This window comes from Nyctereutes procyonoides, unplaced genomic scaffold, assembly GCF_905146905.1.
Source record: "Nyctereutes procyonoides isolate TBG_1078 unplaced genomic scaffold, NYPRO_anot_genome, whole genome shotgun sequence".
In the NCBI taxonomy this organism is placed as follows: Eukaryota; Metazoa; Chordata; class Mammalia; order Carnivora; family Canidae; genus Nyctereutes; species Nyctereutes procyonoides.
The window spans coordinates 10,386,384-10,530,562 of record NW_026575160.1 but is presented as its reverse complement, the minus strand read 5'-3'; the positions used below and the strand labels follow the sequence as shown (position 1 = coordinate 10,530,562).

General features: G+C 36.5%; 2 protein-coding genes across 5 annotated transcripts; both read left to right on the top strand.

Annotated features, from left to right (window-relative positions):
- Positions 1-7,659: 7,659 nt before the first annotated feature.
- On the top strand, positions 7,660-8,081 carry LOC129502944 (COP9 signalosome complex subunit 9-like). Its single transcript, XM_055314838.1, has one exon. The coding sequence runs from the start codon at positions 7,712-7,714 to the stop codon at positions 7,883-7,885; it is 174 nt and encodes a 57-aa protein (XP_055170813.1). The 5' UTR covers positions 7,660-7,711; the 3' UTR covers positions 7,886-8,081.
- A 32,936-nt stretch (positions 8,082-41,017) lies between these two features.
- Positions 41,018-138,569, top strand: HYCC1 (hyccin PI4KA lipid kinase complex subunit 1). 4 transcript variants are annotated; one of them, XM_055314697.1, is made up of 12 exons: positions 41,018-41,184; positions 78,184-78,279; positions 87,684-87,762; positions 94,701-94,802; positions 100,514-100,693; positions 101,526-101,606; positions 102,198-102,313; positions 102,699-102,794; positions 113,127-113,243; positions 116,528-116,615; positions 117,332-117,491; positions 133,558-138,569. In XM_055314697.1, the coding sequence occupies exons 3-12, from the start codon at positions 87,712-87,714 to the stop codon at positions 134,130-134,132; spliced, it is 1,566 nt and encodes a 521-aa protein (XP_055170672.1). In that variant the 5' UTR covers positions 41,018-41,184; positions 78,184-78,279; positions 87,684-87,711; the 3' UTR covers positions 134,133-138,569. The 4 variants fall into 4 exon arrangements, with proteins under 4 accessions (XP_055170672.1, XP_055170674.1, XP_055170671.1 ...); XM_055314699.1 differs by lacking the exon at positions 78,184-78,279 and adding an exon at positions 132,474-132,769 and having other exon boundaries at positions 133,558-133,680; XM_055314696.1 differs by lacking the exon at positions 78,184-78,279.
- The last annotated feature ends 5,610 nt before the right edge of the window (positions 138,570-144,179 follow it).

The window sequence follows — 144,179 nt, the reverse complement described above, 5'->3', positions numbered from 1 at the left end:
CCTCTGGGTCAGGGAAGGACCCTGAAGATTAAACCTGGGTGTGGTTTACATTTTTGTCTTGAAAGAGGCTGTGCCCCAAAAGGCCTTCCAACAAGAGCGAGGCAACCACCGCAGGGAGAGGCTGCCAATGACCCTTGAAGTGTAGGCAGGCAGCTGGAGAAGGCATCAAGGGAAGTGGAGATCACTGATTCTGGAGGAAGAAAGGTACAAGGATAAGGCCTGGAGCTTCACCAAGGAGGCCAAAATGGTATCCCAGAGAGAAAGAGCATGCATTTGGAAAGTTGCACACCCAGATACAACTGTATTGGTCACGTGGAACCATTCCTGCCCTTATCCTTCTCTGCACCCCTGGCCCATACCTGTACCATATGGGGTGCTAAACTGCAGCCAGCAGATGTGCGAAAGGATTACCTGAAATATAGGAAATTGAGGCAGCACCCCTGTGCGTTCTAGTTCTAATTCCACCTGAGCAGAAAGGAGGACAGAAAGGACAGAAAGGATTGAAATACTTGTTTATTAAAGGGAGGCATGATATAGTGAATCACTAAACACTCTCCTTATAGAATGAGTATATATTACAAATATATAATGTATTTGTTTCCCAAATTGCTTTCTATAATATAGTTGTCACATGTTTAAAACAAAAATGATTCAGTTCTCTGTTGCCAGCATTTGAGGATGACAATAATAATCTGGGATAATTATAATCTGGGAATAATGATCACATAGGTATAACTTTTTTGCTTTTTTGTAATATGCTCAAGTTAAAGGATATTTCCCATTCAAGCAAGTGCTCAAAGGGGAAAAAAAAGTATTTTGATTCTTTTTGCATGGTAGAGGGTATTTGCACAGAATTTTACCTTTATTCCAGAAATTTCCTGTAAGTCATTTTAGTTTGCTCTATAACAACCCTGTGAAATCCATCTGTAAAATGATGCTATTAGACGCACCTGGGTGACTCAGTCCATTAAATAAATATTTGACTCTTGTTCTCAGCTCAGGTCTTGATGTCCAGGTCATGAATTCAAGCCTTACATGAAGCTCCATGCTGGGTGTGGAACCTACTTAAAAAAATAAAATAATGCTATTAAAAAGAAAGAGAAGAGGAGTGGGTGCTCTCATTCATATTTTTCAGATGGAAAGGCTAAAGTTGAGTGAGTTGTCTAGGGCCCACCAGCTGGTTAGTATAAACTCTTTGAAGATGGATACAGGGTCTTAAAAATCATCATAATCCCAGCACATGGTACAATGCTGGATACAGGAGAGGTTCTCAGTAGAGGATGTTGAATGAATAAATGAATGTATAGCATAAGACAGAGAAGACAATGGGACCCAGCTCAGCCAACTTCTGAACTAGTGTTTTTCCTGCTCACCAGGATCTGGGTACACAATTTATACAGAACTTAGAACCAGGGGGATCCCCGGGTGGCTCAGCAGTTTAGCTCCTGCTTTTGGCCCAGGGCATGGTCTTGGAGTCCCGGGATCGAGTCCCACATCAGGCTCCCTGCATGGAGCCTGCTCCTCCCTCTGCCTGTGTCTCTGCCCCTCTCTCTCTCTCTCTCTGTCTCATATGAATAAATAAATAAAATCTTAAAAAAAAAAAAAAAGAACTTAGAACCAGGGCTGGCTGCAGCCTCTAATGTTGTTCTGCATTTTGGGTGATCAGAGGCTGGTTTTTGGGTGATAGTATACCTGAGGGTAAACAGGGCTTGGTAGATGCTGGGGTCATTTATCTAGTTCTGCTGGCTAGAGAGTCAGAACTGAGTAGCTTGAGACTTGGTGGCCCAAGGCTGCTGGCCTGCTCAGAGCAGGTGGGACAGTTTTAGGGAAGTTCATGGGTGTGGAGGGCAGTGGAGCCTGTGAACATGCCTCACTAAATCCCTGCAGAAGGTGAGGTGGTCAGACTTCTTTCATAATTCACTTAGTTCCCTCATTTGGTAAAATCTTATTGAGTATTCACTATATATCGGACTCTGCTTACAAGTAGGGAGAAGGAGCACTATCTGCGATTAGTAAATTTTTCTTTTCCTGGATACCCTGTCATCTCCATTATTTCTGCCCTGCTTTTGGCCAAGGAAGATGGGACTTGAGGCCAGAGGCACTGGTCTTTGTCCCATTTCTGTCACCCACTCCCTGGGTAAGCCACTGTGCCAGATTTCTTTGAATGCCCCCTACTGATTTACTTTCTACTCTCTTCTACCCTCCTCACCCTGGGAGGCTAGCCTGGATGAACTGCCCTAGAAAGGACCCCTGTTCTCTCTGGCTTTGGTTAAATTCAGCAAAAGCAGGGCACTGGCTGAAGATAGGGAGGAGGACAGTGAGATCAGGGTATTTATTCCTCTCGCTCCTTCCATCTCAAGTGACCAAAGCTAAAGCTGGCTGGGTCTTCCTGTCAGGAAGTCCTTCCGATATAGGCCCTCTGGTTTTAGTAACTGCTCCCTATTCTCTCTCCTTCAGACCTCAGATGGTAAAGCTTTTCCACGGATGCTGGCTCTGTTGCTTTTCTTAAGCCCTGGCCACAGGTTTATTATAGACAGAGTATGTCTGCCACACTTGGGAGAGAAGGTAAGTTCTGCTGAGGGCTTGCATGTGAGCTATGGTTAAGATTTGGAGGGCAGCCCTGGTGGCTCAGCAGTTTAGTGCCACCTTCAGCCCAGGGCCTGATTCTGGAGACCTGGGATCGAGTCCCACGTCAGGCTCCCTCCCTGCATGGAGCCTGCTTCTCCCTCTGCCTGTGCCTCTGCCCCCACCCCCTCTGTGTCTATCATGAATAAATCTTAAAAAAAAAAAAAAGATTTGGGGGTAGGGGTAGGCTCTATCATACAAGGGGAAGGACAGGGAAGGGGAGATGAAGGCAACAAAATGGAGAAAGTAGGCAGCAAGAGAAAGGCCAGAATTAGGCAAAGCCAGCAGAAGTCCATGGTAGCAACCCAAACCAGGAGTCTTTTAAGAATGAAGTGCCTAGGTTACTTAAGTGTAAGCTCTCCCTGTCTCCCCTGAAATCTTAGGTGGAATATACTGTGTTCTGGAATATTATATGTGGGCGATTTTGATTTTGATGTTGTGGTAACTAGAGAAGGTGACAGGTTTGACATAATAGGTAATGTGATGTGGGGTGGGACCCACTGCTTCAGAGGCCACTAGAGACTGGACCTGAGGGGTCCCGAGGTGGAAAGTCACTGAAATCCTGGAGAGAGCCCCGAGTTTCTCTTGGCCAGGAAAGTGGCAGGAGGGGCTGGAAATGCATGCAAAAATGAAGGGTTTAAATAAGATTATTTCTAAATTGATGACGGATAGACAAAGAGACAGAGAGGGAGTTGGGGGCAAGAAAGAGAGTGCACTTGTGAAGCCTAAGATGACTGTAAGTCTTGATTGCCTGAATGAACCCCAGTTTAAATAATAAATTACACAGGCATCCAATTAAGGCCCTCCATGTGCCAGGGTCTGCATATTCAATGGAGAAATTAAGTAACAGAATGTTTTCTCTGTATTTCTATATGACCCTTACCACAAAATGCTGCCAGGTAAGTATTGTTCTTTCCGTATGACACATTTCAAAAATGAGGCTCAGAGTTGTTAAATAATTTCCTTAAATTTGCACTGCTGGTAAATGGCAGAGCCAAGATTCAAGTTTGTACCTATCTCATTCTATAATTTTTAAAAGGGTTTTATTTATTTATTAGAGAGAGAGGAGAGAGAGAATGAGCGGGGCAGAAGCAGAGGGAGAAGTGGACTCCCTGCTGAACAGGGAGCCTGATGCCCTATGGAACTTGGACCCCAGGACCCTGGGATCATGACTTGAGCTGAAAGCAGACACCTATCTGACTCAGCCACCCAGGCACACCCATACCTGTCTCACTCTAAAGCTCATCTTCTTTTCATTCTTTTTTCATCCTAATGTATGAGGGAATCTGAGGTTATATGACAATATGATGTGATTGGGTACTGGTTATTGCCTCATATCCTTTACATAGAGAGCTTTGGAATTCTCTTAATTCCCATGAAATGGTTTTAGCTTAGAATCAAATGGATTATGGCTTGAACTAATTAGAAGATAGGTAAGTAACAGATTATCTGACTAACAATAGGAGTCTTTTATCTAACATGAAAAGAAGTTTAGAAGTGGAAGGTCTCAGAAGCTTAAGGATGCTTGAGCTCTTGGTCAGTTAGGCTGCATTTCTCTTGGCTTTCTTCTCATGGTCACATGATAGCTGCCACTATTCAAAATGTTCTGCCCTCATCTGACAATACTAGCAAAAGGAAAGGGTTTTCTTCTCATATGACTTTCTCTTTTATCAGGGAAAAACAACTTTTTACTATCTCCCAGCTGATTTTTCCTTAAAATTAATTGACCCCCCTGTTGTGTCATACTCTCATCCTTAAACCAATGTAAATGAAGGGAAATGGAAATACCATGATTGGCTTTGGCTGCTTATGATTCATTCCTGGAGGCAGAGTCAACCTTCCCTGAGCATATTGCTGTCTGATACTTAGACAAATTTGACATTCTAGTAGTGATGGAGAAGGGAAGAAAAAGCACTTGGATCAACAATGCCTGTTATAGGATCCTATGCCGAAGATTCATAACAGTGGATCTGTGTGAGCAAGGCTACTCTGATGAGTCACTGTTCTTATGTGTTGGAGAAGATCCTCCTTAATAGCTAAGGCTCCTCTCTCATCCCTGCCCCATGGATTAATGCAATAAATTGGATTCAAATTTCTGAGTTTGCACTTGTGAGAAATAACTGCCATTCGTTGGTACATGGTGTTTTAACATAAAGCATACTATTGTTCCAAATTCCCACTCTTTGCTTCAAATGTTTTTGAGAAAGAACAATGAGTCATTTTTCACAGGATTGGAAATCTGAGTAGTTTCCTTTGGAAAAGCACACAAATGTATGATAAAAAATAGCAAGCATCCTCATCATCATGTTTTGTGTTCCCAGTATAATAGTAACACAGATTGATATAATTACAACAGTGATGATGATGATGATGATGATGATAATGATGATATGTACCATTTATTGAATGGTGCCAGCCACTGGGCTGAGAATATTTATACACGGGTGCATTTTTAAAATTTCACAATAATTACTTGAGATAGTGTTGAATATATCTCATTTTACAGACAAGAGAACTAAGAATTTGGGAGGTTATAGGGCTTGCCCAATTTCACACAGCTGGGAGATAGGCTCTGTATCCTATCTGCTGACTCTAGTGAGCCCGCTTAATGACTATGGAGTGCTGCTTTCATTAAGCTCATGACATCATCTGCTAAAGATGAAGAACCAGAGTGGGGAAAGGCAGTAGGAAGACAGATGTTTTATAATGGCTGAAACTGACTGAAACTTAGGAGGAATTAAAAATTCATTTGTAAGGAGAAAATCCTTTTTTTGTTTGTTTGTTTTTATTTAAATTCCAGTTAGTTCGGGCACCTGGATGGCTCAATGGCTAAACCCTCAGGTCATAATCCCAGGGTCCTGGGATTGAGTACTGCATCAGGCTCCCTGCTCAGCAACAAGTCTGCTTCTCCCTCTGCCTGTGTCTCTACCTCTCTGTGTGTCTCTCATGAATAAATAAGTGAAATCTTTTTAAAAAAATAATAAATTCCAATTAGTTAACACACACCATAATATTAGTTTCAGGTGAACAATATAGTGATTCAATAATTCCATGGATGTTAGAATCCATGGATGGAAGTTGACCAGCTCAAGATAGAAGTGACCCCGGAAAGAATGCTAGTTTCCAAATGTTGTGACGAAGTAAGGGATTATGTGGAAGAAAGATCTGGGGAAGATCCACCAGTAAAGGGTATCCCAGAGGAAAAAAATCCCTTCAATGAGCTCAAAGGAAGCTGTGTGATTTCATAAGAAAAAAAAATTCCTTGGAATATCTTGAACTTTAATGACAGTACTAATTTTTGGTAATCTGTAATAATACTATTAAGCATGTATGTAATCTTTTAATTTATAAATATAAACTTTTTTATATGCTTTCCTCTAAGATTTTATGGTTTCAGGTCAGGTCTCACATTTAGATCCTTAATCTTAATTTATTTTTGTGTCTGGAGTAAGAAGGTGTTCCAGTTTCATTCTTTTGCATGTTGCTGTCCAGTTTGCTCAACATCATTTGTTGAAGAGACTTTTTTTTTCCCCTGCATTGGGTATCCTTTCCTGCTTTGCAAAGATTAGTTGACCATATAGCTGTGGATCAATTTCTGGGTTCCCTATTCTGTTCCATTGATCTATGCATAAGAAGACAAATCTTGAACTACAGTTTAAGAGAAGCAGTATTGTATTTTCAAGGTTACCTGGAATCAACCCCAAGCTTTACTGTTTACTAGTTGCAAATTATTTCTGCTGCTACTGCCTTATTATCTTCATGTGTAAATAGGGATAATATTGCTATCATCTTCACAGAGCCTCAGGGAAGATTAAATGAGTTAATGGATAGAAAGCCCTTAAAACAGTGGCTGAAATTTAATGGTTCATTGAGAGGATGTAGAAATAATGTGGGTTTCAATCAGATGGGTTTGGGTTTGAATCCTGCCTCTGCTCGTTAAATATCTGTATGATCTGAGCCAAAATTCTAGACTCTCTGTGCCTATATATGCTTGTGTTAATAAATGGGTTTTAAGAATATGACCTGCTTGTAACATTATGTCTACAACATTTCTTCTTCCTCTATACTCATTTCTTCCTATTTTGATAGGTCTGGTTGATAACAAGGGATTAGTAAAATCAGGTTGATGCTGCTTTGAGTATAGTTGCTCAGACTCTTCTGCCCTAAAGATAACTAGATCTGGGTGTAGTATTTGAAATTAACGTCTGGCCAAAAGAGTGCCACACTTAAAATGTGGTTTTAAGAACTAAAGGAAGAGGGAAATGTTAGGAAAGATAACAGTTATCCACTAAGTATTTTATCTTCTGAATATCTCAGCAAAGGAATCTGGATATTAAGTAGGAGGCAAAGATGCACGCCTACTTGCTGTTGCTACTTATAATAAAAATCTTGAAGGAGAATGGCTACTGCTATGGTAGATTGGGCAATCTTCTGAGGGTCCCAATTCTTTCTTCTTCCAAAATTATTCCTCCTGTCTCTTCAATAGATATATAAGAGATGATTACTCAAAGTAAAGGAAAACACTAATTGAAGAAGTTATATGAAAAAAAAAAGAAGTTATATGCACCCCTATGTTTAATGCAGCATCATTTACAATAGCCAAGGTATAGGAGTAACTCAAGTGTTCATCAATAGATGAATGGATAAAGGTATGGCATACACACACACACACACACACACAAAATAGAATGCAACTAATTATAAAAAAGAATGAGATACTGCCATTTGCACAACATGGATGGTCCTAGAGGATATTACGTTAAGTGAAATAAGTCAGAGAAATAAAAATGCCACGATTTCACTTATATGTGGAATCTAAAAAACAAAACAAATGAACAAACACAGGCTCTTAAATACAGAGAATAAACTGGTGATTGTCAGAGGGGTGAGGAATGGACAAAATAAATAAAAGGGATTAAGAAGTACAAACTTCCAGTTATAAAATAGATAAGTTACAGAGATGAAAAGTAAACCAAAGGAAATAAAGCCCATAACATTGTAATAATGTTGTATGGTGACTACACATTTTGTGGTGAGCATTGGGTAATGTATAGAATTGTTGAATTAGGGGGGCGCGGGCGGCGAGATGAAGCCGGCGGCGGAGGAGATGTTCCCCGAGGGCCCCAGGCCCTACGTGGACCTGGACGAGGCAGGAGGTAGCACCGGGCTCCTGATGGACTTGGCAGCCAACGAGAAGGCAGTTCACGCAGACTTTTTCAATGATTTTGAAGATCTGTTTGATGATGATGACATCCAGTGAGACGCCATCCAGGGGCACGTGTGCTCATGCCTGCCCTGTACTGCACTGTACTGCTGTGGTGGAGCTCCGCAGAGGACAATTTCAGATGGCTCTAAAGAACTTGTGGACATTATTTAAAATTAGGAGGTGGTTACCAAGAAAGAGAAGGATGATTTTAAATATCTGCATGAGGCCCGCTAATCTCTGAATGTGACCAACTTTTGTACTTCAATTAAAAGAAAAAGTGATGCAAAAATAAAATAAAATAAAAAGAATTGTTGAATTATATATTGCACACCTAAAGCTAATATAACATTGAAGGTTAATGATACTTCAATAAAAAAAGAAGAGTATGTGATTTCTTTAGGGCTCCATTCTTAGCCAGATGCTACAGAAGAGGGAAATCTGGACAAATGAATTCACTCAAGAGTGTTTGTGATCTCTATAACTGCAATATATAGTGAGTAACCAGAACTACAATTTACGAAATAAGATGAATAAATGGATTTCTAACCAGAGGTTAGGCTGGTAGGAGACTTTCTAAGGCTCCCCACATCTCACATAGTCTGCTTCTCTCCCAGAAGCTCCAGTAGACTAAGTTTTGTATATGCATTAGGGTATGCCCGAGCAAGCTGAGTGCAAGGTACCTCCATGGGGGTACAGAGATTCACTTCCTTTGGTTTTATGTCTTCATTTGGGACAGGGTCTTTTCCTTAGACACATTTAATAGCATGAGACCAAAATAATATCTTTTAATGTGAATAATATGAACAGTTACAACTATGATCTTATCTTAAAATTGCTTTTTTCTGTTTGCTAAGGTTAGGCCTACTCGATCCTAAAGGTAGAAAGTTATTATTTTGTGAAATTTTTACTTTTGGACCCAAACTCCAAATAATTCAGGCCAGAAGATAAAGTTCTTTCTTGAACTTGCTCAAGCTGTTGCCCAAATGTCTACTTCCCTTTGAGTTTTATGGAAACAAATGAAAAATATTTCCCCTTTGGTAAGTATTAGGAGTTCAGATGAGGGCATATAGAAATCATGATTTGCTGGCCCACCATTCTGCCTTCTGGGATAAAATGATAATCAATTTTAAAGCCTAAGCCTTTTTACAATGGAACTGACAGGCCAAAAGCAATTTTCAGTTTTTCACAAGGACTCAAGAAGTAGAACTCCCTACCAGCCTATTAAGCATTTCTTGGCAGGGCCTTGCTAGATATGCCTGAGAGCTCTTGGCAGAAGCTATAATGGAATCATTCTTTTTCCCTTTATCACTCCAGCAATTCACGGTTGATTTATAGTACTTTCTGAGAAAGGCAATTCCCAGTCCTAAGGGGCATCAAAATGAAAAGCACACCAAATGAAATGTTTAATTTCATCAACCCAAGGATTAAGTAAAAAGTCTTTTTCTCCTTAGGGCAATAGCAAAATAATAGCAAAATAACATTCTGTTAGAGAGACTTGCTTACACAAACACATAAAATATGGCAAAATATCTCCTGGCATAGATTATGTGTCGTTTAAACTTGTAGCAGAGGAAAACATGGGAACATAAACCTGTTCAATTCCTTCCTTATGGGACCACATGCATTCTTTTTTCCTGTAATAAAGAGATCCTTCAATGTCAATATAATAAAAGTTTATTTTTTTCTTTTTAAAATTAATAGGAATAGGCTATTTTAAGAGCAGTTTTAGGTTTCAGAAAAATCAAGCAGAAAGTAGAGAGTTCTTATATACTTCCCTTCCTCCTTACCACCTCCCCCCTCCTCATAGTTTCTCCTATTATTAATATCTTGCATTAGTGTGGCACATTTATTACAGTTAATGAACCAGTATTAATCTATTACTGTTAAAGTCCCTAGTTTACATTAGGGTTCACTCTTTGTTTTGTACATTCTATGGATTGAACAAATGTATAATGACATGTAACCACCATTACAGTATCATACAGAATAGTTTCACTGTCCTAAAGATCCTCGTTCTCCACCTATTCATTCCTCCCTCCCCATTAACCCTTGGCAACTACTAAACTTTTTCTGTCTCCATAGTTTTACCTTTTCCAGAATGTCATATAGTTGGAAATACAAAGTATGTAGCCTTTTCAGATCAGTTTCTTTCACTTAGCAATATGCATTTAAGGTTTATCCATGTTTTTGTGACTTGACAATTTATTTATTTATTTTATTTTGTAAGATTTTATTTTTACGTAATCTCTACACCCAACATGGGGCTCAAACTCACAACCCTGAGATCAAGAGTTGCAAGCTTGGGATGCCTGGGTGGCTCAGCAGTTGAGTATCCATCCGCCTTCCGCTCAGGGCATGATCCTGGAGACCTAGGATCAAATCCTGCATCAGGCTCCCTGCATGGAGCCTGCTTCTCCCTCTGCCTGTGTTTCTGCCTTTCTCTGTGTGTCTCTCATGAATAAATAAATAGAATCTTAAAAAAAGAGAAAAGAGTTGCATGCTTTACTGACTGAGCCAGCCAGTCACCTCGTTTATTTTTATTTCTGAATAATATTTTGAAGTATGAATATATAATAGTTTGTTTATCCATTCATCTACTAAAGAACATCCTGGTTGCCTGCTTTTGAGTTTTGGCAAATGTGAATAAAGCTGCTGTCAACATTTGCACGTGGATTTTTGTGTGGACATAAGTTTTCAACTCACTTGGGTAAATACCAAGGAGTATGAGTGCTTGGTCACACATATGTTTAGTTTCATAAGGAATGTCAAACTGTAACATTTCACATTCCCACCAACAATGAGAGTTCCTGTTGCTCTACATACTTGCTGTAATTGGTGTTGTTAATGTTTCAGATTTCAGCCATTCCAACAGGTACATAGTGACATCTCACTGTTGTTTTAATTTGTTTACATGCATTTTAAAGTGTCTTAAAACACTTTGGTACCTTCTGATCTGTTTTTTTTTTCTTTTTTATGACAGACACACACACACACAGAGAGAGAGAGAGAAAAAGAGGCAGAGACACAGGCAGAGGGACAAGCAGACTCCATGTGGGGAGCCGACACGGGACTCGGTCCCCGGACTCCAGTATCGTGCTCTGGACCAAAGGCAGGTGCCAAACCGCTGAGCCACCCTCCTAACCAAGAGTTTACAGATCAGATTTAGACTTTTGTGTGATTGTGTGTAAAATTGTGTGTGATTTTTTTGAAATATTAGACTTATTTTTATTGTTAGATTTTAAGAGAAGTTTATCAACCACAAAGACAGAGTCTTCATTTTAGAGCATTTTATTATTATTATTTTATTATTATTATTATTATTTTTAAAGCTAATTAACTCTTAGAGTATTGCTCAGATTCCAGGCTTTTTAAAAGATTAGATTATGGACGATTATGTTCATGATCACTCAACACATTTTAGAGCATCTTTAATGTGACAAACATACATTTTTTTTGCATTTAAATGCTTTATTCTAATTATTAATGTTCTCTTTTGCAAAAGGTACACTTAGATCCAGAGCATCTTGAGTGCTTTTGTGGAGAAGGGTCCATGGTCACAGTTCTCCAATCCTGAGATTTTCCAAGAGAGGAAGAACTATTCGTTGTAACATAGAAGGAGGCTTCTGTTATGTAGAAGAAAAACCGACCAAGCGTCCTCTCCTACATGGCTGCCATATTAGTCAGGTTCTCCCTGCAACTCTTCTAATCCTCCTCTCTCTTATGCCCTGCTCCATTCTCTTCAGGTTCTTTGTCCAGCCCCCAATCTCGGGCCATGTTGAGCTACACAGAAGCCTAGAGATAGCTCAAAAACTTATGATCTCTTAAGAAATTCAGGCTGGTATAATTCAGGTTATCACTAATCATAGGGGAAGATTCCAAACTGCTCTGTCATTTTGAAGATTAACTCTGGGTGCTGAGTCCTGGTTGTGCCAGTAGATGTCATTGTAGTGTAGGCCAACTAACTGATGAGTTAGCTTTTTTTTTTTTTTGTCTTGATGCATTATGTACATACATATTAAAAAAGCATCATGTGGATTTTTTCGTCTTACATACAGAGCTGTCACAAGTATAAAGTTGTGGTTATTTTGAAAGTTAAAGGAGATTTTTTTTGTTAAGATTTTATTTATTTATTCATGAGAGACATACAGAGAGAGGCAGAGACACAGGCAGAGAGAGAAGCAAGTTCCTTTGGGAGCCTGATGTGGGACTAGATACCAGGACCCAGGGATCACGCCCTGCGCTGAAGGCAGACACTCAACCACTGAGCCACTCAGGCATCCCAGTTAGTGGAGATTTTGAAGCCTAAATAAAAGATTATTTTTGCAGAGGGAATATGTATACCAACAATGTAATTTCTTTTTTTTTTTAAGATTTTATTTATTCATGAGAGATGCAGAGAGAGAGAGAGAGAGAGAGAGAGAGAGAGGCAGAGACATAGGCAGAGGGAGAAGCGGCTCCCTGTGGGAAGCTTGATGTGGGACTCAATCCCAGGACCCCAGGATCATGACCTAGGTTGAGCCAAAGGCAGGTGCTCAAACACTGAGCCACTCAGGTGCCCTCAACAATATACTTTCTAATATATGTGTATTATTATAAAAAAATATATGTGTAGTTGGCAAGTTGAGCTTGTTAAGCTTTCAACATAATCTTCAGGTTTATTACAGCCTTCATGTAAAGAAAATTCAATAATAACTATTACTTACATTTAAAAGCATTTGGCTTTTCTCCTATAAAATCTGAAGACAAATTAAGTGCTTCTAGTTGCAGTGAAAGATTTAAATTTTAGTGTTTATGACGTACATTTTGTTTCCAACAGTATTCTATTGTAAAATAAGAGCTTTGTACAAGGAAAAGCTGAACTAAAAAATCAAAAGCCTCATTTTCATTTTTAAAGTACTCATTAATTTATTAAATAAATTATGCTAATATCCAAGATTTTCCAAGCTTTTAATGAGCATTGCAAATGCAAAGGTGAATAAATTATATACCCTGCCCATAAGGAGATTTTTTTCTGATGAAAGTGATTTTTGTTTTTGTCTTTGGAAAGAAGAATTAGATTAGCAATTACATAGATCCAGCCTCAATCTGATTTAACATGTGTTTTAGCTAGTAAACCAGTAAGAAATTAATGAGTACACTAATATACAATTGTGCTGAGGCTTAGAATTTTTCTTTAATACAAAGGGCTTAGGGTTCTGGAGCCAGTTACTAAACCAATGAGTATGTCTAGTTTATTGCTTGGCATCCATATCCTAAAAGAGGTCTTGCTAATGCACACTCTTTTTCATATAGGAAGTCACCTTGAAGAGGCTGCTTTGTTTTAAAATGCTCATCAAGTAAGTGGGTGAAAATTGAAAAGCTGTCTAATTTGTAGTGGGAAGGTTGACATAAGAAACTCATTTTGTGAGCTCAGCATTGCCTGGATACTGAAACCAGACAAAAATTGCAAGAAAATGAAAACTAACAACCAATATCCTGCATAAACATAGATCCAAAAATCCCCAACAAAGTATTAGCAAATAAAATCTTTAAAAAAATTTTTTTAAAAGATTTTCTTTATTTATTCACGACAGACACAGAGAGTGAGAAGCAGAGACACAGGCAGAGGGAAAGCAGGCTCCATGCAGGGAGCCCAACGTGGGACTTGATCTGGATCTCCAGGATCACACTCTGGGCTGCAGGCGGCGCTAAACTGCTGGGCCACCGGGGCTGCCCAGCAAATCAAATCTTATGCAAAAAATATAATACATCCCGAGCAAGGGAAGGCAAGGTGGCTCAATATTGAAACTGAATCACTGCAATTCACCATATCAATAGACTAAAGAAGGAAACCTGTTTGATAATCTCAATAGATGCCAAAAAAGCATTTAACAACATTCAGTATTTATTCATGGTGAAAACTCTAAGTAAAGCAGAAATGGAAAGAAACTTCCTCAATTTAATAAGAACATCTATGAAAAACTTCACAGACATCATACTTAATGATGAAAGACTGCTTTCCCTTAAGATCAGGGACAAAGGAGAACTGGATACTCTTATCACTGCTATTTAATACTTCACTGGAGGTAGTAGCCAATGCAATAAGGAAGAGAAAAAAATGCAAAGAGATTAAAAAGGAAGAAATAAAACTGTCTCTATTTACAGATGATATGATTGTCTAGAGAACATATCCCAAAGAATCTAGAAAATGGCTACTGGAACTAATAAGTGAATTTAGCAAGCTTGCAGAATATATGATCAATACCCAAAAATCAATGATATTTCTATATATTAGCAATGAACAATTGAAGTTAAAATAAAAAATCACTTAACAATAGGACTGAAATAATTAAATACTTATGTATAAATCTAACAAAATATGGGTAAGATTTGTATGCCGAAAATTATAAAATATTGATGATAGAATAAAGATCTCTATAGAAAGAAGTATCTGTGTTCATGGATTGAAAGACTCAAGATTGTTAAGATGATAATCATTCCCAAGTTGATTATTGATCCAGCACAATCCTAATAAAAATTCCAGCAGTGTTGTTTTTTTGTTTGTTTGTTTTTGTTTTGTTTTTTGTTTTTTTAGGAAGTAAGGTAGGGGAAGGGCAGAGGGAGAATGAGAGAGAGAATCTTAAGCAGGCTCCATGCCAAGCACAGAGGCTGATGCAGGGCTTGATCTTACAACCCTGAGATCATGACCTGAGCTGAAATTAACTGAGTTAACTGATTGAGTCGCCCAGGCACCCTCGGCAAACCTTTTCTTTTATAGAAAGTGGCAAGTAAATCCTAACCATAAATGGAAGAGCAAAGGATAGACAAACAATTCTGCAAAATAATGGCTAAAACAAAGGAATAGTCAAAACAATTCTGAAAAAAAGAAAAAATTTGGAGGAATCACACTACTACCTGATTTCAAAACTTACCATAATCCAATTAAAAAATGGGCAGAAGACATAACAGACATTTTTCCAAAGAAGACATCCAGATGGCTAACAGATACATGAAAAGATGCTCAACATCACTCATCATCAGGAACATATAAATCAAAACTATAATGAGATATCACCTCACACTTATCAGAATGGTTAAATTAACAACACAGGAAACAATAGATTTTGGCAAGGATGTGGAGAAAGGGGAACCCTCTTGCACTGTTGGAGGGGATGCAAACTGGTGCAGCCACTCTGGAAAACAGTATGGAGGTTCCTCAAAATTTAAAAATAGAAGTACCCTATGATCCAGCAATTGTACTACTAGGTATTTACCCAAAGGATACAAAAATAATGGTTCAAAGGGATATATGCAACCTGATGTTTATAGCAGCCTTATCAACAATAGCTGAATTATGGAAAGAGCCCAAGTGTCCATTGACTGATGAAAAAATATATATATAATGGATATTATTCAGCTATAAAAAAGAATGAAATTTTGTCATTTGCAATGATATGGATGAGACTAAGAGTATTATGCTAAGTGAAATGAATGAAAGACAAATACTATGTGATTTCACTCATATGTGGAATCTAAGAAATGTATCAGATGAATATAGGAGTAAAAAAAAAGAGAGGCAAGCCATAAAACAGACTGTTAACTATATAAAACAAACTGATGATTGCTGGAAGAGAGATGGGTGGGGAGATGGGTTAAATGATTGATGGATATTAAGGAGGATACATGTTGTGTTGAGAACTGGCTGTAGTATGTAAGTGATGAATCACGACATTCTATACCTGAAACTAGTATTATACTGTGTATTAACTAATTGGAATTTAAATAAAAACTTTAAAGAAAAAGAAAAAACAAAAACCCAGAAAAAACCCTTACAGGCCACAGTAATTGAGATAGTGGTATTGGGGCACTGGGGTGGCTCAGTCGTTGAACATCTTACTCTTGATTTCAGCTCAGGTTGTGATCTCAGGGTGTTGAGATCAAGTGCCACATTAGGCTCCACACTCAGTGCGGGTCTGCTTGGGATTCTCTCTCTCCCTCTAACCCTTCCACCACTCATACTCTCTCTTTCTCTCTCTCTCTCTAAAATAAATGAACAAAACTTAAAAAAAAAAAGAATTGCAATGGAAGCAAAAATAATCATTAAAAAAGAGTGTGGTATTGATAAAAGGATAGATGCTGATTAATGAAACAGACTAGACAAAAATTGTCAAACTATACCCTCAAGCCCTAATCTAGCTCGTTGCCTATTTTGAAATATAGTCAGGTTCGGGGTTTCTGGGTGGCTCAGTCAGTTAAGCATCTGCCTTCAGCTCAGGTCATGATCCTGGGGTGCTGGGATCGAGCCCTGAGATGGCCTCCCTGCTTGGGGGGAGTCTGCTTCTCCTTGTGTCCCTCCTCTGCTTGTTCTCTCTTCTCTCTCTTTCTCTCAGATAAATAAATAAAATCTTAAAAAAAAAAAAAGAAGAACTCATATAGTGACTAGGTCTTTAAAAAAACAAAGAAATATAGCCAGGCTCATTTCTTTACATGTTGTCTGTGCTTTCTGTTGTGCTGTAATGATGGAGTTGAATGCTTATAATAGAGACTGTATGGCCTGCAAAGCCTAAAGTATTTATCCGTCCCTTTACAGGAAAAGTTGTCTAACTCCTAAAATAGAATCTAGATATAGAACAACTCATATATGGTCAATTGATTTTTGACAAATGTGCTGAGGTAGTTGAATAGAGAAAGGATAGACTTTAAACACATGCTGCTGGGAAAATATATGCTGGATGTATATGTATAAAAATAGGAACCTTGACCCATATCTCTCAGCCTTTTAAAAACGTAACTCAGAATAGATCATAGAGCTATGTATAAAACTTAAACTATAAAATCTCTAGAAGAAAACGTGTGAAAATCTTTGTGAACTTGAGTTAGGCAAATAGTTCTCAAATAGAATCCAAAAAGTACAGACCAGAAAAGAAAGAATTGATACACTAGGTGTGATCAAAATTTAAAACTCTTATTCCTCAATAGACACTGCTAAGAAAGTAAAAAAGAAGCCACTGGAAAAAGCATTTATAAACACTATCTAATAAAAGACTGATTCCTTTAATATGCAAAGAATTTGGACAACTCAATAATAAAAAACAGACAATCACATTTAAAAAAATCAACAATATATTTGAACAGACATTTTACAAAGCAAGAGATGCAGGTGGCAAAACACTGAAAATATTTTTAGTCATTAGGGAAATGTAAATTAAAATCACAGTGAGATATTACTACAGTCTACTTACTGCTGCCAAGGATCTTGTGCCACTGGATCTCTCATATATTGTGGGTGGAATATAAAATGGTGCAGCCACTTTGAAAAAACTTTGTGACAGTTTCTTATAAAATTAAACATGTACTTACTACACAACCTAGCTTATCTTCTAGGTCTTTACCCAAAAGAAATAAAAACACAAATAAATACATAAATTCTCAAATAAATATATAAATAAAATCTTAAAAAAAAAACAAAAAGAAGAAACTAGAAATAGAGAAACTAGTTTTACAGCTGCTACAAAAACATGATTGTGGGGTGCTGAAGACCTGGCCTCTGACAATGAAATCATAGATTTAGGGGCACTTTCAAAAGATATCTGAGAGAGGAAGCTGTTGGACTTGTGAATTAGTTCCAAGTGTGTGGGGGAGAGGAGGGAGAAAACGGAATTCAGTGTATCTATCAGAGCTCTGGTTTGAATGGTGAGATTGTGAAGCCAATAGCTGGGTTAAGTTATTATAGGAGAAAGCAAATTCTAAACATAGTTGCCTAATAAGAATCCATTTTCATATTGGAAATCTGAAAGCAGTATAAACAAATTAGAAAAATATGTAAAAAATATATTCTGGATTTTATTCTCCTCTTTGCCAGTCAAGGACATATTTCTTTGCTCCTTCTCGTTCAAATACATATGAAAACAGAATGGAATCTGAGACCATGTGCAATTTACTCCTGAACTATTTCACTAGTGATACAATGGTTACCTTAGAAATGAGATAAATAGAAAGTTGTTCCTTTTGTGTTTCGAATAATTGTCTTGTTGCCTAGGAAGATAAGTTCTAACCTCTGGCTCTCTGTGAAAGGCTACCACCTTTTTCTTTGTTGCTTCATTTCATTCTGCTTTGAGATTTCTTTTGAAATCTCAGAACATGTTGTTCCAAGTTTCTTTGAAATGCATATGTCTTCAGTATTCTCTATAATTATAATAATAGCTACCAAGTGTCTAGTATATGTCAGGCACGGTGCTAGGTGCTTTAGAGATATTATTTCTTTTAAATTTTATTTTATTTTTTCCAGAGAGAGAGAGAGAGAGAGAGAGAGAGAAAGCATGTGGATGATTGGGGGTGGCAGGAGAGGGGCAGAGGGAGAGGGAAAGAGAATCTCAAGCGAGCTCAATGCCCAGGGCAGAGCCTGATGCAGGGCTCTATCTCATGATCCTGTGCTCATGAGGTGAACTGAAATCAGGAGTCAGATGCTTAATCAACTGAGCCACCCAGGCACCCTGAGGTTTTCTTTCTTTCTATTTTATTTATTTGAGAGAGAGAGTGTGAGAGAGGATGAGTGGGATGAGGGGAAGAGGAAGAAGCAGACTCCCCTTTGAGCAGGCAGCCTGATGTGAGAGGCTTGATCTTGGGACTCCAGGATCATGACCTGAGCTGAAGGCAGATGCTCAACCAGCTGAGCCACCCTTGCGCCCCACTATTTCTTTTAATTCTCGGTAGCACTATGAGGTAACAAATGGAGAAGAGGGCAGCTCCCGTGGCGCAGCGGTTTAGCGCCGCCTGCAGCCCAGGGTGTGATCCTGGAGACCCTGGATCGAGTCCCATGTCAGGCTCTCTGCATGGTGCCTGCTTCTCCCTCTGCCTGTGTCTCTGCCTCTCTCTCTCTCTCTCTCTCTCTCTCTCTCTGTGTGTGTCTCTATGAATAAATAAATAAAATCTTTAAAAAAAAAAAAGATGGAGAAGAAACTCTGTGAGCTTAAGAATCTTGTCCCAGATTCCCTAACTGGTTAGTGATGAACCAACCAGTATTTGCATGTTGATCTTTCTGACTCCCAAGTCCTTGAAATTTACAATGTAACACTGATTAGATCTATATACAGTAAAATAAAACTAAAAAAAAAAAAGATTTTTATTTATTTATTCGAGAGAGAGAGAAAAAGAGAGAGTGAGTGGAGGGGCAGAGGGAGAAACAGACTCCCCAGTGAGCAGGGAGCCTGACATGGGGCTCTATCCCAGCATCTCAGGATCATGACCTGAGCTGAAGGCAGCTGCTTAAACTGAGCCACCCAGGTGCCCCAGAAAAATAAAACTTTTTAATAGAAAATTTTAAACAGAAACAAAAGAATAGGGGATAGTGTAATGAAACTCCCTATTCTCTTCACCCAGCTTCTCCAAATATTAATTCACAGCCTGTTTTGTTTCATCTTTACCCACCTATTTTTCTCCACTCCTTCTTTCTACTACTAAATTATTTTGTGTCAGATCTCCGACATCATATCATTTCATCTGTAGATATTTTTGTATGGAGCTATAAAAGATAAATAAATATTCTTTTTAAAAAACCCCACAATACTGTTATTACATCAAAAGAAGTAGGAAATAAATTTCTTAACATCATGAAATCTGTAGTCAGTGTCCCTATTTCCCTGATTGTCTTTTTTTTTTAAGATTTTATTTATGTATTTATGAGAGACACACAGAGGGAGAGACGCAGAGACACAGGCAGAGGCAGAAGCAGGCTCCATGCAGGGAGCCTGATGTGGGACTCCAAGATTACGCTCCAAGGCAAAGGCAGATGCCCAACCACCGAGCCACCCAGGTGTCCCTCCCTGATTGTCTTATACATTCTTTTTAATGGTTGGTTGTTTGAATTAGGATCATTGGAGCTAGTTTTTAGTTGAGATACATAGTTTAACCTAGTTAAAACACCAGCTCATTTGGTTTATCTATCTTTGTATCCTCTAGCATAGGAGCTAGGAGGAACTCAGTGACAAATTGTAAATGAACTACGGAATTGATGAGTTATTTGTGGGTCTCTCTCTTTTTTTTAAATTGAGATATAATTGGCATTATATTAGTTTCAGGTATATAACATAATGGCTTGGTATTTGTATATATTGTGAAATGATCACCACAGTAAGTCTAGTTAACATTTATTACCACAGAGCTACAGCTTTTTCCCTTGTGTTGAAAACTTTTAAAGTCTACTCTCTCAGTGACTTTCAAATATACATTATTATTAGCCATAGTCACCATACTGTACATTATAATGAGCTTATTTATTTTGTAACTGGAAGTTTGAACCTTTTGATCCCCCTCTTTTAAAAATGATTTTATTTATTTATTCATGAGAGACACACAGAGCGAGAGAGAGAGAGAAAGAGGCAGAGCATAGGCAGAGGGCGAGGCAGGCCTCCTGATGCAGGACTGGATCCCAGGATCCTGGGATTACAACCTGAGCCAAAGGCAGACACTCAACCACTGAGCCACCCAGGTTCCTCTTGATCCCCTTTACCTATTTCTAATGTAGACCAGAACAGACAAAGCTGAAAGTCAATCACATTTGTGATCTTTGTGAAATGAATCATTACTCTGACACCTTAACCAACATGCAAAGTTTCACAGTGTTTGACCACCTATGACAAAATAGATAATCTTCATTTCCTTTGCTAACTGCTTCCAAAACAAGATGAAGAATTGAATAAATGCAGAATTTTAATGTAGATCTTCTATCAGATGAAAATCTCATACAACAAAAAAATGTAAGAGCTGTACATATTTAGTTTCCACACAACACCTAGTGATACCCAAATATTAGAATCTGTTGCATGGTGGTCAAGTTTTTGGAGTAGGTAATGCTTGTTTCCTGTGCCCTCCTCCTTGCTCTTCTTCCCCAGCTCCCTTTTGGCTGGGGCCCATGTTTCCCTAGAGACTTCTACTAAAAACAGACTTGAACTGGTTCTGAATTCACCCATTCTCTAAATTGCCTATCCTTTACTCATCCTCCAGTTAAAAGCCCTTTCCTGGGATGCCTGGGTGACTCAGTGGTTGAGCGTCTGCCTTTGGCCCAGGGCATGATCCTGGAGTCCCGGGATCGAGTCCCACATTGGGGTCCCTGCATGGAGCCGGCCTCTCTGTCTGCCTATGTCTCTGCCTCTCTCTATGTCTTTCAAGAATAAATAAATAAAATCTTAAAAAAAAAAAAAAAAGAAAAGGCCCTGTCCTAAAGACAGGCAAGTGTAGTGGAGAGCTTGTAAGCTCTGGAGTCAGACAGGATGAAATTGAATCCCATTTCCACTTACTCCATGACCTTGGCCAAGTTGGTTAACCTTCTAAACATAGGTTTTGAGAATCACCATTAGGTTGTTGGCAGGCATAGAATATTTATGCACCCTGTAACTTTCAGGTAGCACCTTTGACCAAATACTTTTTTGTATGATGAATCAAAAGATTAGTCCAGGTCGCAAGCTCTGGATGGGTGGCTCGGTGGATACACAGACTAATGGCAGACAGTCAGAGGTGGGCAGAGAGAGGATGTGTTGTTAATGAAGCTTTCTTCATTTGTTTGTTTTTTACTTTTATTTTTTTAAAGATTTTATTTATTTATTTGAGGGAGAGTAAGGGGAGGGCCAGAGGGAGAGAGAATCTGATGCAGACTACACACTGACCATGGAGCCTAATGTGGGACTTGATCTTACCACCAAGAGGTCATGACCCGAGCTGAAACCAAGAATTGGTCGCTTAACTGACTGAGCCACCCAGGCGTCCCTTGTTTTGTTTTTTAAAAAGACCAAGATTCATATGCCACATACCCACAACTACTTCCTCAAATCACCAAACCAAAGTAGGCCAAACTATCCTCCCTTGCTCTATACATTCCCTTTAGGCTATATGTTGCCCTTTTGTGACTTGTAATCCTTTTCAGATCCCTTGGGAAGTTCTCTGAGACCCGATTTAGAGGCAGGAGGATGATAGGGAGCGGAGCATACAGTATGGTTTGCTTCATTTCACCACCCATTAGAAAAGGCCCCACTTAGAACTGTTCATATCAGGAATTGGAGGAAAGCAGTTTAAATATACATGCTTAATTGGTATTTCATAACATGACCAGAGGCAAGTAGAGGTCAATCAGGGACTGCCTGAATGAAGCTGCCTATTGTACAATTCAGTGTATTGTTCTGGGGCCCTTCCTATAACATTTGAAATAAGCCTTCTGGAAGCCACTAAGTGAGACAACTAGGTTCTCTAACATCTTACAGGCAGATTTTAAAATGGTGCCCTGGGAGCCCTGGAGTTCCAATAATGATGGAGAAGAGGGTAAGAGAGCAGAGGGGGCTGTAGGCACTCCATTTCTGTTCTGTAACTTCTGCTTGTTCAGTCTTCTTTATTTAATCTCAGGGAAATATTTGGAAAAAGAACAGAGGTTTTCAACTAAACACACACTCTCTCTCTCTCTCTCTCACTGGCAACCAGTCTTGGATATTCTACTCAAGAGGAAGTTAGAAAGGGATAATGGGGAGAGGAAGCAGGCAGGGAACAGCAGAGCCCTTGAACTTGTCTTACTGTGAAATTGTATTACTAGTATTAGGTGTTCCCATTGAAGTTAAGAAAATATATGTGTTCATGTTCATGTGTGTTGGTAGAACCTTTTGAGTGGTTCTCAATTCTGCTTACATGCTGTAATCACCTGAGGAGCTTTAAAAAAAGAAAAAAACAACAGTGCCTGGGGGTTACCCCACAGTCTCATAGTGCTTGGTTATTAGCTTACCTCTGGTGTCTAGTAATTAAAAACATACATCCATATTGTAACATTTGAGAAATTATATATAAATATACATATATAAGGATATATGTATATTATATATAAAGTTTTATAGGGAAACCTGACACAATTATAGAGCTGAATTATTAAGAATGACTACTGATAATGGCATTTTTGGATATTTTCTCAATTTTATATTCTTCTCTGCTCATGAAGACACAAGATAAATGGCCATAGGCTCTCCTGGCATTGTGTTAAAGAGGGGCCATAAAACAAACTTTTATCATTTTGTGTTTTCTTTATCAGGCAGAAGGATAATAACATACATTCATCTTCATGATCTATTCCTGCCTCATGGTTACAATGAAAGCATTTTAGAGAGTTATTCTCTGGGTGAATTGTCTGATTTCAAACATTTGCTTAGAAATATGACTATAAGGGGTATTGGTCATGGTCTTGGAAACACAGGCCATAAATGTACACTCTGCTTGAATAATGTTGCAGGAAAATACAAGCATTAAATAAAATCGGAAGCCATTTACTGTAAATTTATTCCAAAGTTCTGTTATTTTCAAGATGACAAAATTAAGCAGCCCACAATGAACTATAGCATTAGAATATGAAGCAAACATAGGTGCTTCTTACTTTTCAAGTATTTGAAAGAGCTAAATTTCCTAATTCTATTACTTTTCACCATTAAAAATGATGTGATGATAGAACCATAAAACAATTTGTCCTAAAGAACCCTTTAAACCTCATGAGAATGAATCATGGGAAGCCTGGGTGGCTCAGCGGTTGAGTGGCTGCCTTTTGCTTAGGGCGTTTTCTCTGGGTCCCCAGATCAAGTCCCACATGGCTCCCTGCATGGAGCCTGCTTCTCCCTCTGCCTATGTCTCTGCCTCTCTCTGTGTGTCTCTCATGAATAAATAAATAAAATCTTAAAAAAAAGAGAGAATGAATCATAAAGTATTTACAACACATACCCTTCTGAGCCCAGAGAGTAAAATTCTTCACTTCTTTTTTTTTAAAAAGATTTTATTTATTGATTCATGAGAGAACACACAAAGAGGCAGAGACATAAGCAGAGGGAGAAAGAAGCAGGCTCCATGCAGGAAGCCAAATGTGGGACTTGATCTGGGGACCCTGAGAACAGGGCCTGAGTCAAAGGCAGCCGCTCAACTGCTGAGCCACCCAGGCGTCTCAAAATTCTTCACTTCTTAATGTAGTTGCTTTGAGGGGAGTATTCTTTCCCTGGGAGTCATGGCCTTTGTTGTCATGAGCCAAATAACTTCCCCTATACTCTGTCTGTGGGGGCTGTTACCCCTCCATTGCAAGGGGAGGGTGGGTGTGAAAGGAGAGAGTGGGCTCTTTATTGCAAAGAGATGTTCTATTTTGAGATTGACACAGGTTAAGAAAAATAGTTCTGAAATTTGAAATGTTTTTTTAAATCCAAATGTGGACCTGCATAGCCCACTTGAAAAAACTCTGGGAAGAGATTGTTAGGAGAACATGAATCCGAGGGTGCTGATGGAAGGTCCTTGACAAGTTTCTTTATCTGGGTTTTTACATTTAGAAAAGTTTTAGTCAAAAAGTCACAGAATTTTTCCATTCCTGGTGTTACTTAATAAGGTCACTTGTGAATGAAAAATATTTGGGGAAATAAATGAATTAAAGAATGAATGAATGGTCCTCGGGGGAGAAAATAAACATTTATTGAATACCTATTATAATCCAGGCATGGTGCTAAGCACTATTATATGTATTATTTCCTTTAATCCTTACAAATGTCATGCAAAATGTTACTTTATAGATTAAAAAATTAAAGTTTCAGAGAAGCTAAGTAATTTTCCCAAAGTCATAGATCAGGAGAGTGGTGAAGCCAACATTCAAATTATAGCCTGAATTCAAAGTCCACATTCTTTTCATTATACTAAACTGCATCTGTCCTAAAAAGCTTAATGAGTTAAACCATATGAAACCAAATTAATTACAGAATTACAGAGTTAGTTTGATGGGAGTGGGGGAGAGTGGGCCAGGGTAGAGTAGTGGCTTAACAAATGGACTGTGGGAACAGATAGATCTAAATTCCAGATTCTTTACTCAACAGGCCACTGAGTCTGGGCAAGTCATATACTCCATAGGGGCTATTCTTAGTACTAAATGGTAAGTGTGCTAAATAAAATCATTACAGTGCATGGCACAAAAGTGCTCAATAATTCTAGCTTTAATTGTTTTCATTTTCAGGAATTTAAAGACCCTTTATTCCAATACCTTAAGGGAGTAAAAGCTGGGGTTCTGAGAGTCTAAGTGAATTTCTAAAAGACATAAAATTCATCAGAGGCAAAACTAGAATTGGAACTCTGATCTTTGGGGTCCTGATATAGTCTTGCTCTTTCCAAGACATAGTTCATTCACAAGAAGATTTCAAGAAAGTGAATTTTTTTAATGACGACTGCATTTTGCAAACCCTATGGAACAGAATATTGGAAATACAAGAGAATATTTGAGATACCTTTTTTAAAAACCCGGATATGAATCCTGTTAGTATCTCAAAAGGCATATCTTCCTCTTCTTCCTTCCTAGCATAATCCCAGTTTGGTCCAGGTGTCCACCCTTTTCCCAACCCTAGGAGTGGATTCTACATAGTTTAGGACAGTGGACATGGAATACATGGAAAATGTGTTTTATAATATGTTGAAGGTTTGTTAAAACTCAGATTGCTGGATCCCAACCCCAGCATTTCTGATTCAGTAAAGCTGGAGTAAAGCACAAGAATTTGTATTTCTAACAGAGTTGCAGGTTCTGGAAGCTTCAACTGCTGATCTGGGAACTATAGTTTGAGAATCACTGGTTGAGCACAATCAATGCCATTCTTCTACTCTGGGGATGGGTGGGTATAGTGAGTTGATCCATTCTGTCCAAAGGCAATGATTCATATTCCTTGGTTGGAGGATTTATTTTGTTCTGTTGCAGATGAATAATGAACAATTATTGGTTGCTGGCAGCCATCTTCTTATCATGAGGACAGAACCATGAGTAAAGAGGCCCTGCTATAGATAGCAGAGAGAGGGATAGAGCCCAAGCCTTTCATAACATTGAGCTGCTGAATCAGCCAAACCAGGGGCTTTCTCTTCCTCCTTGCCTCCTGGTATGCGAGATTGTGTAAATTTTCCTTGTTTAAGCTACACCAGATGAGAGTTTCTGTTATTTTGGCCATGCAGAACTGCTTAATGTCAGATCCATTCCTAAAACTCAACAAAATGAAAATTAATGTATTTGAAATTATTGTTTTTATTTAACAGCATTTCCTTTTCCAAATAACTGACCATTTTATCTTTCATTAGTGAGATAGTAAATACATAAACCTATTTCTGTGCTTTAAATCACAGAAAGTGCTCAATAAAAACATGTTCCTATTCCTAATGCTTTTGAGATATACTATGGATAGGAAAAACAATTTTCTTTCAAAAGACTCTATGTTACTAGTTAGTAGTTGTAAGAAACATTTTAGTACATTACTAAATTAGGAAACACTTGCAATTCTTAGATAAGAGAAATTCCTTCTGAGGATGTTGATCCAAATAATCTTAGTAACTGCAGTTTGTTAGAGTCTCCATTCTGTTTTTTAAGTCCAGAAAGGATCAGAAATGAATTACTTCACTTCTTCATGTTTTATATTTTCACTGTCAATAACTGCAACCATGATAAGGATATTAGAAACTAAAAAGCAAAACTCTCAAGTAACATATTAGCTCTTCCTTTTAGGATCATGGAACTGAATTTTTTCTTTGCCCAGTTCATTTCTTCCTTGTAGAAACATGCCATTTATTGCTTGTGACTGTAAGCAAACAATTTTTTTAAAAAAAATATTTTATTTATTTATTTATTTGAGAGAGAGAGAGAAAACACAAGTGGGGAGAGGGGTAGAGGGAGGGGGAGAAGCAGACTCCCTGCTGAGCAGGGAGCCCAACATAGGGCTCAATCCCAGGATTCTAAAATCATGACCTGAGCCAAAGGCAGATGCTCAGTAGACAGAATCACCCAGGTGCCCCAGCAAACAGCATTTTTGCCTGTGATTCTGATACATTTCTGTGTAAGTCTTCTCTCTGTGGAAGGTTATTTTATTGTGGCATAATCAATTAGTTCCCTTTCAGAAAATGTATATTACCTGGGGACAGAGCCTGTCTAAGTCTTGAAGTTATTTTGGAGGGGGCCAATAATGAGTTTTGAGTTTTTCTGTTTCCTTTAAACCAAAGATCATGATGAATTGTAATAACAGCTTTTATTGCTACTTAGTCTGTGTTGGGCATTATGCTAAGGGCTTCACAGGGATTTTCTTATTTCATTCAATTATTAATTCATTCAACAAACATTTGCAGAATGCCTAACATTTGCCAGTCTGGTACTACAGACCATTTTCAGCTAGAATGTTCATTGGGATGGAAAAAAACAGCAGTCTGATTTTGGATCCCAGGGCAAGAGCCACATTGCTCAGAAGGTAGGAGGTGGAGAAGATAGAAATCATATTCTCTCAGGGGTGCCTGAGTGGCTTAGTCAGTTAAGCATCTGACTCTTTTAGCTTAAGTCATGATCTCAGGGTCCTGGGATCAGCAGGGAATCTGTTTCTTCTCTCTCTTTTTCTGCCCCTCCCCCTACTCATGCACACTCTGTCTTTCTAAAATAAATAAATCTTTAAAAAGAAATCATGTTCTCTTTTTATTACCTGGGTTTCTGCTCGCACTGTGACACACCATCTTTCTCAAAGTTTGTTCCTTAATATTTTCATAAAAGAATAAATAGGTATTATTTTAAAAGTTTCCATGACTAAAAATTTTGAGGAGAAACATGGGAATTCAACCATGAAACACAATCCTTGACTACAGAAGTTCTCTATGCCTTTAATGTGCTTTGGGGCTTTCCAATCAGGTGCCACATTTTTCACGTTATGTCCCAAACTTATTTGATCATAATGCCCTCCCACCTCTACTGCCAGAGGAGGTACAGTATTAGGGTTTCATGGCACACATTTCAGGGAAGTCTGATCCAAGCTATTTCTGCTTTTAAAAGTGTTTTTTTGGGATGCCTGGGTGGTTGAGTGTCTGCCTTCCTCTTAGGGCATGATCCTAGTCCTGGGATCAAGTCCCACATCAGGGTCCCTGCGAGGAGCTTGCTTCTTCCTCTGCCTGTGTCTTTACCTCTCTCTGTGTGTCTCTCATGAGTAAATAAATTAAATTAAATTTAAAAAAAAGGTTTTTTTTCATTCCTCCTTCCACATCAAAGCTCTCTGGTGCTCAAAATCTCCACAATGGCAAATTCCCCACCTCCCTGCCAATCTTCTGCATCTTCAACGCATCTAGTTTTTAGACCTCACAGACATTTCTAGTTAAATTTGAGATAGGTATAATAGACAATCCAATTTCCAAACCCCTTCATTCCTGCCTGATATAGTGGCCGTGATCCACAATGACTAGGGGAGAAAGGAAGAAGACATAGGGAAGAAGGTTATAACCAGGAAGGAAAAAAAATGTATATATTTCAGTGAATAAATGAAACTTGGCATGGCCCTTCTGAAAAACTGCCAACTCCTGACTGAAACCAAAATGTATAAAAATTAACGTCATGAATCGTGTTTATCCTGGATGCAAAATGAAAGGGAAAACTTGGAAACTGCCTGCTTAATCTTGTCATGTTTCAAAGTCAAGTCCAATAATTCTTGGAGGAGGAGGTGTGGAGAGGGAGGAAAATGGTCTTTGGAACTTGGATTGCACAATTTGGCATTTATATTAGCTAAATACCTTAACTATTTCGAAACCTGGATTTCTTTTGTGTGAAGTGTGTAGCCGCATACTGTTGTGAGTTGCTGCACTGATGAAGTCCACTTGGTAAATAGTAGTATAAGTAGCAAAAAAAGGGAAATTTCTTCACTCTGGATAACTTTCCCTCCTCTCAGTAAATACATCCATCAGATTCCATCATTCTCTGGAAAAAAGAATAATAGTATGAAGTCGGGGAGATGGGGGACTTGTGAAGTTCTGTAATTCATCGCTTCCCTTTTGCATAAACTGGCAATCTGATAGGAAACTGAATTCCCCATTCAAAATTGTTCATTAGAAGAGGTTTTAGTAAAGGGAGTATTTACAGAGATGAGGGCATGGATAAGGGAGCCAGGAAGGAAGTTGAAGTACCCAGGGACTAGCAACAGTGAGAAGCTATTACCATTAATAGGTCTGATGAGACAAGGAAAGCAAAGGTGTTTGCTGGAGGATGGACCGCCCCATAGAAGCTGGACTTGTGAATATAGGACACCCAAACAGAAAGGAGGTAGGAAAGAAACAGTTCTCTCTCTCTCTCTCTCTCCCTCTCTTCTCTCTTTCGGCCTCCAGTTCTCCCAAAGTATCTTCCACGGGTCAGAATGAGAATCAGAGAGCAAAGGAGTCCAGGAGCTGTAAGTAGTATGAATAGTGAGATCACTTGGGCACCCAAAGAAAGGCTCTGGGGAGGAAATGGAGAATAACCAGGACTCTTTTGCTACACTTCTAACCTCTGGGTAAAAACTTTGAACAAGAATCCAATATGTCAATAAAGAGGAAATTTTAATTTTGGATCAGAGGTCAGTCCCCTCATTTTATAGATGAGAAAACTGAGAACCACAAAGCTTATTCAAAGTCACACATCTTACAAGATCAATGTAAGGTTTCAGCCCAATCGTGACTTCTAGCTTTGTGATGTGCGTTTTCCACTCTCCCACTCCGCGTATTTCAGACCCTCTGTGTCAACTCGTTGTTTTACTTCTGCCTCAAAATTCAGTTTCTCACATCTCCTGTGTCTTTTAGAGAAGGAAAAATAGAGATGAAGATTTCCTTTCCAGGCAGACATATGCTACCAACACTGGGCTATTCATTTTTTTTTTAAGATTTTATTTATTTGGGGGGAAATGCGAGGGGGCTGGGGAGAGAGAGAACAAGTTGAGAGCACAAGAACAGGGGGAGGGAGAAGCAGACTCCCTGCTAAGCTGGGAGCCCCAGGTGGGCTCCATCTCAGGACGCCAAGATCATGACTTGAGCCAAAGGCAGGCACTTAACCGACTGAGTCACACAGGTACCCCCGGGCTATTCATTTGAATAAGGTGCACAATGTACAGAAATGAAAATATGATTATATTCATGCCCAGATACATCTCCTTGGGCAAGCTGAATGGATAAGAAAAAATTGGCTCACCAGGAGAGGTCAACTTGATCCTTCCAAATGTACCATAGGTGTGTTGTGTGACAGTCTGAATGGATAATTAACATAGTTGAAATCCTGCATCTATTATTAGGTTCAGTTGTGGCATTAGCCTCCTGGAGAATGCAGGGCACTTTAGGTTTCAATACTTTAGGGTCAGCCTTAGGGAAAATTGGGAAATGGTTGATCTTTGTCTTAAAGTCTCCTGGTGGCCACTCCTTCATCCAAGGTTCCTTTCTTTCCTGTTGTCATGAGCTAGTTCCCAGATTAACCAGAAGCTAGTCTTTCCCCTTCCACCCACAACTTGAGTATGGCTTCCTTGAAGGTGGCCCAGCATTTCAGACTGCCCTTTGATCATCAAAGCCCTTGTGTCTTTTAGGGTTTCCCTGTCAGTGAGATTTCAAAAGGAGATCTGCTAAATAAAACCGTGTCTAACTGCCCAGAGTTGTTATTTAGTGTGTTAACATGTTACCCTTTCTCAAATACTCTCCCCATATTCTCATTCCTGGCTACTGCTTCCACATTTAGAGATTCTCCATATTTAGAGAGAGTCCATGATGGGGTATTCATAGACTCCAGTCAACCTGTGACAGAGGCAGCAGGGGGAAGATAATCTAGCTACCACCTCTTGGTTGAGATGCAGAGGTTTGAAATTCTCAGCACAAGCCCCCGTCCTTTCTTAAGTAGGCTGCATAACCAGCATGAAGCCCAGCATGGGGCTTGAATTCATGACCTAAGATCAAGACCTGAGCCAATATCAAGAGTCAGGCACATAACCAACAGAGCCACCCAGGCGCCCCTCATAGCCTCTTTATAAAACAGAAGAGAGCTTCTCATCAGCTCCTGTTGCCAATAGGAAAATAGGGGAAAACCCAAAACCTCTACCAGGTAGAATTTGGCTCTCATACAACTCCATGTTACTAGAGGTTCACCCACAGTTTCAGAACACCTGTTCTATGAGTCATTCAAATAAAGATCTTTCTGGGAGATTTTTATTTTACAATGACCAAACACCTGTCAAAGTTCACTTTTTCCTTTCTTATAAGAACTAGGATTATCTGAACTGGTATTAATCATCGTCGTATTTTATTGCTAATAGGTTAAGTTATTTAGCTAGAGAAACTACCATCAACTATTTTCAAGATACAAAATTTGAAAACTCAGCTGTTTTTCACTCTTTGTACTTAACTTTTTTCCTGTCCCACTGCTCCAGCCTCTGTTGGTACATTCTTCTCCCAGAAGTGTTACCTCAATAATGTGAGTGACAATATACTGGAGCTAAACAGCAGGATGACCAGAAGTCACCTCATCCAGAATCTCTCACTGGCACTTTCAGGCCAGGCACATCTAGGTAATTAACACATATAGTCTTTGGTTCACAGTAGGGACCTAATAACTAATTATTGACCTTGTAATTAGTAGACAAATAGGTCCTGGAGATCTGATGCACAGTGTGGTGAATATAGACAACAATATTCTTTTATCTTTTTAAATATTTATTTATTTATTTATTTATTTATTTATTTATTTATTCATGATAGAGAGAGAGAGAGAGAGAGAGAGGCAGAGACACAGGAGGAGGGAGAAGCAGGCTCCATCCAGGGAGCCCGACGTGGGACTCGATCCTGGGACCCCAGGATCGTGCCCCCAGCCAAAGGCAGGCGGTAAACCGCTGAGCCACCCAGGGATCCCCTAGACAACAATATTCTATTATAATCATCAAACTTGCTAAAAGTCTGGATCAAAAAAGAAATGATAAGTATGTGACATGATGGAAGTACGAACTGTAGCTACAATAGTCATCGAATTACAATATGGAAATATATCAAGTATATATTTGATGATATACATCTTAACTTATACAATGTTATATGTCAATTATATTTCAATTAAAAAAATAGTGTTCAATCTGAATCAAAATGTGGTGAGCAGTGATTTGTAAAGAAACAGACATGCAGAGATACTTGAGAATTGTAGAGCATGGAAAGGTCTGAATTAGTCATTAGGGAAAGGCAAATTAAAACCACAGTGAGATACATTTACAAGCCCACCAGTTTGGCTAGAATTTAAAAGACTGGTAATACAGATATTGACAAGGATGTGGAGCAACTGGAACTCTTGTATTTCACTTATGGGTGTATAAATGATACAATTACTTTGGAAAATGGCTTGACATTATGCAAAGAACAGCATATGCTGACCCTAGACCCAATGATTGCATTCTTGAATATAGACCACAAAAATGAACATGCCTATATTGAGAGTCATATACATGACTGTTCCCAGAAGCATTTTTTGTAGTTAATTGACCTCCTCTGAAAACAACCCAAATGTCACCAGCTATAGAATTGTCAGATACTTTATAGCATATTCATATGGGAGAATAACACACAAATGAAAAAGAATATAACCACAACAAGAAATATGGATGGGCTCCACAAACATAATATGGAGAGAAAAAAATATGGAGAGATAAAAGACTCAAAGCATATATTTTCTTTTATTCCATTTATATAAAATGTAATAGGTATGGATACATGAAGACAATGGGAGTCAAAGCTGAGGTTGCTTTGGAAAACAGGGAGGGAGTGGTAACTGAAAGCAGGCCCAGTGGAGCTTCTAGAGGGTTGTCAATGTTCTTTGTCTTGACCTGGCTCAGTGGTTGCAGGGTTCACCTGTGACAATCTGCTGATGTAATCATATTTCTGTTTTATCTATTTTTCTACATGTATCTACACTTCAATTAAAAAAAAAATACAGTTGCAGTGCTGGAGAACTGATCCAAGTTAACAGAGCCTGCTCCTCCTTGTTCCTTTCAGGGTATCTTATTTCCTTCAATAATTCTTCTGATTGTTTTAAGCTCCTGGTACTGTCTTACTGCTCATGGTTTCCAAAGTGAGAGACCTTCCTAGGTATTGTCCCAGGCTCAGTCTATATCTACATCCTTTCCTCTGCCCTCTCTATTTTCTTTCCTACAGCTCTGCTGTCTTCTTGGGGACATGATCAATTAACTTTTGCTAATTTTCTGATGACTGATATGACTTCTCTTCCTGGTGAAATTCAAATTTGAAAAAAAAATTCTTGGGATGCATGGGTGGCTCAGTGGTTGAGCGCCTGCCAGGCATGATCCTGGAGTCCTGGGATGGAGTCCCATGTTGAGCTTCCTGTATGGAGCTTTCCTCTCCCTCTGCCTATGTCTCTGCCTCTCTCTGTGTGCCTCTCATGAATAAATAAATAAAATCTTTAAAAAAAATTCTTAAGGGTAACTTTAGGGGGGCTGCCTGGGTGACTTAGTCATTAAGTGTCTGCCTTCAGCTCAGGTCATGATCTCCGGGTCATGGAATCGAGCCCTGAGTTGGGCTCCCTGCTCAGCAGGGAGTCTGCTTCTCCCTCTGCCTCTGTGTGCTCTTACTCTCTTTCTCAAATAAATAAAATCTTAAAACAACAACAACAACATTTATCCACAAAAAGACATACATTAAAAAAAAGAGTGATTTTTAGGGATTAGTACAATGGTTCGGCCAGAGGGTTTTGTTTGTTTGTTTGTTCTTTGTTTGGAGACAACACCCTTTAAATAACATAGTATTGATAATTGGGCCTGAACATGTATTCCAAGCCTGTGTTGAGGACTTGCCTCGGGTGAGCATAGAAGTCCAGACAAGGTTCTGGACTAGCATAGCAGGTATCAAGAAAGACCAGCCTGATGGCAGGCTGAGTCGATTCAACATGGTAGAAGAAACAGGTGCTGGGCTTGTCCTTACTGAACATCAGTGATGATGTTGAATTCGCTTACTGGATTTTTTTTTTTTTGGCATAAATATCAGGGTGTGGTGATGATGACTAAGTAGATGAGAACAAAATTGAAAAATGGAAGTATTACTCATACACTGAACTCTCTAAACTCAAGAGTTACAGACCAAAGTAAATGCACTGGCCAGACTCTTTGGGTCTGTGCCTCTTTCTGCCATTCCTTTTCATCCCTGTCCTTGTAACTGGGCTTTCAGTTCCCAGGTTCATTTACCCTTCAACCAGTACTTGTGCTTGTTGAATTGCTTCAGGGGTACCTCTTGGCAAGGAAACCAATGAAACATGTGGCCCAATTGCTCTCTACTCTCTGGGTATGAGGTTAACACAGGAGAAACAATTGTGGAAATACGCAAGGTGATACACAATTAAGTGTTACACTGAATATGGCTGAAAGAGTTTGCATCTGATGAATACAGTGAGTGGTCAGAAAGGGGAGAAATTGTGTTTCCATTTGGCCTATGGGATCTGAAAATGATTCATAAACCAAACTGAGACTGGAGAGAAAACTGCCAAATTTCACGTTCTCCTTTAACTTTGTGTTTCTGAAGTTCCTCCGTGGGCCAAGCAATTTTACTATTGTGGGAGACCCACAGATGACAAAACACAGTTCCACTTCCTCTGGGGTGAGACAGTGGGGAGGAAGCGGGGAGTGTCACTGTTTCTCACAGTTATCTATAGATTTTTTTTTCTGTGTTTTCTGTTCTCTGGGTCTCCATTTAGAAGAGAAAAATCTACATACAAGTCTGTGCTTTTATACTAAATACTAGTGAAGTCTTTTGCTTGTCAGCAGTAATAAGAGTTTCTCTGCAGAATTTATGACAGCACTTTAGAGAATTTTGAATAATGCATTGGCTACAAGTAAAGGGAAGAATGTTTAACTGAGGTTTACTTAGGTAGAATTAACAATAGGCAGTATACCGTCTGGTGTCTGTTCATTTAAAAAAAATGCACTTCCTTTTTTTTTTTTTTGGTCATAAAACTGTACCTGTTTTATTGTAGAACATTTGGTAAATTGAAAATATGTATGAAGAAGAAAATAAAATTCACCCATGATTTCTCCATGCTTCTATGTTGCTGATATATTCTCCTGACCTGAACATTTGAAGATTGTGATCGTGTCATATGCAGTTTTTTAATCATCTTTTTCCCTTGTCATAAAATATTTTTTTTCAATTGATAAAAGCTACATAACAAGACTCTCCCAAAAATAATTCTTCTAGAAGACATTGGTTAATAAAATGTCTTGGGAGATATATGTGGACATTTTTCAATTCCATATCACTTGAGTATAGCAGTTAGTCATTAGGTTTTCCACCCTGCCTGCCTCTGCTTTCTCATAAATAGGAGCCACATTGGCTCCACTAGTAAGAGATAAGAGAAAAAAGACTTTTTCCTTTCAAAATATTTGTTATAAAGACATTGCAATTTTAATTTTAATTTATGAATCTTTTTTTTTTTTTAAGATGTAGAGGATGTTTTCTTTTTCCTGGGATGTTTTTTCTAGAAAACTTTGTAACCAACCTTGAGGATAAAGTTCTCTTTGTAAAATGCAATTGACCTGGCTTCTTTCACATGGTCCACAATTCTGGGAGTCTACTTAATGGCTTATACAGGAGTAAAAGGTACAATAATTTACTTAGAATATTTTAAGTGATGCTTATGGGAATCTTAAGGACTCTGGGAACAGCTGGGACCTCACAGATGTTGAACACAGATGGGAATTGGTTTGATTCAGTGCAGCTGTAGGAATGGGTTATCTCATCCCCTTGACAGCAGGACTTCATTGATCTCTGTCTTTATACAGTGACTCATTCTACTCTGTCTCTACTTCTACTGTCCCTTGTTACCAATTACTTCATCTTCTATGTCTCTTCTCTGCCTAATGGCTTCACTTTATTCATAACTTGCCTTTCTTAGGGCTTCTAGGGTGTCTTTCTAATAAAACTTCTGCTCCCACTATGTGATTTTCTCTTCACACTTCCAGTTCAAATTCTTGAAAGAGAATGGGTGTAGACAGTCACCACCATCCCTGTTTGAGTGGAGTGTTCTTATCAGGTCACCTTTTAGGACTGGCTGCCTCAGGTTCTATGGTTTTATGAAGGAGATTGTAAGGCACAGACCATGCCTCAACCTGCTGCCTTAGCTAGGGGTGCTGGCTGGAGTAGTTGTCTTAGAAGGGTAATCTGGCACAGCAGACAGAATGACTTTAGGCACATTCTTCCTGTATTGAGTTAAAAAAATTTTTTTTAAAATATACCACTAAAGTCACATATTTTTCATGTTTCTTTTTTCAAGAGAAAATTCTCCTGACCCTTTTGTTTAAAATAGTCATGTTACATGGAAACATAGAATAGATTGGTGGTTGTCAAAGGTTAGAGGTTGGGGGAAATGGGGATATGTTGGTCAAAGGGTACAAAGTTCCAACTGTAAGGTGAATAAGAACTGAGGCTATAATGTATAGCATGGTGACTATAGTTAATAATACTGTACTGTAGTCTTGAAAGTTGCTGAAAGAGTAGATCTCAGATGTTCTCACCACAAAAAAAAGAAAAAAAAAAAAGGAAACCAGTGAGGTCAAAGATGTGTTAACTAACCTTATTGTGGTAACCATTTCACAATATATGTATATTAAATCATCATGTAGTACATCTTGAACTTAGACAACTTTATATGTCAATTATATACCAATAAAGATGGAAAAAAATAGTCATGTTACCTAGCTGTTTCCCAGCTGACTCTAATAGAAATATATTTGAGCTAAATCTTTCTTAAAGTTCCTTAAATTTAATATTATGGGGGAAATGTTCATGCTTTATAATGTTCAACTGGCATTTTATTCTTTTTATTACTTTTTAGAGGTTTATTTATTTATTTGACAGAGAAAGAGAGCGCGCACACAAGAGGGGAAGTGGCAGGCAGAAGGAGAGGGAAAAGCAGGCTCTTAGCCAAGTAGGGAGCCTAATGTGGGGCTCAATCCCAAGACCCTGGGATAATGATCTGAGCTGAAGGCAGACACTTAACCAACTGAGCCACCCAGGTGCCCCTTACCTGGCATTTTAATAAGCTTATTTGCAAGAGGTAAATGCATTTTAATAGTTAATATAGAATTGTGCCTACAGATATTAGAGATTAGCAAAGATGGGTAGGGAAGGTCTGGAATATTTTCAGAAAGCGGGTTAAAAACATTTCCCTTTTGAAACAGAATGTTCTCAGGCATTTTCCTGGCACTTTGCTGCTAAAATATAAATGGTTATGTGTAATAGTTAACTGCAGACTGTTATTGTTGGGAATTATTTTTATATGTACAAATTGTGATGCAGAGTGGATTACAAACATAAATTTGTGTTTTGGTTTTATTCTGATTTAGAAGGAAGACTTAAATTGTCTTTTATATCATCTCACCACGGTGATAAAACAGGAAGTGAAGTCAAGCAAAAAACTGCTTCCTGTCTTTTTGCAGAAAGGAAACAAATATGTAAAGATACATAGGCAGCCTTCTGTCTCTCTCTCTCTAGTCAGCCCATTTTATGCACAGTCCTGATTTAGCATTAGTGAAATATTTTGATGTCATTCTCCTGTTCTTAACTCTGGCTTTATATTAGAATCACTTGGAAATCTTTTTAAATAAACCCTATTTCTAGGCCCCTCCCTCCAGTTTTCTGATTTATTTGGTGTGGGTGTGGTTCAGGCATTTTTTTTGAAAGGCATCCTAAGGAAAATTCTAAGGAGCAGACAGGAAGCCACTAGGCAAGAAGACAGACTCTGAACATTTGCATTTGCCTTCAAGGCAAATTTCCAACTCCTCCCCCACCCCCCACCCCACTTAGCTTGCCAGGCACGGGCCCTGTGTACGTTGCTTGTGCTTTCTTCCCCTCTTCTATTCCTTTTTCAGGCATTCCAAAAGTTTCCTCCTCACACATTTTTTTTTCTGATTCAAATTCCTACCCGTTTTTTGAGATCCAACACGGTTTTTACCTCTTCTATGAAGCCTTCCCCGATCAATGAGAGGTCTTGCTTCTCTTCTGAACTCATAATAGCAGTGATTGCCTTGAAAATCATCTCAGCAATGCATCAGTCATGCACTGCTTTGTGTCATCTCTTCTGTTGTGTTAAATAGATTAATCCCACTTTTTTTCTGTGTTACTCAGCTACTTACACTGTAAGCTTCTAGCATTACTTTGTATCTTTGACAAGCTGAAGGCCTTGCACAGTGTAGGAAGTCAGAGATACCTCTGCCTCCCTTCCATCCTCACTTCCACAGGTGTGGTTCAGGTCTTGATTCCTCCTGGAGCCTTGCCTGGTCCTACTATGCCTTTTTGATCCCAGACTCATTGGCTCTTTAAATCAGGCCAACGCCTCAGTGGCTCACATGGCCAATGGCCAGTAAAACTAATTGTGCGCTTTTACTCTGCTCATTCTTGCTCTCTTCCTGTTTTATATACTCTTCAGCTTCCTTTTCCCCCTCTGTTCCCTCAATCTTCTACTCCCTATTCTGCCAGGACTTGATGGAAAAATTCAGTTTCTCAGGTTTTGACCTCTTGTATTCTTTAAGATGTCAGAGTATAACATATTTTCTGGATCTTCCTGTCCCTATTCCTTTGGGCAAACACTTTCCCTGGTCGGGCTCTGGCCCAATTGACCTGAATTATTTTTCCAGCACCTTGCTCTGATCTGTCAAGATTCCCCTTCAAGAGAACAGACATTCTATACCTTGTCTTCAGGATTCTCACCCTTTGGGAGAAACCTGATTGAGTTGTCCACATGATTGAAAGTTCCTGTTGGTCCCTCATTGCCTGCAGAATAAGTGTAAACCTGAGATGTCCAATACGGGAGTGATTAAAACCCAGATAAACAAGTCAGTTCCTTTTTTTAAATATATATATATATATATATATATTTTATTTATTTATGATAGTCACACAGAGGGAGAGAGACGCAGAGACATAGGCAGAGGGAGAAGCAGGCTCCATGCACCGGGAGCCTGACGTGGGATTCGATCCCCGGTCTCCAGGATCGCGCCCTGGGCCAAAGGCAGGCGCCAAACCGCTGCGCCACCCAGGGATCCCGTCAGTTCCTTTTTTTAAAAAAATATTTTATTTATTTATTCATGAGAGACACAGAGAGAGAAAGGCAGAGACACAGGCAGAGGGAGAAGCAGTCTCCATGCAGGGAGCCTGACATGGGACTTGATCCCGGGTCTCCAGGATCTGGCCCTGGGCTGAAGGCGGCATTAAACGACTGCATCACCCGGGCCGCCCAACAAGTCAGTTCCTGATGTCAGAACAATCTGGCTGTGACATCTGTCATCCTAATGATTGCCAGGATTGATTTGGTTGATCTGTCTGGCTGGGGGGGTGTCTCCTCCCTCACCATTCCATGTGTTCCCCTCCCAAAGCTGAACATAGGTCGAAGAGGACAACTTGCCGTGATAGAGGAAGAACATTCTTCCAATAGCTGTGCTCTCCTGCTAGAACCTACAAACAAGCTCTCAAGGTCCATTTGTAGGAGAAGGTAGGGTAGTTAAGCTTCTAAGACTCCAGACACGTTCAAATGAGGCACTGTAGGTGGCAGTCTGCCTTTCTTAAAAAAGAGTTCCTTAGCTATGTCATATTATGTAACTAGTGGCTATTATATTGGACAATACAAATACGGGATGTTTCTATCATTGCAGAAAGCTCTGTTGAACAGTGCTCTTCTAAATACCTTAGTGTAGCTCATGTGGCCTTTTACAATTTCATCTCAACCTTTTGCTCTACTTTAATTTTTGGCTGCTACTCACCTTCAGCCCCACCTACTTTCTCAATGTTCCCCGATCACTCAGTGTTTTTTACAACTCCATACCTTTGAATATGCTGTTTCTTTTTACTGAAATGCCCTTTGACTTTCTTCTCTGGCAAACTCCTATTTACCTTTTAATATCCAACTCAAACATTACCTTCCTTGTGAAAATCTTTGCCTTCCTAAACACAATAATTTCTTCCTCTGTGTTTCCCTTGCTCACTGAACCTAGCGCTATTGCCCTATCACTGTATTTTGTTATTCACCCATCAATTTGGCTATCCTCTCGGAAAGGAGATGCTGACTGCCCTAATGGTTACCTGAAATTTTTTGCTTGGTGCCTGTTTGATATCAAGTATTTTCTTATTTATGTGCTTGTTATTCATGTGTTTGGGATGTTTAAAAAAATTATTTGAGGATCCCTGGGTGGCGCAGCGGTTTGGCGCCTGCCTTTGGCCCAGGGCGCGATCCTGGAGACCCGGGATCGAATCCCACATCGGGCTCCGGGTGCATGGAGCCTGCTTCTCCCTCTGCCTGTGTCTCTGCCTATCTCTCTCTCTGTGACTATCATAAAAAAAAAAAAAAAATTATTTGGTACTTTAGAAGTCCTTCCCCTTTCTGGTGTAAACCTAGGACGACTACTTCCTGCCTTCCAGATTAATGTCCATTTCTCTTCTAATTAATCCTGACTGCACTTGAAAGGGATGTGGTAGGAGGAATTGACAAAAGTCAAAAACAGAGGGACTATGTATGTAGGAGCTGGTTCAGATATGCTCACCTTCTTGTAGCCACAAAAAATATTTAGTATGTGTTTGGAAGAAGAAGAGTAGTGCGAGGGATTCCTGGGTGGCGCAGTGGTTTAGCGCCTGCCTTTGGCCCAGGGCGCGATCCTGGAGACCCGGGATCGAATCCCACGTCGGGCTCCGGGTGCATGGAGCCTGCTTCTCCCTCTGCCTGTGTCTCTGCCCCTCTCTCTGTGACTATCGTAAATAAATAAAAATAATTAAAAAAAGAGGTAGGGAGAAAATACGGAGAAAATAAAAACAGCCCATGGGAACAAAGCTGGGGGACTGTGTTTGCCTTTTTCTGGACCAAGGCCTAAAGCAATGTATAATAAGGCGGGAAGAGTTTTTAATGACCATTTTGGAAAAATGTACATTTTTCCCCCCTCCTGGTATTTGATAAGATTTTAATGAATTCTTGTGACTCGAATTACTGGAGAAGTAAATCCTCCTGCCCAAGAAATTAAAATATCAGTTAGTTTATCTTCCGTGATTGTGGTTATGGCTTATACCCTTCTGAGGGAGCTATAAATCCTACGGGCCCCGGGTCTGAGAGACGCCGGCTGAGGACTCTCACTGGCCCTGATGCAAATCCTACGGTCGATCACTTTTCCTTTGGCGCCCGACCACGCCCCGTGGTCAGGCCACGCCCACCGAAGCCGCCCTCCCGCCCACCTCATGGCTCCGCCCCAGGCGTAGCAGAGGAAGATTCCTATTGGTGAAGAAGTTGCTCTGGTCCCGCCCCGGAGCACGGCGATAGGTCGAACTGGAGTGGGGCGGTGGTGGTTGGCTGCCCGGGGACGGGTCCCTAGCGGTGCCTGTCAGAGCGGCAGGCGGCAGTGGCGGCTCTCGGGGCTGGGTTGTCAGTCAGTGAGCGGAGGGGGAAGATGGCTCGCCGGGACGCGTTCTGTTAGCAGGAAGGGGGGCAGGTGCTGCTGCTACTCGGGAGGAAGCAGAGCAGCCGCGGTCGCTGTCGCCGCGAGTCACACTAGTCGAGGTTCTGAGGTGGAGCTCGGGGAGCCGCTCTGGTGAGTCGGACCGCGCTGTACCCACGCGGGGGCCCCGGGGCGGCCGGCGACCGATAACTTTTTTTGTCAGGGAGGAGCCGGGGCGAGGCGGCGGCGGCGGCGGCGGCGGCGGCGGCGGCGGCGGCGGGGAGGGGAGGGGACCGAGACCTGGTCCCCGGGGCGGCGCCTTCGTTGGGGGTAACGGTTCCCTCACGAGGCGCCGCGGGTGGGTGCGAGAAGGCGCCGGGCGCTGGGGAGCGTCTGAGGGGCCGGAGCAGCCGGGCGGGGTGAGTGGGCTGCGGCCGGCGGCTGCTCGCCCCGAAGTTGGGCGCAGCCCGTGTGCCGCCGGGGCGGCGGCAGCTTTGTGCTCGTGGACCCGGGTCTTTTCCCTTTCCCCAGCGAGGAGCAGCCCAGACTCCGGGCGCGCCCGGGGTGCAGCCGCCGCGGCCGGACCCGCCGCCGCTCTGAGGGGGCCCCTCGCCCCTCCCCCCCCGCCCCATCCCGCCGCAGCTGATGCTCTGGCCTGGCCTCTCCCACTTCGGGGGGGCTCGCCGCTTTCCGTCTGGTGGCCAAAATGGTCACCGTCGCCCACCGCCCACCCCCGCTCTTGGAAAGCGGCGCTAGCCCGGTGTCCCCCGCAGGGCGCCGAGGTCGAGAAAGCGGCCAGCATGCCTTCCTCGGCCATTGCCCTGGAGAGCCCCCCCTTCTTGAGCACTTGCTCCCCTCCGCCCGCCTCTAGGAGTTATGCCACTTCCGAGGCTGATGTTGAGCCTCCTCGAGAAGCCGTCGGGGTTTTGTCTGAAAATGGTTGCGATCGAAAGACCCCCCCCCCCCAAGTTTGCACGCTTCAGCAGAACCGCGTATCCGCCCTTCCGCGTGCGCGATTGTGCGGTGCAGCCCTAAGTTGAGGCATCCCTGAAAGGTCTGGGTTTTGCCCTTCGTGGTCTCGTAGAGCCCAGGAGAGGGGCTCCGGGACACAACGCTGTTCCACGCCCGGCTGGCAGAGTCTCCGCTCTTCAGGTCGGGGCAGTTTGTTCCACCCGCAGCCCCGAATTTCCGAGACTGTGCGACAGGAGGCAGGACCAAGCCGTCCTTTTGCAAATTCTAGGTCCTTTGGGTCGCACAGTAGTTTTTTGGAGCCGATATGCCGCCTCTTGGGTTCGTGTGGCATTTGACAGTTTTAAGATTTTTCCGCTTTTAAAATCTTATCTCCATAAAGTCCTAAGGATCGGTGTAACCTTGAGCCAATGTGATAGACCCAGTAGTATTGTTTCCATAAGGACGTTCTCCTAACACCCCAGATTAGACCTCCCTCCAATTTCTAAACATCCTGTCTTAGCGTTAATACGCTTTAAGGTTTCCAAGATGAATATTGGTGCCAAACACCATTTTTTCTTTCTTTCTTTCTTTCTTTCTTTCTTTCTTTCTTTCTTTCTTTCTTTCTTTCTTTCTAGTGCAGGGAAAGGCAAGAAAGAAAAAGAATTTTAGGATCTGCTTGGCCAGTAGTACCTTGCTTTTTTATTTATTTATTTATTTATTTATTTATTTATTTATTTATTTATTTATTCATGCATGCATGCTCTACTTATTTTTTTAAAGATTTATTTATTTATTTATTCATGAGGGACACACACACACACACACACACACACACACACAGAGAGAGGGAGAGAGAGAGAGAGGCAGAGTCACAGGCAGAGGGAGAAGCAGGCTCCATGCAGGGAGCCCGACGTGGGACTCGATCCCGGGGCTCCAGGATCACGCTCCAGGCCGAAGGTGGCGCTAAACCGCTGAGCCACCCAGGCTGCCCCAGTAGTAGCTTGCTTGCTTTCTTTCTTTCTTTCTTTCTTTCTTTCTTTCTTTCTTTCTTTCTTTCTTTTTTCTTTCGATTACTTATTTTATTCATGAGAGACACAGTATGAGAGAGGCAGAGACATAGGCAGAGGGAGAAACAGGCTCCATGCAGGTAGCCCGATTCGGGACTCGATCCTGGTACTCCAGGATCACACCCTGGGCCAAAGGCAGGCACTCAACCCCTGAGCCACCAGGCATCCCCCAGTAGTAGCTTTAAAGTCAGTTATTCGAATAACTCATTTAAAGAAAGTGGCTCAGGGGAAAACCATCACATATTTAGATTTTAAAATTCTGAATTTGGCTTATTTTATTCTTTTTTTAAAAATTTACTACAATTATTATACCATAGAGGGATTATAAAACCTCTTAGTTATCAACACGAACAGTACTTAGATATAGACATCCAGATAAGGTGTTGGTTAGGTCAGTATGTTATTCCTGCCATGCATTCTTTTTTGTGTTTTTATTTTATGAAATCTGATTCCTGGTTGCATTTCTTAGACTGGTGTTGTTTTGACAGAGTTTAAACATATCTTATAGTCAGCTGTTTTATTCAGGATCCTGTTGCATGCTATTTATTTTATAAACATTCATAATGTTTTAAGTGAACATTTAAAAACTTTGAAAAATGCTAATATCAGGACCATTTGGGGGGTATCAAGTTTACACTTTGTAAATAATTGAAATTATATCAAATAAATTTTATTTTGCACTGCCCTATTCAGCCTGGCTGAATAGGTTCTAGGGCAGAAATGAATGTCATAACTCTTGTCATCAAGGAACTTACTCTCTGATGTACAAGACAGATAAGTAAAAATTATAATATCATCTGATACATGTGAATAGAGATATGCTTAGTGTAGTATGGGAGCAGAGTAGGAGATGGTAACTCAGTTTGGATGTAGGTAGAGTGAGGAGCACACAGTACGGTTTTGAAATATATAATTTAGCCCAGTGCAGGAGGTCAGTAACTTTCCAAGAGGAAAATATAATAAGTGAGAAGGCAAGGAGGCATGAGAAACTATGGCAGTTTAGAGAAGTCATTGTCAGTTTCAAGTCCAAAGTCAATAGCATTGACATTAATGTGACTTAAATGCAGGGGCTGGTAAGGAAAGGTGGAAGATGAGAATAATGGTAGTGCTTCAGAACAGGGCATGGTGCCTTGGCTATGGGTATTGCATTGAAGGTGATGAGTAAGAAGCCATTTAATGAATTTTTGTTTTAGACCCTCACCCTGGCAGAGTGAGGTAGAACCTGATCGGTCTTGTCACCTTTGGAAAGAAAGAAGGAGGAATTGGGACCCTGAGGATTTGAATTGGTTCTGAAATTGGAAGTAAGATGATAAATTCTATTTTGGGTTTTTTGAAATTGAGGAAGCTGTGGAGCATTCAGGTGGAGACGTCATTAGATGTTTGGATCCATGGATGTGGAATTTATAAAAGAAATTGGGATTATAGGGCAGATTAGGGATTGAATTGAAGCTGTATTGATTTGGTTATATTGAAATGATTCAGGGACAGCTTTTAGTATCATCAAAGTAGTGGCGAGAGAACAGAGTGATAAAAAGCAGAAGTGGCTAGAAGAGTAATGTGAAATAGAAGAGTAGTAGTTAGAAGGAACATTAGGAAAGGTGCTAAAGATGGAGAGAATTTCAACTAGAGGTAGAATGGGTCAACAATTTTGAATGCTGTAAAGAGGTGGCAAGTAAGGAGAGGACTCCAGGGACCAGTGAATTGGTCAGGATTCCATAGGTGACTTTAACAAGTACAGTTTTAACTGAGTAGTTCACAGTAGTTCAGTGGTTCAGAAGCCAGTCTTTGGAAGATTGAGAAAGAATGGGTGGTGATAAAGTAGACCTGCTTGAGTGAGGCATTTCAAGGAAACTGAAGAAGGGAGAGAATGATAGCTATAGAGCAGTGGTTCTCATTCTTAGCTGCACATTTACAGTCATCTAGGGAGCTTTTAAGAATGTTGATTTCCAGGGGAAAGCTCATCCTAATTTGGGGTTGAAGTGTAACCCAGGCATTAGTATTTATTTCAACAGCTTTGTTGCAATATAATTGGCATGTAATAAACTACACATACTTAAAGCGTGCAATTTAATGTTTGATATAAGTTTTCATTTATGAAGCTATCACCACAATCAAAATAACGAACAATATCAATCACCTGCAAAAGTTTCCTGTGTCCCTTTGTAATTTCTCATCCTCAGGAAACTGCTGATCTGTTTTTTTGTCACTATAGATTAGTTGCACAGGTATATTAAAGTTCCCTGGGTAATTCCAACATGCTGGCAAGGTTGAAAACCACTGAAGAGGGATATAGGTTGAAGGAATGTTATGTTTGTTTCTTTACATGAATAAAGAAAGTGAGAAGTAAGAGACTTAGGAAAAATGAGGTATTTACTAGAACTGAGTTTCTCAGGAGATGGATGAAATTCAGAGCTTTGACAAATAACAAAGGAAGACAATTTGGAAGCAACAAAGAATATGATGTTAAAGATAGCACATTTCTTTGTTGTCAGCATCTAAGTTATCATGTAGTATCAAGATTGATTTTTTGAAGTACTCAAAAGAAATTAGAGAGCATCTTAGTATTGTGGAAATGGATGCTATTCTGGAAGACTCCTTAAATGGAGGCTGGGACCTCTGGCACCACCATGTAATGCTTTGTCATTTTTTTGGATGGGAAATAACAGTTTGACTATTGCTTGTTGTTGAGACCCAAGTACTGCCAGAGTCTTTTTGGTCCTTTTGGAGTTAGGCTGCGTATCTGCTCTGAGGAAAGAGAATATTTAACATTTGAAAATAATCTTTTTGCACAGAAGAAATCCTATTTGTTTGCCCTTTGGATATATGCCCTTTAAATACATTGTAGGATTAAATCATTCCTCTGTCTCCCAAATGGGACTAAGAAGAATTGTGATTAGAAGTTGTCAAAGGACCCATACTTTCTATCCTGAGAAAGGTAATATTTTCCTCCCTTCCTCCTTTTCTTTTTTCTTTTCTTTTCTTCTTTTTCTTTTCTTTTCTCTTTTCTTTCTTTCTTTCTTTCTTTCTTTCTTTCTTTCTTTCTTTCTTTCTTTCTTTCTTTCTTTCTTTCTTTCTTTCTTTCTTTCTTTCTTTCCTTTTCTTCTTTTTTCTCTTTCTTTTTAATGTCTGTCAATCCTGGGTCTCCAGGGTTAGGCCCTGGACTGAAGGGGGCGCTAAACCGCTGAGCCACCTGGGCTGCCCAGAAACTGCCATTCTGACATGAAAAATTGTATCTTCTATATTTTTAAATTTCATTGATTATTAATGACATTAAATATTTTTATTTCTTTTGTGAATCATTAGTGTCTTTTGTGTATTATGATATTGGAGATTTTAAAAAACTGAGTTATGAGAATTATTTCTATGTAAAACTATTAGATCTTTGCCAAGTTAAATTGCAAGTAATTTCTCCAGTTTGTCATTTACATCCTAATTTTGTTTTTGGTGTGGGTTTTTCTTTTAAGTAGATTTTTTAGCATTTTTGGTGTAATTAAATCTATCAAATTTTTCTTTTATGTATCTGCCTGCTTAGAAAGGCCTTCCTACATTCCCAAATTACATAACTATTTACTCTGTTTTTTTGTATTACTTTCATAGTTTTTAAAAACATGTACAACTTTAGTCTACTTGGAGTGTATTTGGTGTAGCGAGGCAAGTCAATTATAACACTATTAAGCAATTCTCTTTTACCAGAGGTTTTTTTTTTAAGTATTTGTTTGTTTGTTTATTTATTTATTTATTATTTATTTATTTGACAGAGAGAGACTGCACAAGCAGGCAGAGTGACAGGCAAAGAGAGAGGGAGAAGCTGGCTCTGAGCAGGGAACCTTTATGTGGGGCTCCATCCCAAGACCTGGGGATCGCCACCAGCACCAAAGGCAGACGCTCAACCATTTGAGCCACCCAGGCACCCCTTTTCCCAGAGGTGTTATATGTCATCTCTATTATATACTAAATCATGGTTTATACATATATACATATGATTTTTTTATAGGCTTTCTATTCTGCTTCATGGGACTGTTTATTTTTTGCTCCAGTAATTACAGTTTACTGTAACTTCTTAATGTATCTTACTATATGATTGTGTGAATTCCTATTATCTTTCTCAAAACATTTTTAGCATGTCTCATATATTTCTTTTTTCTGATTACCTTTAATTCAATTTATTAACCTCTCAAGAAAACCCCAATAGAATTTCAAAGTAATTTTTTTGAGATAGCTGTTATATCTTTGCAATATTTTCATAATTTCTTCAAGTCATTTTTTAAAAAAATATTTAAAAATTTTTTTATTCAGTGAACTCAGCCCCCAATGAGGGACTCAAACTCATGATTCTGAGACCAAGAGTCACATACTCTACTGACTGAGCCAGCTAGGCACCCCCAAGTCATTTTTAAATAACTCAGTGTTTTATAGTTTTCTTCATGTGGTTCTACCTATTTTTAAAGTAAATTTTTGGTATCAAAACTTGCTATTGTGAATGGAATCTTTTTTTCATTGTATTCTAAGAAGATTGTATTTTCCCAAAGGCACTCAAAAAAAGTTGGTGATTTAGGTAAACTGTTTTCTAACTGGTCATTTCATGAACTTTTTAATTATTATAGTTTTTTTTTAAGATTGTTTAAATTTATTTATTTGAGAGAGAGAGCAAGCATGTGCCAGCATGGGGATGAGAGGCAGAGGAAGAGGAAGAGAATCTCAAGTAAACTCTTTGCTAAGCTGGGAGCCAGGTTGGGGCTCAGTCTGACAACCCTGAGTTCATGACCTGAGCTGAAGTCAACAGTCCAATGCTCAACGGACTAAACCACCCAGGTGCCCCTTAATTCTTAGGTTTTTATTGTATTTTGTAGTAAGACAGATAATAGCATTTGTAAATGATGATAATTTTGTGTTCTTGTCAATAATTATTTCATTTTTTCATTAAACATCTAGGGTAATATTAAGTCGTATTAGTGAATAATGAAGCATCTTTGGTTCATTTCTCATTTGAGTGAGAATACCTTCAGGGTTTCACAGTTATGTATTTTGACAACTTTTTTTTTTTTATGTTAAGGAAATAGTCTTCCTTAATTCCTTTTTGGAATTGAGATTTAATTGGAAAAATATATTAAATTTGATCACATACCGTCGTGATGTACGTTGAAATGATCATATAGTTTTTCTTCTTTTATCTGTTGGTTGATGAGTTATGTTAGAGGAGTTCCTAGTAGATTTCACCAAACAATTGCTGTCTTTGGGGTAAAGGCAACTTGATAATAGCATACCTTGTATAGTAGTGCTAGATTTGATTGCTTTGTAACATTGTCTTTAGTATTCCTCTTTTATAATCTCTTTCAGGTGTCGGTTTGTGAATATACTAGCTTTGCAAAATAAAAGGGAGTGCCATCTGGGTGACTCAGTGGGTTAAGTGTCTGACTCCTGATTTCAGCTCAAGTCAGGATCTCAGGGTCATGAGATTGAGCCCCATGTTGGGCTCCCCACTCAGCAGAGAGTCTGCTGGAGATTCTTTCCCTCTCCTTCTACCCCCTCCTTCCATGCATGCTCTCTCTCTTTCAAATATATAAATACTCTTTAAAAAGAGAGAGAAGCTTTCCGTCTTTGGAAATTAATTGCTCTAGCAATTAATATTGTCCTTAAGATCTGGAATAGTTTAGCTATAAAGATGTCTAGGCTTTTGGATTGAATACAGTTTATTGAGATTTTCGTATGTGCTGCTTTCCAAGTACTTTGCATAATTAATTTCATTTATAATTATTTATATTTCATTCATAATTAATTTCATCTGTGTACAACTTTATGCCATGTAAGTATTATTATCCTTACTCTACAGATAAAGAAACTGAGACTCAAAGAGGTTAAAATACTTGTTCAAGATCACCAACTAGAGGCACCTGGGTGGCTCCGTGGTTGAGCAACTGCCTTTGGCTCAGGTCGTGATCCCTGGGTCCTGGGATCGAGTCCTGCATTGGACTCCCTGCCAGGATCCTGCTTCCCCCTTTGCCTATGTCTCTGCCTCTCAGTCTGGGTCTCTCATGAATAAATAAATAAAATCTTAAAAAAAAAAATCAACAACTAGTTAGTGGTAGAATTTAAGCTGAATTGCTATCTGATGCCATATCTCATATTTTTAAATCAGTACCCTAATTTTTTTCCTAATCATACTCTTTGCTTATTCTTGATTGTTGAGAAATAAATTTAGTCATTTTTGAGGGTCCTATTGTTTTTCTTTTTGCCTAATTACTTTCAGGTTTTGGTAACTCTATCATAATTATTACTAGTCTGTTCTATGTGATATCATATCTTATGCTATTTTAACAAATAGATCCAAGTATGGTTATGATAGAAGATCCTGGAATGGGAATGGGATGATAAATATATAATATGCTTTATATAATTTACAGTTTAATTTATTGGGGGTTCAAGATCAATTTGCATTCCTGAATTCTGTTTGTACCTTGTAAAGAATATTAAGTGCAACACAGATAAAAGATCAAGAAATTGTGGACATAGTACTTTTCCATTTTAGTTTAAATATTTGTCATTGTTGAGGCTTGCATCAGGGTAGCCTTTTAGTAGTAAATGTTAAGTGATATTTGTTTGGTGTGTGTTTTCCTGAACAAAGAGTCTTTTGATTAGCTGCTGAACATTAGTTGCTTTCTCATATAAATGCATAAGGATTCATTCAGTTATTTGTACTTGACTTAATGAAAACACTGTATATGAGTTCTTAACTGTACTATGAAAATTATTTGAAGCTTCAGCTATTGGAAGATTTACATTTACTCTCTTATAGAATGATGTTTAGGCTTGGAAATTTGAGAGAATAATGTAATCCCTAAAAGTGCTTAAATTGGGCAAGCAATTATAAACTCTGTTTCTTTAAGATTCTATTTATTTATTAAGAAAGAGAGAGCAAGACCATGAGCCGTGGGGCGGGGCAGAGGGGACAAGCAGACTCCCCACTGAGCAGGGAGCCTGACATGGGGCTCCAGGATCCTGGGATTATGACCTGAGCTGAAGGCAGATGCTTAAGTGATTGAGCCACCCAGGTGCCCCTTATGAACTCTATTTTAATCTTTTTGAGCTTCCCTGTTTTCCCCTCCCTTTCAAATATAAGGAACATTTAATTAATTTAGGGTATTAATTCTAATCAACATACACATCCTGTACTCCCCACTTCTGCCCAGGGGCATATAAAAAGTTGCCAATCTGGTCTCTTTAAACTTGCCAGGTATATATATTCCCTTTTAAACTAAAACTCAATGTTCCTGTGATTTGTTAATCCATAGACATTACTGTGGTGGATGGAGTGGCAACATAGCCCCCAAGCAGTGCACGCTTCAGTAGCGTAGAAGAGGGAGAGACTATTTTGGGAGATTATGAACCTTCAAGTAGGTCCTGATAAGGGAATAGAGAGGAAGGTGGAAGTAGGTAGGAGGGAGAAGTGTCAAACTAAATAGGGAAGGTACAAATGTGCATCCCAAATGAACTGGTCAAGAAGTACAGAAAGTCAGAGTGGTTAGTTACATGGGTGATAGACCAGAATATTGAGGACAGTAAAGTCTTTTAGAGTTTTGGAAGGGAAAATGCTTGTGGCAAGGTTAAAGAGAAAGAATATCAAGAAAAAAAGAAAAACCCAATAGATTTGTCATTTCTAAGGTGATGGAATGTGATGAGAACCAAATACATACTGTAAAGGAGGTTAAGGAATAAACTGGTGGTGAAATAATTGGAGGTGGCAATAGCTTATGCTACTAAATCAGAAAAGTAATTGGTGAAGAATAAATAAGGATAGAAGTAGCTGGAGAGCATTAGAATCTAATGAAGCCTCCTTCTTATCCCCAGCCCTGCAATCTCCCTTTCGAACTGTAAACTTCTGAAATGCATTCTCAATTGTCCACTTGGTAAATATTTTGTTAGTGAAAATTAAAGCTATTCTTATTGAGCATCAATGGTGTGCCAGTGCTTTATTTATATTATTTTTAATCCCTAAAACATTCCTGTGATGTAGATCTTATCACTACTTTTCACAGTGGAGGAAATTGAGATTAGAAAGTTTAAGTAATTTGCTGGAAGGTGAGCGTGAATTTTTTTGGACTCTATTGTGCCATGTTGCTTTTTCTATTTATTGAGCTTTGTTAAAACAGTAGGGGGAAGGGTGCAAAAGGACTATAAGGTATGATTACTGTCTAATAGAGAGGAGTGGAAGAGAAATTTTAGCTATGCTCACTGTAATTTATCTTAACTGCAATTTGTATTGGCAATGTTTTATAAAAGGATTCCTTTCAATAAGCCTCTCTACCATATGTGTAACATTTAATTTTTAACAAGTCCTCTTTTTGGGAAGATGAAATTTTTTTTTGAAAAATCCATTATAACAGGTTGAGGGGAGAGGAAGGACAGGCCAAGAAAATTGACATCAAGAAAAGTAAGAGTAAAACTTGTTCTTTTCACTATGAGAACTTCAGATATGCCACATAGGTGTATGTTTTAGGTAGCACCTCTGGAAGGCCAGCCTCTTTATGGAAATTGTGTTGAGCTGGTCACTCAAGTAATCAGGGCAGATACTTTTCATGTCAACAGATTGTAAAGTTCCAGAGTTTATAGTAATATAATATGATTTATTGCACTTGGATTCCATCAGTCAGGAATTGGTTATTGGTGAAAGGGTCCAAACAGTCGTTCAGTTTTCTGTTATAAACCCTTTGTTCAGAAACAATGCATAATTGAAAAAGAAATGCTCAAACTACGTTAGAGATTCTAAGCATTCTTACAGGACTTTCAAATACCTGGGGGAGGAACCAAGATAGAAATTTTTGTTGTACTACTTTTAGTTTCGTATTCAATTGGAAAGCAACATCTAAGTTACATTTTGTTATACTGATATAAAATATTATTGAAAACTTTATTTTTTAAAAATGTGTAATTCAGCCTCTGCTAAAACAAATGGATTGTTACCCCAGCTAATATGAATCAGCATGATCATACTGAACTATTTATTGCTGCTTTGTTTCCTATAATTTTTAAACCAAGATAAACAAGTATTTTAATATCCATTGAGTTTCTGACTGAGAAGAATCAAATGGAATTTTGTAGCACAGTCAAGATCTGTCACCTTTATTATTATAGTTCTACTAGTACCTTCATTAACTAGTTTTCTACATTATGTTCTACATTACCTTCATTAACTGTGTTTACTTGTGTTTTCTCATTGTACCCTCCCTTTGCCTGTGTCATTTCTAAGTTGAACATCTGAGCCTCCATTGGCTGACTTTATTAATGGTTGAGAATTTCATTCCAATTTATGAAAGGGCAGTGACTCACTCTAAGACATCAACTCAACCCACAAGTCAACTGGGATTTGGTTCTCTTAACATTTCTCTTCTCTTTTGTCCCCAAATTAGAGCAGGGAAAACGGCCACTAAGAATGCAAAAAGCATTAAAGAAATTAAAGTAGCACTGTGCTTTGGAAAGTGTATTTCTGTATGCTATTATTTTGGGGAAAGAGTGAGGAAAAAGGGGCAAATGATATCAAATTGACTGCAAGATAAAATTTACATTGGGCTTTCTTTTACATTCCCCCCCATTTCCTCATAACATTTGTTTTTATTATTTGCTTATACACTGTTTTGCCTTGCTTTGTTTCAAAAGGGATTAAAAGACACTCACTGTTGCTGTGTTTTAGATTTAGTGGACTAATCTAGTGGACTGTGAATCCCTCAAGTCAGGGACTATGTTATATTCAGCTTTGTAAACCTAGCATCTAGAACATTGTAGATACTCAATAGTTTATGAATAAATGGATGATATTTAAACACCTCTAGTATAAGAAGAGAGAGTGAGATTACTTGCTTCAACCCTAGTTTATTGCAGTTGAATAAAGTGCAGAATGGGCTGAATCATGTCTCCTGTCCCCCTTTTTATACATTGAAGTCCTAATACCCAGGACTTCAGAATGTAACCATAATTGGACATGGGGTCTTTATAGAGGTAAGTAAGTTAAAATGAGGTAATCATGGTGGACCCCAATCTCATATGACTGGTGTCCTTTTTTTTTTTTTTTTTAAAGATTTTATTTGTTTATTCACGAGAGACACAGAGAGAAGGCAGAGACATAGGCAGAGGGAGAAGCAGGCTTCCCACAGGGAGCCTGATGTGAGACTCTGATCCTGGAACTCCCAGATCACACCCTGATCCAAAGGCAGAAAAATGCTCAACTGCTGAGCCACCCAGGCATCTCTAACTGGTGTCCTTTTAAGGGGAAATTGGGACATGACTTGTACAGACTGAAGATGATGTGGAAACACCGGGAAAAGATGGCTATAAGCCAAGGAGAAAGGCCTGGAACAACGGATCCTTTCTTTATGACTCTCAGTAGGAACCAATCCTGATGACATCTTGAGGTTGGACTTCTAGTCTCCACAAATGTGAGGAAATAAATTTCTGTTATTTAGGCCACAGTCCGTGGTACTTTTTTACAGCAATGCTAGCAAACTAATATGGTGACTTGTCTGTTTGGATGTAGCAAAATCCCAAATATTCTTAATTTACCTATCCCCAAGGAACAATTTGCAGTGCTCAATGCTAAAACCTTAACACTTTTTACACCCCACCCCTGGCAAGATATGGGAGAGAGAAATTTGGATGGCTCAATAGAGAAAGTAATAACTATTCATCTCTTTTCAGCTCCTTCTACAGTACAGGCAATGGCAAGCAGCTGGCTGATTCTTTAGTTCAATTGAATTAGTTTGGTTTGGCAAGGAGAAGGTGTTTATGGGGTATTTGTGTTCTTAAGTGTTCAAGAGCATCTGCCAATAGACCTGGTTGCTTTTTCAAAGTAGAAACTGGAAGAGGAGGACTGAGTAAAATACTTTTTAATATAATGTTAATTTGAACTAATTGCTTGTACATAATCTGAGCAACATTATTTTGCCTGTGTATGATCAGCATGGGATAATCAGCAGGGATAAAGTACTATATCCTTTGGTTCATGCCTATTGTTTTGATAGTTGCTGTACTCTCAGATCATTACACAATCATACTGAGTTGCCTCAGTTATTTTCAGCATTTTTTAAAAGGATTTATTTATTCATGAGAGGCACAGAGAGAGAGAGAGAGAGAAACAGAGACAGAGACATAGGCAGAGGGAGAAGCAGGCTCCCTGCAGGGAGCCCAATGCAGGACTTGATCCCTGGACCTGGGATCACAACCTGAGCCAAAAGCAGACCCTTAACCACTGAGCCACCGTTTGTGGGGTCTTTGGTTTGGGGACCAAGTTAATGCTGGTCTCATAGAATGAATTTGGAACTTATCCCTCCATTTCTAATTTTAAAGCAGCTTCAAAAGAATAGGTATTAATTCTTCTTTAAATGTTTGGTAGAATTCTGCTGGGAGGCCATCTGACCCTGGGATCTTGTCTGTTGGAAGATTTTTGATTACTACTTCAATTTCTTTGCTGGTTATGGGTCTGTACAGATTTTTTTCTGTATCTTCCTGTTTCATTTTTGGTAGTTTATACATTTCTTTTTTTTTTTTTAACCCCGGCAGTTTATACATTTCTAAGAATGCATCCATTTCTTCCAGATTGACTAATATGTTGGCATATAATGGCTCATAATATTCTCTTATGATTGAATTTCTTAGGTGTTGGTTGTGATCTCTCCTCTCTCATTTATGATTTTACTTATTCGGATCCTTTTTCTTTTCTTTTTGAAAAGTCTGGCTAGGGGTTTAATGATCTTATTAATTCTTCAAAGAACCAGCTTCTAGTTTCATTGATTTGTTCTGCTCTTTTGAGTTCTTTATCATTGATTTCCATTCTGATCTTTATTATTTCCCTTCTGCTGGATTTAGATTTTAATTGCTGTATTTCTCCTAGCTCCTTAGGTGTGTAAGTTTAGGTTATGTATTTGAAACTTCTTGTTCCTTGAGAAATACCTGTATTGCTATATACTTCCCTCTTAGGACCACTTTTGCTGCATCCCAAAGGTTCTGAGCTGTCGTGTTTTTCATTTTCATTTATTTCCTTGTACTTTTAAAATTTTTCTTTACTTTCCTGGTTGACCCATTCATTTTTTAGTAGGATGTACTTTAACCTCTATGTATTTGTGTTCTTTCCAAATTTTCTCTTGTGATTGAATTCAAGTTTTAAAGCATTGTGGCCTAAAATATGCATGGTATAATCTCAATCTTTTGATACTGTTTGAAACCTGATTTGTGACCCAGTGTGTGATCTATTCTAGAGAATGTTCCATGTGCACTCGAGAATGTGTATTCTGTTGCTTTAGGATGAAATGCTTTGAATATATCTGTGAAGTCCATCTGGTCCAGTGTGTCATTCAAAGCCGTTATTTCCTTGTTGATCTTTTGCTTAGATGATCTGTCCATTGCTATGAGTGGGGTGTTAAAGTCTCCTACTATTATTGTATTATTATCAATATGCTTATTTAATTTTGTTATTAATTTGTTTCTATATAAATGGGTGCTCCTGTGTTAGGGGCATAAGTATTTACAATTGTTAGATCTTCTTGTTGGATAGACCCTTTCATTATAATATAGTGTCCTTCTTCATGTCTTATTACAATCTTCAGTTTAAAATCTAATTTGTCTAATATGGAGATTGCTACTCTAGCTTTCTTTTGATGTCTGTTAGCATAATACATGGTTCTCCACCCCCCACCACTTTCACTCTGCGTGTGTCTTTAGGTCCAGCATATAGATGGGTCTTTTTCTTTTTCTTTTTTTTTTTTTTTTAAATCCAATCTGATACTTTGTATTTTTTGATTGGAGCACTTAGCCCATTTACATTAACTATTAAAAAAGATACAAATTTAGTGGCTTTGTAGTATCTGTAAAGTCACTTTTTCTGTATATTGTCTCTGTTCTTTTCTGGTCTTTGTTATTTTTGGGCTCTTCTTTGCTCAAAGGATCCCCTTTAATATTTCTTTCAGGGCTGGTGTAGTGTTCACAGATTCCTAGTTTTTGTTTGTCCTGGGAACTCTTTATCTCTCCTTCTATTCTGAATGACAGCCTTGCTGGATAAAGTATTCTTGACAGCATATTTTTCCCATTTAGCACATTGAATATATCATGCCAGTCATTTCTGGCCTACCAGGTCTCTGTGGACAGGTTGGCTGCCAGCCTTATATTTCTACCGTTTTAGGTTAAGGACCTCTTGTCCTGAGCTGCTTTCAGGGTTTTCTCTTTATCTCCGAAATTCGCAAGATTCACTATTATATTTCAGGATGTTGACCTATTTTTATTGATTTTGAGTGGGGGTTTTCTGTGCTTCCTGGATTTGAATGCCTGTTTAGGGAAATTCTCAGCTATAATTTGTTCAAGTATATCTTCTGCCCCCCTCTCTCTTCCTCTTCTCAGACCCTTATTATTCAAATATTGCTTTTTTTTATGGTATCACTGATTACTTGAAGTCTTGATTCAGTAGTTAATTTTCTCTCTTTTTCTCAGTTTCCTTATTTTCCATCATTTTGTCTTCTATATTACTGCTCTCTCTTCAGCTTTGTTTATCCTAGCAGTTAGAGCCTCCATTTTTGACTGCATCACAGTGATAGCATCTTTAAATTCAGCCTGATTAGATTTTTAAAAAATATTTTATTTATTAGAGAGAGGAGAGAGAGAGAAAGAGACCGAGAGAACAGGAGTTGGTGGGGTGGGGGAGGTCAGAGGGAGAAGGGTAAGCAAACCTTTTCCTGAGCAGGGAGCCTGATGTGTAGCTCCATCAGGACCCTAGGATCATGACCCAAACCGAGGGCAGATGTCCAACTGACTGAGCCACCCAGACATCCATGGCCTGATTAGATTTTAGTTCCTTTTTTCTATAGTAAGGCATTCTTTACTGTCTTCTATGCTTTTTTTCAATCCCAGGTAGTATCTTTATAATTATTTTGAATTCTAGTTCTGACATCTTACTTATAGCCATATTGATTGAATCCCTGGCAGTGAGTACTGCCTCTTGTTCATTCTTTTGGGGTGAGTTTCTCTGTCTTGTCATTATGTCTAGAGAATAGATGAAAGAGAGAGAAAAGACAAAAATAACAAAAACAATACCAGAAAAATACAAACAAAACAAACCAGAAGAAAACAGAAACAAAACAAGAAAAAATCAAACAAGAAGTAAAAAACAGAAAATAGTAAACTAGATCCTAAAATAGGAAAGAAACATATATATACAAAAATTAAAGAAAATACAATGAAAGGAAAGTATATATATTATATATATGTGTGATGTATATATATAAATAAAATTAGAAAAAAATTAAAAATTGATAAAATAAGAAAATAGCTGAAAAAAAAAAAACCCCGAAAGATGAAAGAATAGTAAAACAAAACAAAACAAAAACAAAAACAAAAAACCCATGAATGCTAAATACTGTTTTCCCCAAGACCTGAAGTTTTCCAGTTCTCTATGATTGGTAAACTTGGTCTTAGCCAACATGCTGGTCTCCTGTGGGAGGGGCCCTGTTGCACTGATTCTCAGGTGTCTGCCCTGGTGGAATTGTTACCCCCCTTGCCAGGGGGCTGGGCTCAGTATAAACAGCTCTGGATTGCACTATGTGGAACTGTTTTGCTCCCGGAAGGCTTTTAGCACCGATAGGGGGAATTAAAATGGCAGTCCCTGATCTCTAGCCCAGAGCTGAAAGTCTGTGCCCCACACTGTTCAGTGAGCCCTCACAGAAAAGCAGTCCATCACTCATGTTTCCCTGGTTTCCCACCAAACTGTGTTCATCTAGCCTGTGACTGAATGTTTTTAGCTCAGTCACCTACCCAGTTTCCAGTCTCTAAACTGTAGACTCCTGTGGCACTGATGCACACCATTTCTCCCTGGGGAGGGAGAGGGATCTCCCTGGTCTTCTGCTGTTTGCTGGGCTGCTGTTTGCTGGGCCCCTGCTCAGAGAGCGGTCACCCTACTATGCTGGGGTTTGTAGTTTATGGCAACACTGAGCAGAAGGCTGGAACCTAGTCTCACAGTTTTCAGCTGGCTTCCTCGCCCTGATGCTTGGGAACTCTGCTGTAGTTAGACACCCTCCTTCTTTTTGTGACCCCAAGGACCCCACGACCATGCTGTCCTGCCTGGGATACTGTCACACTTTGCTACCTGAGCACCTTTAGGCCAGGGACATCCCCAACTGTAGCAGACTTCTAAAAGTTCCAGTTTTGTGCTCTGCTGTTTATAGTTCTTTCTGGTAGCCTCCTTATGCAAGCTTCTTCTCCCTGGGGTTTATCTTCCAATATATTTCTCCAGATTCATGTCTCTATACCTCCTCCTACCTTGCAAAAAGTGGTCACTTTTCTATTTGTAGAATTGCAGCAGTTCTTTTCTTAGATCGCTGATTGATTTCACAAGTGTTCAGAATGATTTGATAACTATCTAGTTGAATTTCCAGGTACCAGACAAAATTGGGTCCTTTATTCCTCTGCCATCTTAACTCCTTACCTACAAATATATTTAAAGGAAAAAAATAGACAAAATATGAGTAGGCAATTCACAGACGAATAAATAGAAATAATCAATAAGCATTTGAAAAGATTTTCAAATAGATGCAAATGGAAGTCTGCAGTGTGGCTTTTTTGGCCCATAAAATTGGCAATAATTAAGAAGATTAATAATATCTACAATTGGTTAGGGTATAGGGAAATGAGGGCAATTAAATTTCAATCACAAGTAACCTTTGATCCAGCCTCTTTAGTTTATCCTCTGGAAGTACTTGCAGAGATATAAGAAAATTTATCACAGCATTGTTCAAATAGCAAAAATTGGAGACAACCATTTTAAAGGACTCAAAAAAATTTCAAAAATGGGAAATAACCCCTAACAGATTTAGTTAAAATTGTAAAATTCAGAAGTTTGCTTTTTTTTTTTTTTTCAAAAGAGACCAATTTCTCTATATGTGTTCTGTGGTATATTAGTTATCTGTGGCTGTGTGACAAATTACCCCCAAATTTAGTAGCTTAAAAATAACACAGATTTATTGTTCTCATGATTTTATGGGTTGACTGGGTTCAGCTGGGCAGTTCTGCCTCTCTATAGCTGAGATCAGTCTAGCTGCAATCACTTGTGCAGCTGCGTTCATCTGGGAGCTTACATGAGGCTGAAATCCCCAAGGCGGCTTCTCATCTTCCGAGAGCTTTCTCCATGTGGCTTCTCCTATATGTCTATCTCTGAGCTTTTTTTCTTTTTAAAGATTTTATTGATTTATTCATAAGAGATACACAGAGAGAGGCAGAGTCATAGGCAGAGTCATAGAGGGAGAAGCAGGGTCCCTGTAGGGAGTCTGATGTGGCACTTGATCCCAGGACCCTGGGATCATACCCTGAGCCAAAGGCAGATACTCAACCACTCAGCCACCCAGGCATCCTTGCCCCTGAGCTTTTATAGCATGGTGGCTTCCTTCTAAGAGAAAGTATTTCTAGAGGACATGCTCTAGGTGCAAGCACTTATTAAGCCTCTGCTGGCATCATGCTTGTTAAAGTCCTTTGGCTAAAACAGGTCACATTGCCAATCCCAGTATCAATGTGGGAGAGGACTGCATGAAAGTGTAAAGAGTAGAAGGGGTGGTTTGTTGAGGGCCACAAATGCAGTTTAGTTTACTACACATGGGGGGAAAAAAGGTCCAGAGTATATTAGGTAAAAAAGATCAAGTCTTGGAGAATCAGGCTGTTTTTTTTTTTGGGGGGGGGTGAAAAAAATCAAAACACAAATTGATTATCATATCAAGTTGAATGCAGGTGCAGTTATGAGGATCCAGCTGTGTCCTATTAAGGCAAGACATTTATAGAAATATAAAGAAATTTATACAAACGTGAAACAAAACCACTCTTCTCAATAACTTTTTTTGTTTGTAGGAAAATTGTTATATTTATTTATTTCTGATTATTTTTTGAGTATAGTTGACACACAATGTAGCATTAGTTTCAGGTGTTTAACCTTAGTAATTTGACAAGTTATATACTATGCTATGTTCACTGCAAGTATAGCTACCATCTGTCCCTTACATTGCTATTATATCATTGACTATATTCCTTATGCCATGCTTTTTATTCCCATGATTTATTCATTGAAGATTGTTATTTTTAATAAAAATGTGCTATGTTAAAAATGTTATGTTGACATATACTAGGTTTATTGTTACAGGTGTTAAAGTTTTGTCATTAAACATTTAAAATGCAGTAAGTATCAGTAAATATGTAAATATAACCACCATAGAAAAAAGCTATTTGGGATTCACAATACTTTTTAAGAGTAAAGAATTTTCAGGGATGCTGGGTGCCTTGGCAGTTGAACGTCTGCCTTTGGTTCAGGGTGCGATCCCGGGGTCCCTGATCCAGTCCCACATTAGGCTCCTTCTGGGAATCCTGCTTCTCCCTCTTCCTATGTCTCTGCCTTTCAGAGTTTCATAGATTTTGATTTACTTAGATAATACTTGAGTCATTTAGTACATACTATATATTTTGTTAAAGATGCTACAAACATTTTGGAAAATCTTATTTCAGCCAATAATTGCTTTTTTTTTTTTAAGATTTTATTTTTTCATGAGAGACACGGGAGAGAGGGAGGCAGAGACACAGGCAGAGGGAGAAGCAGGCTCCATGCAGGAAGCATGATGTGGGACTCGATCCTGGGACTCCGGGATCATGCCCTGAGCCAAAGGCAGACGCTCAACTGCTAAGCCATCCAGGCATCCCCAATAATTGCTCTTATTGAGTTCTATCCAATATTAAGTTTAAAATCATTCAATTTGTGATACATATTTTTAAAAATATTTTATTTATTTATTCATGAGAGACACAGAGAGAGATGCAGAGATACAGCAGAGGGAGAAGCAGGCTGCATGCAGGGAGCCCAATGCGGGACTTGATCCCGGGACTCCAGGATTGTGCCCTGGGCCGAAGGCAGGTGCCCAACTGCTGAGCCACCCAGGGACCATCCCCCCTCTGTGATATATATTTTAATGAAATTTATAACTTGTGAGTTTGATTTCCACATCAAGTAGTACTTAAAGTAGGTTGTTAGTTTAAAAGAAACTGAAAAGCTCTTTAAGTTCAATGTCATTTTCTCTGGTAAAGCCAATGGCGTGAAGTGTGTATACACCCATCAAAGAGCCACATTAATTATCCTTATAATATAAAAGAATATTTTCTGTAAGTAATGTAGATAATACATAATAGTTTGCATGTTGGAATATAAACATAAGGGCAGAGTGAAGCAATGGAGGTAAATCGTCTTGTAAAATTACATCCTAGCTTGCTGATGGGTAAGTCAGACTTGAAAATTTAAACTTAATGGTATTGTCTCCATTTACAACAAGCAAAAAATAACTTTTGTCACCTTACCTTTGTAAATATACTGCCTACATCATTGCTTTTATTTTTCTCTCCATTAGGTCCCAGTGAAAGCCCACGCTTTCAATGATTTCATTCCATTGGAATTAAATTGTTTTCTGTTTTGTCTTCCTGAACACTCATCAGATTCTCACACACTTTTATTGCTTTTCTCTTTGATATTTCTGTTTTCTATTTCATAGATTTCTATTTGAGTGGCCCATTTGGAACCTTTCTTAGCGTAGACGCCTATTCCTTCTTTATACTAAACATTAGAAATGGCTTTTCCTATGTTTGGCCTATGTCTACTTTGGAAAAAGTCATTTATTGTTATTGCACTCATAATTACTTAATACATAGATAGCTTTACAATGGGTCTTTAGCTCTGATTTCTTACTTTTTCTTTAGTATAACATTCCTTGCATTCAGGATGACTTATTGAATACCATAATGTGAACTATCACAGAGGGCTAATTAATAAAGTAAATGTTATATTAAAAACTCACAATGGAATTCAGGGCCCAAACTAGTAAAGATGCAAAGGTTTGTTCATTTATTCATTCATTGGGCAAATGTTTATGAACCTGTTATGTGTGAGCCAGTTTTAAAAGGCCAATTGTAACTTAGATTTTTAAGAACTGATTAGATCAATATGAAAAAGGTCTTGGGGTTTAGCTGATTCTAAGCATAAAATGAGCTCTTTGTGTGAGACTTGATTGCTGAGCAAAGTTAAAAAATTTGAGGTTTCCCTGATTAAAATACTGTGCCTCATATTCAGTTTGTTAGGTTTCTCCTGGGATATATATTTATAGTAGATACTGGATATATTTACCATTTTTACCTATGTACAGCCCTTTCTAAATAAACCTGTATTTACATGAGTCTATATCATTGATCTCAACCCATTGGACCCAGGGGAGATATCTGTCCCATGGATGGCCAATCTCCAGGCTTGCTAGTGAGTTGTAGTCAGGATCAAAGTAGGAATCTGGTGCAATCAGAGATTTGTTAAAAAAAAATTCAAATTTTGGAAACTGAGAAATACAGATTTGGTGCAAAGGAGAGTGTGTGCCTGGAGCAGAAAGATCACGATATTTAGAACTAGAATAGCCATAATGGAACATAGGCAGGGTGAGTAAGTTAGGAAGACATTCAGCAAATAAAGAATGGCACTGAGAAAATCAGAGAAATGAAAATATACTGCCTTTAGAAGATAAAGATTTAAGTTATAGTTTCTAGCTTTTAGGTTCAATTTCCTTAAGCCCCTTTTGTGTTGCATTTCTTACCCTTGGATTTCTGCAAGATTCTTTTTTTGTTTTGTTTTTGTTTTTTTTTTAAGATTCTCTTTTTTTAAAAGAGCATCCAAATAGCCTTGACTATGTTATTTATATTATTTAACATGCAATTTATTGACAAATTAGATTTCTTTTAGGTAAGAGCAGGCAAGATGATGAGATCTCTGGGAACCCCATCACTAAGATGAGCACTTTTTTTTGACATTAACATAACACATGCCTTAGTGGTTCAACATTATTCTTAAGTGTTCTGTTTTATACTGTGGTCTGTGATGGGTTTTATGACCTGTGGCTTCCTGACAGAGTGAAAATGTATTTCTTGGTGGTTTTATTGTACAGTTAGCACTTCTGTAGTCTTTATCTTTCCACCCACCTTTTGTAGAATGATAGAGTTTATGAGTTCCAGTAATCAGGATTATTTAGTTTAAAGGCATTTTACATAGAATTATACTCTGAATTTTGCCATGAAATAATGAAAATCCTCTCCTTGGAAAATAGCAACACTATGAAAGCAACCTATATTAATCCTATGCTTTGCAATATGGGTATTGGACATATGGGTTTTGTAGTCTTCTATATATATCCCTATCTAACATTAAGATAGTACATTATCTGAAAATGTCTAACAATGTAATAACATTTTGCTAAACGTTATTTTGAGTAATTTATTTTTATATATGGATGTGGGATGAGCAGGGACTTAAAAATCTTTTAGATTATCCCCTAATTTTCTTTCTTTAAATATTTTTTTATTCATTTATTTGAGAGAGAATGAGAGCGAGAGCATGAACAGGGGGAATGGACAGAGAGAGAGAGAGAGAAGCAGATTCTTTGCTGAGCAGGACCCTGCGATCATGACCTGAGCCAAAGGGAGATGCTTAACTGACTGAGGCACCCCTATCCCCTAATTTTCATGAGAATTTTATTTACACATTTCTAGACAGATGAAAGATCTATCATTGTTTTAAAGAATTTGGGAAATTGTATGTTTTCTCTCAGGAGCCTATTTTATATTGAAGTTCCCAGGAATAGGAGTTATTAATTATTCTGCCAACCTGAATCCCTTAGTATATCATTTGACTTAAAAATTTATATTTTGTCATCTCAAAATTTGCAAATGTCCTACACTACACAAAATCAGATGAAACTTCATTTTTCTTAACTGAAAGTTTCAGTGGAGTCATTGACATCTCAGGAAAGTTTTGAGATGCCGGCATCAGGATATGTGCAAAATGAGATTGTTTATACCTAATGAATAAAAGTAATTTTTATTAATATAGTGGAAACTGTGAGGGATGCCCGGGTGGCTCAGTGGACGTCTTTGGCTCAGGGTGTGATCCCGGAGTCCTGAGATTGAGTCCTACATTAGGCTCCCCAGAGGGAGCCTGCTTCTTCCTCTGCCTATGTTTCTGCCTCTCTCTCTCTGTGCCACTCATGAATAAATAAATAAAATCTTTAAATAAATAAATAAATAAATAAATAAATAAATAAATAAATAAATAAATAAATAAATAAATAAATATAGTGGCAACTGTGATGGTTACTATGATATTGGCTAACCAATAACCAATATTGGTTTCATTGATTAAGCATAGGACTAATGATGGGGTGATTATTATTAGTTTTGTTTGAATTCTAGCCAACCAGTGCAAAATATCTGCCATTATTAACAATAGGATCAGGTAAAAAAGTATACATATGCAGAATATAATCACATTTATTGAAGGTTATGTCTATTTATGGTAGGTTTTACTATCATAAAAATCTAATTTCAGAGAAAAATCTAATTCCTTGATGGCAGGGACCATGTTTTGATCAGCCTAATATTCTCTGATAGAGTTAGTACAATGCCTTGCACTAAAAAGGTCTGTCCTAAATGTTTGATTAAGACAGTGTTTTGGTTAGCCATTGCTGCTTAATGAACCATCCCCAAACTTAGTGAGTTCAAACAGCAAATATTTCTTATGTCTCACAAATCTTAGGTTGACCTAAATTTAGCTTGTTTGGGCTTCTGCTCCATGTTGTCAGCTGAAGCTGCAGTCATCTGGAGACTTGACTTGGCTGGAATGTCCAAAATGGCTCAGTCACATGGCTGATACTTAGTGCAAACTCTCAATTGGTGGCTTTGCAGTCGCCTCTGTTCTTTTTAATGTAGACTCCCATGGTAGTTTGGGCTTGTTATAGTATTAGCCTGATTCCAAATGCGTGCAAGTGTAAGTGGCGGATTTCTTAAGGCCTAGCTTCAGAAGTTTTACAGTATTTTGTTCATTGCATTCTTTTGGTTAGAGCAACTCATAGGGTCAGTCCAGATTATCAAAATGATTGTTGACAAATAGTTTTTTTAAAAACTTTTATTATTTCAGTTCAAATCATATATCCTTTCCCTAGATAAAATATTCTCCTGAAGTCCTGGAGGATTTGAGAAGAATAGGAAGATGGAAATCATAAATGAGAAGAGAGATTGTTATATTTCTTTTAATTGTCTTAGCTTTTCCAACAGAGATATACTTGCCTAGTTGCTAGAGCACATTGATATCCCAATATGATTTTATTTGGTCTTGGAGTAGACACAGGTGCTTTAATCAAAACATATTTCCCATAGTTAAAAAACCTCTGCTCTATTTTTGATAACCAGACACTTGTTTTGTGATTTGTGGGGAAAATAGGCCTAAGTTATAGGTCTTTGGAATGACTTCCCATACTGCGTCCTATAAATTATGTTTCTTCTCCCTGTGCTTTGGGGGATAAGCTTTTATTCACTTGAGGACACAGGTAGATTGTGAGGCAATGAGCAACACTTCTTTTTAAGCAGCAGCATAGATACCCTGTTCTTTCATAGGGTATTCCAGTTGACTGGTTAGTTTCTAAGCAGAAAAATCCCTAAGAGTAAATTAATTTTATTCTGTAATGTAATTTTATTCTGTAATCTAAGCATTTCCTTCTGCTCTGTTTTCCTGAAATTTGGCTAAGCTTCTTGATACTCTTCTGGTGGCACTTAATTTACTGTTATGGCTCCATTTCATAAGACAAAAGTTTAAAACTTCATGATGTTTCACAATGCATTTATAAAAATTTGGTTGTTCTACAGATTTATAGGAACTTGATTTTCATAATGACATAAGAAACAAATAATTATAAATGATTTGGTAGTAAATTATGGTTAATACTTCGTGATAAAGGGGATGATGTAAAATAACAGTAAAACTAAGGAAATTTTTAGACTTTTGCAATGAACATTGTAAATATATATATATTTTAATTGAAGCATAGTTGACATATAATATATTAGTTTTAGATATATAACATACTGATTCAACAATTATATACATTACAAAATGCTCACCATGATAAGTATAATTATCCTCTGTCATCCTAAAGTTATTACAATATTATTGACTGTGTTCCCTGTGCTATACTTTTCATCCCCATAACTTATTTATTTTATAACTGGAAGTTTGTATCTCTTAATCTCCTCCACCTATTTTACATATCCCCTCCACCCACTCCCCTCTGGCAACCACTAATTTGTTCTCTTATTTATCTGTTTCTTTTAAAATTTTGTTTTGTTTGCTTGTTTGGTTTTTTAGATTCCACATATAAATGAAATCATATGATATTTGTCTCTCTCTGATTTATTTCACTTAACATAATACTATTTTTTTAGGTCCATCTATGTTGTCACAGATGGCAAGATTTCATTCTTTTAATAGCTGAGTTATATTCCATTGTATATATGTATACCACGTCTTTATCCATTCATCTTTTTTTTTTTTCCATTCATCTTTTGATGGGTGCATGGATTGCTTCCATATTTTGGCTATTATAAATAATACTGCAATAAACATAGTGGTACATATATCTTTTCAAATTAATATTTTCATTTTCTTAGGATAAATGCCCAGAAGTAGAATTATTGGATTGTATAGTATTTCTGTTTTTAGTTTTTTGAGGAATTTCCATACTGTTTTCCATAGTGGCTGCACCAATTTATAATCCTACTAACAGTGCACAAGGGTTCCCTTTCCCTGCTGTCTGACTACAGTTGTTATTTGTTGCCTTTTCTATATTTTTCTTCCTTTTATGTTCTTCCCTAATTGGATAATAATGAAGAAATTATAATGAGTATTTGTCTCTGATGATAATGCTCTTATGTATGCTTTCTAGAAAGCTTGAGGAATTTAGGAATTGTTGTTAGGGTTAAAATAAGAATATAATGTGGTAACTGAAGAACAGACACTAGGTTTAGAAAGGTCTTATTATATATTGAAAATATTAAAAAATTAATTTCACACAAACTGTCAGCTTATGAAATACTACATAGAATCCTAGCAAGCTTTCTAATATAATTTTAAATATTCTATTACAAGATATATTTGAGAAAGATAGGAAGTTAGTTACATAGCAAAAACAATTCATGTTTTGTTCTTTTGCCTTTGAGAAGAATAAAGATTTTTAAAATATGAGAGTATATTTTGAGTATTACTTGGGACATCTAATCAGGTTTATAAAGCTGCAAAGTTACATAATCAAGACTGCCATAAATGTTAATATGTTACATATTAGATATGAAATGTGGGGGTAGGTTAGCAACTATAGAGAGCCTCTTGCTGAGTGTTGGTAGAAAGAAACAGTTTTTAAAATCATAGTTCCTATTTTGTGGTCACTTTGCTTTTTGCTCTACCTAGTCTTTTTTTTTTTTTTTTTAAGATTTTATTTATTTATTCCTGAGAGACACAGAGAGAGAGAGGCTGAGACACAGGCAGAGGGAGAAGCAGGCTCCATGCAAGGAGCCCGATGTGGGACTTGATCCTGGGTCCCCACACCCTGGGCTGCAGGCGGCGCTAAACCGCTGCGTCACTGGGGCTGCCCTCTACCTAGTCTTTAGTGGTAACTTTAGTCATAACTGTTACTCATCTTGGAGCCCAGGGCCGATGAAGAGAAGATTTAAAAAAAATAACATTACAATGTATGGCAAGGACAAAGAAAAGCTTCTATCAACTGGAAAACACTGTTACTTTTTCACCTTCTTTTTATTTTTAAAAGATTCTATTTATTTATTCATGAGAGACACACAGAGAGAGGCAGAGGCATAGGTTAGAGGGAGAAGCAGGCTCCCTATGGGGAGCCCGATGTAGGACTCCATCCTGGGACTTTGGCCCTGAGTCAAAGGCAGATGCTCAACTTTATAAAATTCTTTTGTTCTGTTTCCCATAGAATGCATTGATATTTCAGGTCACATTTAAATAATTTTTTGATTTTTTAATTTCTGTTTTTTCTTCCAAGATTTTATTTTGATTCAAGTTAGTTAACATAGAGTGTAGTACTGGTTTCAGGAGTAGAATTTAGTGATTCATTACTTACGTGTAACACCCAATGCTCGTCACAAGTGCCCTCCTAGTAGTGCCCATCACTCATTTAGCCCATCCTCCCACTGCCCTCTCTTTCCCCCAGCAACCCTCAGTTTGTTCTCTCTCTCTTCTTTTTTAAATATTTGTTTATTTCTTTGAGAGAGTCAGAGCACGAGCAGGAGGAGAGGGAAAGAGAATCTCGAGCAGACTCCATGCTGAACGTGGAGCCTGATGCAGTCTCTGTCTCAAGACTCTGAGATCACAACCTGAGCCAAAACCAAGATTATCTTACTTCATTTTTTCTTCCCTTCTCCTATGTTTATCTGTTTTGTTCCTTAAATTTCACATATGACTGAAATCATATGGTATTTGTCTTTCCCTGACTACTTATTTACTTCGCTTAGCATAATACACTTTAGTCCCATCCATGTTGTTGCCGATAGCAAGATTTCATTTTTTTCTGATGGCTGGATAATGTTCCAGTGTGTGTGTGTGTGTGTGTGTGTGTGTGTGTGTGTGTGTATCTTTATCCATTCATTAGTCAGTGAACATTGGGTTCTTTCCATAATTTGGGTATTGTTGATAGTGCTGCTATAAACATTGGGGTGCATGTGCCCCTTCAAATCAGTGTTTTTATATTCTTTAGATAAATACCTAGTAGTGCAATTGCTGGTTTGTAGGGTAGTTCACTTTTTAACTTTTTGAGGAAACTCCATACTGTTTTCCAGAGTGGCTGCACTGGTTTGCATTCCCACCAACAGTGTAAGAGGGCTCTCTTTCTCTGCATCCTCACCAACATCTGTTGTTTCCTTTGTTGTTAATTTTAGCCATTCTGACTGGTGTGAGGTGGTATCTCATTGTGGTTTTGATTTGTATTTCCCTGATGATGAGTGATGTTCAGCATTTTTTCAGGTGTCTGTTAGCCATATGTATGTCTCCTTGGGAGAAATATCTACTGCTCATTTCTTAACTGTATTATTTATTTTTGGGGTGTTTCAGGTCACATTTTTAATGTTTATACATTTTATATTTTTCTTAAGGTACTTTTCCTTTTATAAGGTTTTAAAAATTTATCATTTGTAAGGATTTTTGGTAAGTTTTACCTTATTTAGATTTGCTTTGAACTATCTTGGTTTGGTAATCTAAAATTATGTAAATGCCATTTGAGTTTTTCACTTATTAGCATTTTTTGACATAGTTTAATATTTCTATGAGATTATAAATTTAAGATATGTCTACACTGTACTGAAGATTTTTGACTCACCTTAAAGACAACTAAAATGCTTTGAAACATTTCTGTTCTTAAAGAAAAAGCCAACTAATGACAAGCCAACATGATTTGAGTTTTCATTCATGTTTGTAAATCAGCACTATAATGATTTTCTTTTTTTAAGTTACAGCAAGAACTGGAGAAGAACTAGTGTATCTCATTTATAAATTTGTTTCTTTGTCACCTCAATTTAGTGCAGAGAGTAAGGTAAAATGGAAAATAATGTGCCCCTTTGGCAATAATGTGCCCTTTTGGCAATAATGTACCCATCTGAGAAGCCCTTGTATAATCAAATATTATGAAAGTATTGAAATCAAAGCTTTATGTGTTCTTCTATATATTTAAAAATAAGAATGATATAGAATGTCATCAGAAGTCATGAATATCTTTGAAGTGATCTTAATCCCATTTTTGGAAGGTGTGTTCAAATTACATTTGTGGCAGATAATAGGCTACATTATTCTTTATTTGATAAATTTACCTTTAAAAATCAGAAATGTCTATACTAATTTTCATTTCAGATCTGCCCTCCATAGTGGCTAATATATTTCTACATTATGCAGACATTGAACATCAACTAGTCATTAGAGAAGTGCAAATTAGGACTGCAGTGTGATACAAACATACACCCATTAGAACCGGTAAAATGAAAAGTAGTGGCTACCACATGCTGGCAAAGATGTTGAGAAATTGAATTACTTGAACATCTATAGGCTGGAAGAGAGTATATCTGGAAAATAGTTGGGCAGTATCTCAAAAAACTAAATATACAACTATCACATGAACCAACAAATCACACTCCTGGACATTTATGTCAGAGAAATGAAAACTATTATTTGCACAAAAACCTGTATGAGAATACAATAATGGCAGCAGTAATAGTAAAAAACTGGAAACGATCCAAATGTCCTTCAGTAGGTGAATGGTTAAATAAACTGTGGTATATTTATGCCATAGAGTACTAGTTTGCAATAAAAAGAACAAAGTACTGATACATCTAACAACTTGGCTAGATCTTGAGGACCTTATGCTGAGTGAAAAAAAAGACCATCTCAAAAAATCATGTAATATATGATTTTATTTATATAACAGTCTCAAACAAAATGATAGAGATGGAGAACAGATTAGGGTTTGCCAGGAATTAGGGATGATGGAGGTGAAGAAGGTAGGTGTGACTATAACGGGGGTTGCACTAGGTAGATCTTTGTGGTAAGGGAGTTCTATATCTTGATTGCACTGGAGGGTTGCAACAATCTACATATATGATAAAATGGCACAGAGTGAAACATTCTTTTTGTAGCAATGTCAATTTCCTTGTTTGGTATTATATTTACCTAATATGTAACCATTGAGGGAAACTGAATAAAGAGTACATGTACAGCTCTGTACTACTTTTCTTTCTTTCTTTTTTTTTTTTTTTAAGATTTATTTATTTATTCAGAGAGAGAGAGGCAGAGACACAGGCAGAGGGAGAAGCAGGCTCCATGCAGGGAGCCCAATGTGGGACTCGATCCCGGACTCCAGGGTCACGCGCCAGGCTGTAGGCAGTGCTAAACCACTCCACCACCCGGGCTGCCCTCTGTACTACTTTTCTAATGGGGTAAAATTCACATAAAATTAACCATTTTACATTGTACAATTCAGAGGTATTTAGTATATTTACAGTGTTGTTCAACCATTGCCTCTATCTAATACCAAAACATTTTTATCATCCCCAAAGGAAACCCCATACCCATTAAGCCTCTCTGTACTCTCCTTCTGCATAGACCCTGACAACCACTAATCTGCTATCTTTATGGAGTTACCTATTCTGAATATTTCATATGAATGGAATCATTAATATGTGATTTTTGGGTTTAAATTATCCTATTTAGCATAGTTTTTTTTGAGGTATATTTATGTTGTTCATGTGTCAATCTTCCTTTTTGTGACTGAAAATATTCCTTTGGAGAGATATGCCACATTTTGTTTATCAGTTCATCTATTCATGGATATGTAATGCCTTTTGTTTATTGTGAATTGTGCTGCTATGAACATTGGTGTGCAAGTTTTTGTTTTAACATCTTCCTTCCTCCGTCTCTCTCTGTTTCCCTCCCTCCTCCTTCTTTCTCTCTTTCTTTTCTTTTCTTTTCTTTCTTTTCTTTTCTTTTCTTTTCTTTTCTTTTCTTTTTTTCTTTCTTTCCCTCCATTCATTCTGTCTTTTCTTTTTTAAAGATTTATTTATCTATTTAGAAACAGAGAGGGAGACAGTGAGCAGGAGGTGGTGCAAAGGAAGAGAGAAATCCCCAAGCCAATTCCCCGCTCAGTGGGGAACCTGATGTCTCTATGCCAGGACCAGAGATCATGACCTGAGCTGAAACCAACAGTTGGCCACTCAACCAACTGAGCCACCCAAGCACCCCTGAATATCAACTTTCAGTTCTTTGGAGTATTTTTCCTAGGAGTGGAATTGCTAGGTCATATGGTAATTCTATGTTTGAATTTTTGAGAATTACTAAACTGTTTTCCATAGTGGCTAAACCTTTTTACCTTCCCTCTGGCAATGTAAAAGGTCATAATTTTTCTACATGCTTGCCGACACTTGTTACTTTATTTTATTTTTTTTTAAGACTTTGTTTATTTAAAAAAAAGATTTTGTTTATTTATTCATGAGAGACATACATAGAGAGAGAGAGAGAGAGAGAGACAGAGATTGAGAGAGAGAGGCAGAGACACAGGCAGAGGGAGAAGCAGACTCCATGCAGGGAACCCAATGTGGGACTCCATCCCAGGACCCCAGGACCAGGCCCTGGGCTGAAGGCGGCGCTAAACCGCTGAGCCACTCAGGTTGCCCTGTTATTTTCTTTATGAGAGTAAAGTTGTTATTGCATATTTGAAAGTTTCTAAGAGAGTTGATCTTAAAAGGTCTTATTATAGAAAAAATTTTGGATATTTGTAACTATGGTGATGGATGTTACTAGACTTATTGTGGTGGTCATTTCATAATATGTATAAATATTGAGTCATTATGTTGTATACCTGACACTAATATAATGTTACATGTCAATTATACCTCAAAAAATTATTATAGTGTCCTCATGAGTAGAAAGTGGTATTTTGTGATTTTGATTTGCATTTCCCCAAAGACTAAAGATGGTACACATCTTTTCTTATGCTTGTTGGCCATTTGTACATTCTATTTAGAGAAAAGGCTCTTCAGGCCTTTTTCCATTTTTAAATTTGCGTCTGTCTTTTTGTTGTTGTTGCGTTGAAAGAGTTCTTTATATATTCTGGACACTAGATCTTTATCTGCTACATTATTGCAAATATTTTCTCCTATTCTTGGAGTTGTCTTTTCACTTTCTTGATAAGTGTTGATGAAGTCTATTCTTTTCTTTGGTTGCTCTTACTTTTTAGTGTCCTATATAAGAAATTATTGCCAAAAACAAGATAATGAAAATTAACCCCTTTGTTTTCTTCTAAGAATTCTACAGTTTTAGCTTTATATTTAGGTCTTCACTCATTTTGAGTTAGTTTTTTTAATTTGGTGTGAGGTAAGGGTGCAATTTCATTTTTTTTTCATGTATATATTCAGTAGTTCTAGTACCTTTGTTGAAGAGACTATTTCTTCTCCATTGCATGGTGTTGGTACCCTTGTTGAAAATCAACTGAAGTCTCAATTCTACTCCATTGATCTGTATGTCTATCCTACGCCAGTACCATGGTGGTTTGGTTAACTCTAGCTTTGTAGTACATTTTGAAATTGGGATATGTGGGTTCTCCAATTTTGTTTTTCTTTTTCAACATTGTTTTGACTATTAGTTTATTGAAATTCTGTATGAATTGTAGGATCAGCATGTCAATTTCTGCAAAAAGGCATTTGGGATTTTGAGAGGAATTACATCAAATCTGTAAACCATTTGGGGAAGTATTGCTATCATAATCATGTTAAGTCTTCCAATTCACAAACATGAATATTTTCCATTTATTTAGGTAATTTTTAATTTCTTCCAATAATATTTTGTAGTTTTCAGCGTACAAATCTTGAGTTCCTTTTGTTAAATTAATTCCCAAGTATTTTATTCTTTTTTAAAGATTAAATTAAAGATTTTATTTATTTATTTGACAGAGAGAAAAAGAGCACAAGAAGGGAGAGTGGCAGGCAGAGGGAGAGGGAGAAGTTGGCTCCCCGCTGAGCAGAGAGCCTGATGTGGGGCCTTTTTTTTTTTTTTTTTTTTTTTTTTTTACGGACTTCAGGCGAACATTTATTAAGAACCGTCGCACTCAGCTACAATAAATTCCCCTTTATAAAACTTTCCCTAGTAGTAAAAATAACCCGACCCGGCCTCCTCTGGCAGCCCCTGAGCCGGGGCTGAGGCTGGGCTTGCCGGCCCTGCCCCGATGGCCGCCAGCTGAGCCCCTCACCTCAGTGGACAACAACAGCTGGGGGGTGGGGGGAAGCTCGGTTTAGGGCTCCACACGTGAGCCCCCGCACCCCACCCCCCACAGCCACGTGGGCGGGTTACTCCTGCCCTCCCCATGGGCCACCAGGGGGCCACGTCATTCCGCTCCAGGTGCAGACCCTGGTATCATCACCTGAGCCAAAGGCAGATGCTTAACTGACTGAGCCACCCAGATGCCCCTTGAGTACTTTTTTTTTCATGAAAAGGTTTTAGATTTTGTCAAGTGCTTTTCTTTTTCTGCATTAATTGATCTTGAATTTTCTTTCCTTCCTTATGTTAATATAGTGTATTGATTGATTTTTGTAATGTTGAATCACCCTTGCATTCCTGGAGTAAATCATACTTGGTTGTGATGTATCATCTTCTTAAAATGCTGCTTGATTCGATTGGTTAATGTTTTCTTGAGGATTTTTGCATCTATATTCATAAGGGATATTGGTCTATAGTTCTCTTATAATATCTTGTATGGTTTTGTTATCAGAGTAATTCTGACTTCTTAGAGTTAGGAAGTATTTCCTCTTCTATTTTTGGAAGAGCTTGAGATGGATTAGTCTTAATACTTTAGATGTTGGTAATATTTATCAGTGAAGCAGGAGCATTTAAAAGCTCTGTTCACCCATGTATCTCCTTTCCCAACAGCTTCCTTTCCAACAGCTTTTCAGTTGCTTGTCTTGACTGTTATCCCTAGTTCCAGGCTGCTGTGGCCCAGCGCCTTTGCCTTTATTTTATTTTATTAAAGATTTTATTCATTTATTCATGAGAGACACAGAGAAAGAGAGAGGCAGAGACACAGGCAGAAGCAGGCTGCATGCAGAAAGCCCAATGTGGGATTCGATCCTGGGACTCTGGGATCATGCCCTGAGCCAAAGGCAGCCACCGCTGAGCCACCCATTTGCCACCCAGGAAACTGCTGTAGCCCAGGTCATATCACCACATATTGGGAAAAACAAAGGCAACCCTTTGCAACAGTCCTTAAAGGAGCCATCAGACATGTTAAAGCAGTTGCAGTTCTTTGAGAATAAGGTCTGTATTGCTTTCTGTGTGTCATTAGCAACCTGCACCAAGAATTTAGGCTTCTCTGTCTTCATGACCACTGCTGATCTGAGAAGTTTGGGATTGTAGATGAGCAGTTTAAAATGTCTCAGTGCTTGCTTATCACAATGCAGCAGCTTCTTTCTTGACCAATCTTTCATCAGTCTTACAGGTTTTTGACTAGATTAGAGAGTTCTACCAGAGTTGATTTGACAATTTTTGGCAGCTTATTAGTTGTTTTTGTGGAGAGATAGAGCTCTGAAATTCTCTACTCCACTTTTGGTAACATTATTTCCATACTATTTTTTACAACTTTTTATAAATCTATGAGTATTTCAAAATAAGAAGTTTAATTCTCTGACCTTCTATGGGAACATGCCATTATAAATTCATAGAAAAATAGTCTTAGTGGTTGTTTGCAGACATTAGTTATAGAAAGTATTTTCTGTATATCTCCTTAATAATTTGGTTTAGAATATGACAACAGAGGAATTGAAAGAAAGAGATAGCGATTACTACCCTGATTTGAAGATTTCTAAATTTTAGTGTAATATTTTCTTGAGTCCCTAGTTTTTATCATATTCACCTCTCATCTTGGTGAGATCAGTTTTCTTTGTATTAATTTATGTGTCACCTGGATGACACCCTTTTGTGGATGTTGAGGTAAGTATGATATGGTAGAGTGGAATTTGAAGGATATTTTATGAATATCTTCTATATTGAAAGGAGGGTATAGATATGAATAGCAAGTAAGGCAGATACAATTAGGATTTTTTTTAAAGATTTTATTTATTTATTCATGAGAGACACACAGAGAGAGGCAGAGACACAGGCAGAGAGAGAGGCAGCCTCCATGCAGGGAGCCTGATGTAGGACTCGATCCCAGGACTCCAGGACCACGCTCTGGGCGGAAGGCAGGCAGTAAACTGCTGAGCCATCCAGGGATTCCCCCCAATTAGGATTTAATTAGAACCCAGCTTGGGACACTTGATTGGCAGCAAGTTGAGTGGAGGACTCTTGGTTTTGGCTCAGGTCGTGATCTCAGGGTCATGAGATCAAGTCCCATTCTGTGCTGAGCACAGAGTCTATTTAACAATCTCTCTCTCTCTTCTTTTGCCCCTCCCACCCCCCAACATGCTCAAATAAATAAATAAATAAATAAATAAATAAATAAATAAGTCTGTCTTTAAAAAATAACCCAGCTTGGGTGCCTGGGTGGCTCAGTCGGTTGAGCGCCTGCCTTCAACTCGGGTCATGATCCTGGAGTTCTGGGATCAAGTCCTGCAACAGGCTCCCTGCTCAACAGGAGTCTGCTTCTTCCTCTACCTCACCCCATTCATGCTCGCTCTTTCTCATTATCTCTGTGTCTCTCAAATAGATAGATACAATCTTAAAAAAAATGAACCCAGCTTAATTACTTTTCATTAGTAATTATTAACTTTTTTAAAAATTGATTCTCTTCTCCCTTAACACTGTCACCTCTTTGTAGAGAATAGAGTAAAAATCTGTATTTATTCACTTTGGAATTAGCTTTCAAATTCTTGGTTCAGGTTGGAGTCAAGGAATCTGAGCAATTTTGAAAACTTGTTGAACTTGCCTAACCAATATGTGTCAGCTTTATTATATTGACATTAAGTATAATATATGTATAAAATATGATAGATTGGTTTTTAAAAAGAGCTTGCAATGTATGTAAATAGGGGCTATTTATTAACTGAAGAGATCTTTCTGGAATATATCCTATCTGATAGGTACTGGATTAGGTGCTGAGAATAGAATGTGGGCAAAACCAGATTTAGTTCCTGCTTTTAAACGCACAGTACAATATCTACTTGGTATATTATTCCCCTATGTTGTAAAAACAGACTGCCTGTTAAATCTCTACAGCAACAGTTTGTTTCTTGCCTAGTGATTGTTGATTAGTTGTTGCTTTGTCTATATGTCTCTCCTTCCAGGATCAAAGAGCCGCCTTTATCTGGGACATTTGGGTCTCCCATCACTGTCTGCACTCTAGCCACATGGATTTTTTTCTTTTCCTTGAAAAACCCAATCATTCTTTCTCCAGGGCCTTTTCCTATAAAATTCAGCTTACCTGGTACACCATACACCATATCACACGTTCTCATCGGGTCCTTTTAAACTCATACTTAGTTAAAGCTCAGCCAAAGTGTCAGTTACTTAGGGAAATTTTTACTGACACCTAAGTCTGTGTCAGCCTACAGTAATTCAGAGTGATTAGCCAGTAATAATTGATTACTAGAACAAAAGTCAATACTCTTTAGAAGATTATAACAGAAACCAGAATCTCTGTTACTTATCATCCATAATGTCCAGTATATGATCAAAGTTCATAGTCATTCAAAAAAGAAGGAAAATGACACTCAAGCAAAATGAAGTCAATAGATATCAACTCTAAGATTATTAGAAAACTAGACTTAGCAGAGAAAGGTTTTATTTATTTATTTTTATTTTATTTTTTTAAAGATTTTATTTATAAGAGATGCAGAGAGAGAGAGAGAGAGGCAGAAACACAGGCAGAGGGAGAAGCAGGCTCCACGCAGAGAGCCTGACGTGGGACTCAATCCAGGGTCTTCAGGATCACGCCCTTGGCTGCAGGGGGCGCTAAACCGCTGTGCCACCAGGGCTGCCCCAGAGAAAGGTTTTAAAACAGCCAGTATAGGGGTGCCTGAGTGGCTCAGTCAGCTAAGCATCTGCCTTCATTCAGCTCAGGTCATGATCTTGGGGTCCTGGAATTGAGCCTTGCATCAGGCTCTCTACTCAGTGGGGAATCTGCTTCTCCCCTTCCCTCTGCCTCCTCCACTCTGCTCATACTCTGTCTCTGTCTATCAAATAAATAAATAAAATCTTAAAAAAATAAAGCAACTATTATAAATATGCTCAAAAATTAAAATAATATTTAAAGAGTTAAAGGAAATGCATTAATAGATAGGGAATATCAGGAAAAAAAAGGAAAGTGTAATAAGAAAGTGAAATGCAAATCCTAGGTCTGAGGAATAAATAAATGAAAATTTTCTTGTATGGATGGATATGAGGGTGATCTGGTTGTGACATCTGTCACCCCATTGATCACTAGGCTTGATTTGGCTGATCTGTCTGGCTAGGCCATCCTCTTCCTCCCTCACTGCTCCATGTGCATCTCTCACAAAGCTGTGTGCTGTATTGAAGAGGGTGACCATCCCAGATAGGAGAGGACCATTCTTCTGTCAAAGGTATACAGGTAGCTGTGCTCCCCTGCTAGAACCTCCAAATAAGCTCTCAAGGTCTATTTGTAGAACATAGGGTAGTCAAGTTTCCAAGACTCCAGACACATCCAAATGAGGTGCTGCCTGTGGCAGTCTGCATTTCTTAAAAAAAGAAAAAAAAAGAAATTTTTCTTTCTTTCTACAGGAAAAATTTCCTGTATGAACTTAACAGCTGCCTGTGCAGTCTGCATTTCTTAAAAAAAGAAAAAAGAAAAAAGGAAATTTCTCTTTCTTTCTAAAGGTAAGATTTCCTGTATGAACTTAACAGCAGATTGGAGATAACAGAATAAAGAGGAAATGTCAGTAGAAATTATCCAATCTTAGAAATAAAAAAAAAAAAAGATTGAAAGAAAATGAATAGAGCCTCTAGGATCAGTGGAAAAATGTTAGTTTTGCGTGTGTGTGATTGGAGTCCTGGAAGAGGAGAGTGATGATGATAGGAAGAATTTTTGAAGATATAATGGATGGAATTTTCTCAAATTTGATCAAAAATATTGATAAAAAATATATTGATAAACTACTGATCAAGGAAACTAATATTACTATATGATCTACCAGTTCTATTCATAGATGTTTTACCAAGATGATAAAATGTGCCCACAAGATTTGTATACAAATTGTTCCAGTTACTGTTGCTGCATAACCATCCCAGATTTAGTAGCATAAATAAAGCCGTTTTATCATGCTCTTGGATTCTGTAGTTAAGAATTTGAGAAAAGACAGCTGAAGATGACTTTTCCCTTTCTCCAATGTCTGTGGTCTTAGCTAAGAGTGCTCAAAGGCTAGGGCTGATGGGGGCTGGAATTATCTGAAAACTCACTCTTAAGTCTGCTGGTTGATGCTGACTCTTAGCTAGGACTCAGTAAGATTGTCTGTGGAGAACACCTACAGGTGGCATCACCGTGTTAGTCCTTGGGCATTTTCATAATACAGTGGATAGGTTTCAAGAATGATGGTCCGACAGAGAATCAGGTGGAAACTGTATCACCTTGTATGACCTAGTCATAATACCAAGCTTACTTACATTCAGAAGGAAGTTACATTGATTCCACTTCTTGATGAAAGGTATGTGCAAGTTATCTTGTAAGGAGATTATGTTGTGATCATCTTCAGAAAATACAGTCTATCACATGAATGTTTAAAGCACCTTGATTCATAATAGCCCCAAACTGGAAGTAATCTGTATGCCCATCAACCAGTAAATAGGTAAAATAGGAAAGAACAAGTCAGCATAAGACCAAGCTATAGATACACTCAATGGCATGAATAAATCTCAAAAACATTATGATAAGAAGATGAAGCCAGAAACACATGTACATAATATATGATTCCATTTGTATGTAGAAGCTCTTATGCATGCTGAAGTAATCTATAGCGATAGAAATCAAATCAGTAGTTGCCTGGGTTAGGGGGTTGGAAGGTTGACTGGAAAGGATGGCTACATAGAACTGAACACTTTCAATGTGTACATTTTAGTGTATATAAATTATACCTCAAAGTTGATTTTTAACAATTAAAAAAATATTTAACAATTAAAAAAACTAAGGTCAGGTAGGAATTAGAAATAAGCATACAACTCTTTTGAGGGGTTTTAATGTAAAACAGGAACAGAGAAATATGAAACTAGCTGAAGAGGAAATGAGATTAAGAATTTTTTGGGGGGAGTGAATATTAGAGAGAAATTTAATTAGGGAGAGACAGAGACTTGTTAAAACAATTTTGTTAGGTGGGCAAGAGAGGATGGTTGCAGTTCATTATTCAAAGGATTGGCCTCAGGATTATGGACAATTCATTTGTAATTAACAGAAGGGAAGATAAAGCACAAAGATACAGATGCTTCTAGATAGGTAGACATTTGGGAATTTGTGGAAGTTCTCTTCTGATTGTTCAGTGAAATAGAAATTAAGATTATCAGCTGAGATTAAGAATGGGAAGAAGGTTTTAGAGTTTTGAGCACCAGGTAGAATGAGCGGGGGAAGTGAACAGATTGTGAAGCAACTGCATGATTGGCACGCAGCATTGAGGGCCTGCTTAAAGTTTGTGGTCATAATTTGTAAGTGTTGTTTTAGTTGTTTTTTTCTACCTTGTTAAGCTGCATGGGTACTGAAGTGGACCAGGTGGAGAGTCGGATTTTACCAGGGGTGTATAAACAATTAAGGGCAAAGTAGTTGAGGGAGTACATTAAAAATGATGATTAGAATTGACTAAAGAATTTGAAATGGTGAGGAGAATATTGGGAAGCGACATTAGGTCCTGGAATGGTCAAAAGGTTTTGGGGTCTGCATGGAGGATGTGCTGAAAAGATAGGAGAAGTCAGAGGGGATAATAACAAAGGCTAGGGCAGTGGTTCTCAAAGTATCATATGAGGACCTCTTGAGGGTCCCTAAGAACCTTTCATATAGTCTACAAGCTTAAAACTATTTTCATAATAAAATGGGCTTTTGTCTTTTTTCACTCCCATTAATGAGTATATAGTGTTGCTTTCCAGAGGCTATGTAAATGATGACTAAATGGATATATGCTTATAAGTCTTGTGTTTTAAAAATTTCTTTTTTTTTTTTAAGATTTTATTATTCATTCATGAGAGACACGCACACACAGAGCCAGAGACATAGGTAGAGGGAGAAGCAGGCTTCATGCAGGGAGCCCAATGTGGGACTTGATCCTAGGACTCCAGGATCACACCCTGGGCTGAAGGCAGGTGCTCAACCGCTGAGCCACCCAGGGATCCCTATATATATTGTAAATATCAATAGATATAAACCTACATAAATAAAAAGCGATTTCAGAGCTTCAGTGATTTTTAAAAATAATTTTATGTACAATTTTAGATATATATTTTTAAAGATTTTATTTATTTATTCATGAGAGATATACAGAGAGAGGCAGAGACATAGGCGGAGGGAGAAGCAGGCTCCCTGTGGGAGCCTGATGCCGGACTCGATCCCAGGACCCTGGGATCACAGCCTGAGCCAAACGCAGATGCTCAACCACTGAACTGCCCCTACAATTTTAGATTTATGGAAAAGTTGTAAACATAGTACAGAGTATTCCCTTATATCCCACACCTAGGTTCAGCTTCCCTTAATGTCATTTTTAGGATAGTGCATTTATCATTACGATTACATTGCTATTAACTAAATTCCAGACTTCATTGGGATCTCACCAGTTTTTTCATTACTGTCCTTTTGCTATTCTAGGATCTTATCCAGGATGCCATATTGTACTCTGTGGTCATGTCACCTTATACTCTCTTGTCTATAAGAGTCTCACGGTTGTTTTTGTCTTTTTATGACCTTGTTACTTTTGAGGAGTACAGCTCAGATATTTTGCAGAACATCACTCAAATGTTTCTTTAATATTTTCTCATTATTATACTGGGTTTATAGGTTTTGGGAAAGAATACCACAGGGGTAAAGTGCCCTTCTCAACATATCCTATCGGGGGTATGTGATATTCACATAACATCACAGATAAGGTTAATCTTGATCAAGACCATGTTTGCCAGATTTCTCCACTATAAATTACTCTTTTCCCCTTTCCATACTGTATTCTTTGGATCAAATTACTGTGTCCAGATAATTCTCAATAGGGCAAGGCAGGGACTAAACAGTATACTCCTGGATATATCATTTGGAATTCTTCCAAGAGGAAGACTTGTTTCTTGCTCTCTAAATTTTGTTTATTTGTTTGTTTCAATATGGACTCATATGTTATTTTATTCTTTGGATACCACGTTATTTGTTTTATTGCTCAAATTGTTCTAGCTTTGGCTGTTGGATGTTCTTTCAAGTTGGTTTAATATCTTAAAGTGTAAAGTAGCCCTGACTGAATGTTTGCGAATAGCTGGTTTAGGATATGATCATAGGCTTGAGTAGCTGAGGCAGGAAACAAGACAATGTTATTGGAAGAGATTTTTAGGAATTAAGAGTTCAGGATATGAGAAAATAACCACCAAGAATTTAAATTATCTTTTAAAAAAAGCTTGCTTTATATTTATTTATTTATTTATTTATTTATTTATTTAATATTATTTAGATATTATTAAATAAATTTATTTATTTAAAGACTGAGAGAAAGAGAGAGAGAGAGCACAAACAGGAGTGGCAGAGGGAGGAGAAAGAAACCACCAGACTTCTAGCTGAGCACGGGGCCCGGCTAGGAACTTGATGTCACAACCGTGGGATCATGACCCCAGTTGAAACCATGAGTCAGACAGTTAACCGACTGCACCACCCTGGTGCCCCAGTCACCAAGAATTTAAATATGAGTAGCTTGAAAGATGGATAGTGAACCAGAGCTAAGGTCATTTAGAAATGAAGGGGAAGATGGTAGGGGAATTGATTGATAGACGAAAGCTACGTGAGTTTCAAAGAAACATCTGGTGGATGGTTTGAAAGGAGAGAGAAAGAATGATCTGAAATGATAATAAGGAGAAAGGAAGACAAACCTAGTGGTTTCTTCCAAGGCTATGTGAGGAAAAGCAGTCATCTGAGATGACCGCAGGGAAAGCAGTGTCTTCAGAGAAGAGACCTGGGTTTCATACTAGAAAAAGAAGAAAGAGACATTCAGAGAATTGTTAAGGACATAGAGGATTTTGCTGCTAACAGATTGTCAGTTTCAGAAGGCACAGTGAAAAAACTTCCTTCCAGAATTAGGGTGGGATGGGAGATGGCAGTAAAATCGAGAATGTGCAAGAGTTAAGATTAGTGTGTGAGGGCTGAGTGTAATCTGGGAGCTGTAGTTTCTTGTGGTGGCCAACATAAACAAGGATCCAGGGGTGAAGGGAATGATAACTTTTGTCTTGGTAGACCTGAAACACATAGTGGTGGTGAGGCTGTGAAAGTTTCAAGGGTGGGGAGGAATTTTGAAGCCTTTCTTTTGAGCAGTGCAGAAGAAGGCAAAGAGGACAATTTTACTTGAGCTTGAGCACATGCTAAACAAGTGAGTATTCAGATTAACTCAGCTATGCAATTGGGGGCTCCCGTTTGATCTCTGTCAAGTGGAAGATAAGAGGCTTGAACTGTCTGGTGTTACTCATGTATAATATATACACAGAAAAATGCACAAATTAGTGTGGGGCTTGGTGAATTTTCACCAAATGAACACACCTGTGTAACCAGCCCCTACATCAAGAAGCATAACATTACTAGAACCAAAAAAGTAGTCCCTTAAGGGCAACCATTATCCTAGCTTTTTTTTTTTTTTAAGATTTATTTATTTGTTCATGAGAGGCACAGAGAGAGAGAGGCAGAGACACAGGCAGAGGGAGAAGCAGGCTCTACGCAGGGAGCCTGATGTGGGACTGGATCCCAGGACTCCAGGATCACACCCTGAGCTGAAGGCTGACGCTAAACCGCTGAGCTACCCAGGTGTCCCTTGTTACCCTAACTTTTAACAATTGATTAGTTTTGCCTGTTCTTGAAGTGTATGCAAATATAATTATAGAGTATATTTTCTTTTGTCTGCCTTCTTTTCCACAACATTGTGACACTATTATAATTATAGTTCACTTCATGTGTGGAGCCGGATGCAGGACTCGATCCTGGGACTCCAGGATCATGCCCTGAGCCCAAGGCAGATGCTCAACTGCTGAGCCACCCAGGCATCCCTGTTTCTACTTTTTAACTATTTACAAAAACTGCTGCTACGAAAATTCCTAAGCACATCTTTCAGAAAACATATATCCATGTTTCTATATGGTATATTTTTTATGGGTGGAATTGCTGGGTCTATGGAAGATGAATGTGTTTTAAGTTTAGAAGATATTGCCGAATTGCCGAAAAAAAAAAAAAAGAAGATATTGCTGAAAGGTTTTCCAAGATATTGTATTTATTTATATCCACACCAGCTTGTGTGAGTATTCTGTTTGCTTCATACCTTTTTCAACACTTGGTATTATTTGTCATTCATTCTAGCCATACTTTGAAATTGTGTGTGTGTGTGTGTGTGTGATATTTTATTGTGGGTTTTAATTAATGAAGCTGAACACCTTTCGTATGTTAGGTTTCCATTTGGGTAAGTGACCTGCTTGTTTTTCCTATTGGAGTTGTTTGCCTTTTCCCTACTAATTTGAGTTCTGTATATGTTTTGGATATGAAGCTCTTGTCAGATATGTGAAATGCAAATATCTTTATCCTACCCTGTGGCTTTACCTTTTTGTTCTTAGTGGTAACTTTTAATAAATAGTAGTTCTTCCTCCCTCCCCCCCAGCTTTATGTATGATTGACAAAAGTTATATATATTTAAGGTACAAAGGATGTTTTGATATGCCACAAACTGATCAATATATCCATCACCTTACATAGTTTTCTTTGTGTGTGTGTGTGTGGTGAGAACACTTACGATCTACTCTTAGTAAATTTCAAGTATACGTTTTTAACTGTAGTTACTATACTATATGTACATTGGATCTCCAGAACTTACTCATCTGATGACTGAAAGTTTACTCCTTTTTTTAAATTTTATTTTTATTAAAGATTTTATTTATTTATTCATGAGAGACAGAGAGGCAGAAACACAGGCAGAGGGAGAAGCAGGCTCCATGCAGGGAGCCCGACGTGAGACTTGACCCTGGGTCTCCAGGATCACGCCCTGGGCTGAAGGCGGTGCTAAACCGCTGAGCCACCTGGGCTGCCCCAGCATTTGTCTTTCTGTGTCTGGTTTATTTCACTTAGCATAATGTCCTACAGGTTCATCTGTGTTGTCACAAATGGCAGAACTGCCTTCTTTTTAGGACTGAATAATATCCTGTTGTGTGCTATATTTTCTTTATTCATCTGTTGACAGGCAGAAGTTCTTACTTACTTTTAATGAAGTCCAATTTATTTTTTTAACTGCCTTATGATTAGTGCTTTTGTGCCTCTTGTTTAAGAAACCTTTGCATACTCCAAGTTTATGAAGGTATTCTTTTATGTTTCCTTCCAAATGCTTTGTTTTACCTTTTTTCACTTAAATCTATAGATCCATGGAACTGATTTTTGCATAAAGTTGAACTAGTAGGCCATGGTTCTCTTCCCACTCTCTACCCCATGTTACTGTCCATTGACTTAAGCCTCATTTAATTTAAAGACTGTGCTTTTCCTACTGAATTACAGTGTCACTTTTGTTATAAATCAGGTGACATATATATGTAAGTCTGTTTCTGGCTACTCTGTTTCATTACTGTTGTTGTTGTTGTTTTTTTTCCTGGCCCTTCTGATAATACCACACTGGCTTAACTACTATGATGTTGGTAAGTTTTCTAGTAAACCCTGATATTTAGAAGTTCAAGTCCTATAGCTCTGTTGTTCTTCAAGATTGCTTTGACTATCTTTGATCCTTTGCAAATCCCTCTTGATTCCTTTTAACCTTTAAAAAATTAGTCTTAATTTTAAGTAGGGAGTTATTTTAAATTTTATCTCCCCAATTCTCTGTAATTTGATGTAGAATGGTTTTTGTGATAATTTTCTGTCCTACTAGATAAACAATGCATAAATTTAAAAAAAGAACACTTATTTGCATTTATATTTACTTTGTTCCAGGGGTACCTGGGTGGCTCAGTTGGTTAAGTGCCTGACTTCAGCTAAGGTCATGATCTCAAAGTCATCAGGCCCCGCCCTCCCTGGGAGTCTGCTTGTCCCTTTCCCTCTCTCTCTGCCCTTACCCTCACCCTCCACTTATGCTCTCTCTCTCTCTCTCAAATAAATAAATAAAACCTTTTAAAGAAAAAGTAGACCCAGGCAGAAAAAAAGTGAAACAAGAGAAAGAATTAATTCAGACCTGCTTTTTTATGTATAGGCAGAAACTGTGACTCCCATCTTATTAGAATCAAAGCAAAGATAGTCAGTTATGAGAGTCACAGTATCCGTATGTAAAAGCAAACTAATTATTCTATTTTTTAAATATTTTATTTATTTATTTGAGAGAGAGAGAGAGAGAGCGCGCTAGCATACACACAGAGTGAAAAGGAGAAACAGACTTCTGCCAAGCAGGACTGAGCCTGTCGTGGGGCTCAATCCCAGGACCCTGGAATCATGACCTGAGCCAAAGGCAGACAGACACTTAACTGAGCCACTCAGGTGCCCCACAAACCAGTTATTCTAAAGGAGAGTTCTTGCTGGTGGTAAAAACTGAAGATGTGAATTTTCTCCTCTTTTGGATTTTAAAGGTGATAACATACGATCTAGCAGGGTAACATTTAGGACACCATTGCAAAGCCCAGTTTATCTGAATGGACAATTCTATAAAATCAGTAGAATGATACAAATATGTGGTTTTTGATAGTTTGACTTGACCTAAGGATAAAATTTGGAATAAAAAATAAGTGGGCTATTTTTAATTCTAAAAAAGTAACATGCATATCTCTCAATTCTTAATGAATGAATGAATATATGTGTGTGTGTTTATACGCATTTTTCTTAACCATAGTTTTATTTATTTATTTATTTTTTAACCATGTTTTTAATGAGAATTGGATAATAGAAACCTTAGAGTATATTCTTTGGCAAGAACCTGTGTTGTTCATTAAGACATATCTGTAAGCTGTAAACAAAAATGATTAAATAAAACTTTCACAGTTAAAAAAAAGGCCTCTCTCTACACTTTGAAAGATAGCTGAGAAGAGGCTATATGAGTTGATATTCTTCAATAGTAATATTTCATAGTATTAAAACTTTATTGCCACTGTAATAAGTGCTTTAATTTGTATTATTTATTACTGTAATAAGTGCTTTTATTTGCATTTTTTATTTTAATCCTCACAATAACCCCTTGAAAGTAGGTACTGTGGCTATCTGTATTTCACAGATGAAAAAAGTAAGGTAATACTACAAATAAGTAATAGAATCAGGATTCAGTTTCTGGCAATTATGCTTCTATTTCTACTACCTGAAAATGCTGATGAAAATTAAGAGGCCTCATACAGGATTTGTGCCTGAATTAGGAGGTTAGGAAATTCAGATAGAGCTAAGATTTTTCTTCAAGAGGCAGTTTCTAGGTTTACTCTCATACAAATGGTGAAGAAAACCACATTGTACTTTCACAGAAATTTTGCTTGAGATAAATTTGTTTTGCATTTTCTTTAGCTTCTTTTTTTTCTTATTTTTATTTAACTAAATCCCAGTCTTCTGAATAACTATTGTTGAATATGATCATTATCCTGAATATTATCACTTTTACTCTTGTTTTATGAGTATTAAGCTTTTAGGGAACCAAATCGCTGGTCTAAATATAAAGAATCAAAATATAAGCAAATTGAATTACTTAAATGCTTTCTATGAAGTCAATTTTTTAGCATGTCTTTTTATATTTTTACAGTTTTAAAATATTTTCTGCAATTTTCTTAAAACGCATAATATTTTGGAACTATTTCATTGAAACTAGGGGAAAGTGTTCAGTATGTTTTGCAGCTGGCATTCCTGAAAGCTAAATGAAAATTGCAGAGCCAATTTCATTACATTGTGATATTTATACTTTTATTCAAATATTTGTGTTTGAATGCTTGTTTGTGTACATTGTTTTGAAATGAGCTTAGTAATTTATGCTTGAAACTGCTTTAATTTCACAAATAAGAAGTAACTACATTTTAGAGGATTAGTTCTATTCATTGTAATCTGACTATAAAATGTATTTAAAATTTTAGCATTTTTCTATGTTAACTTCCAGGTCGAAGGTCTAGAACAGATGTGGAAAGATGTTCACTTCAGAAAAAGGGGCTGTGGAGGAATGGTTGTCAGAGTTTAAGGTAATATTATTGTTTCAATATAATAATTATATACCAAAGAAGTTTTGTTTTTTTTTTTTTAAAGATTATATTTATTCATTCATGAGAGACCCAGAGAGGCAGAGACATAGGCAGACGGAGAAGCAGGCTTCCTGTGCAGAGTGTAATGCGGGACTCATCCCAGGACCCTGGGATCATGACCCAAGCCAAAGGCAGATGCTCAACCACTGAGTCACCCAGGTACCCTTGTTTGGGGCTTAAATCTCAGTGGCTGTTTTTTTTTTTTTTTTTTAATTTTTTTTATTTATTTTATGATAGTCACAGAGAGAGACAGAGAGAGAGAGAGAGAGAGAGAGAGGCAGAGACAGAAGCAGGCTCCATGCACCGGGAGCCCGACGTGGGATTCGATCTGGGGTCTCCAGGATCGCGCCCTGGGCCAAAGGCAGGCGCTAAACCGCTGTGCCACCCAGGGATCCCTCAGTGGCTGTTTTTAAAATATTATTTTACTTCTTATAATTTTTATTTTTTTATGACTGAAAGGCTAAGAATCTACGGAAGCAAAAATATGGGCCAACAAATCTTAATAAGGAAGTATTTACACATAGTAATTTTTTCCAGAAAATCAATTCCTTTTTTATCCCAAGTGGTTAAAAGAGTTGGTTTTCTCCTTTTCATAGCAATACCACAAAGAATGGTTAAAGTTTCTGAACGTTAATGTTACCCTCTCCAACCATCAAAGATTTGTGATTGAAATGTGTCTCCCAATTTGGAGGGCAATGAGAGTGGGTATGATCAACAATGAGAAGATGGGAAGGTATCTGCCCACCTTTCTACAAATGGATCCTTCTCTAGCTGGCTGATTTTTGTTTTCTTACGAACTTTTCTCTATAATAGCTAAAATTGTGTTCTTTTTTTTGGGGGGGGGGAGCAGCAGAGGGAGAAGGAGAAAAAGAGGGAATCTTCAGCAGGCTCCACACCCAGTGCAGAGCCTGACATGGGGCTCTGTCTTTCAACCCTGAGATCATGGTCTGAGCAAATACCAGCAGTTAGTTCAACCCTTAACAAACTGAACTACCCAGGCAACCCAAAAACTGTATTCTTTAACTAGTTAATTGGTTGCTCCTGGTCCTCTGGGTCTTCTTACACATAATTATGTGAACTTCATGATGATGAACCATAGGAATGAGGGTTTGGGCTGTAACTGTCACTGTCCAGCCTAGTTATTAGCCCACAATGTTCAGGGACAAATGTCAAAGTCAGACTTATTGGCTTGTTTCCAAGAGGGAGACTATACACCAGGCACTGTATGGGCATCTTGCCAAACAGAGGACAAGACAAAATTATAGGATTTGGAGGAAAAGTGAAGTTTAGATGTAATGTAAATGAAGTAGTATTTTGATGAGCTCAAAACAAAGCAGGGCTGTGTATAAATCTGGTGTGGACTTCAAAGTGGACCCAGGGTCATGTTGACTTGGAAACTACAAAGTTAACATCTATGTGGAATGTTGTGTTCAGAAGTTCTGGCTTCTTATCTGAAGCTCTGGCTTGGTTGGAAATCAAGCCTGCTTCTTGGCGTCAAGGTGACTTAGATCCTCCAGGCAAGAGTGGGATGTTTCATTCTTACTGATGTATGTTCATACAGCAAAGTTTTTGATATTTATGATTTTAGATAACAAGGCTTCTCAGTGAGTAAGAATACAGTTAGTCACTCAAAAAGGGAGGTTGTTATGAAGCTTCAGCTGCAGTGTGTCCTTGAGAGAAGCAATGTTTCCTGTTAATTTTGCAGCTGGCCTTATCAGTCATTATTACCTCATTCTAACAAATGGCTGGGAAGATTTTCACTTTGTCAGTTATTATAGTCATGAGTTGATTATCCTCCTATTGATCCCCTAAGTTATCATAAAGTGATGTAGAATCTTATAAAAGTGCACTGTATATAGTGCCTTCTACATATTTAATATTTAATTTATTCATTCATGAGTGATACACAGAGAAGCAGAGACATAGTCAGAGAGAAGCAGGTTCCATGCAGGGAACCTGATGTGGGACTCGAGCCCAGGATTCCAGGATCACGCCCCGGGTCAAAGGCAGACACTTAACCACTGAGCCACCCAGGTGTCTCGCCTTCTACATGTTTGAACAATTTGCTTAAACATTCCACATATGTTATTTTTATGAGTGTTTAGAGTGTTTTCAAGCTTTTTTTTTTGCTTCAGAAGTGTTTAACATGGCTCATTATATCATGATTTTTTAAAAAAATAATTATTTGTGAAAGAGAGGGATAGCCACATGTGTGTACATGCATGAGTGCAGGGAGAGGCAGAGGGAGAAACAGACTCTCCTCTGAGCAAACAGCCGGACATGGAGCTTAATCCCAGGACCCTGAGATCATGACCTGAGCCAAAGACAGACTCTTAACTGGCTGAGCCACCCAGGTGCCCCATCGTGATTTTTTTTGACAAGTTGATGGAAACTGTCAAGTGTAAGAGTTGAGTACTAATTCTAGGGCATTGTAATGTTTAATAGTGAATACAAATTAGCAAAACAAACATAGCCAGCCAGTTAGCCATTTTTTAGTATGGGAGTTGAGGAAAGGAGGCATGTTGAAGGATGGGGTATCGGGGAGGGTTCAACTATTAAGGGAAATAATTGAAAATCGTGACTTATTCCCTTACTTTCCTGTCTGTTTACTTATTCCCTTTCTCCTGACTTGGATATGTAGGACTCTAGCAAGTGTAGCAGTGAAGGGTAATGGGGCAGTGCAGTAATATGTTTGCCCCAGTGTTTGAGGAAGTGGATAGTTGGGCAGAGGGTTGCAGAGGTAATAGGTAGAAGACTCAGCCAGAGTGATTACATTGGAAGTTGGTTACTTTGAGTAAGTAAGTAAATATATGGAGGATAATGAGAGTTAGGTTTCTCTGTGTCTGAGAAAGAAATTAGAAACATGGACAGGAAAAAACAAGAAAGAATGCTAAGGTGTTAAACTGGAATTGGAACAATCTATATGAACTAATGGTTCTAAATATGTATATGATAAAGCTATACATGTAAAACCACATATATATATATATATATGTTACATGTTTTGGTTAAAATATTTAAGAAAGGAAGTTTGGATTCATTTTTATATATATAAATATCTATATATAATATATATAGATATATATATAGATATAGATCTCTCTATAGAGGGAGAGAGAGAGAGAGATGGGGGGAAGCCTCTGTTTGGCTTATTTTTTTTTTAAGATTTTATTTATTTATTCATGAGAGACACACACGGAGAGAGGCAGAGACATAGGCAGAGGCAGGCTCTATGCAGGGAGCCCGATGTGGGACTCAATCCAGGGACTCCAGAATGACGCCCCGGGCCAAAGGCAGACTCTCAACTGCTAAGCCACCCAGGCATCCCTGGTTGTTTAATTTGATAACTATTAAGGCTATTAAGGCTAAGATAATCAGATTGACAAAGGTATAGTACAAAGCATATAGGGCTGAGAAGTCAGAAACACTTTGATTTAATTATAATTATTCTGCTAGGTAGTTTTATGATGTTGGAAAAATCACATTAACTTTTTTAGGTTTCAGTATCCTAACCAGAAAAAGTGAAGTGGCTGGTCTATGAGGATGATTTTAGTTTTATATTGTTCCATGGCCGAAGTCTGAACCCTCAACTCTAAAACTTCATTCACCACACTTGTAAGCGCACAAAGACAACACAGTTTGCTTTGTGCAAATTTTTTTTTCCTCTTTGGAAAAACTATTCAATATCTATTCTAGCTATGGGCCCTCATTAGTATTTCTTTTATATACCAACAAAGTGATTAGACTTGAGACTCATTATTTTAAGAATTTCATGAGTAGTTGTTTCTTTTTTTTTTTTAGATTTTTCAAAAATATATATTTATGTGAGAGAGAGAGAATGAGTGAATAGGTTTTGTTGGGGGTGGGGGGAGGTACAAAAGGAGAGGAAGAGAAACAGACTCCCTGCTGAGCAGGGATCCTGGTGCAGGGCTAGACCTCAGGACCCCTGAGATCATGACCTGAGCCAAAACCAAGAGTCAGATGCTCAACCAATTGAGCTATCCAGGCACCCCAAGGTTTTATGTGTTTATTCATTTGAGAGAGAGAGAGCATGCACATACATGAGTGGGGTGTGGGGCAGAGAGGGAAGGAGAGGGAGAGAGAGAATTTCTCAAGCAGACTCCACCTGGAGTGTAGAGCTGGATGAAGGGCTCTCAATCCCAAGACTTGAGATCATGACCTCGGAGCCAAAACCAAGAGCTGGCCGCTCAACTGAATGAGTCTCCCAGGCACCCTTCCATTGTAATCTTTTCAAAGATTTATTTATAAAGTATTATCTTTCAGATTGTATTGTGCTTTTCTTAATGCTATGTATAGATTTATCTAGCAGATTTCTAGACTCCTAACTTTTTAAATTTTCTTGTAGTCACTGAATCTTAAAATCTAATCTTGTGTATAATGTTGCTGAACAGAGTTGTTTTATTTATTGGTTCTCCATCCATCTGTCTGTCTTCATTAATTCTCTTCCACCCAACCCATATCACCTCCTTACATTTTAAAAAACCATCTGCCAAATGATACTTTAGTATGAAGCATCTGTCTTCTTCAAATTTTGCCAAGACTAATTTCCCATTATTTTATTTTATTTTTTTGTCTCCAGTTCTGCCTTCTGAAAAGTGAGAAAACTTAGCTGATATTTCAGGCTAGTAGCTTTGAACTAGTACAGTGCAAGAAAATGTAAAGGTTTGTTGTAATAGTATTTAAATCCTTCAGTCTCTATTAGATTTTAAGTTTTTCAAAGCATTGTTCATAAACACAGCAATTATATTTCCTCCCCTTCCATAGAAGAAAGTAGCTTTTCTCACATTTACAAAATGAAATAATGACAGAATTGTGCACTAATTTTTAGAAGACCTTTCCTCTCATTTAGCAGTATATTCCTAGACCCAGGGTATTTTCTGGGGTTTATCTTTTCAGAGAAGAGCTATCCTTTTGCCTTTAGTTGTTTCACAGAAAGTATTTTACAAAAGAAAGGAAGAAAGAAAGAAAGAAAGAAAGAAAGAAAGAAAGAAAGAAAGAAAGAAAGAAAGAAAGAATTTTACTTCATGAGGGTTAATTGGTACATAAACTAAAAATTGTAATTCACCTTTTTTATGAATATTATGGTTTTAGCCTAGGTAGTATATGTAATATTATAATTTTTTTATTCACTAATCATTTTTTAAGATTTATATTTCAATTCATTTAGTTTTAAATTTTATAGTTAGACACACATGTAATAGTGTATGTTTTTTTTTTTTGTGATAGTGTATTTTATACATATAAGTTGGATTCACTTCCATTCAGGGACTTAAAAATCTGTTGTTTATTTGACCATTATTCCCTTTTATATAAATTCCCCTAGTATTAGGTTACTCTTGATCAAATAACGGAAATTAAATGTTGCCTGGAGATCTTTTGTTACATGCTTTTGAAATATTGAAGAATGCCCTAATCTCTTTATGTAAGTAGTTGCTGTGAAACTTTTTTTTTTACTTTGGAGAATGGTGGAAGGTTTCCAGGTAGTTCACATTTACTTAGCATTCTGGTAAACAAAACTATCTTATTGACTTAAAAAAAGAATCTATTCACTTATATGTCTTAAGATGAAATGTGACCTATTTTTAAAGAATCTACTGAAGTGTAATGGTGGCAATGTTTATTTCTTATTCTGTTCACCTATAATAAATCCCTTCAGCAAAGGTTTGAATATGAGACCTTGTGCTGAGTGCCACGGATGGAGAGATGGATGATAAAATAGTTTTTTCCCTTAAGGAGCTCATGGTAAAGTAAAAATGAATCACATATCAGTGGTATAAACATTCATGCTGTTTAATTTTCTATGTCTGTTTATGGACATGTACACTTACATACACTAACCATAACTGTTTTAAATTATGAAATACTAGGAGGTGGGACATGTAAGAAATAGTGTACATCTTGGAATGACTGTTAGGAATATTTTGAGATATTATATATACTGCAGGATTAGTATTTGTTAATTGATTGAAGTAATTTACATAAGAAAAAATAATGACTTGGAGACAGATATTAAGAAAGGGGTATACTCTAGAAGGGTAAGTTTTTTCATTTGTTATAATGAAGTGTTTTGTTTTTGTTTTTGTTTTCAGATTTCACAATTACTTTTACCCAAAACTGTCTGACTAAAATTTTATTTCCTCCCATTCCTCTCTGGTCATGGTGTCTTTTCTGAATGGGTGGTGCTGGCGAGCTGTAATTGGTTGTCCATGTTTTAAATGGCATTAGGAAAACTAGTTTGAAAAAAAAAAAAAAGGAAAACTAGTTTGTTGATAGTGTGGCTTTTTCTCTAGTTCTGAGAGGTCTAAAATTTGCCCCTTACTCCTAAATTAATAGTTACTATATGTAACTCAGTAGTTACTTTGATAGATGATCTGTGGCTTTAAGGTTTGAAACATTATTAGATTCTTATATAACATGTTTATTAAGAAGTAGGATCAATATCACTAATGAGATTTGTAACTTATATAATGCTACAAAGAAATATATCTTTGGATTTTCACATGCTTTGTATTCTCATTTCTAACCCCAAATTGTGATCAAAGATGAAATGATAATGTTAATTTCTATCCCTGTTGATGATAAGAAAATTAAATATATTTTTTGTTGAGACATGATTCACATAACATAAAATTCATTGTTTTAGGGTGAAAATATAGTGGTTTTTGGTATAGTAATATTGTTGTGCAACTAACACCAGCATCTAATTCCATCACACCAAAAAGAAACTCCATACCAGTTAGTTACTCCTAATTACCCCTCCCCCTATCTCTGGCAACAACTGATCTACTTTCTGTTTATGGGTTTGGGTATTCTGGACATTTCATAAAAATAAAACCTATTTTTTAAAATTTGTTTAGACACTACCAGAAACATCTTTATCAAATTATGCTACAAATTTGAAAGACAAGAGTTCTTTAGTTTCATCTCTGTATAAAGTTATCCAGGAACCACAAAGTGAGGTAAGTACTTTTACAGTTTATTGTATTAGTAGTATTCAATTGATTGATTTTAAATTTTTTATTATGAAATATAACATATATATAGAAAAGTAAGAAAAGATATGTTTAAGGAACTTTAATATATATTATGGATTTTTATCTGATTACATTTGAGAAATGGGTTGGAGAGGATAAGAGTAAAATATCTTCAAAAACTGGTAGAGTTGAAAAAAAAAAAGAACTATAGTAACATGAACTTCACTGTACCATCTCCTAGGCCAAGAAATAGAATTACTACCATATTCTAAAAGCCATCTCTGAACATGTTCCTCCTCTTCCTCTACCTATTTGCCTGTCTGTTTATCTATCTTGTTAGAGGTAGCCTAGAAAGTCAAGATAATTATATGTATTGACAGATTCAACAAATATTTGTTTGCTCATTATGAGCTAGCTTCAGTGCTAGGCAATAGAAAATCAAAGATAACACATGGTCTTTATCCTGAAAGAAGAAAGAGGGAGAAAATAAGTAAATACATGTTTTCAAGGCAATGCCTAGATAGATACGCACAATTCCAGGTATGCAAGGTGAAAGGACATTCCAAACTGTTGGATTAGTATATAGAGGGCTGAGAAAATGCAAAACATTTAAGGATGGCAACCAGTTTGGCTCAGCTGGTGTTTCTCTGTCCTTCCTTCTTTTCTCTTGCCCCCATCTTTTTTCCTTCTTTAGAAAGAAAATTTAGTTTGAAGGTGATAAAATGACCTATACTCCAGATCCTGGTGCTTACAAATCCCACCATTCATAGTAGAAATAGAAAAGGATTGGAGTTAGCGTGGGAAAAAAGGCATGGCATTTGGGAAAAAAATAGGCTAATGCAATAGTTAACAAGAGAATAAGAGTGATACTGAACTAAAGCTGGAAAGATTGGTTTAGGCTGTAACCATGGTGAGCCTTGAATTCCATCATAAGCAGTTTAGACTTTTTTTGCACTAAAGGCATGACTTGATCAGATTATTGTTTCAGGAAGTTGACTATGTGGAGGATAGATTGGAGAATAGAAAAATTGAGAGCAACAGATGCTAGGACAATAGCCTAGGAGGGAGCTATTGAGAATGGAAAGAGATGGAGTAGAGGGGAAGGATATGAGGTATGTAGTTCTTTTTGTACCTAAGTTTGGTAGCTCACAAGGCAGGTCTAACACCACTAATGTTATTATTCGGTGGTTAAATAACATAATCTTGAGTCTGGTCCCATGTGGATCTATGCGTCCTTTGGATGAAGCTCTTAAAACTACAGTCTATTTTATTTATTTTATTGTATTTGGGAAGGGGTTCTGGAAAAACCCATCTTCTACTGATGATGCTATAAAGTGCATCATGACTTTTACAGGCTGAAGAAAAGAGTAGGGATGAAATTGATAAGCCCAAAACTTTATTTGGAATAACTGAATAAAACAATCATATTTTGCTTCTTCCTTCGTTCTCCCCAGTGTTTTTAAATTTGTGTAGTACGTATAGGTAGCTTATTTTCTTGAAGGGTTTTAGTTTTTAATTATTGGGTGGAAGGTATTTTACAGTTTTCATGTTTGAGAATTATTTCACCAAATAGAGTAAGAATAGATATATGCTTTATTATTTTTTTAATTAAATCTTGTTTCTAATAGACTAGCTTGGTTCATAGCATTTCTTTTATTTAAAATGAATACAGTTCTCATGGTTCAGAGTAGTAGTTCTCAAAATATTTGTGGTGAAGGACCAGTTTTTTAAAAAGTTTCAATCTGTCACAGACCTATATATGTAGCTAATATACATGATGAATGTGCAACTCACATCATATGTGAAGTACCACACAAATTTGATAAACCCCTACTGATCTATACTATATCCTGTTCAGTAAGTGTGCTGATCACCTACTTGGATGTAAAAGTTTCTAAATGTTTCCTCGCAATTTCTGTATTTACATTGTTGGGCACTGGTGACATTTGTGGATAGTCTTTGGTTCATGGACCACACTTTTAGAAGCACTGGTTTAGGAAGTTTTGCATGTAAGTTTGTTTTATGTTTTTAGCTTGATTCATGTGGTAAAGATGGTGTATTCTATATCTTAAAACACAACTCAGTCTTAAAAAATATATTTAGAAGTGCTTCTAAAATATAATGGTGTAATCTAATATCATAACCTCCCTTTTTCTCTTTAGAATATTTTTTTTTATAAATTTTTTTTTATTTATTTATGACAGTCACAGAGAGATAGAGAGAGGCAGAGACACAGGCAGAGGGAGAAGCAGACTCCATGCACCGGGAGCCTGACGTGGGATTCGATCCTGGGTCTCCAGGATCGCGCCCTGGGCCAAAGACCGGCGCTAAACCACTGCGCCACCCAGGGATCCCTCTTTAGAATATTTTGTATCTTAATTTGGAGATATTCCTAAAATGTTGATATTATTCATTGTCTTTTGGCATTTTTGAAATTTGGGACATTGTTTTGGGTGTTTTTTAAAGTTTAGCAAATTTAGTATTTGGATTTTATTAATAGAACTTTTTCACTATTCAGTTTATTTTATTTAATAAGTATTTATTGAACCCATATAATGTGCCAGAAATCACTTAGAAACGTAGCAGTGAACAATATAGTCCTAATTCTTGATCTTTTGGATTAGAACTTGTATTCTGGTAGGTAAAATAGATATTAAGCAAATACTTAAATGTATAATACAGTGTTGGGTAGTGATAAAACCATGAAGAAAAATAAAGTGGAGTAGGAGGAAGTTTGTGTTGAGGTTCAGGAGGTATGGGTTGAATCAGCTCTGAATGAATTAGGGAGAAAAAATAAAACTAGGGGCAAGAGTTTTCCAGGAGAGGGAGTAGTTGTAACTGCAAAGGCCCTGTGATAGAAAATGTGTAGTATGTTCAAGAAATTATAGAGGCAGTTTATGGGTACAATACGGTTTGCCTGAGTGGTCCTTTTAATTGACTGTAACTTTAAGACAGGCATATGATTAGAGGCTAACAGACCTCAAGCGTGTTATGAAATCAGTTGTTTTGTGAAAGAGCCACATAGTGTCTCTTTGGTGTTCTGGGCATAGGGAGCCCAAAGTATGGAGCGACCACTCAGGGCCTACTAACACCTGAATGGTGGTATCCTTCCAACTTTTTAAAAATCTTTTTCCTACCTATGTTCTTCAGGAATAGCTCAATGTAAAAAAAAAAAATTAATTTGCAAGATTTTCTTAACTTTTCCCCAACTTCTATCCCTGCTTTAGTCATTGAAAGGCATTTTATCTTTTTTTAATTATTTATTTATTTATGATAGTCACAGAGAGAGAGAGAGAGAGAGAGGCAGAGAGAGAAGCAGGCTCCATGCACCGGGAGCCCGACGTGGGATTCGATCCCGGGTCTCCAGGATCGCGCCCTGGGCCAAAGGCAGGCGCCAAACCGCTGCGCCACCCAGGGATCCCCATTGAAAGGCATTTTAATGTCACATTTCTATTACTATTAGAAATCTCTCTGAGGATAGTCTTCTTATCTGCAAATGGATTTTTATAAAAGTTTATTTGTAACTTACTTGTTTTAGAATCCAGAATGAATTTTAGAATGGAAAGAAGGTACATGATTTTTAGGTTCTCATTAGACCCATAAAAAGCCCATTTAATACCTGAAAATATACTTGAAGTGCAGCTCTCTTAGTAGTACTGTAAAATCTACCCACCAAATATAACAATATGTCCATGAGAAAATACGTACAAAAATTCAAACCAAATACTGTTAATATATCATATTCTAATGTTCCATTTACTTGTCTCAAATATATTCAAGTTAGGTAAGTCAAATACTGCCTGTTTTTCTTACGTTATATATCTTTCCTGATATTTTTCAGGTATGTTTGTAAAGGAGTCAAAAAGTGTTAGCTCCCAGTTCTGACCTTTGTGAGCTGCATAATTTTGGTTATAGTAGATAGTCTCTTTGTCTCAATTTCCATATGTAGAAAGTATGGATAATGATACTTTACCTACAATGTTGTGGGAATTGAACAGGTTCAGGTACTTTGAAAGTACTTTGCATGTATTAAAATACTGCACAGATAATGCATTTCTCTCTGTCTTGGTTTGACATGCATAATTTCATCTAACCTCACTGTAACATAATGATTTCTCCACCCCTTTGAAGCTGTCTTCATTTGGTTCTGCTTTCATAAAACAAAAGCTCATTTAATTTTGGATTTTAATTGGTTATAAGACCTTTTGAAGGTGTTTTGATTAAAATTGATTGTGTGTTCATGCAGACTTGAATAAATTTTTTTAAATAAATTTTCAACATAAGATTTCATAATTTCCCAAATACTTGTTAGAAAATATCAATTGATTTAACCAAAGTTTTCCCAGGTATTTAAAGATAAGGGATCTTACACAACAATACAAGATTGTTGACATTGGTCCACGAAGAAATTTAAAAAACCCTACCTTGAAAGCCAAACATTTCCCTTCCAGTTTTTCTTTTTTCCTACCACCCTGAACCCAATTATTCCAAATTCCTACCTTAAAAATGTCTCTTGTGACATAGGAATGGGGTTACTTTGCTTCCAACCCTCCACTTTCCTGTTACCCTTGCTGTGCCACAGTAGACGCCTGTTGCCTCTTGACAACCACTTTGGGAGAGAAAAATATTCCTTAACTGTCAGAAGTTAGATAATTTTTCAACAGGAAAGACTAGTTTGACTTAATGTTTATTGAAGTGTAACTTTCACTACATCTTGTGTAAGTAATACTGACTTTAATTGTACCCAATATTTACATATTTATCATATTTGAAATAAAAATATCCACTGTATGTTAGTTTCTATTCATTACAATTACTGGAAATAGAAAATTTGTTTAGTAAATTGACTTAAATCTATTGCCTAAGTTGGTGAAGTGAATGAATTATAGTTCATGGAAAATACAATAGCCCAGTGTTTTGAAAAATCAGTACCTTGTAAATCTCTTCACATATTTATGACTTGTGTGTGATCATTGTATATGCTTTAAGATGGTATTTATAAATAAGAGTCTCTTATGTTAACTTTCTGATTTAAAGAAAGGTCTATGATATAGATTCAGTCAGCTCTGTTAGCTGGGTAATGCTGGCATGTGGTGGGAGAGAAAAGGTTAGAGATAACTCCAAACTGTGTTTCAAATAAAATGACAGCAATGTTTAGATTTCCCAGGGGCAATCAACCATGGTTACGATAGGGATCTAGATTTAGGGGTGCTGTAATTATTCAGCTATTCCACATACATTGCTGTTGGATGCTGCCTAATTATAAGCTCAGGAGGGTGATATGATGATAACTACCTAGGGTTCCCATTTCAATTTCTCCAACTCTATACCTAATCATGTATAAATTGACATGTTTTATCAGGAAGATAGGATATTAAGGAAGAAACTTCTTACAACCTAACTTTTAATAAGTTAAAAATATATGGTTTAAATAACAATACCACTTTAGAATTATAGATTATTTTAAAGTTTACAAGTACTTCCAAATACATTTATTTTGAACTGTTTGGCCTTCCACTGGAAGTAAACTTGCAAAGGTTTGTTAAATAGCTTAGCAATAAATAGTTTTGCTTTCAAAAACATGAAAACATTTATATATTTCAGTAATTACCAATCAGGGAAAACGATTTATATTTCATATGTCAATGTCATTCAAATATAATTTAATCCTTGAATTAACACTGCCTTTTTTCCAGTTGCTAGAACCTGTCTGTCACCAGCTGTTTGAATTCTATCGCAGTGGAGAAGAACAGTTGCTTCGATTTACACTGCAGTTTCTTCCAGAATTGATTTGGTGCTACCTTGCAGTCTCAGCCAGCAGAAATGTGCATAGCAGTGGATGTATTGAAGCTCTTCTTCTAGGGGTTTACAATTTGGTTTGTATTTAATGCACTTAACAAATGTTTGCAAAAAGCAAATATATAACCTTTTAGGCAAAAATGAATACATAGTATCAACTACTTTTCAGTTTAGTAAAGCTAATATTTGTTTTCATACATCAAATGATTCATAGCTCATTCTCTCAAAAATAACTCTATGGAGGTTGAAACCTATATGGGTATAAATATAATTATGTAAATATAATTTTTTGGATTGATTAAAGACTAAAAATCAGACCATTTCAGTTCTTTTATGGTGGTATCTAAAAATAGTGTTGAATTTTAAATTTTTCAAATTTAAAATCTATTGTCTGTAAATTGTCTTTTAATGACCTTCATAAAACACTTGAGAGAAAAGATCTAGTGAAATAGGTAACACCAAAATTTCATAAAATCTGGACTGTCTCATGAGTTCATACTACTGATTTAAATATAGTTTTCATTACTCTTTGTGTATCGATTAGTAGGTATTCTAGATATTTAAGGTTTGTAATTTTTAAAAAGGAAAAGAAATTTAAGGCCTTGTCTTGACATATTTCATAATTATGTTAATTGATTTAGGAAATGTAACTTTTTACATGAGAAAAATCAGTGATTATTAACATACTACACATCTCTATTTCAGCCATCCTATATTACTTATATCTTAAAGAGGAAGGTTAACTCTTGGTGTTTATAAATAATTCATAATTGATTACCATAGTTTATGATTTTTAGCTGACTAAAATTCCTTTCCTTTCAGGTTTCTTTTTAGACTAACAGTTTAAAATTAGTTTTTAAGCTTATGCATAAGAAATAAATACTTTAAGATTTTTTTTCACTTTTATAGGAAATAGTTGACAAACAGGGACATAGCAAAGTATTGAGTTTTACGATTCCATCTTTATCCAAACCATCTGTATATCATGAAGTAAGTGACATTTTATCAAAGTAAATTTTTTGGTTCTAAGATTTGTAGGTCCTATAAATGAGAGTCTGGTTATTGAGGCTCCTCCCCCCAAATTGATTAATTTATTGGTATCTTAAAAAGTAAAAAACGCCAGAAAAAGTATTTACTATTCCCAAAGTGAAATGAGAAATCAGAATCATAAAACTTTAAAATCTGATTAAGAGATCTATTGAAATATTGATTTTGAAATATTTTTCTCTTCTGATGGATAAAAGTAGTTTAATATTTTTATATGTGGCAATTATGTATTTCTGGAGTTGAATTTTTTATTAAGTCCTTATTTTAATTCAAGTGTAGCTTACATACAATGTAATGTATTCAACTATTCTATATATCATCTGTATTGGTATAAAAGTTTTGAAGTTAAACTATTTTTATTTCTATTTGTGGTTTAGTTTTTAATTATTTTTAAGCCTTTGAGCAGAAAATTTAGTAGGGAGTCACAATATTCTTAAGACATGATGTTCATGGCAATCATTCTTAGTGGTGTATATATTAACATATTTTCAACAGAATGGCTTTTTCTTTTTTTCTTTTTTCAAATGTCTTTAGCCTTCCAGCATTGGGTCCATGGCTCTGACTGAGAGTGCACTATCCCAGCATGGTTTGTCAAAAGTTGTGTACAGTGGACCTCACCCCCAAAGGGAGATGCTGACAGCACAGAATAGGTATACCATGGAGATATAACTTACTATCCCACTACACTGAAATTTAAGAAAACTGTTTTAGTAGATTTATAAGTAATGTTTAATAAACTCTATGTGACAATTTAACAAATATTTGGTCATTTAATACAAGAGAAAAACACATTGTCTTGATTTGTTTCTTTATACTTCGATTCAGATGTATTTTTAAAATACATTTTTAAAATAAGTTTCAGATGACTGTGACTTGAGAAGTCTTTTTTTTCTTTTTAGTTTTGTATTGTTATTGATATGGTTATATCGTAAGTGTCTATTCTATAACATAGTATCTTTCCACAATGTCTGCCTAATTATGGTTGACTTCTTAGAATTCTAAAGGCTTGTAAATATTGTTTTCATTTGTCTTCAGGTTTGAAGTGTTAACATTCCTTTTGTTGTGTTACAATGCTGCCTTAACCTACATGCCCAGTGTTTCTCTTCAATCATTGTGTCAAATTTGTTCAAGGTAAATAAAAATTCAATTTTTAAAAATATTGAAATATATGAATCTAGGATTGCTAGTTTGTTACATACCTAAGTTATTTTTGTTTTGTTTAATCCTTTGTTTAAAACATTCAAGAAGTTAATATAAATCTCAGCCTAGCCAACATACAGAAAGCTCCCAGTAAATGACAGCTCCAAAAAACATAATGAAGAGGGTAAAGGTGAATAACATTTTAGTGGAATATTTATTTTTTTATTTTTATTTTTTAAAGATTTATTTATTTATTCATGAGAGAGAGAGAGAAGCAGAGACACAGGAGGAGGGAGATTAGTGGAATATTTAATCAGAAAAGAATCATGCCATATAATTAAAAGGATGGAACTGTTAGGACCTTTTGATTTTTGGCATGTGTTTGGTTTTTGTTTTGTTACTTTGTTTTTATTTATTTTTATTGTGCTCTAATCTGGTACCAAGAACAAGTAAGAGATACTGGTTTTTAGGCTCTCCTTGCTAAAAAAAAGAAAGAAAGAAAGAAAAATTGGGCCAAGAGGTTGCTTAAATAAATTATGATAGTTCCTAGGTATACTATGCAAACGTTTAAAAATTGTATTTTAAATAGGTATTTAATGATAGTATATATGGTATGATTCCAGCATTGACTGAGTATGACCAGAATATTAAGAATACTTATGTCTAATTAGTGGAATTGTGGTTTATTTTCATTTTCTCCTGTATGATTTTTTATCATTCTTTAAATTTTCTATGGTGAACATATTACTTTTTAAAAAAGAAAACAAAACAGAAGACAGAAAATGCCTTTGGTAACTCAAGTAAATAAGGGAAAAATGGAATTAAGGGATTTTTAGACTAATTTAGTTTTGGGGAACTTATTTAGAAGATGCAATTTTGTTTTTTTTTAAAGATTTTATTTATTTATTCATGAGAGACGCAGAGAAAGAGGCAGAGACATAGGCAGAGCGAGAAGCAGGCTTCCCCACAGGGAACCTGATGCAGGACTTGATCCCAGGATCCTTAGACCACAATCTGAGGCGAAGGCAGATGCTCAACCACTGAGCCATCCAGGCACCCCTAGAAGATGCAACTTTGGAAAGTTGGTAAGAGGGAGGGTGTCTAGAGCAATACTTAGAAATCAAATCAAAACAAACAGAAAAGCAGAAATTGATACCTAATAGGATAGAAAACCGTGCAGGACTAGAGGGAGAAGGGAAGTAACAAGGCAGAAGACTTGTTAGAGAGATAGAGAAGTGGGGAATCTTTCAGATGACTCCTGAATTGGAATTTAGTTATATTTCCTAGATCTTGGAAGGCACCAATTTGCTGATATTCCTATTTGCTGAGTCTTTCTAACATGTTTCTCATTTTAAATCCTTTAAAGGCAGAGGTGTCCAGAGTTTTGAATTTCACAGATCTATAAAATTTCAAAAAAAATTAGACTGGGTGGGATATCTACATAACATTGCCACCCTTTTATTTGTCAAGTCATTATGTTATAAATATCTATCATGAACATTATTTAACAAAAGGGAAACTATTTTAACACCAAAAGAGGTTGGTGGCGGGGAGTAGAAGAGAGGGACAACAATTTATATGTTAAAAATGGGATGTTTAGCTTTTCTTGTTTTGTATTTCACTGTGGTCTAGGGAAAACTTTGTTAATGGACTAAAATGAATGTGAAGACCAGTCAAGTACTTCAGAAACATTTATTTAAGGGGTAACTTGATGCAGCAACTTTTACCTGTAGAATTTAAAATGTACTACAAAGCCCAGGTTCTGCTCTAAAGTAGTGTCTTATGTGGTAGGACCCAGGAATAATGTTCTAATACATTTGAAGTTCTGATGTTCTAATATAGATAGATGTCCTAATATAACCTCCTAAATAAGAACAACTATTGATATTTTCTTGAAACTACTGATGCAAAAGTTAGGAAAGAACATGTGTCACTGGTTTCTGTCCTGTGTAACTCCTATGAACTGCTCTCTAATACAATTACTTTTACATTCTTGGTAGAAAATTGCTAACATGCCAGTTTTAACTAATGAGGGAACTGGATAAGCCTTCAAAAACACAAGTATTATCTGGTTTTAAAAACAAAGAGAAATACAGATTAAAAACTAGCTTATAGAAAAAAAAAAAACTAGCTTATAGGGTTTTGGCCAAAGAAGATTTTAGTAGAGACATTAGATTAATTCTATGCCAAAGAAAAATTGAAAAAAAGAAATTTTGTATAGAAGTTCACCAGTTGTTTTTCTGTTTTTTTTTTTTTTTAAGATTTTATTTATTTATTCACGAGAGACACAGAGAGAGAGGCAGAGACATAGGCAGAGGGAGAAGCAGGCTCCCTATGGGGAGCCCGATATAGGACTCGATCCAGGGACTCAGGGATTGCTCAACCACTGAGCCACCCAGGTGTCCCAATGTTCATCAGTGTTAAGAAAATGAGGGAGGAAAGAGATCTAACTAATTCAAAAGACATGAGCTATTTAAGTAATGCTAACTCTTAAGCTACAGAAGGTGATAGAAGAGGAACTCTCAAATTTGTCATTCATATCTTTTTATTTAGTTTGCTTTTTTTTTTGATTCCCTATTACTGTGTTCTCAATATCTTAAAATCTAGCTATTTCTCTTAATTCCTGATTTTCTTAATCATTTATAAAATATTCTAATTAAGATATTTTGTACAATTTTAAGACTAATAGAAAAGAATTAGAAAACACTTGTATCTAATCAAGCAAAGCCTCCTCCATATCTATTGAAAGAAAATTGATTACAGAACTGTGATGACAATAAGTTATAAATGGTTATGATATTTAAAGAACAAGAGCTTCCTGATGATCTTAGTCCTAGTTTAGATTTTCCTACAGAATAAAGTCATCACACTGTTTTATGGCTAATCCAGCTTTTTGGCCACATGGCAATTGTTTGAATTTGCTGCTCAGTTTAGTTGTTGATGACTATGCCAAAATGATTGACTGGGTCATCTAGGAGGAAGGATATATATATTTATATTTATATTTATATTTATATTTATATTTATATTTATATTTATATTTATACACACACACAACCAGAAATATGTCATGGAATATTTGAGCTAGATTCAGTGACAATGTATCCCATTCTTTAACTTTCTGATTATAATGAATTGTGGAAGTAATTAAAACAATCTTAGACACTTCCTACCCTTCACCATACATACAAATCCATTCTACTCAGCAAAAATCTGTTTGGTTGCTGTAAGCTTTGCTTTCCTGATTCAGGCTTATGGCCAGCTCGATAGCCTGTTTTCCTGCTGTATGGCATGTACGGACCACTCAAAGAAGAGACCTGAAAAGAGTCAAAAGAACTAGACTGAATGAGTTTCAGTCAATAAATTTTTGTTTACCCTAATACTAAACATTATATATGGCCCTCCTAAAAGGAGTGTAACCACCAATACTGCAAATAAGCTTTGTTGGTACATACTGAAGTCCTCTAAACTGTGGGAAATAATTTTCTTTTTTTACTGTTGACTTCTTTTGTAACACAAGGCTGTTTAACAAATGGCTTATCTTGCCTTTTGATGTGGAATATAAATTTTAAAGATGAAACTATACTAAGCTAGTAAGTTAAACTCTTTCCCACTGTCAAAGGGAGTCTCCTGATTTTCTTTACCTCTGAGTCACCTAGTTGACTGCCTTGGATATATACTACTATGAATTCTTGATCAGTGTATTTGTTCTTATATATCTACAGTAAAACCCTGCCTGTCTCCTCACTACTAAATCAGCCTTCCTGACCATATAAACAGATTTCTTCTATTAAGAATACCTTTGTGGAATTAAACCACTCTGTGGATTAATTCTCCTGATAAAGCTATGTGTGTGTGTGTGTGTGTGTGTGTGTATAATATGCCCACATAATATATATCAATATATATTTTTATATTTATATACATACACACTTAACACAGTATATGCCACCTTATCATCATTTAGTAGATGACAGCTATTATATATTATACAGTAATTATAAGCACACATGTTCACTATGGATGCTTAGCATCTCTTTTTTCTTGCCTGTTTGCTACTACTATCAACAGTTCTAGAGCATATCTTATACTAGATCATTCCTTCTTGAAAGAACCTATAGTTGACTTTTCACTTCTTATTTTATTTATAAACTTTTTTTAACCTATCTAAATATTCTCCATCCTTTACAACCCAATTAAAACAATCTTTTCTCTTCCAACTTGAGCACAATTTTGCGTGTGATATTCTCTTGAGGAAAGTGATAGGAGATTCAGACTTTATTAAGCTCCTCATTCCAAAAAGCAGAAGCATGGGAACAGAATAGTGTCCAGTACTGTGCAACAGTTCTTCTGTTTTCTTTTTTTTTTCCCTACTTCCCTGTTTTCTCTTCACCTGAACTTCTTATTTCCCTTTCCCCACTACTTAAAAAGCAGAGCAGAAAAGGAAGAGGATTTAAAATTGTTTTGTTTTATTTCATATCTATATCTGTTACCCAGGTGGAGAGGAAGTAGAACTGGACCAAGTTATAAATATTTCTCAAATTAAAAATTAGAAAAATATTTTTCCTTTATTCAGCTAATTTTTACTACCCGGTCTGATGATCTGTTAGTAGTTAATCTATTTTCTTTTCTAGTTTAGATTCTGGCATATTCATGAATAAATACTCCCGCCATTAAGCCTCACTGGAATTGTGCCTTCCGATTATTTTGTGGTTTATAACTCAAAATATTTTGACAACAATCTCAAAAGTTTACTTTCAGGCTGGAATGAGACAGTGTCTTTCAACAGTGTCATGGCAACAGATTTCCTCACTAAAAATTGATACTTAGAACTTCCTACCAGAAATATATTTACTGGGGATCCCCAGGTGGCTCAGCGGTTTAGCGCCTGCCTTCGGCTGGGGTGTGATCCTGGGGTCCCGGGATCGAGTCCCGCATTGGGCTCCCTGCATGGGGTCTGCTTCTTCCTCTGCCTATGTCTCTCTCTCTCTCTCTCTCTCTCTCTCTCTCTCTCTGTCTCTCATGAATGAATAAATAAAATCTTAAAAAAAAGAAAAATGTATTTACAAAATATGCCTTCCAAAAGGATTTTTATTTTAATGTGGTCTATGAATTTGGGAAACATCTATATGTGACTGAAGAGTAAATTTAATACAGAAATAGGAGTGATATCACTCAGGTGCTTTTGTGTAGGGTTGAGTCCCTATGTTTTGAATTTGTAAAAGAAAACAATTTTAGGATACTCTTTTGAAACAGAGGAGTCAGGCATTCATAGGGCATTGATATTTTTATTTTGTTCTGCATTTTATTTAAATCGAATAAAGGATCTCTGAGAAAAGAATATCCTTAAATAGATCAGAGAACTAAAGAGTAAATCAGAGAATTCTTGATTAAAAGGAATGGAGAAAGGAGGGTTAAGAGGTACTATTAATGATGCAGCTGGATACACCTGGATTATTTTGTGTCTCAGCTCAAATGTCACTTTCTTGGAGAGACCCTCCATGGTCATCTTTCTAAAGTAGCACCTTCTTACCTCAATTTATTTTCTTTTAGCATTTCTTATAACACTATAATTACCCGGTTTCTTCATTGGATATATAGTCTATCAACTGCTGGAACTTCACGAAGTCAGGAACCTTTGATGTCTTGTTCTTTGTGGTGTCCTCAGAGTTTAGAAAAGTGCCTGGCATATGGTAGAAACCTAGGAACTGTTTGTTAAATGAATGAAGAATAGATGATCTCTTCCCCCTTCAGATTTATGATCCATTAAATACAACTAAGATTAAAGGAAATAATTTGGTTTTTGCTTTTTAAAAGTCTTACATTGATAAATGCACAATTCCTGCAGTCAGTTGCCACAAATGTGTAGTTTTTGTAGTTATAAAAAATTAACTGCTATGGTCTAAAAGTTTGTATCTTCCCAAAATTCATATGTTAAAATCTTAATGCCTAATGTGATGGTATTAGGAGGTGTTCTCATAGCCAAGAGATGGTACAAAGTTCCCTTGTTCCTTCTGCCATTGAGGATATAATGAAAAGTCTGTAACCCTGAAGAGAGGGCCACCGCGTTTTTTATATTTTGTTACAGCAGTCTGAATGGACTAAGACTAATCCTTTGCATTTCTGAATAAATGTTTTAGTATAATCTCTAACAGATTTCCTCATGGGCAGCTAGTAGAGGAAATGAGAGAACCTGGAATCTTGTTTCTTTTGTTAATCTTGCAAGTGTGTTAATATTTGAGAGAAATGTTTCTCTAGTTCTTACCTAAAGTAAATTTAAAAGTTGATTGACCATTCTAGACATAGGGCAAAGTTGTTTTTTAAAAAAAATTGTGTATTAACTGCAATAACATTTTTTTGTTCATATCGTGCCTCCTGAATCTTATACTTATTTCCTTATTTCTAAACCCGTATGTCCAATCCAGTAGCCATCTCTATCAAGATATCCTTACAGATACCTTGTAAAAGTTAGAACTCTTTCTGCTGCAACTAACTGATAATCTATATAAAACTAGATTATACCAGAGAGAAAAATTTTTGGCTCTTTGTACCTGGGAAGAGTAGGGATGGAACTGGCCTCAAGATCAAGTAGATTTAGAGGCTCAGTTGTTATCTGGATATACTCTCTCATCTCTCTCATCTCATCTTCTTCTGTTGGCATTGTATTTTTTTTTTCTTTCTGTAGGTAGGCTTCCTTCATGTGATAAAAATGGTGACCACAAGGAGCTAAAAGCTTACATTATTGTCTACCTTTAATGAACTCAGAAGAAAGCACTCCTTTCCTGTTTTTACTGTGAAAAACCAGGCAACAAAAAGACTGGTGTTGCCAGCCTGAGGCTTCTACAAACCCCTCTGGGGTCATGTTTGTTAGTGTTATTAGAAGAGTACTTATCAGTTTAAATATTGGTTTGGCTGTTAAAGATAAATAAGAGTAACTTAAATGATATTTATTTTTCTTTCCCATAAAAGTCCAAGTTGGCAGATGTTTCTAAGGTGTTCAGTCTCCTTTCTTGAGATTCCGCCATTCCCTAGGATGTTACTCTTGTCTGTATGGTGATGGATCACCGTTTTTACATCTGCCTTCCATCCTGCAAGAAGTGAGAAAGAGAGAGTGGAAGGCATGCAACTGCTCTTTAAGGGTACAACCTAGAAATCTCACCATTTCAGCCAGCACACTGTTGTCCAGAACATGGTCACACTTAGATGCGAGGAGGGCCAGGAAATGTGGTCTCTTGTGGGTGGCCACTGTTCTAGTTAAAATTAGTTGGGGAGCATGGAGGAGAGGGTACCTTATATATGTTATTAAAGGGAAGAAGGGAAAAATAGATGTTAGGGTACTGACCTTGTCGCAGGTGATTTTGTTATTTTATTTATACCACAATCACATAATTATACTTGACGATATAGGGAAAGACTAGTTCCTAAAGGTAAGAGGAATAGAAGTGCTATTAAAATAAGACATTAGGGTGGCTCAGCGGTTTAGCACCTGCCTTAGGCCCAGGGCATGATCCTGGAGTCCTGGGATCGAGTCCCACATCGGGCTCCCTGCATGGAGCCTGCTTCTCCCTCTGCCTGTGTCTCTGCCTCTCTCTCTCTCTCTCTCTCTTTCTATGTCTCTCACAAATAAATAAATAAAATATTTTTTAAAAATAAAATAAGACATTAGTGACAGGGGGAGAGGTCATGGTAGACAAAAGTGACATCTATACCATATACCTACAAATCAACATATCTGAAACTTAGCATCTTCCAAAACAGTATTCTTGTTCGTCCAAGTTCATTTAATCCCACTACGATCCAGCCAGCTATCCAAACTAAATGTGGGAATAATTATACACTCCTCTTGTTTTTTCAGTCTTAAGCTATAATTATACTTCCTAGGTGGGACTCCAATCCCACCCTTTCTCCTTCTTCCCACAATTATTTCTTTGGTTCAGGTCACCTTCATCACACTCGGGGTATTTTGACACTCCATTCCAGTTTCAGTGCACTGTTCCAACATAGCCTGAGTGATATTTTGAAAAGACCAGTCTGATTATGTCACTCCCTTGTTAAAATAACAAAACAAAAAACCTTCAGTTGCTTTCCATTGCCTGCATGATAAAACCTTGCAAGTTATAAGATACTGAACCCTAGTTAGCTTCTCTGTTATTTTCTAGTGTCTGAGCATTCCTTCCTACTACTATTGTCCCAGTCTCCTTGGTGTCATGCTCTTTTATCCTATTCTGTTTTTGCCTATTCCTATATTTTCGCCAGGAAAATGCCACTTTTTCTTCAAGGCTCATTTTGGGAAGCCTTCTCTGACCCTCTGCTTCTTCCACTAGAGTTTACCACTGTCTCCTTTTGCTACCTCTGTAACTTATTCATTACAGATATTTGTTTACTACACAGTCTCCATGATTAAATTGTGCATCCCTGACAGAACTACATCTTTCATCTATATTCCTAGTGTCTGATACAAAATAAATCTTTAAAAATATTTACTGAATGAATAAATGAATTAATTGAAAAAGTCCAATCTTTTATATATTGGTTCTCAGTTATTTACTACCATCCCTATCATAAAGGTATGTAAGGTGTAAGACAATAAAATTTTCTGCATTTACTTTTCTAGATAATAAGAGGAGTTTCTAGTCTATTTTGAATATGTTTTTATAAAATCAAAATTCAAGTTGATTTGATTTCATGTACAGTTAATTTTTTTTCCAGTTTTTATTTTAGTGGACTCTGGTTCCTTTAACAAAATACCATAGGCTAGGTGGCTTAAACAGTAGATGTTTATTTCTTACACTCTGGCTGAGCAATCTAAGGTCAAGTAACCAGCAGATTCAGTTCCTGGTGAAGGCCCTCTTCCTGGCTTACAGGAAACTGCCTTCCTCACTGTGTCCTTCACATGACAGAGAATGAGTTCTAGTCTCTCATACTCTTTTTTTAAAAGGGCACTAAACCCATCATGGAGGCTCCCATCCTTGTGACCTCATTTAGTGTTCTACAACCAAATACCATCATATTGGGGTATTAGGGCTTCAGGAAATGAACTTGGGAGGGAACACAAATATTCAGTCCATAAATATCCCTGCTCCTTTCTCTTGTTTCTAAAAAGAGTTCTAAGATCCTTTCAATATCAAGTGAATTTTTATGTTTACTTTAAAGTTACTTTGAATTGACGATATTCTCAAGGGACCATTTTGAAATGGTCTGTAGTATACTCGGGTATGTTTAAATGAAAGCTTAGATTCAGTCTATTGACTGTACTATATTAGGTGAAGGCTTATTATATTACCCACAACATATAATGAAAAAACAACTTTTTCCAGTTTTATTAAAATTAGAAACTTAGTATTTTAAAAGTAGTGCATGTTGATAATAGAAAATTTAGAAAATATATATATAAGTAGGAAAATAAGTCTATAGTCTCAGAACTCAGAGCTCACTCTGTGATTTTATATGATCTTTTTGTAGTGACAAACAACATTCACCTATTTGTTTATTACAGAATGGGAGTGGGTTTCATGTATTATTCTTACAGTTTTTCTCCCCCCTGCAATTTAAATAGGTTTTCAAAACATCAAGTTTAATTATTTCATCGTATTCCCTGAATTATTTATATATTTCATCCTCTGTATTGGACTTTTAGGTAGCTTCCTATTCACTATAGTAAATACACCTTAATGTTAATACTTCTTAAATATTCTTCACTTATAATTAATGCTTTAAATTTCAGTTGTGTTCATGGTAGTTTCTTTTTAAAAAAAAAAGTAAAAATCTTTCAGTCTTTCTTTAGGACTGTACCTTTGCTGTCATGTTTAAACTTGCAAAGGATATATAATGATTTGCTTATGTTTTACTTCTCTTATGGTTTTTCAACATTAAAAATTTCAATCTGTCTGAAATGTATTAAGGTATATGGGGCTTGAATCTACTTTTAGAGTGTTCTCTTGGAGGTTCCAATATGTGTCAAGAACTTTGTTAGCAATAGAAGATCATACCATAGATCTATTTATGATAAAAATACCAACTTTCATGTATTTCAGGTTTTATGGTAACTAAAAATTATTAGTTATTGAATTGTATGAGATTAGTGAACCAACGCTGAGAATCTGGTTTACTTACTATATGATACTATACCTCTAGCTTTATACATTTTTTCCCCTGGTTTCTCTTACTCAAGAAAATGTTATAGACAAATGTTCTGTTGGGAAGATTATTTGTTTCATAGCTGTTAGGTTTGTTATGGGAGCATATCTAGTACATTGTTGGCTTATACATGTAAAAAATAAATTGCCTAAATTTTACCAATATATTTATTTTGTTTTTTTCTAGAATCTGTGTTTGTGGCTATCCCCGACAACATGTAAGAAAATACAAAGGTATAAGTAGCAGGATACCAGTTTCTTCAGGATTCATGGTGCAAATGTTAACAGGGATTTATTTTGCCTTGTAAGTTTATTTAATATGAGAAGTAAATCTTTGATCTCTGAAAAATCAGTCTGTTGTTTTATTGTTATTACATTATAATCTCATTGGATAAACAATCAGCATATCTTTTGAATCAAGATTTTTTTTTAAGATTTCATTTATTTATTCATGAGAGACACACAGAGAGAGGCAGAGACGTAGGCAGAGGGAGAAGCAGGCTCCATGCAGGGAGCCTGATTTGGGACTTGATCCTGGGACTCCAGGATCATGCTCTGAGCAGAAGGCAGAGCTCAACTGCTGAGCCACCAGGTGGTCTTTTTTTCTTTTTTTAAAGATTTTATTCATTTGAGAGAGGTACAAGAGAGAGCAAAAGCAGGGGGGGAGGCAGAGGGAGAGGAATAAACAGATTGCCTGATGAGTGAGTAACCTGACCAGGGCTGGATCCCAGGAACCTGAGATCATGACCTGAGCTGAAGTCAAGATGCTTGACTGAGCCACCCAGGCACCCGAATATGAATCAAGATCTTAATAGTTTTATTACTTAAAACATATTTCTCAAAAAAAAACTATTTCTTTAAAAAAAGACAAAAACAAAAACATATTTGTTAATGTTCTGGAGAATTTGTAACCAACTCAAACATTCCATCTCTCTTTAATTCAAGTTCAGAATGAAAATTCGCAACACCCTTACATACTCACAGATTCTTACTCTTTTTTTTTTTTTTGCTATAATTTTCAAAAAGCTTTTTTTTCCCAATGAAGATCTTTTTCCATTTCCAGAAATTTTAACTCTTAAAAAACATCTTAGAGAACTTCCTTGATCACCAATAGTTTATTATTAACTTATTATTAATTTCTAATATTAGTGCTCAGTCTTACTTAATACTTAGTAGTGTTTTTCTTTGAACCCTATCTTCTACTACACATCTTACACTTTGCATTATATTCATTTGATATATTAATTTTTTATAGTAGATTATAAGCATCTTAACTGAAGGTCGAATTTATGATCCTTTGAACTAAATATGGCTTGCTGCCTGTTTCCTTAAAAGCTTTATTAAAAGACATTTACATCTGTTTGTTTACATATTGCCATGGCTGATTTTGTGCTACAGTGACAGAGATGAATAGTTGCAATAGGGATTGTATGGCCCACAAGCCTAAAATATTTATTATCTAGCCCTTAAAGAAAAAATTTATTGACCCTTGTGTTAGACCATTAATATTGTTCCACAGCTCTTGGATGCTCTGATCTGTTTTATTTTCTGTCTTTATTGCTTTGTGTTTCAGATTTAGTAATTTCTCTTGACCTATCTTCATATTCATTAATTCTTTTCTTGATGTTGAGTCTATTAATGAGCCATTGGAAGGATTCTTCCTTCATTTCTGTTACTGTGCTTTATTTCTAGTCTTTTTATTTGACTCTTTCTTATGGTTCCCATCTCTCTGCTGAAATCACCATCTGTTCCTACATGTTTTCCATCTTTTCCACTAGAGCCTTTAATATATTAATCATAGTTATTTTAATCTCCCTGCTTACTGTAAAATCTGAATCATTAATGAATTTGTTTCTATTGTTCTTTGTCTCTTGCCAAGAGGTTGTTTTCTTGCTTTTTGTGTGCCTTGTAATATTTGATTATCATTTTTTTTCATGGATAGAACGGTAGTGACTGAGGTAAATATCATTTATGCCCAGAAATGACATGTCTCTTTTGTTATAGGCTTTTGGCAGCATTATTATAGGCAAGAGTGAGCTGAGGTTGGATTTTATTGTTGCTTGTTTACCTTCATGGTACCACCTACCTCAGATTCCTCTTGTGGTACCTGGCAGTTAGGGTGTGAGCTGGATTCCTGGAGGGGTTTTCTCAGTATTCTTGCTCCATCCTCAGCTTTTAGCTTTCCCTGTGTGTCCATGTTCTTGTCCCTCCTTCAGCAATAGAGTGCAGTTGCTTGTTTCTGAATGTGTCCTGGCCTGGGTGGACATTTGGAGGGAGACACGTTCTCTGTTGTCCTGATCCAGTCTCAGTCGTAAGCAGGACCTAAGTCCCTGCACCTGTGGTTGGCGGGAAGGGGTAGCTCTTCAGTGGTCCTGTCCCTCCTCCAGCGGTAAGAGATCTCTAGTGGTCTCAGCTGAGGACAGTTTCCTGATCCTTTCCCCCAGATAGAGTTTTTTTTTTTTTCCTTTCTTTCACAGCCATAGTCAGTCTTCACCTCTTCCCTTGGGGTGAAAGGGTTTGTTGCTCTTTCCCCAAAGGCTTTAAAACTTTTGTTTCACGTGAGAAAAAGGTCTGGCTGGGTCTTCAGGCTTTTCTTGCTCAGGTGGCTTACTCTCTCCTTCAGGGCCACACTACCAAGAGCAGCTTTTTCTGGTCCCTTGCCTTGCCCCCAGTTTTTCTTATGAGGGCCTAGAGGTGGTTTGTGAAAAAGAACTTATAAGTGGGCGTGAGCTCCTCTTGTATCTATTCCCAGAGATTCTATACACTCGTGCTGGCCCATACTGGGCTTTTAGCAATTTGTTTAAAAATTTAGCTGAAGTCTTCTTATTCGTGCATTGTGGTCTGTCTCTTCTTAGAGGCATCTCTCTGTCCTTAGGTTTCAGGCTACTTGGCTGCCCTGATTTTTACCTCCTTGCTGAATTCATGGAAAGCTATGATTTTATAGATTATCTGACTTTATTTTATTTTTAGGGTGGGAGCAATGCTCTTTCCATTTTCTAGTCCTCACTTGCACTCTCGATATAATTCATTTTAGAGTTTGGCCATATCTTTGAAAATTAATATACATACACACTTTATCTCCCAATATCTCTCTGACATTTGCAAGATACATCATATACACTTCTAAATGACCATCAGAATGCAAAGAAGTAGCTACTTAAGATACTCTAAGCCACAGTAGTTATAGATTCTCATTAAAAACTGTAGGAGTTACAGAATAATTTGACCATAAAGTGTTCTGAACATTATTCTAAGGTATATAATTTATTATGCTCTGACTTGCTTTGAAAATGTAAAATGCTTTGAGATTGCCTCACTTTTGATACCTGGTCTATAAATAGACATGTTCATTAGAGAAGAAATATATATCTATAAAATTTTCTTTGCTATTAATAGGCTTTCAGATACAATTGAAAGAAATTCAAAGACATAAAAATATGTTTTTTAGGAGGGTAGAATGCTAAGCAGTGTGCTAATCATATGTTTTAAGGAGGGTAGAATGCTAAGTTTATTCAGTAAACAGTTCTCATATTTTGTTCAAATTTATAGAATTAATTAAAAATAATTATACTTTATTTAATTTTACAGTTATAATGGAGAATGGGATCTAGCTCAAAAAGCATTGGATGATATTATATACAGAGCTCAGCTAGAATTATATCCAGAGCCATTGCTGGTAGGTGCCTCATTTGTTTATGTAAATTTGATAATTTAAAATTTCTCAATTTAGAACTATGAATTGAGAAATAGCCATTCATAATGCATTAATGTCATTAAACTCAGTGATTCATGCTTCTGTTATATTAGGAAAATTTTATGCTTGAAAAGGTATATATAATTTGAGAATTTCATTAAGCTAACTGCTTAGATACCAGTAATAGTCTTTTAAACTTAAAAGAATGTTCTCCTTAACATACTAGAGCTGCATTTATTAATTAGCATTAGGCATGTGGAAATATAATTTTGATGTTTTGGAATTTTAAATTTTATCATTTACATATTATTATTATTTTTAAAATATTTTATTTATTTATTTAAGAGACAGAGACAGTGAGAGAGAGCACAAATGGGGAGGAGAGGGAGAAGCAGGCTTCCCACTGAGCAGGGAGCCCAATGTGGGGCTTGATCCCAGGATCCTGAGATCATGTCCTGAGCCTAAGGCAGAGCTTAACTGACTGAGCCACCCACGCACTCCATTTACGTATTATTTTTAACTATAGTTTCTTTCTGAGCTCTTACTCTTTATTCTAGAAGATTTATATATCATCTTAGGAAATACCTTGGAGAAAGAATTCTTCTTAAAAACTTGTTAAAATTTGGCACTTTGTGTTCTGTAAGGCTGTAACATATCTGTTAATGCCAATCTTAAACCATATATTTTTTTTTCCTTAGGTTGCTAATGCCATAAAGGCTTCACTGCCTCATGGTGCCATGAAATCTAGTAAGGAGGGTACAAGGTGTATTCAAGTTGAAATCACACCAACTTCCTCTCGAATATCAAGAAATGCAGTAACCAGCATGTCAATAAGAGGTCATAGGTGGAAAAGACATGGTAAGAAGTAAAAAAGTCTTCAAATTAGAGGATTGTTGATTCTGTCACATTTTTGTCTTTACTTGCAATGCTATAAATTCTAACTTTTGTAAATAATATTGTAGTGGCACGGAAGAAAGAGCTGTTGGATCACCTTTAATTCCTAAATTATTATCCACAGGTGATAAACAGTAAGACAAATACAGTCCCTTATGTTACATATACGAATGAAAATTTATTTAAACATTGTATTGGTTTTTAAATTTTATTTCAATAGAATAGGAAAGTAGGAAAATGCATGTTAAAATTATTCACACATGGATTTCTATTCAAAAGCATTTGCAAATATTGTTTAGTGTTTCTTATTTCTCAAGAACTTTTTCACAAGTAAACTTGCATATTGAAGTCGAACAACTAATAGGGACTTTGACATTTTCTTTTGTACTTCCTGGTCAAGTCAATGCCATCAAATTGATACAACTCTAGCTAAGCCTTATTATTTCTTGGATGTTAATTTTCTTCCAGGACTGTTTGTTTTAATATTCCTCCTTGACTGCTTCATTTTATTACTTAAAAATTCTATGGGAATTAATTTTATTTATCATGGCCTTCTCAATGCTTTCTCACTTCTCTATCTTTTCTTATAATTTATTATTTTTAATTTAATTTCTTATTCTTTCTATTGACTCCCCTCCTACCTACAAGTTATTGTAATGGCAAGAATCAGTGTAAGAAGATTACTATTACCTCCCTCAGAAGGTAATCATAGGACAAGAAGCAAAAAGCCACTTCTTTGCCCAAAGCAAACATATATATTACTCTATTTTCTTCTTACTTAAACTGTGGTGAAAATGTAGCTCCTTTTGGTATGTTTTATTTCAGTTGTCTCTGTGGTTCTCTGCAGAGAAAATGCAAAAGTGAGACGAATATTATTCATGGTGAAAAAGAAAGTTGATGATAATATTGTTCCTACTTAGGAAATCTGGGAGACTTATGTCACAGGGAGTGACGATGGAAAATTCCAGCTTAACCAATAAATCATTTTCAGTCTTTTTTATTTTTTAAAGGAGTGTGCCAATTGTTGAAATTTCTTTAAGAAGACATGAAAGAGGTAGTAATATTTGCCATTATTAGCAAGGCAAATGATGCTATGATATAAAACATATAGAGGCTAAACATACTTCAGTTTCTTCAGTGAAAATTACACTACTGAACGGGACTAGATTACAGGTAGAAAGTCATTTACTTAGTATGGTGGCATCTTAGAGATCAATTTTATGTTTTGTCCGTAAGAGGTGAAATAGGCACAAAGACAGTGAACCAGATCATATGGGTCACTGTAGCTGTAATTGTTCCCAAACTACTACAGAAGATGCGAGAATGAATTTTAATTCCTTTTCCACATTCCCTTCTTGCTCCGTAGTGAATGTATGGGAAATGAGAAAAAAATATATAGGTTCTGCAGTTAATAATATGAAATATTGCAGTTTGATTGTATTTGTGCATGTGTATGTTACAGAGGTGTGTGTATGTGTCCATGCATACATTTAACAGAATAAGATCTTTACCCTGTAGTAAAAAGAAGCAATTTTCTAGAAATATTTTATAGGAATAAATTGCCAAAATAAAGAGAAAAAAACTACTTGAAGATGTTGTATCTATTAGAGTCTTACATATCTTCCAGGGTCAATTTTGGCTACAATTTGAGGGATTGGTCCTGTGTCTTAAGGCTATGGCCTCATTAAAGTAATCTTCCTTATCAACTGCCCCCTACATTCAGTCCGACCTTCAAAACTCTCACACTTGGGCAACTCTATTTATGGTGACAAAAAAGTCACAGATGAGAATTTAGAAGCGAATGAACTATAAAAAAAAGGAAGTCAGTTCATGGAGCAGATGTAGAATATGGCTTATCTTGTTTACCACTCTTGTATAGTGTGAATTCCCTTTATCCAATGACCAAAATATGCCTACTCTAAGACACTTATTTATCTCTACAGGTAGGTTGCATTCTCCCTTTTGACAGTAGTCTTGGTTTTCCTTGCCAGAGTAGTATTTTTCATTGTTATCCTGTCCTGTTGAATTAAAAACTACTGTTTTCCACTTTTGTGATCCTGATTCCTACTTTGAAAACCTTATTATTCTGAGCTCTCTAATTGACACTGGCTTCTTGTGGGGAAGATAGGTAACTTTATGATAGCTGTTAAATATATAGACAATTCTCAAGTTATAAATGGATTTTTAAGTTTGTTTATATATATTTATTCCATTTATATGTTAATTATATAAATTTTAACAATTTAATTTATACATTAGTTTTTGTGGAAACAATGTTAAAGGGTTTGTAGATTTTGGGGTGACCTACAAAAGCCTTTAATCCCATAATGTTTCTGAATCATAGGATGTAAGTTTAATTTATAACTGTGTGAAAACACATTTAGAGTTTCTTTATTTGATAAACCTCTGCATTGTTTGCCATTCCACCTGTATTGCTACCACTCCCTTACTACCTCAACCCTCCCAGAAGGAAGGATTTCTTCTCAGACCCCAAACTATATCATACAATAGGAACATGGAATATGCAACTTTAAGACAGTGATGATGAGAACTGAGGAAGGAGAAGGGACAAGAAACATGAACTTTAAGGAATATTCCTTTTTTCCCCCCTTTCTCTTTGTTATCACCAGTACCAGGAAAGAAGAAAGCAGTTGGTCCTTTTTTCTTTCCTTCGGTCTCTTTCCTTTTTCTTTTTTCTTGTATTTATGTCTTTTTAAAAAATGGAGATATAATTGACATATATTAGTTTTTGGTGTACAACATAATGATTTAACATATGTATATATTGCAAAAAAGATTACTACTCTGGAGCCTACCAGGTCTAATTAATATCCATTGCTACACATAGTTATACATATTTTTGTGTGTGTGACGAGAACTTTTAAGATCTACTCTCTTAGCAACTTTCAAATATACAATATAGTATTAACCATAGTCACCTTATATCCTAACATCCCCAGGACTTACTTATTTTATAACTGGAGGTTTATACCTGCTGACTATCTGTACCCATTTTGCTCACCACACTCTGCCTACCTCTCCCCTGCCTCTGACAACCATCAATGTGTTGCCTGTATCTATGAGCATGGTTTGTTTGTGTTCTACATGTAAGTGAGATCATGTGGTATTTGTCTTAATCGGATTCATTTCCCTTAGCATAATGCACTCAAGGTCCATCTATATTATTGTAAATGACAGGATTTTCTTCTCTTTTATGGCAGAATAATATTTCATTATATATATATGGCACATTTTCTTCATCCATCCATTGGTGGACTTTTAGGTTGCTACCACATTCATGTCTTTATTTATAGCCTGTCTTTTTTTTTTTCCTTCTTCCACCCTGTCTGGGGAAATGAGGGAGAGGACTAAATGAGGTTCTCCTGTGGAAGCAGCCAAGCAGAACTTTCTTTTTTTGTTTACTTTCTTTCCATTTCTTTTTTTTAAGATTTTATTTATTTATTCATGAGAGACACACACAGAGAGAGAGAGGCAGAGACACAGGCAGAGGGAGAAGCCGGCTCCATGCAGGAAGCACGACGTGGGCCTTGATCCCGGAACTCCGGGATCACGCCTGAGCCAAAGGCCGACGCTCAACCACTGAGCCACCCAGGCGTCCCTCCATTTCTTTTTATTAGTAAAGAATATAAATAATTAAGCCATATGAACATATTAGTATGTTTGCATATTTGAGTCACCCAAAATTATACATGCTAACAAATATGTTAAATTGGAAAAATTAATCACATATATTCTTTTGTCTTATTTGCAACAGAAAAACTAATTTTCCTTACAGTAATAGCTAATCGATATTTTAGTGATTTTAAAATTAATTTGGAACAGTTTTAATTTCTTACATTAAAATTCTTGTTCTGGGATCCCTGGGTGGCGCAGCGGTTTGGCGCCTGCCTTTGGCCCAGGGCGGGATCCTGAAGACCCGGGATCGAATCCCACGTCGGGCTCCCGGTGCATGGAGCCTGCTTCTCCCTCTGCCTGTGTCTCAGCCTCTCTCTCTCTGTGTGACTATCATAAAAATAAAAATAAAAATAAAAAAAATAAAATTCTTTTTCTGGGCAGCCTGGGTGGCTCAGCGGTTTAGTGCTGCCTTTGGACCAGGTGGTGATCCTGGAGACCCGGGATTGAGTCCCACGTTGGGCTCCCTGCATGGAGCCTGTTTCTCCCTCTGCCTGTATCTCTGCCTCTTTCTTTCTCTCTCTCTCTCTCTCTCTCTCTCTCTCTCTCTCTCTCTCTCCCTCTCTCTCTCATGAATAAATAAATAAAATATTAAAAAAAATTTTTTCTGAGCTCTTCTAGAATTTATTGCAGATCCACCATTCTTTAAGAATTATCCAAAGCTTATATTTTAATAGAAAGCCTTCTTTTAGAAGGTAAAAAATTAATAGCTTTAACACTTCCACACATTTCAGAACATTTAATCCTTGTCATGGTCTTGTTACTATTGAATAACAACCCAGTTTTCTAGGATTGTATTTTGACCAGTTTTATTTGCTTGGCCCTCTATTTATTATTTGATAATAAGAGTAGGCTTTATTTTTTAGAGCAGATTTAGGTTCACAGCAAAATTGAATGGACCCTCAGACCATACCCCTCCCATACACACATATGTCCTCCTCCAATATCAACACCCTGCACCAGAAAGTTATATTTGTAAGGTCCTGTAATTTTAATTTTGACTAGAAAGTGTATCCTCATATCAACTAAAAAGGGTGGCTTTTAAAGAAAGGTTGGTTTCTATTGAGATATTAAAGACATATTTGACAATTAGTATGTTTGCCTAATTTTCCTTCTTACTTGATTATCTTAATATTGTACTGACATGGCTTAACTTGTGTTTTCAAACTTTTTAAACTTTGTATATAAATTTCTGAGAAAAGTTTAATGACTTTATAATTCCATGCCAATATGTATTATGTTCGGAAAGTGAAATTACAATGTAGAACTGCTGCTTTTAATTTCTAAGGATCATAATTTCAGAATTAGTAGTTTTATTTACATATTGTTAATTATTTTAAGCACACTGTTTCATTTAGTGTATATTTTTAATTTTTTTATTTAAAGATTTTATTTATTTATTCATGAGAGACACACAGAGGCAGAGACATAGGCAGAAGGAGAAACAGGCTTCCCCAGGGAACCTGACGTAGGACTCGATCTCAGGACTCAGGATCATGCCCTGAGCCAAAGGCAGACACCCAGCCACTAAGCCACCCAGGCGTCCCACATTTGTGTCTCTATTTTAAACCTAGATTTTCAGACCATCTAGAGATTGAAGGCTATTTAGAAGGTACAATTTGAAGGTAAGATGTACCTAGGAAAGGTTAATAATAGAATAAGCATTTGAAAAGCATTAAGGTAAGGGAGGAATGAATAGATTATGACCATAGCAAGAATCAAAGTGAAAATTCGGATAAGAAAAAGAAGATAAAATAATTAGATAATTTATTAATTTTTAAAATTAATAACCAAAAGGCAATTGTATTAAATATTTATTTCCTTTAAAAAATAAATAGAACTAGCTAAAAGGAAAACAGAAAATATTTCTCTACAATTATGCTTCAGTTCTATAGTCATTCTTAAATGTTACTTCTAAAAGCGATCTTCATCATTTACCATTTCAGCTATAGCACTTTTTCTTAAATCCCTGAATGATTCTTTACTACTTCAAGATTCTACTATACAATCTATACTTGTTTATTTCTTTGTAGTTTTTTCATTCCCTCTCCTCTTCCAGAGCAAATTTAATTGCTTTTTTTTTTTTTTGGTCTGTCTCCCTATTACTGCCACTATTATGACTCATTCTTCTTCTTCCACTTTATAAAGAATTACCTATATTTGGAACAAGGTAATCAACTTTTCTCCTTTCTTTTAAAATGCCACCCCTTTGTTCTGTAAAAGCCCCCTAATTAAATTATGGTTGCAAATAATGAGTGCTTGTAATTTTTGCCAACTGGTTATCTAATAAAAAGGCTTATCTAATGAAATCTCAATTCTTTATTACTGCCCACCATTCTTTCTACCTGTGCATTTATTTGTTAGATAATGAGGCAAGTCTCTCTCTCTCTCTCTGACTATCATAAATAAATAAAAAAATAAAAAAAAATTAAAAAAAAAAAAAGAAAAAAAAAAGGGATCCCTGGGTGGCGCAGCGGTTTGGCGCCTGCCTTTGGCCCAGGGCGCGATCCTGGAGACCCGGGATCGAGTCCCACATCGGGCTCCCGGTGCATGGAGCCTGCTTCTCCCTCTGCCTGTGACTCTGCCTCTCTCTCTCTCTCTCTCTCTCTATCATAAATAAAAAAAAAAAAATTAAAAAAAAAAAGATAATGAGGCAAGTAAGTGAAAAGCATTTGGTATGCTTGAAAGCATTACATAAAGGCTGATTGTTAACTCATCAAGAACTATTTACTTTGTTTTATTAGCTATACCATAACTGTATTCTTGATAAGTTTTTATTAGCTAGTGAATGATCCTGCGATTGATCTTTCTCATAAAATGATGTTTTTGAAATTTATAGTTTGGATTTTCTCAGTTTGAGATGAACATTTAGTCTGAGTTAGTATCAGACACAGAAGTAAACATGTGTTATATAACAGTAACATTCAATTTAATAATTTTTTTGTAATTTTTGTAGACCTGAAATATAGTACCCTAATCTAACATTTATATTACCATTATAATCAGGACTTTTTGGAAGGTTGTTTTATTTTTTTTTTAAGTTTTTTTTTGGAAGGTTGTTTTAATACCTGTTATCTCACTTAATCCCAAATTAATGTGAAAATAGAATAGATTGAATCCATTAGATTGGATTTCTCATATTTACCTGTTTGCAACAGGTAAGCATCAATAATAACAATATTTATAAACTAGATCCTTTGAATTTTGCCCTACTTTTGGTCCTGGCATATGTTAAATGGTTTATTTTTATAACATTATATTTCATTATTTTGACTTAGGGGATCCAAGATTACAAAGTGTTAAGTAGTGAAAAAGAAATAAAAATGAGAACTATGTATATTTTTTACATCTTCAGCATAATAATACAAAATAAGTACCCTGGGAATTTTAGAGTATTTAATTGATTATATGAAATGTTTCAGTGAAAAATCAAAATACAATTTACATAGATTAAAGAAAGGGAAGTTTCATGTTATTATAGCAGTTTTATTGCATTTTTAATATTAAGTTTCTATTGAATGGATGCCAAGATATTTAAATAAATTTAAATGATTATTTAAATGATTATTTAAATTTAAATGAACTCTGTTATCAGAGTTCAATGAGACCTGTAATTATGTTTTTTAAAAATAATGAAAAATGTAAAAAAAAAATAATGAAAAATGTGATTAATTTGCTGAATGGTTTAGTACTAACTTATTAGATGAGAAAAGAAAAAGAACAGAAGAAAAAGATGCAGTTCATGTTGGAAAATAATTTATTGATTTAGAAATTATTGATTATTGATTTAGAAAATGTTAATAAGTTTATTATATAATAACATATTGATGAAACAGAACATTAACTTTCCAACTGTTGAATAAATATGAATAATTATAAGAGGTATATTTCAGTTAAATATTTTAAAAAATAATTATATGTAAATATTTCAAAACCCTTGAGGTAGTCTTTTCCTAGATTCCACAGATGAATGTCATAAATCTTGAAACATTTATTTTGTGAATCTGATTTTATGACTTTATAAGAAAAGCATTTATTTGAGAAAATTGCTAATAGTTACAAAAGCATTTTGAAAAAACACAGAAATCGGGATGCCTGGGTGGCTCAGCGGTTGAGTATCTGCTTTTGGCTCAGGGTGTGATCCCAGATTCCCAGGATCGAGTCCCTACATCAGGCTTCTTGCATGGATCCTGCTTCTCTTTCCTCTGCCTGTGTCTCTGCCTCTCTTTCTGTGTCTCTCATGAATAAATAAATAAAAATCTTTTTTTTTAAAGAAAAAACACAGAAATAATAATTTTAAACTCAAATGTGGCAAACTTTTAACGATTGGCTATTGGAAATTCACACCTACAAATAGAAATGTATAATGCTAATGTTTTTATTTTAAAAGTTGTCTTGTTAAGAAGATTTAGAAAAAGTTATCTGGCAGTTTTATAAAAAGGTTTAAATGTTTTTAGTATCATTTTGAGACGCTTCATTATTTTCAGATTCTAAAATGCTATTTGAGGAACAAATTTTCCTTTCCCAATATAGATGATAAAACATTTGAACCAAAAATAAGCATTTCCTTTTGACCAAAGTTAGCATCACATGAATTTTAACTGGCAGTCTTTTTTTTTTTTTAACTGGCAGTCTTGATATGGAACTTGATACTCATGTAGGACAAAATAAAATATTAGGAAATATTAGATGACTCAAAGAAAAAGGACCTGTTAACCAGAGCTAAAATATCATGTTGTCCAATTAACACATATAAACATTAAAGAGGAAAGTCTCAGAATCCTGGCTTAGCCAACTTTAGAAGAAAACAACAACAAAAAAATCTTAGTTTATTTCTAGATTAAATAAAATACTTTTCTACACAGAGAAGCAAAATATTTCAGAATTATTGGTCTTATGAGGCAAAAACACTTATTTGTAAATTATTGTGTTCTACATTTTTTATTAAGGAGGCCTCATGAGGAGGAGAGGAGTTTTTGCTATAGTTAAGGAATTTATTATTATTAAGGAGGCCTCATGAGGAGGAGAGGAGTTTTTGCTATAGTTAAGGAATTTATTATTTAATGTACCTTGTCATTGAGCACCTACCTTGAGCACTACCTTTTTAGGAGCATTTGTTAGACATTGCACACAGAGGAAGAAATAAGTTTTTGTAGGTATTTTTGTAAGAGATCTTGCTTACCTGTTTTTGATCTATCTGGTCATGAGGATCTTTAATCATCAGGAAGGATTCACCTGGTCCAACAGCATCCATATGTTGCAGATCTCAAAGGGATTTTTTTTTTTAACCTGAGACTTAATAAAGATGACAAAAGAAGTTATTGAGAGTGACTACACCCACCTCAATAAGCACTGTATCATTTGTTATATACACAACAAAAGCTAAAGACTTGACTGATCTTTACTTAAGAAAATTGGGAATAGCTCCTAACCCAGTATGTTTTATTGTGTTTTTCTTTGTGCCCCAGGCTGCTCTTTTCTTGCCTGGAAAGTCTACTTCTGGCTTCAGGACCTGTATATCTAAGTCTTAGTGTTTGTTAACATCCTTGCTCAGAGTACAGCCCTTTAACTTCAGGGTCCTTACTTTGTGTTTCTGTGGCAGCTTTGATTGCCTCTAAGCTGCTTTACAAATTCCTGGCCCAGGTTGTAGATTGTTATAATGTTGTTGTTTTTTCTAACCCAGGGCACACTTCATGCTCAATATTGTCTTACACAAATATGTTTTCTGTTGATAAATGCTAATAAAATACACACAGTCTTATCTATATTCCTGTCAGTGGCTGCCCATTGCAATCAGAATGAAATCCAAGCTCCGTGCTTTGGCATAGGTGGCCCTAGTCATATGATATCTTGCCTATTGCTTTGACCCCACTGGAAGACCTCTCTCACCTTTCTAACTCTTCAACACACCGAGGAATTTCCATTTTAGGGGCTTTGTCCTCCCAATTTGAGTAACTGAGCCAAAATTTAAATGATGAGTAGGTGGCAGCTTGAACTGTCTTCTTCCACATCCTTGAATAGCCAGTGATTTATCATCATTCAAATCGCAGCTCAAATGTCCATTCCTCAAAATGGTGTCCCCAGACCACCAATCTAAAGACTTTCCTTCTTACCACGCTTCCTACTCTTTCCCAATATACTTATTTCCTTCATCACATTTTCCACTATCTAAAATTCTGTTGTTTCCTTAATTCCCATACTGCAGTGTAAGCTCTGTGAGAGCAGGGTTTTTGTCTGGTTGGCCATTGTATCCCCAGCACCTAAAACAATGTCTGGCATATAATAGGTGCTCAATAAATAGGAGCTGAATGCCTGAATGAGTGAAAAATGATAAATTTATAATAGAGATTGAGCAATTCATTCCTTCTTTTTTTGAAAACCGGTGTAACATGGTAGTAAACTGGGTAGAGGGGTACTCACTTATAATCCCAGTAGTTAAAGAATTATCATTTTAAAGGTTTTTCCCATATGTATATGTCTTTTTCATAGTTGTGTTCTATTTAAAACGTTCTGATGTTCTATTTTTGTTCAGTTAACATTGTCAAACATTTTCCTAAATTCTCCTAATAAATCCAATTGTTTTAAAGGCTACATAGTACCACATTGAGTTGATATTCCATCGTTTACTTAATCCCTTATTATGCCAAATAATTTGTTTCTAACTTTTTGCTATTATAGATAACACTGCAATGAATAGCTTAATGAATATAGATAGGATTTTTCTTCCACCGAATAGGATAAATTATAAACATAAACTGATTGGATTAAAAGTATGGAGTTGTTCAGGTATATTATGACATTTAAAAAATTTATATCTTATAAATTGTAAAGGAATGTGTATCACTTTCTTTTAGAGTTACTCTAAAATACTTTTCATAATGTCAGTATTGTATGATGCAGACATTTAAGGATTAGATTAATTTTTTTAAAGCTTTCGCTTATTTTATTAATTTCATAAGGGAATTTGTAAGTAAGTGCCTTGGGTCATAACCAGATTCCTTTAGATTTACAGAGTAGTCTGAATACAGAGCTGTGTAAATTCTATGAATAAATAAATTATTCCTTTACTGTTGTCACTTTTAGCAAATAAGGTAGCCATAAAAAGAAAAAAAAAAAGCAAGAATAGCTAGAATAAGAAGTTTCATGAGTAATGGAATAGATATTTGGGATTATAAAATTACATATGAAGGAAATCACAACTTTTCATGATCAGTTTTAATGATATTTGCAATTTGTTTTACCTTTTTTTTTTTTTCTCAAAGCCAGAAGAAGTTTTATAGGGAGAAATGATTTGAGTGCCTTTGAGAACCAATTTGGAAAAGTCTATTAAAAGTATTCTTTAACTCTCCTAATTTCTCTGTGTGGAGAGAAGTTTACCTGTTTATAAAGGTCATACAAATAAAATATTCTCTGAGACGTTTCTCTTTGGATCTTTTTTGAACTTTTCGAATTATTTGAAGTCAAATGTAAGTATTGTTTTTTATAGGTATAAAACAACTATGACATCTTTTGCATAGATTTAAGTTTGAGGCTTTTGAACAGATTCTATTTTCTTATACATTTATATTACCTTACAACATCTCTTGTAATTTTTTTAAAGAAAGATTCACTTCTTCTCCTTAGCTATGTTATCCAGAGGATAGCATAATAAAAGAACTGTAGATTTAAATATATATGGCATTATTAAGCATTTTACTAAACCTGAATTTGGAGGTGGCTACTTTACTTTTCCAAAACAAAGAGACTTTACTTTCTCTGACATCTAAAACTTGTTATTAGTATAAACTGTATAGTATATTTCCCTTTTTACCTAGTCAAGTAGCACATTCCTAGATTACCTTTCTTTTTTTTTTTTTTAAGATTTTTTATTTATTTATTCATGAGAGACACAGAAGGAGAGAGAGGCAGAGACACAGACAGAGGGAGAAGCAGGCTCCATGCAGGGAGCCTGATGTGGGACTCGATCCCAGGTCTCCAGGACCACACCCCAGGCTGAAGGCGGTGCTAAACCACTGAGCCACCAGGGCTTCCCCCTAGATTACCTTTCTCATGTCTTCTCACCTTCATTTATTTTAATAATTTCACCATGTAACAGGAGATTCATTTAATTTATCAGACAAATATTTATTGGGCACCTACTATATACAAGCTACTTTTTTCAGGTATTAGGTATGCAAGAGTGACCAGAAAATCCCTGCCCTTGTGGAACTGATGTCTAGTGGACAAGATAGAGAAATAATTGTAGTTTAGAGAATAATTAGGCGCTTAGAAGAAACAAGGTAAGGAATAGAGTATATGAAATATGGAGGATATTGAAACTCAATAGGATGATCAGGTAAGGTTTCACTGAGAAGGAAATTTCTGAGAAAAATCTGAAAGGAGGTGAGCCATGTAGGTAGCTATGTAGGGAAGAACATCCCAGGCCTAGTTGGAATAGCAAGACCAGTAAGAAGATGTGTGCAGGGAGATTGGGTCACATATAGGGGAAAAAGTTGGAAAAATAATAGAGAACAATATCATGTAACAAATGTTTGAGTCATATAGTTATCTTCATTTCATAATTTTCCTGAAAATTATATTTGTTCTTTCTAGCTCTATACAGAATTACATGCTTTTCTTCTGACAAAATTACCTTAATAAGCAGTTTAAAATTTGCCACTTTTACCGTTTTGAGTGATAACATTACATAAATTAATCAAAAATTTGTACCTGTGGAAAAACATAATCTCGTTTTTCTACTTGCCATTTATTTTAATAGTTTAAAAAATTTTAATATCATTGTTTTTGTAGCTACAGATCTTGACCAGTATCCATCCCAGACATGTGGCTGGCAAACCCATTGCCTAGTACTGCTTTATATATTATTCCTCTTGTCATTTTCTAGTTTTTCTCACAAAATTTTCATCATTGCAGCACCATTTTAAATTGATGATTTTCACTGATGTCTTTTTAAAAATAAGCCAAGTTTAAAAAAATGAAGAACTAACCTTGAGAGTTATTGGCCTGTTTAAGTTTTCTTGCCCACTTCTATCTGCTCTTGCTCTCTATTCAGCCAAAATAAATTATTTGCTCTCTATGAGAAGACCAGGAATCTAAGCAAATAAGTTAAACCTAATTGAGGGATGTTAGAGTATATTTAACTCAAATGGACTTTAATGAATTGCAGAGTTAGATTTTGTAATATGTTAGAATGGGCATTTGAAGTCAAGAGATTTTACTGTTTAGCCTACCCACTGAATAGTTATTAGCTCTTTCTAAACTTCGGTTTCCTTGTCTGTAAATGGGAGTCATTGCCTAATTCAGAGAATATAATTGAAGAATATATACGAATGCTTTAAAAAAAACTGTTTAGTACCATTCAGTGTAAGTAGTGTTGTTTTCTATTAGGCCACCTATGCTTATTTTTTATGTTCATTGGCTTTGCTATGTCTGGATAATTTCTGCAGCTTATCATTTTTTGGGGGAGCAAGATGGTTCCTTTAGTAGATCTTTTGTGAAATTTGCTTCTGTAAGGTAAATGGACAAGTCTTGCTTGTCACCCAACAATGCCATGGTGATTTTACTCTCAGTTCCAGTGGCCTCTGGCATTTATCTCAGTTAGATATTTACTTGCCCTCACTTTGAAGACAGCTGTTAGCAAGGGGAAGTAGGCCTTGTTGGAACTTTTTAATCTCATTTAACCTTTATTAGAGGTGATACTACCTCACCAACATGCTTTGGCCTGTTTAGGAAGTAAACATTTCATTTCAAGAACCTTCAGTCAAAGGTTTATGAAGCACTAGTAAATGGAAAATTATTATACCAGCACATTGGCCCACCAGTCCAGGGCAACATGCAGCTTTGAGGGCCTCCTGAAGTGCATATTGCTGCTGGGTATAGAATACCCAGGGCGTTCATAATAACTTTTGCATTAAGTTTTCAAAATTTGAAAGAATTTGAATAGAGCAGTGGTTCCCAAAATTTGCTGCACATTAGTCACTGGGAACTTTTAAAAATCCCAGTGTGTGGGTCATACCTCATACTAATTAAATCAGAATGTCTAGGGTGAGAGCCAGGTATCAGTAGTTCTTAAAGATTACCAGGTGATACTAATTTGTAGCAAAGCTTGAGATCCTTAGGAGTGTGTGGCTCTGACCTCCATTCTTTTACAACCTATTACTGTTACACATGCTTTAGCACCATGAGTAAGACCTTGATAATCCTATCATGAGAAACATTTGAAAGTAGTAGGTAATGTCTCTCAAGCAGATTTGTGTTCTACATTTTTTAAGATATATACTGTTTTACATAGTCTTATGTTGTTTTGAACTTTAATTTTCATTACTGACCAAAGGTAGATATATTCATGTTTTTTTTCCCATTTATTACAGATATTTCCTTGACAACTTTAAATAAAACCACGCTTTGTGGTTTAAGATACCGAAAAAATACCTACAAGTAATAACTATTTAGGACTTTCATTCTTTTGTTTTGATTACAATGGCTGTTTTCAGAATAAAGGACCAACAGCGAAGTTGGTCCTTTTTTATTTTTCCAAGTCCATTTTAATTTTTCTCCAGTTTAGTAATGAACTATTACAAGCTGGCCTAAATTTATGGTATGAGTATGAATCTGAAGGAGTAGACTATTTAATTGTGTCACAGCTGCATTAATATTTGCCAATACACACAATGATTGGTGTGTTAGACAAAAACTGTACTTGCAGCATTGCTAACCATGATATTATGAATGAATAATCATTTTCCCAGTATTGTAGTTTATTAAGTCAATCTCTGTGTAATCTAATAAAAAAATAGAATTTTAAATATGTGAGGGGAATTCCTAAGTGTTTTGGTTCCTAATGTTGACAAGAGCTAGAGTTTTGGCTGTACATCCTGGAACATTTGCCCAAGGCTTGACCTAAGTTCAATGGTCACGATGTTATCTTTAAAACAATAGAAATTCTATTTTAATTTATTAAAAAATTTCTGTTTCATGGTCTGTGTCAAATATGTGTGTGAAAAATGTGCAGAACATGAATTGATGCTCTGTGAGTTTTTTCACTGTCATTTAAAATTATAGAATGTGACCCTACTTGTCTCCAATACTGTCAGAGTGATGTAAATTATAGAAATTTCTACAGTGCAGATATTTGACTTAATCCATAACATTCAGTCATCCAGTTTTTGTTTTGGGTCTTTTGTTTTTCTTGTTTTGCATTTTTATTTTGTTTTGTTTTCAGCCATCATTTTGTCTTATCATCTTCAATTCTAGAGCAACCTGACAACAGTAATGATACTACTGAATTGGGCATCCTTGTCATTCCTGAGATTAGTGTCACAAATGTGGCCGGAGAGAGAACCGGGAATGGGGAAAAAGGCAGAACACTAGGAGACATTGATGCTCAACATATACAGGGTGTGCAGGAAACAGCCACAGATCCTAGAACTGAGAGCAAAGGCTTGCCAGAGATCAGGAGGCAAAAATCTGTAAGAAAAATGATGGAGGATGGAATAAACTCACCTGGCAGAGTGCAGTTTTAGCAGAGCACTTTCTAGCTGCCCTCCAAGGTATCTCATGGCAAAGGACCACTGCTGCATGTCTTAAGCAACAGTTGCACAATCACAAAATTTTGCATGTCATCTAATAATCAAAATGCATGAATTATGCACCACAATTTCTCAATGATCTAATGCTCTTTGGAATGGTTGTACCTATATTTTCTCTGAGTAAATTGTTGTGAAAACTAAGGCAGAAAATTACTTCCAAAATAATATTCTGCTTATGTTTTGAGATCTGAAATTATTTTTTATCTTTGTATTTTTGCCATCTTTGATTTGAAGGATAATGTTTATAGAATTTTAACAAGTTTGAGCTCATGATAGTTATGGTCTATTTTTTTTAATCTAAGTAAAATAATCTAGAATGTAGAATGCAACCTTTAAAAAAAATCTTTAAAATATTTTAACACTATTTGTTTTTTAAAGTTCCTTGGTAAGAGCTTTGATTTTATACTGCTTTGCTACCGGGGAAGAGTTTATCCCTAGTTTAACTGTTTGGTATTTTTCCTAATTATTTCTGATCTTTTGCATGTAAGAGAACTCTTTCTAAAAACACGGGTCGGGGTGGGGGTGGTTTATGGCATGCTTTTTGTTTAATATACCCTAAATTACTCTTATTTAATTACAATGAACTATTTTTTATGTTTTATAGAATGTTTTGATTTATCTAATTTTGGTCTATAATCTGTTACTTTATGTAATTATGCTAAAGTTTATAATTGATTTGGTATTAATCGTGAAACAAGAATTACTTAAAATACTTGATATTAATTAATCTTTGTTATTTCTTTGTCTAGGAAATACGGAATTAACAGGTCAAGAAGAACTGATGGAGATATCTGAAGTTGACGAGGGATTTTATTCCAGGGCTGCATCTAGTACTAGCCAGTCTGGTTTATCAAACAGTAGTAACAATTCTAGTAACAAGACAAGTGTAGGAAAGACTCAGAGACGCTCAGCAGGAAGCAAAACTGGAGGAAAAGAAAAAGAAACTACAGGGGAGTCTTGCAAAGATCACTTTGCCCGAAAACAAACTCAAAGAGCCCAGAGTGAGAATCTTGAGCTTCTCTCTTTGAAGAGACTGACATTAACTACCAGCCAATCTCTCCCTAAACCTTGTAGCCATGGTTTGGCTAAGACTGCTGCAACTGTGTTCAGTAAATCCTTTGAACAAGTCAGTGGTGTCACAGTCCCACATAATCCATCATCTGCGGTTGGCTGTGGGCCTGGGACAGATGCCAATAGGTTTTCTGCTTGTAGTCTCCAAGAAGAAAAGCTTATTTACGTTTCTGAAAGGACTGAACTTCCATTGAAGCATCAATCAGGTCAGCAGAGACCTCCTAGTATTAGCATTACTCTGTCCACAGATTAATTTGTAATAGTTTTCCCACCTGACCAGTGGATCTAGAGATACGACTTTCCTTCTTTATTGAAAGAGCCCAGGGTCTGTCATCCCTATTCCAGACAAGAGCCCTGATGTCTTAAGTTCTGAAGGCTACCTTGATTATGAAGGGAATAATGTGTAGGTTGCAGTAAGTTGAAATATGGTTCTGTTATTTCTTGGGTATGTTTTCCCCTCTTGATTTGAGTTTTTTTTTTCCTTTCTTATTTGTTTTTGTTGCCCTAAGATTGTCAGTGTAACAGTACATTTTGGCAAATTGGTCAGATTGGTTACATTTCATGAGAGGTTGTGAGTTCTTATTTTTTAATAACTCCTACTTTGGTGGTTGTGTCTTTGGCCTTTAGAGTCAAAGGGAATCTCCATGTATGGGAACTGTTTTTGAAAGAAGGAGGCAAAGGTACAGCTCTGGGAAATCAACAGCTGATGTGAAGCATAGCAGTCTGAAAAACAGGCACATGAAAAAAACAAAAATGATGTTTATGAAAAGTGCCTGATAAAAATGTTTATAATCAGATTATCCTTCAGATTAGTGGAATTATTTATATGAAGCACTGGAAAATGCCTACTAACTCAGTACTTAGACTAATTCTATAATTCCAAGGGTTAGGTAGAGGAATTTCTGTTGTTATCTTTGGAACATTTTTATATTAAAAGATTGCTAGTAGATGTGTAGTTTTGAAGTATTTGATCTGGATTTAGGAGGTGAAAATCCCCTTCAATTCTAAAATGTAATAAGCTATAAAGCTGACTTTCCCTGCTCCTTGACTTTGGAAACCCTAGGTAGGTTGTTTACCTATAATTCAAAGCACACATCATTGACGACTTCCTGGAAATCATTGAAAATCGTGCAACACAGCTCTCAAGATACCAATGTCAACTATATAATACTGAATTGTTTGTTGGAAAATGAAGGATATTAGGTAAATTTTTTGTTTATAAAATGTCATAAAAGAAAATATAGAGAAATATGGACAAAGGACATTTATATATTAAGTAATTTAGGTTATTTGTATTTGTGTTCTTAAAATTATAAAATGTGAAAAAAAAGTTTTGTTTGTGAACAGGCCTATTTTAAATATTGTTATGATAGAATAATCAATGTAGTTGCCCCCAACCAAAAAATAAAAATTAAAAAGGCAAAATGGCAGAAGCTAAACAAACCAGTATGTACTATGGAGAACCATGTGACCTCTAGATAGACATAAAAGTTTGGTGTTTGCTAGTGGTGGTCATTTTGGCTATGGTTGAGGTTCTCTGTAAATTAAGTATACTTAACTAATAAGTCAGAGGGAGAGAGAGAGAAAGCAAGAATGAGGATGAGAGTAAGTTGATTAGGAAGGAAGACCTAGGACATCCCCTCTTTGTCTTTTTCACTGTTAGTACACAGTAGTTTCCTTATTCCCAGTCCCTAGCTGTGGTCACACAGAACATACTAGTTTTCATTTTGTGCCTGCTTGTGCAGAGCTCAAATGTAAAAAATTTGTATGTCCTGAGGAGTACTAAATCATACACCATGAATGTAATTTTGACCGTAACTGCTTTGGCTACCATTTTAAATCTAGTTCTTAAAAAAAGCATGAACTAGTTTTTATTCATTAATTCTGAATAGAATATGGTTTTTAATATAAGTGAATTTGAGGTTTTTAGTTCCAGTAATAGAAATGGAATAAGATCTATTGGTATATATTCTAATAGTTTAAAAAAAAAGACAACTAGGCAGTGAAAGTTGAAACTGTATTGATTTAACAGGAATCCTGTGTACAATTTAAAATATTTTAAGGGGATCCCTGGGTGGCGCAGCGGTTTGGCGCCTGCCTTTGGCCCAGGGCACGATCCTGGAGACCCGGGATCAAATCCCATGTCGGACTCCCGGTACGTGGAGCCTGCTTCTCCCTCTGCCTGTCTCTGCCTCTCTCTCTCTCTCTCTCTCTCTGTGACTATCATAAATAAATAAATAAATAATTAAAAAATATTTTAAAATGTCACTGTGAATTTCCTATTGTCTTTTTGTAATCCTTTAACAAAGAATTTCCCCTAAGCATGTAGCTACTAATAGTATTGATAGTCTTAAGAACTAATTTAGAAGATTGACATTTTAAGCAAGTTAAAGTGCTTAGGAAACTTGTAGAATAAGATTGAGGAAACAGCTAGCACAAATGAGAGATCAGATTTTAATGATCAACTGCTGTAATGATCTTCATTTTGGTATTATTCTAGATCATTGCTTCTCCTATGGTCTGAGGACCAGTAGTAGTTGGCATCACTAGGGCATCTTGTTAAAAATGTAGAATTTCAGAGCCTCTTTCGATCTATTGAATCATAGTCTGCTTTTTAACAAGATCATCAAGTGATTTTTATGCACGTTAAAGTCTGAGAAGAGAGTATCAAAGTACAAATTACCTAATATTTAGAATTCTCAGTGTCTCACAATCCTAGATCAAGTATGTTAGGTACTAAATATCGTAATCTTCATTGTTTTTAACAGCCAATGAATTTTTTAATAGTGCCCATGATACTTATTAGATTCTTTAATTCTAAATTTTTAATGATTTTCATTTATTTTTACAATAAAATGTAACATTTTATATTTTTCTTGTTAACTATAAATGGAATCAGCTACAGATGCCTACAATTTTAATGAAAAGGGTACCACCCTTTTATACAATGCAGAACAAATCTGCATGTGTATATTCTTTTAAAAACTCTGAAGGCTTACTTAGTGGAGTGGATCTGAATTTTTGCTTCAAATAATTTGTAACAGTTGATTTTCTGGGATGCAAAGCTATGTTAACAGTAAAATTATTTTATAGTACCTTTGATACTGTTTCAAGTGAGGATTATACATTTGAAAATTTTTATAGCAATTATTAATATTGGATAATGCTAATCCCTTTACTCTCTTCCCATTCATCTTTCCATATTGAGTTGAAGTCATATTTGTAGGTTGTTTTCTTATGAAAATCCTAGATGTAGCCATTTGGTCACAGATCTCCTACATATCCAGAATAATACCCTTTACCACAAGAAGAATTCTGCCCCAGAATGGGTCCTTATACCCCATACTTCGAAAGATCTGAACAGAAATTGTAGTTCCATTCCACAGTTTAAGCCATTAGAGGTTCTTGAAATTACCCAACCTCTTACTCTTCAAATACCCAACTACTGGGATATTCTATTGAAGCTGGGCCCCAGCATTTGCCTTTGGAATGAAGTAGGGAGAGAAACAAAGTAGAATTTTCAAGAGGATCCAGGACAGTTGAGCACCCTGGAATCCCTTGTACACCACCATGGAACTTTTTAAGGCAGCTCTGTAGACTTGAGGGGTAGAAATCCTCAGTCCTTAAATGATGACAATTTGTTTTGAAAAAGCAATATTTCATGGCCATTTTCAATTATGAATCAACTGCTTAGCAAACATTACCTACATAAAAACAAGTTGAATTAAAGGGAAATATATTTTTTAAACCAAAATAGATAAAAACAATCTCAGTTTTAAGGGATTATGCCTATTTGGGAAGAAAAAATTAAAATGTTAAAACTTTTACATTTAAATTATAAGAGAAAAAATGTACTCTGAAACATAATTTTAAACAAATATTTAAAATAAGGCTGTTTAACATTTGAGTCTATAGGCACAATAAATTTACACTTTATTAAAGGGAAGCACATCAAGGAATCTATGGTAAATAATGTGACTGAAAAAATGTTTTTAAAAAAGCCATTTAAAAGAAGGATAATAATTTGATGGGTATATAAATTAAGCATTGTAGATAGAAATTAATGTAAAATAGTATCAACCCAACCTTTGGATGAAAAATAAAAACTCACTATTTCTTTAATTAGCATGAATTTATACTTTTAGATTAGTTGCTTAGTAAAATTATACTCAGTGCTTTGAGTTATTCACATTTATGTTTAATTTTGTTAAATTCTTTATCAGAACATAAATATGTTGTCTTCTGTACTTTGTAATTTGTGCATATCTAAAGAGACTAGCAGTGAACATTTTGGAAGATGTTTTTGTGTGTTTTTTTAATAGTAGAGTTCTAGAGTACTTGTGTCTTGATATGAAGTTTCTATTAGTAAACTCAAGATCTTATTTTGCATACCTTTGCTTCCTCTAATGTGGAGTTTTTTGTGTACCTCTTATCTTCTAATCATATAGTGATACTAATCTTTTCATAGTAAATATACTTGTTTCTAATTGTATTCCTAGAGTTTACATTCCTGAAGAATAAACTATGACTTTGCATATTTTTATGTGCTCCCTACCTTTTTAAGGCTATGGAAATAAACTGGAGTTTAGCTTTTTGAAGTTTTGTATATTTGTGTAAATGTTGTTCATATGCAATACTTTATACAGCAGTGTTGCCTTTTGTTTTATTGAAAATAAAAACTGAAAAAATATTTTTTCCAGATCGTTTTACTCATTAAAAAATGTCATCATAAATTTTTGCAAAAGTCATGATGTGGAGGAAGAAAGTAAAGGAGGAAGACTTAGGTGAGGTGAGCCATTGAGAACTTTTGGGAGTAAGCCATAGGACAAAGACATCTCATTTCTGGCTTTATGTTTTACCTTGCTCAGAGATAGGAAGTACAATAGGTCTATTGGTGTCTATCCAAAAGAAAATGAGCTCCATGGGTCATGAGCGATTGATGGGTTATTTATTATACCAGAAGCACGGGCTAATTCAGATGAGTTACATATTTTGTAGAACTTTAGATAATTATATTTCAGTGGTAAACTGAATGCTGTTTATTCTATTAAAAACATGGTAAAAAGCAAGTTAAGATTTTATTTATTTATTTATTTATTTATTTATTTATTTATTTACCTGCCAGGTAGATAAAGATGAAAGAGATTGATATTAGTATTATATAGGTGTGGGAAAAACATTAGTCTCCAAGATAATTGGCAGGACAATTAGTGCAGCTAAGTTGGTGAGCAATTCAGCAAGATCTATCAAATTTTAAGGTGTACATACCCTCTGACCTAGCAATACTACTCTTCTATGTCCTTCCATTCTTTATATTCTATAGAAATTTTAGCATAAATGCATAAAGGTATTCATTGCAGCATTATAATAGCAAAAACAAACGAAACAAAAAAGGGAATCTAAATGGCCATTAATAGAGGAGAATAAATTATGGTACATGCATATAGTGGAATAAGATGTAGCTATTAAAAACAATGCAAATCTGTATGTGATGATTCAGAAAGACTATATAATGTTCCCTGAAAAAATGTCATATATATGTGTATGTATGTGTATGATCCCATTTTCATAAAAAGTATGCAGAACATTTAATATGAGCGTTATTTTTGTATGTTTCTATATACATATATAGTATATATAACATGTAATATGTATATAATGTATGTGTGTATATGTATAATATATAATATACACATGTACACAAACATATGTTTGCTGGTATGCAGGGAGAAAAGCATTATTTTTCTAAGCATGATCAAAGTATAGCCTACATTAAGAAAAAACTGGCACTTTTAAAAATAGAGATTCCTGGACCTTGTGCTAATCCCCCTAAATCAGAATCACTGTGAAGCGTGAAGTATGGAAACCTATATTTCTAACAAGTTCATCAGTTAATTCTCATACTAACTTAACATTTGGCCTAATAGCTGATAGCAATGAATTGATTATTTTTGTATGTCTGGTAGTGGTTTGTAGTTAGAAAAGACAAACTTCTTTTAAAAAAAATAATCGATTAAGTTTTAAATTGAGGTATAATTGACATATAATGTTAAATTAGTTTCACCTGTAACATAATGGCTAAATACTTGTGTATATTGAGAGATGGTCACCAAAAGTCTAGTTAACATCCATCACCATACATAGTTACAATATTTTTTCTCTTGTGATAAGATTTACTCAATGTTAGCAATTTTCAAGTGTGTAGTAGAGTATTATTAAGTATAGTCATCATACTGTACATTATATCCACAGAGTTTATTTATTTTATCCCTGGAGTTTGTACCTTTTGGCCCCGTTTACCCACTTTGCCCACCCTTTTTCATCCCCACCTTCTGACTTAATTTCACTTAGCATAATGCCCTCAGGATCCATCCATGTTACTGCAAATGGCAAAATTCCCTTCTTTCATATGGCTGAATACTATTCCATTGTATATGCAATTGGCCCTTGAACAACACAGGTTTTTCTTTTCTTTTTTATTTTTTTGAACAACACAGGTTTGAACTGCATGGGTCTCCTTTATGCAGATTTTTGTCCAAAAATATGGTACTGTAAATGTATTTTTTCTTATGATTTCCTTAATATTTTCTCTAGCTTACTTCATTGTAACAATATGGTACATAATACATATAACATACAAACTATGTATTAATGGATTTTTATGTTTTGGTAAGACTTGTGGTCAACAACAGGCTAAATTTGGGGGGATTCAAAAGTTGGAATGGGGATTTTCAACTGCATGGAGGGTCACCACCCTTAACCCCTGTTGTTCAAGAGTCAGCTATATACATTTTCCTAATCCATCCATCCATATCAATGGACATTTAAGTTGTTTCAGAAAGGACAAACTTCTTGAAGAGATCTTATTAATAAAAGCAAAACGAAGTATGAAAACTTACAATAGGAGAGTACACTGCTTTGATGTGCTTAGCAGTGTCTCAGAACTAGAAAATTAGATATTAGAGGTTTGGGATCTGTGCTCAGATGGTTTAAGTAGGTCTGTCAAGAGAGGAAACTTCTCAGATTTGACAAAGTTAATGAAATTAACTTTGGATTGGTGGACACAGTAAGCAAGGGCCTTGAAAAATCTTGATAAACTATTGTTTGATAAACCAGCTGTTTGCCCAGGTAAGCAAATTATTGTCTCCATCCTATCAGAATTTCTTTATGCAAACAAAAAATTACGGACAGTTTCTGTTTGGTTTTTTGTTTGCTTTGTTTACAATCCTATCTGTCCTAGGCAAAGATTTTCTGGAATAAACAACTAAATCATGTTGACACAAGTGAGCTAAAGTTTTATCTAAGTCATATTGATACTAATGATTTCAGGTCTGTTTCTCTCTTCCTATTCAAAGATTGTAAGTCAATATTATAAATACAGCATATTGATAATGTCTCTTAGTGACTTCTTATGGTTCTACTAAAAAACTCAAAGATTTCTTCTAGAGCTTCTTGACTCCTATAACATTCTTGGTTCCTACTTGGTAAGTGCTCTAACATAATCCTCATTGCAATGCATTGTGATTATATTTCCTTACTCTCTTCCACACTGGACTATTGCCCTGTGTGTTAATTTAGTACATCTATTACATAATAGTAAATAAAGATTTGTTTTGCTAAATAGAATGTGAATTCAATCCAGGAAATGCGTGACAAATAAGAGATCTGTGTTGCTCCTCTTCTATTCAAGAGAATTCTGGGAAACTCCTTTGATTCTCCAACATACATCCACACAGAGATAAAGGTGAAAGTTTAAAACCTGACTACTTTGGTTCTTTACAGTGTATCTGCATAAAGGTTTTTTGAGAGGCAGATTACGATATATCATTTTTCAATATTTAAAGTAATGAATAGCCTGAAGATTTTTCTGGGTTAGCATTTGAAATTTATTTTTTTTCTTCTATTCTTTTCTTTGTATCTATGCTATTCAGGAAGTAAAGTAGGAAAGACTTAACCTCAATACTGTAAATCCTCACTTCTTGTTTCATTTGCTTTCTTTTATGGAAGCTACAAATATATTTAACTTTTGTATCCTAGGTCCATTACTGCCTAATGAAGGTTTGTAGCACATTTATCTTAAAACTTTTACTCTTTTTATTTAGCTGAGATGCTTTTCCTTCTATCCTGCCCCCACCCTCATGCTATAATTTTTACTAACATTTCTTCTCCAAATCTCTTAAAATATAACCCTGAGAAACAACATGTCCCCACTTCCTCTTCTGTTTCAATTCTACTCTAGTGTAGAATCTTGTTTCCATATCCAATTACATCCATCAAGTTGAATTTAATGAGGCAGGATGTCTGAAAGAAGGAGAAAACAAATGAGCAAGCAAGCAAACCCATGAACTATATTTATAGTAGGAAGAATACTATATTTCCCAGTTAACTGAGGAGGAAAAAACTGAGCCTGATTATACAAGCAGTACTGCAGAGTATGCTGGTATTAGCTAGAAGTAGACAGTAGTACTACAACCCCACTCAGTGATGGTATGGAGAGCAGTAAGGAAAGAAACTCAGGAAGTCACTAGAGAAATAAATCTAAGTAGTACTTCTTGTCTGCTTTGCACAGAAGGTGAGATTTCTAGGACTCCACCATCTTATGACATAGTTGATGAAGGACATGAAGTAGTAAGATAGGAACATGAATGATAAAATTTGGGAACTAAATGTAAAATTGTCTCAGATTATAAGAATAATTGTTTTCCACATAAATACAAAGGCCCTATTGTGAAGGAGATACTAAATAATCAGATGGTCAAGTTGATTCTGAAGATGTTGGCAGATCTTTTTTGATATCCCAATCCTTGTTCAATCAGCTTATGAACAAAGTGGCTATCCTGGAAAGATTGGGGCTTTACATGGACTTCAACAATATTGCCCTCCTTTCGTCAGGACTACCCTAATTACTGTGACTGCTAAGAGCCCAGTCTGCAGGCAGGAGGGACCAATCCTTAGGTGTCATTCCTTAAGGTGAACAAATAGTTGGTTAGTGCCAGGTTGATGCTCTTTTCTCCAAAGAAGCAGCTATTCTTCCTCATAGACTGGACAGTGTGAATCTGGATTTAGATTAGCCTTCCCTATATGCTGTGCTTCTGTGTGCAATGCTAAACAACCTGTTTATCATGATTTTCCTCAAAATGTTGCATCTAAGGAGCTTATTTTATAGTGTAAGAAATAAGGTAGAGGAGGAGTTCTATCTCCAGTAATGGCAACTATGTAGTTAACATCAAAATTTCCATGGACAACTAGGTAATCTGAAAACCATCTTTTTAAAATATAAAAATCTCAAAAGCAATCCCAGCTTAGGGCCCTTCTTACCTGAAGTTGTTGGCTGATTCTAGAAGAAGTACTTAAGGGGATAAACAGTGTTTTTTACTATCTCTGGGAAGATAGGAAGATAAAACTTGGATACTAGTGCCTGCCAAGTCATGGGAGAGAGCCTGGGTTCCCATGGTTGGGTGCCAGACCCCATAAAGATCCACCAGAGAAGTAAAAGTTACTTGAAAGTACATTTACCACCTCCTCTACACACATACACAAGGACTTATCATCCCTTGTTCCTGAAACTAGATTAAAGTAATCCTATAGGTGCTCAATAATAAACAAATGAATACTCCATGATGGAAAAAAAAACTTCATCATTCTACAGTTTTTCTTTTTTTTTTTTTTTTTTTTAATTTTTTTTTTATTTATTTATTTATGATAGTCACAGAGGGAGAGAGAGAGGCGCAGAGACACAGGCAGAGGGAGAAGCAGGCTCCATGCACCGGGAGCCCGATGTGGGATTCGATCCCGGGTCTCTAGGATCGTGCCCTGGGCCAAAGGCAGGCGCCAAACCGCTGCGCCACCCAGGGATCCCCTACAGTTTTTCAAATTAAATGTCCAGCAGAGAAGAAAAAGTAACCAGACACTTGTACAGCACACCACCACTCAATGATAACAACTAGTGACATGGATAATATTATTTAAAACCAGTGTTTTAAGCCATCAAAGAACTTTTAGGCAAAGAGGACTTTTTATAAGCCAAAATCCCAGAGAGAATGTGTGCAGAAAAGAATTAACACAGCAGGCCTGAGGCACTATCCTTAGAAAGCCCTGCTTATAATGGTGGACTTTGGCTGGCATCTGGAAACTTGGATTATGAGAATGTTCCTACCATTCCTTAACTGATAAGATAGCTTACTATGTATAAACTATTTATACAAACAGCATAGCTTATGCTGAACACCTACTTTCCTTCTGGGAATCTGTAATTATGATACATGTTAGGCAGAAGGTGCTTATCACCAGCTTCCAATAC

Coding starts and splice junctions, on each gene's coding strand:
- LOC129502944 (XM_055314838.1), top strand. CDS start 7,712: ATGAAGCCGGCGGCGGAGGAGATGTTCCCCGAGGGCCCCAGGCCCTAC.
- HYCC1 (XM_055314696.1), top strand. CDS start 87,712: ATGTTCACTTCAGAAAAAGGGGCTGTGGAGGAATGGTTGTCAGAGTTT. Junction 87,763..94,700: donor AATGGTTGTCAGAGTTTAAG/GTAATATTATTG, acceptor AAATTTGTTTAG/ACACTACCAGAAACATCTTT. Junction 94,803..100,513: donor TCCAGGAACCACAAAGTGAG/GTAAGTACTTTT, acceptor CCTTTTTTCCAG/TTGCTAGAACCTGTCTGTCA.